Source organism: Notolabrus celidotus, chromosome 13 (genome assembly GCF_009762535.1).
Source record: "Notolabrus celidotus isolate fNotCel1 chromosome 13, fNotCel1.pri, whole genome shotgun sequence".
Classification (NCBI taxonomy): Eukaryota; Metazoa; Chordata; class Actinopteri; order Labriformes; family Labridae; genus Notolabrus; species Notolabrus celidotus.
Window position 1 is genome coordinate 3661826 of NC_048284.1, and position 144179 is coordinate 3806004.

A 144179-nucleotide genomic window follows, 5' to 3' on the forward strand; every position below is an offset into this window, starting at 1 on the left:
TTATTCGTGGGCTCTGACTCCCTCTGTTGGTCAAATAAATATTTGAATGAAGGCCGGCTGAGAGGAGGATTTATGGATTTAAAATCACAGAGGATCATCTGCTGACTAGTTCATCAACATAAAGGTGGTTTTATCACTATCATGACACAATTTGAGATTAAATTCATCATCGTTTTTGCAAATATGCTCCATATGCATGAGTGGCTAGTACTCAATCACTGCCTCATTACTGGTAGCATCATACATATGTAATGTTAAAGTTTAAGTTTCATGTGCTCATTTGTCTGTACTGCATCTATTAGTATTTTAATATTTTTATTAAACTTTTCAACATATAAGACACACAATATTAAACATACTGAACACAATACATAATGGCCTTACACACTTGCATACACCTGAGCAGCTTGAAATACATCACTGAGAGGGGGAAAGAGAAAGAATAGAAATTATAACAATGGAGAGGGTAATATTAGCATTAAACTGAAATCATACACAAATTTGAAATAAATAAGTGGAAGTCAATTGGCAGGGGTTCTTCCTATATAGTGCAGAAATGGCTGCCATATCCTTTTAAACTTTTGGAGTGAGCCCTGGGTCGTGTATCTAAGTTGCTCCACCAAGATCTGCTTTGTACTGCATCTATTAAAAAACATATGCCATGGTAGTTGTCATATTTATTTTTATATTGTCTTAATTAGGATGTAATTTACACAAACATGTTTTAAAAGCTGTTTGGAAAAGTCACATTCAAAGAGGAGTTTAAAGTGGATGGATGGGCTTCAATATGCACCCTGTGAAATAATCCTCTACCACTAAAAGTCATGCATTTAAAACACTACACACGTATTAAAGTACTGTTGGCAACTTATATACATACAGTATAAAATATGAAATGTTGAAATACTCATTGTGCAATAAGATGTTTCCCTCAGTGTTTGTTTGACTGATGACTATATAGCAATTGATTATGTAGGACTTTCTGGACTCATGATACTGATGCACTTATTTTTGTCCCGTTATTCTGCTTTTGATTTTTAAGATTTAGAAAATTGTGACCAATTTCAACATTTCGAAGGATAATCTTCAGCAATACATATCATACTATCAGCGGGCTGAGATAAGAGTGATATAAAGGTTAGAAATGGATGGGATAGAATGGAATGGAATGGAACGGAGCTGAATGGAACAGAATGGAATAGAATGCTTCTGATTGGTGGAAACCTCAAAACAACGGTGATTCATTCTCAACATCAGAAGTGACTCTTGAGACACCTGATCCCACATCATATCTAATAAATCCACAGAAAGTAGTCCGTCACATTCCCCCTCTGCCTGTTGACACTGTGGTAAAATCGTTAGTGTGGTCTCAGGCTGGTCTTGAGAGTGGGGAAATAATGACAGTTAGCGGGCACAGATGTGAGAGCTGCCTGAGGAGCTACTGGACCCCAACCACCTCTTAGAGGGAACAGTGGAGCAACATTCTGTCCTGTGATCCAGCCAATGGCAGCAAAGCTGGAGAGAGCATCTCTAAGCTGCTGATCTCTACAAAGTCACTTAAACCAGAAGAGGAAGAGATGATAGGTTGTGACATTTGCCTCATTTATGTTTAAAGATGAGTCAAAGTCAAAGCTCTGAGATGAAGGAGAGCTAAATGAGGACAGAAATGTCAACATGAGTCCCGTTTACCTCGTCTGACGTTAACTTCAGTGGAAATGTTCAGTTTCATGTGAATTAGAACAAATACACTGGCTGATGTTTTGGATTGACGTGAACTTAAGTGTCTGGTTTAATGTTAATTAATCCTACTAGGTGGCTGATGAGCACCTATTGCCTTGGAGGCATTACAGAATGTGGAATCAGAGAGAGTTAATTATTTAGCTGTTTGAATATATCAATTTTAAATCAGTTAAATCATCTTTAAATCAGTATTCTAAGTCACCTTGTTTATGTCTTTATTTGATTGCCAGGTAATCCATTGTTATGCGTCATAAATACTGTGTCAAAGAACCATATATAAGGAAAAATAGTGATCTTCATGATAAGACTGCTGAGTCAGCATTATGAGGCCCTACCCCCTGGGCGTATCTGGAGCTCCCAGAAGGCTTGACCCGAGCTTCCGGGTCAAATTTGAAGAATATGATTTGTTTTAATGATGCAATGGTAACGTGTTTGTGATCCCCAAATCAAAACGATCAAAAAGTTATCAGCAGTTAAACTGTTTAAGATACTCTGGGTTTTTTCTGCCTCGAAAAGTTAAAACCAGAGCTGTCTCTACCTTTAAAGAGTTCATAAGTAGAGGAAAGCAGCTCTAACTTGGCCTGGTGATGACGCATCCTCCACCCATGGATGACATCAGCTGTATATATAGAAGCTACATTAAGTGGACACACCCATACAGTTTCCTAACAACAGGGCAGGAAGCCTATAAAGGAATCATCTGATAACAGGCTGAGCTGAGTTTCTATAGATACACAAGTTTGACACTTTAGTGAATAAGAAGGTGAATCAAACACCTTTAATGCTATCTTTTCTTTAGAGTCATAACTAAACTGATAATCTATCTAATCTTTAAAAACATCAGAATAATTTCCAATGTAAACAGTTCCAAAGTCAAGATAAACACGTCGCTGTCACAGCTGCTATCAGTTTTATGACCATCAGTGACAGCCAGACACGTAGAGTTTCTTCCTGATTATTGATCTGATATCTTTGATGACCCAAATACGTAGCTTGTCAGTTAGCGCCTCCAAGAACAAACAACTGAGATTTCATTCCCCAGCCTTACAGCTCCTGACTGACGAATATGAGCATGTCTGAATGACTCTTTTAGGGTTAACTGTGAAACAACCAATGTACGATTTCCTGCTGTAAGGAAGAGTTGGAGCTTCAGGGAAAGAGATACTTAAAGTCCAACGTCCACTTGAAACAAGCCTGACTCAGTGCCAAGAGTGTAGTGCGGCTATCAAGAGATGAGAATACTGATTAAACTTTGGGGGAAACCAAAGACTTCCTACCAACACAGTCAGCTTGGGTTACACCAATAACATCTCTTTTTTTCTAAGCCCCCGTGGAGAACTCCAAGGTTCCCCTCTAGGACCCTTTGTATTTTCACTTTTACATCATTTTCACTGTTTGTTCATCGAATAAATGTGTTAAATAAAGTAATACACAAATATCAACAGGATGTAAGATCATAAATAGTGTTTAAAAGATTAAAACGTCCCTCTAGAACAGGGGTTCCCAAAGTGTGGGTTGGGACCCCCTGGGGTCACAAATGGGGGGTCGTGAAATGTCTTCAAGAATGTTTTTTTTAAAGTTATCTAAAAATAGTACATTTTACCCATTATAGTAAAAAATATGGAAGCTAAATTTGAAATAAAACCTTGAAATTAGAAAATGTAATGATTTTTCTTCCTTTCTTTGTTTCCAGATGACTCCTAAGTTTAGAGTTAGTGAACAGTTGATCATCAAAAGCATCAGTAGCAGTAGGTTAATTCATAACGGCACAGGAAACACAGACACATGCTCATGTAGGTAGGGTCATTTTCTTCAGACCAGCTAAATGAAGCCACATTAAATCAGTTTGAGGGACAGTGGGGGTCAAGAGTGTTTGGCACCTATATTTTGGGGGTCATTGGCTGAAAAGTTTGGGAACCCTTGCTCTAGAACACCACTCTCCCAGCATTCAGGCGTGCTGGTCGTACCTAAAGTCTTTAAAAGTAGCATGGGAGGCAGAACCTTAATTGTCAGGTTCCTCTCCTTTGGAATCATCTACAAGTCAGGCCTCTCTCTACTTTTAAAAATAGGCTTTAAACTTTCCTTTCTGATAAATCTTATAGTTACAGCTGGCTCAGGCTTGGACCAGCTCTTAGTTATGCTGCTATAGGCTTAGACTGCCGGGTGAACACACTGAGTTCAAGTATCTCTCCTCTCTCTCCTCTGTCTGCCTGACACTTACTTTAAATCCTCAAGTCCCTTTAAAGTGACTGACCATAGACCTTTCTGGAGTCCCTGAGCTCCCTTGTCTCGTAGGTTCCTCCGGATCATTGCAGACGGCAGTTCTAGATCAGCCTGCTGTTAGAGGAATTTTCTCCTCACCACCGTAACCTGCTAAATGCTGCAAACTGCTCTGCTCATGGTGGATTAAGACAAGACTGAACTTGTCTTATCTTGTAAATAATACAACTAAGAGTGAGGTCCAGACCTGCTCTTTTTGCAAAGTGTCCTTAGATAACCTTTGTTGGGAGTTGTGGTTATAAAGATGAACTGATTGATGGGTTGATCAGGAAAGAGATTAGAGCACCCGGTTTATCCACAGAAGGTGCCAACATCAACATAGACTGAAAGTTCCTCACTGGAGCTTTAGAGGGGTGCGTTACAGTCTATGTTATTCTGTATTCTAAGTGCAGCTGTGATGAAAGCGGTGGACTGCTGTGTCACTTTGTTTTTGTCAGATTCATCAATAAGCTATTACACTGTAAAAAGACGAGCTGCCAGTAATTGTAAAAGAAAAGAAGCTGCAAGAACACACAGTAAACCTTTGCTCGGAGCCACAGCTACAGGAATTAAAGACCAAAAAGGAGCTCTTTGCATAAGCCCTCATAACTTTAAAAGGTGTTCTCTTCCTAAAAAACAAAACTTCTGATGCACTTTCAGAAAAGTACTTTAGAAAGGTACTTTATTGCTCCCCAGGGGGGAAATTAATTTTTTTCACTCATGCTATTTTTGGACATGCTACACATACAGTTTTTTTGGTATATACATACAAATGCACACACATGCAGTGAACATGCTTAGGGAGAGATGTCAGAGTGAGGATACTGCCGCCAACCAGCGCACCCAGAGCAGTTGGGGGTTCGGTGCCTTGCTCAAGGGCACCCTGGCAGTGCCCAGGCAAGTGAACCAGCACCTCTCCAGCCACCAGTCCACTTGCCAAACTCAAGCGTGCTGGACACGGCCCTGGTGGTGAGGCTTTCAGCAGTGTGTCTGCCCCCTGGTGGCTGGCTGCAGTATAGGTCAAAAAATCCGTCTACCCCGTTCATTTGAATGGGGGAGCAGTCAAACTTTAAAAGATAAATACACGTGGTACAAATGTTTCTCCCATCCGTATGCTGTGGTGATATGTAGTTAGTATTTGAGTGTTTTGTGTTCAAGTCCTCTTTTTCCTGAAAAGTTTCTATTTCGTTAGTTATTAGAGTTTAAAAAAACGGGGTTTTACTTCCTGGTTTCCTTTGATTCACAGCCGCCGTAGAGGGAAACTTCAAAGGACACACAGCGTCTTATAATGCTACACTGTAGGGCGGAGCTTGTTACAATGTTACAATGTTACAGTGTTACAATGTTACAATGTTACAATGTTACAATGTCATTTAGCAGACGCTTTTATCCAAAGCGACGTACATACGAGAACAAGAACAACACAAGCAAAGATCTAGACCAGAGGAAACAAGATCAGTAAGAGGAACAAAGTGCTTCAAGTCAATTTGGGTGCAGGTACTGCCAAGCAGTGTAAAGGCAATGCACAAAAATAAGTAAGGAATTTTTTTTTTTTTTTTTCCCGAAATAAGGAACATCTACAATGAAGCAACCAACCAATTTAAGACCTTCCATTATCATCATCAACAATTAACATCACCACAATAATGACCAAAGTACCAAGTGCTGGGTCACTCAAGAGCTGAACACAGATTCCCAGAGTAGAGCAGGACAGTGTGAGTCAACTGTAGCTGGAAGACATGATCTGCCACTGGGGACAACAGTGGAGAACAGTCTAGCTAAGTGCATAGTGCTTCCTAAAGAGCTGGGTCTTTAGCTGTCTTTTGAAAGTAGAGAGGGACTCTGCAGATCGAATGGAGTTGGCCAATTAATTCCACCATTTAGGAGCAACAGAAGAGAAGAGTCCAGCTAGTGATTTTGAGGCCTTGTGTGCTGGAAGCACTAGGCGCTTTTCAGAGGCTGAGCGTAGCGGGCGAGAAGGGCAGTAGACCTGGATGAGGGGTTCCAGGTAAACAGTGGCTCTGGCTGCACAATGGCAGCGCCCAGGAGCAGGATTTTTTGGCTTCAGAACTGTACAACGGGAAGAGGCGGAGCCAAACTTCGTTCATACTGGGACTCAAATCGGCGACCCTTCGGTTCCCAAGCCAAGTCCCTATGGACTGAGCTACTGCCATCTCCTGTGAGAACGCCAGATCTTTGTCTCTGCCTGCTTTAACATAATGATGGCCACCCAGAAGGCACTTTGTTTGCTTCTGATCTACTGGAAGAGCATCCAGAGGGCCCTGTGTTTGGGTTTATTCTCCTTGGAAAGCATCAAGAGTTGCAATGTTTGGTTCTAATCTAGCGGAGGAACATCCAGAGGGTAATTTGGCTGTGTTTTATCAACTGACAGAGCTTCAAGAGGGCACTTTGTTTATCTACTGGAAGATCATCCAGAGGTTCTTTCTTTGGTTCAGTAGAATGGAAGAACATCCAGAGGATAACTTGTTTATGCTTTCTTCACTAGAAGCACATATTTTTTTCATCAACACCGCCTTCTTCTCCGGGTTGAAACTCTTCCAAACCACAACAATTATGAACAGACAGAGAATCACCAAACTCTAAAAAACATGTCAACTACTGGGAGAAATAAGTAGGTCAACCTGATTAAAAATGACTAGTGCATGCAGGAACTCATAAAACACGTCAACTGCTGGCCAAAATAAGTTGTTCAACCTGCTTAAAATTGACTAATGGGTGTGGGATCTCACCCAGAAGCCTCATGATAAGAGATCCTCTGAGAAAAAATCTGTTAAAACCATGTGTATGTCTCAATACTGGACTTTGTTCTCAGCTGCTTCCAATGTACGACTTTATTACACACACACTCACACATAATCATTTGAGCTGACTTCACCATGGAGCGTTACAGCTGCTAGCTTAACACACATCTCCGTTTGAGTCGTCTTCATTTCAGTGTTTCAAGTCATCTGTGGAGGATTGTTTTTAAAAAGCAGCCATGATCAGCAGGAACTTCAAGAACATTTTGGTGGTCTCCATCGGCTTTCTGTCTCTGTTCACGGCTTATGGAGGTCTGCAGAGTTTACAGGTAGGAACAAGAGGAGCATTATTGTTCACACTTAATATCTAAAAGTCAGTGTCATCTAATTAAAGGGATTTATGAATGAGTAGAGGGGCTGACACAGTGAGACTGCTGTGTTAAGGGTTCAGTACAGAACTGTTAAGACCAGCAGGAGCTTTAAGGGAGCAATCTTTGAGTAAAAACTAGAGAAGGGATCTTTAGAAATAATCAAATAATCAAGCTTTATTTATGTAGCACCTTTCATATAAATCAAATGTAATTCAAAGTGCTTTATAGTGATTGAAAAACAAGAAAAAAGGAGAAATAAAATAATGGCAAGACATGAAAAAAAGGATTTTAAACTAGACTAATTCACACAAACAACAATAAAATATGTGTAATTAAAAATAAGTTAAAGCATCAAAATAACAATAAAAATATTAATAGTTAAAATAAAAAAAATGGGTAAGGATAAAAGTTGAAGATGTATGAAGGCACTAAAAATATCAGTAAAAATGTATAAAAAAATACATGAATATAAAATATAAACAAATAATAATAAATATATTGGATAATATAAATATTTTATTTTAAAATAAATACAAAAATATAAATAATATATATCCAAATATATAATATAAATTAAAAAAATAAATATATAGATAAATAAATAAATAATATAAATATATAGAATAATATAAGTATTTTATTTTAAAATAAATACAAAAATATAAATAATATATATCCAAATATATAATATAAATAAAAAAATAAATATATAGATAAATAAATAATATAAATATATAGAATAATATAAATATTTTATTTTAAAATAAATACAATAATAAAACAACCTTCAAATTAATATAAAAAATCAAAGTTACACAATTATTAAACCCGACATAAAAGCCCGACTGAATAGATAGATTTTTAATTTACTTATAAAAGTCTCAGAGCTGAAGGGAAGCAGTGTCACCAAAAGTTTTCATTCTGTTCGGTGGAACAACTTAAAGAGAGGAGCCAGAGGATCTGAGCATCTCTGAGATGTAGTCTGGTGCGAGGACATGCAGCGCCTCAAAAACTAGTGAAATAATTTTAAAATCAAAACGAAAAGAAACCAGCAGTCAATGTAAAGACTTTAAAATAGATGTAATGTGTGAATAGCTCCTTAAACTCACCATCACTGATACAGGCAATAAACTCATTTAATTAACTTGATTTCTTACATTGAAATGGACTTAACATCATCAAATTTTAATTTGATATAGACTTATGAGACCTTTTCCTTGTATTTTTCTTTAACTGCAAACACCAAGAGCCTTTCAGCATTTTAGGAAATTAGAAATATGGGTTTCATACATTTTTTAATGCTGACTTATTATGATTTTATTATTAGTTTGATCCCTGAAATGCCAAAAATCTCACATTAAATGAAGATAATTTTGAAACACCATCTCTAATGGAAGTTATGTGAGGTATTTTGTATCGTGAGCAGGACTGACTCGCCTTGATACTGTGGGCACCCTGTCTGGATTCTAGTTTGCATGCTCACCTGCTCACTATACAATATCCAGCTTATTACATGGCGATCATCTGAAGTTATGACACAAAATATTGCTTCAAAGATGATTTATGTACACAGCTTATAAAATCCCCGGCCAGAAATCTTATCAGCTTCCTCGCTGGCTGAATCACCAACAAACTGAGCTTATTTGTCATAATTCACAGTAAACTGAACATTTATTTTTGGGGGAATATTACCAGGAAATGACAGACACAGTCTAACTTTACAGATTCTGTTCATAGGAAGGAGAGTCACCGGTCTCTACCTGAGCTTATGAGGCTGAGATAACTAATGCCCCTGATAGGCTTCTTCATGAGCTGATAACTTCACTTCCAGTATTAACTGGATGTCAGACCAGGACAACAGTTTGTGTCTGCAGACCTGGAGGCTGCAGTTTCCAGACCACCATGCTGGGACCACATCTCTAGGACCCCTTGTGTTGTTGTGACAGTTAGGGTGAGGTTAGGACATTCAAGACATCCCCTTTGTCATCTTTCCAGACACCGGAATGCAGTATTAAACATGCCCAATGTTCCACAGTGCAGGATCTTTGTGTTTCTCTCTTTAGAAACACATTTTTTACAATAGATTATATTCAGTGCTTTTATGACATTTGGTCAAGTTAGTCTGTAAATTCCTCATGTATGAGTCACAATGTCACAGCGCAGTAAACCTCTTGTTACTCATTCTTTTATAACTAGCTTCTAAAAACTGCTGCACAAATTGAGCAAAGCTTTAGCTCAGGGAGGCGAGGAAGTCAAGTTTGGCCTACAGAACATCAGCGACTCTTGACGCCAGACTCAATCTACAAAATGACCGTTATTTGAAGTTATTTTTGGGGGCTTTTTTTTGCCTTTATTGGCAGGACAGCTGAAGAGAGACAGGAAGTGTGGGGAGTAGAGAGTGGGGGAAGACATGCAGCAAATGGTTGGGCCGGGAGTCGACCCAGTGACCTCTGCGACGAGGACTGTAGCCTCTATACGCAGGGCGCTTAGACCTCTAGCCCACCAGCGCCCCAAAATGGACGTTATATTTAACAGCTTTAGCCTGCCTACTCTTCCTTCCTTCCCTCCACCCTACCTCCTGCTTTTCTGCTGTGTCTGGGGGGTCTTTGCTGCTGCTCTCCCTGCCTTGGGTTTACATGTATGCATGTGCAAGAGAGGCAGGGAGGTGTGCTCTCCCCACCTCAGGTTTTTGGTGGAAGGGCAGGGAGCTAATTTCAGTTACTGCATACAAATTACTTCTTTTGACAAGAGTCATCCTGACTGAACTAAAGTTTTGGTTTGTACTGTTGGAACTTTAAACCTCAAGATGAACACATGAGTGTATTTGGTATCAGTGCATCAGTGTGAGTAAGTGAGGGTGGTTTTACTTGGATATGAGCAAATATTCATGAAATAGAGGGCGTCTCAGTTACTTTTGTTGTACAAGAATCAACTTTCAAAATAAAATGTTTCTGTCCTTTGAGTGTTCAGGAGTCTTGGACCAAAGTTAGTATCTCAGACAGAATTGTTCTCATTAAACTGACCTGACACTGAGTCTAATCTAAGAACACCTTCAGCCAAGTTAAAGTGAAACAAGTCAAATGCTCCTTTGTCATGGACTTCTGTCTCTGTGTGTGCAGAGCAGCCTGAATGCAGAGGAAGGGATGGGCGTGGCGTCTCTGAGCGTCATCTACGCCTCCATCATCATCTCCTCCATGTTCCTGCCACCCATCATGATCAAAAACCTGGGCTGTAAATGGACTATCTGTGCAGGCATGGCCTGCTACGTCTCCTACTCCTTTGGGAACCTTTACCCCGGATGGTAATCTGTCCATTAGTCAATCATTACATCACATCACATCATACATAATGCTTGTTCACGCCCCTGCTCTGTGGTCACTTTTGCACATTTGCATGTTTTGAGTACAGTTTTTCTGCTGCAGGATTTTGTCACATAGATGTTGTTTTAAAGCACTTTCTAACCCGTGTTTAAACAAAGCTTCTCTTATTGTTTCTGTCCCACAGGTACACTCTGATCCCCACCTCTATGATCCTAGGTTTGGGGGGCTCGCCCATGTGGTCGGCTAAATGCGCGTACCTGACCATCACCGGAAACATCCAGGCGGCTAAAGATGGAAAGAAGGGCTCTGATGTCATCAACCAGTACTTCGGCATCTTCTTCTTCATCTTCCAGTCGTCTGCCGTGTGGGGAAACCTCATGTCGTCGCTCATCTTTGGACAGGACACAAATATAGGTAAGAGGAGAAGACCATTAATTATAACTATCACCATTAATTCATCAAGAGTCACATTCACTCATGCTCCTGATACAATCCTAATATTTAGCTCCCCTTATGTAAGTCCATGGAGAACACAACCACCACCACTCACCATGACTTCAGTAATAAATATAAACTCATCTCATTTTTATTTATAGAGCACTTTTCATACATTCAAGTATGCAGAGAGACAGAAAACAACCGTAACAGGTAAAATGATACAATGCTAAAACAAGATAGGGGAAAGTGATAGAAATAAAAAAAATAAAATCAATAATAAAATCATTACAAAAAAATCAGATAAATACAATAAAATCATAAGATAAAATCAATAAAATCATAAGATAAAATCAATAAAATTAAACCAGAAAAATAGCAGAAAAAAATTAAAAACAAAATAAAATCAGATTCATAAAAAACACAAAATTAAGTAAAATCAATGAAATAAAATCTGAAAAAAACAATAAAATGAAATAAATCACTACAACAAATAAAATCAGATGAATATAAAAAATTAAGATCAAACAATTACAATAAATACAATTATTACAATAAATTCAATAACAATAATCAGATAAATATTAGAAAAAAAATTCAAATAAAATAACAGAAAATAAGATAGAATAAAATAAAATATAAAAATGATGCTAACACAATGGAAATAGTGGTAATTATGCAGTCCAGGGCTAAAAACCATAAACGTATTACTCCAAGTTAAAAGCCAGATTAAAAAGGTAAGTCTTAAGTTTACTTCAGAGAATTCCGCAGTTCAGGGGCATTAAAACAGAAAGCTCTGTTGCCAGCTCTGGTGAGGTACAAAGTATAAAGGGATAAAGTACAATCATAACCTTTCTGACCATGTCAATAAGAAGAGAAACTGTAGGAGCTTCCTGTGAGTACATTTCATGGCAGAGCTGCTGTGTTTTTTGTGACACCGATGCTAAAGTGACCTCTTAACCCTTTGTCTGTGGAGTTTGCTGCATTACACACACACACACAGGAAATGCAAACCTAAAAGTGAAAAGTTTGAAGCTTGAAATGCAGCATACCTTCATCCCATGATTTGGACCATGACACTTCCTGGAGAGCTTTTCCTCTTCATTAGTGACCTGCTCCAATGTGGGTATGAAAACAAAGCTGGACCAATAAGAACAAACATCTGATGTCATATGTCCTGCCTTGCTCCAAAACTAAAAGCTCAATGGTTCAAACCAGTTCAAACTGGTAAAATATCACTCTGAAGACCCCCGTGTCACCCTCAGAGTCATTTTATCAACAAAGTCAGCAGAACTGTGGACTTAAAGGGAGAATGCAAAGATTAAAAAAAAATCTTAGGTTTTAAATTAATCACGAGTGCAGACAAAGGTTGAGAACGAAACATTTTGAAAGACACAAAACAGACTTGGGAGAATAAATAAACATGGAGCATAAGCATAAAAAATTAAATAAAATAATTATTAAAAGCAACAAATATTTTAAATGAACTTAAAAGGACATTAAATTATCTTATATTAGCTTTCAAAAACAAAAAAGCTTTAATAGATATTTTAAAGGTATTCAATTCTGTTCTGAAGAACTTTTAAAGACATGGCAAAAATTCTAAAACAATTTTAGAAGAAACAGAATTGTTTTTAGAGAACTTAAATTTGTTAAAAGAACTTTAAAAGACATAAAAAAAATATATAAAAGAAATTAAAAAGAAACAGAATTATTTTTAGAGAACTTAAAAAGACATAAAAAAAATTCTAAAACACCGCCTAAAAAACACAAAATGAACATAATATTTTTATTTCAAACATTCTTATGTATATCATATTCCATTTCCTCTGTGTCCTTTCTACTAAAAGCCTCTAAATTCTACACACTGCACCTTTAAAAGAGATCACAAACCGATCCGCCCTTTTAAAAGTGATCTAATCTAATCTTAAAATCAATCACTGGAGGGATTTGATCTTGTTTATGGTTCTGGTTTAAGCCCTGGAGTTCTGTACAGCCGTAGATTCATTAAATAAAGTTGAAGAAAAGGAGCGTCATGTTCTCTTTCCCCCTTCATCCCTATCTAGTCCGTTCCTCCCTCTGAACTGCTGATACACAAACCCACAAACACTGAGTGCTCAAGGTCTACCAGCTGGATCACAACCTTTTTATGGGTCTGACTTCAGAGGATAATATAAGGAGGGTGTGAGTGGGTGATGGATGAAGTTTGTGTAAATCCTTTTATTGCTGCTGACGCTCTCCAGCTTATCAGTTTGGATGATGTCAGGAACTCGTAAACACGTGCTTCTGGGAAGAACAACACCATGCAGTTATTTATGCGTGCATTATTTCCGTATTAAAGGTGACATATCATGCAAAATCGACTTTTTAATGGTTCTCTACCTGAAATATGTGTCCCTGTCTACAAACCCCCCCAAAAATGAAAAGAATCCATTCTGCCCCTGTTCTGATTTCTCCACCTTTCTGTAAATGTGTGCTGAAACGAGCCGTTTCAGTTTTCAGTGTTTTTGTTACGTCACAACGACATCCGGTCTGTAACAGGAAGTCAGAGCTCGGAGCTTGTTCAGCCCATAGACTGTATAAAATACAACTCAACCCCTCCTCCGTTTTTCATTCCCTGCACACGTGTGCTAACAAGGAGCTTAGGAGGGAGGCATGCTAGTTGTAGGCTGTCTTAATAAACACAGAGGTCGGTTTGACTCCCCACGTCTGCAGATTTGAAGATCTAGTGGATGATTTTTATTTATCATGGAAAAGTGCTAGCGCTAGTTAGCATAGCCACATAGCTACATGTTCGTAGCTGTAGCTGTGTACCAAGACACACGTCGACATACTGACAAATAAAACAACAAGAAACACTAAATCTGTGACCAATCCTTCAGAAAGGTCCTGCTGCAGGCGCCTCTCCATCAGGATCAGATTCTGGATCAGATTCAGAGGGTTGAAGTAACGCGGGTCTGTGAGCAGCCAACATGTAAACATTAGATCAACGTGCTGGAGAGCCGAGGCCACATCCACTTCATGAGGGGGCGTGGTCAGAGAGCTCATTCTCATTTAAAGGCACAGACACAGAAAACAGCCTGTTCTGAGCAGGGCTGAAAAAGAGGGGTTTACAGGCAGACCAGAATCTGATTTCAAAGTGTTTTTTTGATCAGAAACTTCAAAGACATGTTTTGGGGACCTCTTAGACCAATATATTGATGAAAAAGAGCATAATATGTCACCAACATATTTCATCTTTATATCAACAGGTTTTGTGATATTTTCCACCATGCATGTCTTCGTGAGCTTGATCACTTCAGTGAAATGTTGTGTATTTGTTTCCCATCCAGCTGACATCTCAGAGGAGCAGCTGCAGACGTGTGGAGCTGCAGACTGTGGCCTCACCGTCCCCGTCAACAGCACCACCAACAGACCTGCTCAGAAGCTGGTGTGGACACTCGTCGGATGCTACATCGGTAATTATGAGGGGGTTCTTCCATCACAGCGTCAGGCCCCTCAATAACAGGCAGCAATGCTGACTCACAGTCCGTCTCATCAGGTGTCGGTGTGCTGGCCATCCTCATCGTGGCCATCTTCCTGGACAACATCGACCGGGATCAGACCAGCGATTTTCGTGAGAACCGTGAGCCGTTCCTTCAGACGTTCTTGGCCACGTTCACACTGCTGAAGGACTGGAGGCTGGTCACCCTCATCCCCCTCACCATGTACAGCGGCTTCGAGCAGAGCTTCCTCTCTGGAGAGTACACCAAGGTGAGGATCCAGAATCAGAGAGGCCATCTTGATCTCTCAAGAGAAACACACCAACACCAAACAGTAATGACTCAAGTGACAAGAGTTGAGGTTTCTGTGAAGGTTCTCAGTCATCCAGGTCATGGCAATCCAAAGCTTGATCCGTAAGGCAACTGGACTGGTAGAAATTCTTGAAGACATTTCACCTCTCCTCCGAAAGGCTTCTTCAGTTCTGACCAGACTGGGGCAGAACTAGAGAATACAAGCCTCTAACAGTCGTGGGTGTGTCCAGGAGTCACAAAAGGGGTCCTTAGTTGGGGTTGAAGTTTGGGATTTTATATATCCGTTCCCTCCAGGAGAAATTAGTTTAGCCCTAAACTCTGGGATCATGTGTAGCTCAAAGGTTAGGTGACACAACCTGTATTTGCTTTTGACAAGCTTACACTCACAAAAGGGAAGTGAGTTTCTTTTTCATTTTCAGGTGTTTTAATTTAATTTGAGAAACAAGACTAAAGGTTCAATATCACCTCCTGCAGGACTGGGGTGGAACAACAGTTGTGGATTTAAGGAAGCAAGGAAACTAAGGCATAACACATGCAGCAACCTCTGGTGTTGAAAGCAAAGCCAGTGCAGAAGTGCAGAAAACTGCAGTTCCTTGAGTGTCCACTTGAGGCTGACTCTGAAGGCAAAGGAAACTCCATAAGGCCCCATGTTAAAATGAACAATTTTAAGCAGCCTTGGTCTTGATGACTCATTTGTTTATTTGTACAAATTTGTGTGGCAAAGTTGACTAAGAGGTGGGTGCATTGCTGCCAGGTGTCTGAAGGTCCCTCTAAGCTCCCCCTCTTTGTTTCTAGATTCCCCTAAAGTTAGTTGGAGCCATCATTTCCAATATGGTGGCCGCTAAACGCCTTGACATAAACAAATCATAGACTGTATAATTAATGGACGTAGTATCCGTGACGTCACCCATCTGTTCCTGAAGCTCTGTTTTGAAGCCAGTAGTCGGCGGCAGCCATATTGGAAATGCTGAACTCAACCTAACTTCGTCCAATCGAGTGAGAGGTAAAGAGGCGGGCCTTTAGCCTTTTCACTAACAGCTACAGTGTTCCCGCCTGTCAATCAAGTCAGCCATGCCCTTATTTGGGCATTACTTGTAAGTTTAATATCTTTAGAAATAACGAGTTATAAAAGAATTGTGCGTGCCGAGAGAGAAATGAGCTATTCAGACCTAAACTGTTTTTTGAACCAGGCTGTAAACATGTTTATTTCTGCTGTAAAGATTGTCTTCTTTGAATGGGTGTGTATGTGGTTTCCTGTGTTTCTGCAGCCAGCCTCTAGTGGACGCTCAGTGAACTGCAGTTTTTAGCACTTCAGCATGGGCTTCATATTTTAAGACTGGAGGTTGCTGCGTGAAACAAACGGTTTACGTCACTAAGGCTACATGTTTTTTTTTTTTAAGATACATTTTTTTGCCTTTTTGCCTTTATTTTATAGGACAGCTGAAGAGAGACAGGAAATGTGGGGAGTAGAGAGCGGGGGGAAACATGAGGTAATGGTCGATCGGCCGGGAATCGAGCCGGCGACCCCTGCAACGAGGACTGTAGCCTCTGTATGTAGGCCACTAGCACCCAGTTTATACAGTTTGTGGCACAACATTAAGAAGAAACATTGTGCAGTATGACTTTATGTGGAAAGAGCTGCTTCAGAATGACGTGAGAATGATGCTGTTGAGGTGACCAGATTTATAAACATTAGAATTTTTTGTCTCACCTGTCAACCTCAGGAATATTCAACTTGTTGAAAATGTTGTTACTTCAAAACAAAGACATGTAAGTGACAGAAAACAAAACAAAATCCCAAAACAGATCCTCCCTTTAGACTCTGTTTTCGATTTCTGAGTTTGAGCCACTAGGGGGCAGAGTTCCCGAGCAAACATCCCATACAGCATTCTCTTGACACATTTACTTGATTCTCTGGGTTGTACATTGTCCCCCTTCCCTAACATTCATTAGATATCACTTAGACATGATGTATTAATAATATGTAATGAGTCTATTGTGTGTCTCTCTGATAGAACTACGTGACGTGTGCTCTGGGGATCCACTACGTTGGATTCATCATGATGTGTTTTGGAGCCGCGAACTCTCTCTGCTCATTTCTGTTTGGGAGACTTGCTCAGTACGTCGGGAGAGCCACGCTGTTCTATCTGGGTAACTATCCTCCTGTAAAGTCACACAGACACAAAGATGGAAAATATGTTTTTATGATTAAAGGTGACATATCATGCCAAATTGACTTTCTAATGGTTCTCTACCTGAAATATGTGTCCCTGTCTACAAACCCCCCGAGAATGAAAAGAATCCATTCTGCCCCTGTTCTGATTTCTCCACCTTTCTGTAAATGTGTGTGAAACGAGCCGTTTCAGACTTCCGTGTTTTTGTTACGTAACAACAATATCCGGTCTGTCACGGAGTCAGAGCTCGGAGCTTGTTCAGCCCATAGACTGTATAAAATAATACTGAATCCCTCCTCCGTTTTTCATTACCTGCACACATGTGTGCTAACAAGGAGCTTAGGAGGGAGACATGCTAGTTGTAGGCTGTCTTAATAAACACAAAGGTCGGTTTTACTCCCCACGTCTGCAGATTTGAAGATCTAGTGGATGATTTTTATTTATCATGGATAAGTGCTAGCGCTAGTTAGCATAGCCACATAGCTACATGTCGTAGCTGTAGCTGTGTACAAAGACACACGTCGACATACTGACAAATAAAACAACAAGAAACACTAAATCTGTGACCAATCCTTCAGAAAGGTCCTGCTACAGGCGCCTCTCCGTCAGGATCAGATTCTGGATCAGATTCAGAGGGTTGAAGTAACGTGATCTCTGAGCAGCCGTGTATATTCAGCCAACATGTAAACATTAGATCAACGTGCTGGACAGCCGAGGCACATCCACTTCCTGAGGGGGCGTGGTCAGAGGGAAAACAGAGTGTTCTGAGGAGGACTGAAGAAGAGGACTTTTCAGGCAGACCAAAATCTGATTTCAAAGCGTTTTTTTGAGCATAAACTTTAAAGACATGTTTTGGGGACCTCTTAGACCAATATATATTGATGGAAAAAAGCGTGATATGTCCCCTTCAAGGGCTGATTAAAAAAGCAGTTTTAAAGGGTATTTTATGTTGGATTTAGCCTACTCTTTGTACATTTTTGTGTTACAGAGCCATAAAAAGAAGACTTATAATTATATGAAATTACCTTATTACCAAGCTATTAACTTAAGACACAAACTACTTTCAAAAAACATTGATTCAAAGAATATTTTATTGATTTAAAATTATTTATGTACACAGCTTTTAAAATTCTACTCTGAAAGATTTTCTGTTCATGATAGCTTTGAGGGGCCAGAACAACATTAAAGGTCATGATTAAATGACACTACACATTTTTTAATCCATTAAATGAGCATGCTACTTTTAGTAAAACAAATTATTCATAAAGAAAAAAATGTGACAAATTTTATCTTTATGAATTTTTTAAAAATATTTCACAAATTCTCAAGTTTTAGTTGCTCATTTCTACCTCCAGAGGCTAAACCGCTGTGCTCTTCAGCCCCTGGTGGCCAAATTGAGTATTACAACAACAAATACTTGCATTAAATAAAATTAAAAAAATATATATATATATAGTCCCAGTAAATCCACAGCTGTTACTGTTCCATGGTGATGGATTCTTATCTGCCTGTTGCGGTGGATTTAACATGAAACTGTCAGATTGATTTGACATGACGTGTGATCAGTTTGTCTCTGGTGTTGCTCATGTTAAAGTGAAAGTTAATAACTGTTGTCAAGGAGTTTTGACCAATCAGAATCAAGCATGTTACAGCCGGGTAATAATAAAGACTTAACAGTGCATGATCATACTGATAATATCTGATGTGCCCGTTTGTTTATTTTCAGCTGCAGCTTTAAACTTCGGCTGCATCATCGGTCTCTTATACTGGAGGCCTCATCCTGGCGAGCTGGCCGTCTTCTTCGTGTTTCCTGCTCTGTGGGGGATGGCCGACGCAATCTGGCAAACTCAGACAAACTGTAAGAAATGAACAGCTATTTCTTCTTCATGCAGGAATAGTTGAGATCAGTGTGGACCGCAGTGGACGGCTGACTAACCATCCAACACTGCCATGTATTTTGCACTTCAGCACTCCTGCCTATAACGTTGGTACATCATTTCCAAACTAATCACTCATTGGTTCATAGAAGGGTTTCTCAAGTCTCTACCAAAGTCTGTTCAATTTGTCCCCAACATTCAGTTTCCTAAAACCTCTTTTCCACTAACGGGAACCGGGTTGTATTTCTGGGCTGGTGCTCGCAAACCAACTGACACTGTTTGACGACCCTGAAAAGAGATGTCAGATTTAAAGTCTCTCCAGATGACGACTGTCTGATTCTTTAAACACTTTGTATTTTGTGTCCTCTCTCTCCTGCAGCTCTCTACGGCGTCCTGTTCCCCCGGGATAAAGAAGCAGCGTTCGCCAACTATCGGATGTGGGAGTCGCTGGGTTTCGTCATCGCCTTCGCCTACAGCACCTTCTTATGTCTGGAGTATAAGCTGTACATCCTGTTGGCCGTGCTGGTGCTGACCATGATCACTTACCCCATAGTGGAGTACAAGGAGTATAAGAACCCCACGCCACCCATCGAGAAGGGAACGTACACAAAAAACAAAGACTCTGACGACATGGACGAGGGGAAAGTCATCTGTCAGACGGAGTTATAGACAGAGAGACTTTTTACTACATCCTGGTATTCACGCCGCTAAGTTCAAAGTGCATTAAAATGCTGTTCTGAATAAACTTCACATATTGTAAGATGTTGTGAATTGAATGACAGATATATGTATCTTTTGCAACGATACAATTCTCTGTGGTGTTTTTCTAATGTCTCTCTCCTGTGTCTAAAATGACGAATTGTAAATTTGATGATTTTTTTGGTGCTTAATAAATGTAAATATGTTAAGATGTGTGTCTAAATAATAAACATTTGTACAGATGTTTCTCTTCAGCTCACTTTGTCTACGACTACACTGTCAAAAAAAAACAACTCCAGATTTATGGACCAGACGAAAAGCTAAATTCATGAATAAATGACACATTATGCATTTTTTAATCCATTATATGAGCAAGCTATTTTTAATCAAACAATTTATTTTTTTAGAAAAAAATATGACAAATTTTATGTTTACAGAAAATGTTCGAATATATATATTTTTTGTTGGAGTCTAGCTCATTTCTTCCACAAGTGGCTAAACCGAGGTGCTCTTCAGCCCCTTGTGGCCAAATTGAGTATTACAATAACAAACACTTGCATTAAATAAATTAAAAATATAAATACATAAATAAACTGATATTAGGATGTTTCTTAAATGCTGCTCTCAAATGGCTCAGTTAAAAACATGTCATATATTGTTATAATTAAACATCAAAAAGTCTGAGTCAGACAAAGAATGGTTTTTATTATAATCATTATCATATTTTGGGGCTTTTATGCCTTTATTCATAGAGGACAGAACAGTGGATAGAACAGGAAACAGGGAGAGAGAGAGAGAGAGGGAATGACATGCAGGAAAGGGGCCACAGGTTGGAATGGAACAGCCAGCCTGAGGACTACAGCCTCTATACATGAGGCGCCCCACTTAACCACGAGACCAAACCAGCGCCCCAAGAATCTATTACTTTATCCATAGATATATACATATATGTCTCTTCCATGTTTGTCACCTGTAAATGTAACAGCAGCGTATTCTGAGGCAATGAAAAACAAAAGTATGTTGAAAAGACAGAATTGGCAGGACTTATTCTTTCTTTCTTACAGACGATTTTCTTTTGGGAGAAAATAACTTATAATTATTACTAAGATAACGTTATTTATACAATCAGTTCTGTGTCACACTCATTTTAAATTGATCAACTTGATGAACTCTGTTTTTCTTCTCTCTCTACAGACTGCTTTTTCTCTCTTCTCTCTTTATCCTCATTATGGTGGGAAGGTAGGGGGAGGTAGAGCGTGCAGCCATAACTGGTTGAGGCGAGCTGAATCTCAAACAGGCTTCTTGCCCTGGATCTGCTTCCCTGTCCTCTTTTTAAAATCTCTATAGACTCTTGGTGTTCTCTCCCTTCACTTCCCCTCGAGAGGGAACACGGGGAGGTAGAGCTTGCAGCCTAAACTGGTTGAGGTAAGCTTGAGCTGCTTCCCTGTCCTCTTTCTAAAATCTCTATACGGACACTTTTCTTTGTGTTCTTTTTTCTCTCTTGAAAATGGGGTAGTAGGGGGAGGTAGAGCGTGCAGCCTAAACTTGTTGAGGTGATCTTGAGAGCCAAAACAGGCTTCTTTGCCTTGTTATGCGTCCCTGTTCTCTTTCTACAGACACTTTCCTTGTTTTCTTTCTTCTCTCATAGAAATGGAGGAGTATTGGGAGGTAGAGCGTGCAGCCTAACCTGGTCAGGGTGAGTTCTAGCACATACAGGATTCTTGCCCTGACTCTGCTTCCTTGTCCACTTTCTACATTCTCTTTTCATTGTTTTCTCTTTCATCTCATTACAGTAGGAAAGTAGGGGGAGGTAGAGCGTACAGCCTAACCTGGTTGAGGGGAGCTCTTGCCCAAACAGGCTTCTAGCCCTGACTTTGCTTCCCTGTCCTCTCTCTACTTCTTCGCTACTCCTCTTCTTTGCTTTCTTTCTTCTTTCAAGAAACTAGGGGAGTAGGGGGAGGTAGAGCGTGCAGCCAAACTTTGTCAGTGTGAGTTGCAGCCAAAACAAGCTCCTTGCCCTGACTCTGCTTCCTTGTCCATCTTCTACTTTTCATTGTTTTCTCTCTCCCCTTATTACAGTGTGAAAGAAGGGGGAGGTAGAGCATACAGCCTAAATTTGTTGAGGAAGGCTTGAGCTCATACAGACTTCTTGCCATGACTCTGCTTCCCTGTCTTCTTTCTAACATCTCCCTACAGACACTTTTCTACGTTTTTTTCCTTCTCTCATGAAAGTAGGGGAGTAGGGGGAGGTAGAGCGTGCAGCCATAACTGGTTGAGGCGAGCTGAATCTCAAACAGGCTTCTTGCCCTGGATCTGCTTCCCTGTCCTCTTTTTAAAATCTCTATAGACTCTTGGTGTTCTCTCCCTTCACTTCCCCTCGAGAGGGAACACGGGGAGGTAGAGCTTGCAGCCTAAACTGGTTGAGGTAAGCTTGAGCTGCTTCCCTGTCCTCTTTCTAAAATCTCTATACGGACACTTTTCTTTGTGTTCTTTTTTCTCTCTTGAAAATGGGGGAGTAGGGGAGGTAGAGCGTGCAGCCTAAACTTGTTGAGGTGATCTTGAGAGCCAAAACAGGCTTCTTTGCCTTGTTATGCGTCCCTGTTCTCTTTCTACAGACACTTTTCCTTGTTTTCTTTCTTCTCTCATAGAAATGGAGGAGTATTGGGAGGTAGAGCGTGCAGCCTAACCTGGTAAGGGTGAGTTCTAGCAAATACAGGATTCTTGCCCTGACTCTGCTTCCTTGTCCTCTTTCTACATTCTCTTTTCATTGTTTTCTCTTTCATCTCATTACAGTAGGAAAGTAGGGGGAGGTAGAGCGTACAGCCTAACCTGGTTGAGGGGAGCTCTTGCCCAAACAGGCTTCTAGCCCTGACTTTGCTTCCCTGTCCTCTCTCTACTTCTTCGCTACTCCTCTTCTTTGCTTTCTTTCTTCTTTCAAGAAACTAGGGGAGTAGGGGGAGGTAGAGCGTGCAGCCAAACTTTGTCAGTTTGAGTTGCAGCCAAAACAAGCTCCTTGCCCTGACTCTGCTTCCTTGTCCATCTTCTACTTTTCATTGTTTTCTCTCTCCCCTTATTACAGTGTGAAAGAAGGGGGAGGTAGAGCATACAGCCTAAATTTGTTGAGGAAGGCTTGAGCTCATACAGACTTCTTGCCATGACTCTGCTTCCCTGTCTTCTTTCTAACATCTCCCTACAGACACTTTTCTACGTTTTTTTTCCTTCTCTCATGAAAGTAGGGGAGTAGGGGGAGGTAGAGCGTGTAGCCTAAACTGGTTAAGGTGATCTTGAGCTCATACAGACTTCTTGCGCTAGTTCTAATCTCCTGTCCTCTTTCTAACATCTCTCTACGGACACTTGTTTTCTCCCTCTTCATTACTGCAGGAAAGTAGGGGGAGGTAGAGCGTACAGCCTAAACTTGTTGAGGTGATCTTGAGGGCCAAAACAGGCTTCTTTGCCTTGTTATGCGTCCCTGTCCTCTTTCTACAGACTTGTTTCCTTGTTTTCGCTCTCTCTTCATTGCTGTAGGAAAGTAGGGGGAGGTAGAGCGTACAGGCTAAACTAGTTGAGGTGAGCTGCATCACATACTTCTTGCCCTGACTCTGCTTCCTTGTCCTCTTTCTACAGACTTGTTTCCTTGTTTTCTCTCTCTCTTCATGACAGTAGGAAAGTAGGGGGAGGTAGAGCGTTCAGCTTGAGGTGGGCTCTAGTTCAAACAGACTTCTTGCTTTGACTTTGCTTTCCTGTCCTCTTTCTAATATCTCTCTACAGACACTTCCTTTCTCTCTATCTTCACTTCCAGTTAAGGGAAGGTAGGGGGAGGTAGAGCGTACAGCCTAAACCTTCGCTTGCTTGATGAAACACCAGTGAAGGGAGGTATCCACTGACATATTGGCTCTTTGGATGTTAGGGGCCGTGTGGTAGATTGTGGAACCTAACAATAGAGGGCAGGTTTCTTCAGTGAGCACAAGTACCTGGTGTTTATTTCAAATGCATCAAATCCAGTTTAAATAAACACCATCACTTCAGCTTAAACATCCGACTTCAAAAACATCCTTTAAGGTATTAAAGAACATTCAGTGACAACATTGTGCATTTCAAATGGTGCTTTTATTGCAATGTGTTGCATTCCCACATTCATAGATGTTATAGATTTGTTAGTCAAAGCATCATTTCCTCAAGGTTGGCATCCTCACCTTGGAAAAAAAAAACAAAAAACAAAAGCAGAGGGATCAAATGCACGAGGTGTTTGTGTTTTGAGTGTAGTAGAGAAGTGTGTGTGTAAACTTGAGCAGCCACGAACATATGAATGAACAAAAACCTCCCAAAAAAATTTAGACTTCCAGTAGATGCAAAGAAAAGAGTTTTTTTTTTTTTTCTTTTTTTAAATCTCCAAACAAAAACAAAAAAAAGTAAGAGTTTTGTTTGTCTGTCAGCCTGCAGGACTCTCACTCCCTGCAGGATCTGGACCCGGCCTGAGACTGATTGTCTACAACATTCCAAAGAAAAGGTAGATTTCTTTATATTCACGTTACACACCTGAACAGGGGGGGTTGGGGGGTATTAAAAGAGACAGAAAGAGAGAGAGAGAGAAAAAGAGAAAATATAACATGCATAAAATTCTCGCAGATGAACATTGTCACTCATATTGTCTTGTAATAGCTGCTCCGATGCCTCTTTAAAAACAAACTTTACATGAGTGTAATATACAAAACTGGACAAAGATGAGTAAAATGTATAATATATATTTATATATATATTTATTTATATTAATTTGTACAAGGGAGAAAGTGGAACCTTGGTCATTCTTTTACTCTCCAGAGAAAGCATTACCGCCCCCGAAAACAACAGAGTGGTGAGTTAGTGTTCACAAACATGCCTTTTGTTTTTTTAAATTCAAAGTCTCTGAATCACATCCCAACACGGCGGCACTTACACGACACCCGACACCTGACGCTTTGAGAGCTCTCGCATGGAGGAGAGGTTAGTTTGGAACACCTGCAGGAGGAATGAGAGGGAGGACAGTGGTGCACGAGTACCAGTTTGGACTACATGTGGAGCGAGGAATCCTAACATTTGGGACTACTCTGAGACAAAACTGGAACCCCCTGATTCATACATCGGCCTAATCCTGCACCAGGCACACCACCACAACATCGCCAACATCCGGCGGCACAGAAGCGTGACAAGACGAGCAAAAACCAGAGAAGACAAGCGACACAGTGAGAGCGCCGTCCTTCATGTCAGTGCACAGAGGTTCAGTCTCACACACACACACACACACCAGATTTCAGCTGACAATAAAAAAAAAAAAAGCAAGTGTCCACCTTGGTTTGAGGAAAAACACGATGAGAGTGATCGCAGAGCGGCGGCAGTGGCGGTGATGGCGGCGGCGGCGGCGGCGGAGGAGTGAAACGGTTTCTGTGATCAGGAATGTTCTGGAGGAGGTTTTTAACAGTTCTCTGAGGAAGAGGAGAGAGAGGGCTGGGGGTGTCACCTGAAGAAGATTGGCATAGTTTTTATACTGAGGATCGGTTGGTGTAGAGAGAGAAAAGGACAGAAAAAGACAAAGAGAGAGAGACTACATTTACAAAGAAGGTACAATTTTAAGTCGTCTTTTAGGTTTCCACGAGTTCTTCTCTTAAATTCAGTTTGAGCTTCTGAAACTAACTTTCTTTACATTCAGGGGAGGGGGGGCTTTAACTCGATTCTCCAAATACCGGTCTGATTGAGACTCTTTCTGATGGCCTTTTCACTCACACGTGACGTACGTGAGACTTCATATAAAGTGCAAAATTAGATTGTATTTGCAAATTCCTGGAATAATTTGATTAATCTTCTATGCGTGTAAAAAAGTCATTTAAAATACAGTAAACTTTTTCTTCTATAAAGGTGAAAAAAGGTTTTAAAAAAACCCTGCTTAACAAGGTTATTATTGTTAAACAGCAAAAAGGAAAAGTATATATATACACGAGGCACCTCAAGTTTGGTATAAAGTTAAAGAATGACGATTTAAAAGCTGAGAAAAGGTCATCAGATATCCGCTGAGAGGGAGAGACTTGGAACTACACTGACGGGGCTCTGAGTGTGGAAACTAACGTTTGCTCCAGTGTTAATTCGACAAGTGAGGAAAATGCTTCTTTCGGTAAGGTGCATAGCTATCGGTTGCAATGTGTTTTTTTTTTTCTTTCTTCCTGTAAACGAGTGATAGCACTTCAGGCACGAAAAAGAGCTCGTTTGCAAAAGCGGGGACGCCGCCGAACGAACAAACGATCGAACAAACGAACGTGTCGCAGAGAAACCGCTTTTAAAACGAGCGTGGAGGAACATGCTAGAGGAGTCGGACGTCGCTGCGTGAGGAGGAGTTTAATTATGGCCCTTTTCCACCGGCCCGTCTCAGCCCTACTCCACTTGACTCGACTCGGTTTGTGTTGCCTTTCCACCAAGTGGCAACCTCTGGTCTCAAAATATGAAGCCCATACAGAAGTGTTATAAACTGCAGTTTGTTAAGCGTCCACTTGAGGCTGGCTGCAGAAACACCGGAAACCACATAGACATGAATGGGAAAAAGACGATCTTTGCAGCATTAATAAAATGCTCTACGAAGCTAATCTCTATATCGGCACACAGTGTACAGGGGGTGAATTATTTTCTAACATGACGGTTCAGAAGATATTAAGATTACAAGTTTTTGCCCAAATAAGGACATGACTGACGTGACTCCCAGTCGGGAACACATAGCCATTGGCTAGGAGGCTCACACTACGTCACACTCTGCCTGGTTGAGTTCAGCATTTCCAATATGGCTGCCGCCGTCGATTGGCTTGGTGACGTCATGGATACTATGTCCATATTTTATACAGTCTATGGTTTCCACGTTTCTTCGTGTCTGATACCAGTTTTTCGTACCTGCTCTGCTCCGGTTCCAAGCGAGCTGAGCCGATACTAAAAGGTGACGTCGACGGACTGCCGGCCACTGATTGGTCAGAGAGTGTTGTCACTGAAGAGATCAGTACTGTACGATGTCTGCATGCAAAGTTTCTCTGTGGTCCGTTGACAAGGTCCAGACACCATGTCCTCCATGTCCTCCATGGTTTGTGGTTGATGTGTGCGCAGTAGTGTTAATTTCGGCGGCTATTTTAGATGTAGTCTTAATCTTTAGACGAATATGCCTGTTAGACTTAGTCACATTTTAGTCTTTTGAGCCCTTTTTACTCTTAGTCTAGTTTTAGTCAGATTTTAGTCTTTGATTTTTGCCAAATCATTTTCTCTCTTTAAAATAATTCCTGTAGTCGATCAGATATCAGTATCAGGGTTAAACTAAGTGTTCAAATAGTCAATATTTCACTCTTTTGACGCTTTTGTGTAATATCTGAAGTTTAATGATTTAGCCTCTAACTGCTAAAAAAGTAAAAAGGAAACATTCTTGGTGTGACCACTATGAAGATATTTGGATTCTCTTGATTCAAATAAAAATGCCATGGACACAATATAAGGGCTGTATTGCACTTTTACAACGGTCCCTGAATGCACCTGCACCGGACAGACAGTCAGTTCATGGCACTCTGAAATGCATCTGCATCTTTCAACAAGGAGTTGATGCAAACTTACGAAATGCGTCTGATGTTTCACCAAACTGGATTAAATCAAGCTGTAGACGCAGAGCTTTTTATGGTAATAGGGGCAAAAACATCAAATATTAAACAGACGCCCCCCCGGTTGTGTCTTTGTCACTAACGCACACCGGTCTTTTCAGCCCTTTTAAGTCTTAGTCTAGTTTTAGTCAAATTTTAGTCTTTGATTTTTGTCAAATCATTTTCTCTCTTTAAAATAATTACTATAGTCGATCTGATATCAGTATCAGGGTTATACCAAGTGTTCAAATAGTCAATATTTCACTCTTTTAAACACTTTTGTGTAATATCTGAAGTTTAATGATTAAGCCTCTAACTGCTAAAAAGTAAAAATTCTTGATGTGACCACTATGAAGATATTTTGATTCTCTTGATTCAAATAAAAATGCCATAAACACAATATAAGGGCTGTATTGCACTTTTACGACGGCCCCTGAATGCACCTGCACCGGACAGACAGTCAGTTCATGGCACTCTGAAATGCATCTGCATCTTTCAACAAGGAGTTGATCCAAACTTGCTAAATGTGTGTGATGTTTCACCAAACTAGATTAAATCAAGCTGTAGACGCCGAGCTTTTTATGGTAATGGCGGCAAAAACATCAAATATTAAACAGACGTCCCCCGGTTGTGTCTTTGTCACTAACGCACACCGGTCTTTTCAGCCCTTTTTAGTCTTAGTCTAGTTTTAGTCAAATTTTAGTCTTTGATTTTTGTCAAATCATTTTCTCTCTTTAAAATAATTCATGTAGTCGATCAGATATCAGTATCAGGGTTATACCAAGTGTTCAAATAGTCAATATTTCACTCTTTTAACACTTTTGTGTAATATCTGAAGTTTAATGATTTAGCCTCTAACTGCTAAAAAAGTTAAAAGGAAACATTCTTGATGTGACCACTGTGAAGATATTTTGATTCACACATTTGATGAACACAATACAAGGGCTGTATTGCACTTTTACGACGGTCCCTGAATGCACCTGCACCGGACAGAGTCAGTTCACGGCACTCTGAAATGCATCTGCATCTTTGATGACAAGGAGTTGATCCAAACTTACTAAATGTGTCTGATGTTTCACCAAACTGGATTAAATCAAGCTGTAGATGCAGAGCTTTTTAAGGTGATCGCGACAACGTCAAACATCAAATATTAAACAGACGTCCCCCGGTTGTGTCTTTGTCATTGACGCACACCGGGGGGTAAAAATCCTCAATGAAGATGAGACAGATGCATGGAGGTGAGGAGAGCTGGTTCATAAAGCACACCTGCTGCAGGTAGCGACCAAGCTAACACTGAGGCCCTCAGATAATAACTCAGCCTGTCACAGGAAGTCATCACGCCATCTTTTAAAGACGCACAGCACAGGGGGAAACATGGATTTTGAATGTCCGACGGAAATCTAATCATACGCCCGTCAGAGTTTTTATTATCAGTGATGCAGTTTAGCGCGTCTTAGTCTCGTTACCGTCATGAAGAAATGGTTGTTGACATTTATCGTCATAATTTTCGTTAACAAAATTAACGCTAGTGCGCAGCAGTTTGTGTTATGATGACCCCGCCCACCGTCGAGCAGAGTCGAGTAGAGCCGAGTGGAGTCAAGTAGGGCTGGAACTGTTTAGTGGAAAAGGACCATAAATGAGGACAGGGGGGCCGCTACATTATGTCTTGTCCAGTGATGATGAAGTTTGCATATGATTTCCCGTTGAAACATCTCGAAGCTTTGGTCGTTTACTATTAACAAATGCAAAAAAAAAAAAAAAAAAAAGGCTACATCAGTCAGACAGAAAGAGACACACAACAAGCAGGCAATGCTTCTCCAAAAAACCAAGGCTCCACTCTCCCAGATCTGCTTAAACTTTTTTTGACAACAGAGAAAAATTAAATAATATGGCCTTTTTTCTTATTTTTTTTTTCTTTTTTTTTCTTTAAATTAACCCGTACAAAAAAAAAAAGCCAGTCCACGCTGCTTCTCTCTCAGTAAAATCACATTCAGCAGTCGCTAAAAACCATTCTCTGGCATAGTTAATCTGAAACACCCACAGGTACACTGTGCAGGGTCTAAAGAGTAAAAAGAAGAGAAGAATCAAACCAGGACATCTTCCACTTTTCCATCTTCGAGAACACCAGATATACAGTATTAATCACTTACACACATACATACATACGCACTCACTGATAGTCATATACATACACACGTCATCAGAAAAATAAAAAAGTAGAAAACATAAAATAAAAACATGACGGAGGCGAGTAGTTTTTTTTTTTACCACAATCTCGGAGCACTACTTTTTTTTGTTGATTCTGAACAAATACATATTCACATTTCTCTGTTATATACATTATGTTAACATCTTGAATGTTACAAAAGAACCTAACCTTGTACCTGTTAATCGTAGTGAGGAAGGAGGGACTGTTGTTTCCACTGAATGGCTGTTTTGCATACAAAATCAAAAATCAAAAAAAAAAAAACAGAGTACATATGCATTGGTTGTATTTGGCATGTCGGTTTTGTTACAAACACAGGATGAGAGATTTGAGAGTTGAGTTTTTTCTGCAGTTTAACAGGGTTGTAGAGGAAACCATTTCCATAGGAATGCCTATTCCACGCAGAAGAAGTGAGAGGAGAGAGGAGGAGGAGGAGGAGGAGGAGGAAGAGGAAGAGGAGGAGGTAGGAGGGCTTTCAATACTGTATGTGTGAAATAATCAGAGCAGAGGAACAAGAGGAGGCTGAGACTGGCAGAATCCTTCCAGAAAATACATTCTTCCACTTTGTGCAGCTTCTGTCTCTTCGGAGTATTTGAATACATCGACCAAACAGTGGCACAGGAGGGTCCGACCGACGCGTTCACACTGTGAGGAACAAAACGTTTAAAAGGAAGTCCGTGAATTTGATTTCAGGGCTCTTGTTTCCTGACAGCGCAGCGAAGGAAGAGTCAAATTGACAAGAATTTAAGTGCTGTCAATCAACGTCAACATCGTTTCAATTTATTTTCATTGTGGCGTTGCCTCCTTAGTATCTCCAGCATGAATCAGGTTCACTTTAACTTAAGAGCTTCTTGTTCTGGGGTTAGAAAGTAGTTTGTTTTTCGCGTCTCCACAAGCTCATGAGAAGTAACGGAAAGCCTCAGTTTGGAGGTAGAGGGAAGTTTAAATCTGAGACTCCGTTACATTTCACGCAATCCTGTGGAGACCAACATCAAGGTAGTGGGATTGGATGTAGCACAAATGTTAATCTCCTTACTTCATTTGATTATCAGAAAAAAGGGAATCGATTGCTGATACTGTCTCAAACCAGTTTTTTTGTATATTAAATTTTTAGCCATTTCTGAGAAACTCAAACAAAGATGGACTTATTTTTTTTCCAATTATTTGCTAATCTCAACCTAAGCAAAGCATTAGACTTTAAAAAAAATGCCTGCTTAGATTTCACAAGTCAGTCTGAACTCAGAGAAGCACAAGAGTTCGATCACAGATACATCTATACGCAGTTGATACAGTTCTCTACATTGGAGGAACCAACCGTCTTTTGTTTAACAAGACATAAGTGTGTTTGTTTAAAGTTTATTAAGTGCTTCGATGTCAGAAGGGTTGGATCAGAGTGCCTGAACTTGACCAAAGGTAGCGTCAAGCAGGTGCATCAAAAAAGTATCAGAGTTAAGTCGTAGGACAGCGAAGAATCTGCAGGATATCTACATATGTAAATGATACAATTCTGTACATTCTAGGAACCAATCAGCTGTCTGTGTAACATTTAATAAGTGCTTCAAAACCAGAAGAGCAGAATCAGAATGACTGAAAGTGCCACAAGTATCAGAGTTTAGCCACCAAACAGCTGACAATCTGCAGAATGTCTTTTTATGCAGATGATACAGTTCTGTATCCATCTGACAAGATTCTTATGGGTTCATTTGAGATCTAAGCAGAACTAAAATGTCAGAGGAGCTGGATTAGAATAACTGAACTTGCAAACGGCCAATCGAAGAAGTATCAAGGTGGAGTCCCAAAACAGCTACAAATCTGCATAACATCTACGTATGCAGATGATACAGTTCTTTACATTCTAGGAACCAATCAGCTGTCTGTGTGAAATTTAAGAAGTGCTTCAAAACCAGAAGAGCAGAATCAGAATGACTGAAAGTGCCACAAGGTGAGTGTCAGAGTTCAGCCACAAAACAGCTGATGATCTGCAGAATATCTACGTATGCAGACGATACAGTTCTTTACACTCTGGAAATCCATCTAACAAGATTCTTAGGGGTTCATTTGAGATCTAAGGAGTACTCAAATGTCAGAAGAGCTGGATCAGAACAGGCGATTGAAGAAGTATTAGAGTTGAGTCCCAAAACAGCTAAGAATCTGCAGGATGTCTACGTATGCAGACGATACAGTTCTTTACATTCTAGGAGCCAATCGGCTGATCGGATTTTTGCGTGTTTGAATTTCAATAAGTGCTTGGACTTCAGAGAAGCTGGATCAGAGATAGGAGACATTTAAGGGAGGTGGAACATTTAGCTCAACGGTCATTACAAAGTCGCTCACAGTGTGAAAACTCGGTCCAAAGGAAAGATTACCAGACAGAACTCCTGCCTGATAAAACAACAATGAGGTAATAAAAAGGTGATGATTTATCCACATGCTTCTCTAATAAATATACACAGAAAAATAGAAAAATAAAAAAACCATCTCAGAGAGAGTCTTGGTAGACGTTTGAGTCCAGGAGGCAGAGTGTTTTCTGTCTTTAAATGACACAGAAAGAAAAGGTGTTGAAATCCTGGGCCTCTGTTTGGATACACAGTGCATCGATCTGCACACAAACACGTTTTGAATACACACACAGAGGCTTTTCAGCTGAGCACAAAGTGGTTCTCACATCATACAACATTGGAGGAGTCGGTGGGTGGAATGTTGACCTTTGCATACTATCCCTCTGTATCTGTTGCATACGGTTTATATATGTGGCGTCTCTGTAAAAACAGTACACAGGAGAGCCCTAAAATCCACTGCAGGAGCATCAGACTGGGTGTTGTTGACCTATTGCGAGCGTGTGACGTTACAGGGGGTCTATTTGTGAGTTCTAATATCTGGATTTGATGTCTGGGCTGTGTGCAAAAACCCTCTCCAAGGATACTGCCTCAAATTTTACACGATAGAGTTGGGACAAAAGAATAGACGAGGAGTTGTTCAATCAGGGAGCGTGGGATTTCGTGCTGGAAACAGATGTGGCAAATTCGTGGAAACACTGAGTAACCCTTGTGGTTGTTTAAATCCCTGCTTCTCCCTTAATGAATCATCCCCGATTAAAAAAAAAGGAAAGTCCCTTAAATCACAATATCTTGTTTGTTGGACTCGGCGGATAATCCAGAACCTAATAACTCACAGATTAAACCCAAAGGAAGCCTGTGAATCCAAACTATCATTCTCTGCATCGCTGTTTTCTTCAATTTACAAAAACACACTTCTAATTTTGCTCTGTGAATTTTTGCTAGCATGGAGCGACTTGTGCAGGACTTTTTCTGCAAAATTTTGAATTACTTTTACTTTACTGTTGACAACTTCTCAAACAAGGCAATATGTAGGTTGTATTTGAACATATTTAGAACAATAATGCACTGAAATCAAGCCGCAACTTCCGGTCTTAAAATTTGAAGCCAATGCGGAAGTGCTAAAAACTGCAGTTCATCAAGCGTCCACTAGAGGCTGACTGCAGAAACCCCAATAAACATGTTTACAGCCTGGTTAAATAAACAGTTTAGGTCCGAATAGCTTATTTCTCTATCGGCACCAGGCGAGAACCTCCGGTCTAAAAATATGAGTCCAATACGGAAGTGCTAAAAACTGCAGTTCATCAAGTATCCTCTTGAGGCTGGCTCCGGGAGCACCAGAAACCACATACACACCAATTCAAAAAAGCTGATCTTTACAGCAGAAATAAACATGTTTACGGCCTGGTTCAAAAGACGATTGTAGTCTGGATAGCTAATTTCTCGATCGGCACACATTGGGGGGTTGAATTTTTTTCTAATGAGGCAATTTCGAAGATATTAAGATTACGAGTCCTCCAATGAGAGGCACAGCTGACTTGATTGACAGGCGGGAAAACTGTAGCTGTTGGCTAGGAGGCTCAAAGCCCGCCTCTTTACCTCACAATCGCTGATGATTGGCCTCAAAACAGCGCTTCAGAAACAGATGGGTGACGTCACGGATACTACGTCCATATTTTATACAGTCTATGATCGGCACATACTGTACGGGGTAGAATTTTTTCATATCTCGTATTTACGCTTATCTTAAACTTACGAATTTTGCCCAAATAAGGGCATGGCGGACTTAATTGACAGGCAGGCACCCTGTAGCTGTTAGCAAAAAGGTTAAATGCCCGCCTCTTTACCTCACACTAGCTTGGACGAAGTTAGGTTGAGTTCAGGATTTCCAATATGGCACCCGCCGACCATCGGCTTCAAAACAGCGCTTCAGAAACTCCGCCCATTTTTTATACAGTCTATGACTTTAATACAGCATAATTTAGAAGGAAAGAATTAAGTCCAATGACTCAACAATTAGTATTAATGGCTTATGGTTCAGTTAAGGCAACAAAACTCCTAAATTAGAAGTAGGAAGATGTTGTGATTTGAGGGTTAGAATAAAAACACCACTTTAATTTGGCCTGAATTGAAAACAGTGGTTTTAGGGAGTCCTGTGAAAAAGGTCACTTGAACGCATCAGAGTGAGCCCATGACTCAGCATTTCAAAGTGTGTATTCAGAGGCAGCATCTTAGGAGGGTTCGGTGTACAATAAGAAGCACATTTTGTCCGTGTGTGTGTGTGTGTGTGTGTGTGTGTGTGTGTGATCCTTGATTGTTAACAGAGGTCTGTTATCGCTGAGAGACACAGTGTCTGACTGAGCAACAGTAGTCGACAGAAAACTGTACGAGTGTGTGTTTGAGTATGTGTGTGTGTGTGTGTGTGTCGCCAGTGGAGTGAAGTCTTCATCAGGGGGAACCAGAGGTGGAGGGAGGAGAGGGTTGAATCCCAAAAAAAGAATACAAAATAAAACACTGATTTAAAAGAATAAAAAAACAGGTCTGCAGGAGAAACAGGAACCTTTTTTTGAGACTCAACCCCCGCCCCGTTTTTCAATTTCATGACAGCTTTAAATGAATTACCCATCACATCATTGTTAGGAACTTCTACTCTAAAGCCTCTACTTAAATGTCATTATATAGGAACAATAACATAAAGTGCGTTGTTTGCTGCGATCCGGATTCGACACGAATGCACATGAGTACCGTTAGCATCCCCCGGAGGTCGTGTGATCGCAGCAAAGATCGCAACCTTAACGTATCATTTTGCTTTTTCTTTTTTAATACAATGGTTACAAACACTTGAACTGTCTGAAAAGTTCTCTTGAAAGTATTGTACATACATAAGAATAAAAAAAGAGCAAGCAAAGATGGCTCCCTGGTTGCCACAAGAGAAACCCCCCTTTTCGCACTGAGCAGGAATGAAACCCTAGCTATGTTTTCTTAATCTTTAAATTTGCTTTTCACATTTCAGAAGTTGGTAAAAACTTCCTCCTCCACTGCGGTATCACAATACCATGATGCCAAAATGAAAATAATCTCCCAAAAACCATGAGGTGACATTATTAGAGTTCAAATAAAAACCTGGATCGAATCACATTATACATAGTTTTGCTGTTTTTCTGAGTCATCAATTAATTACACTTTGTTTCTTTTTTTTTTTTTTAAAAGGAAAGCAGTTACAAGAGAAGAGTGAGCTCATCCACAAGTCTTTGTCCTTCTGTACTGTACAATACTACCCGCCTGCATGGTGCACATGGCAAACAACACTGATAGGCCGAGAGATAGCATGAAAGATACACAGAGAGAAAGAGAGAGAGAGAGATAGATAGAAGAAGAAGAAGAACCACACAGGGCTCTGTATTCACAGCTGCTGAGGTGAGGGGTAAAATGTGACGGACAGACAGTTAAATAATCATAACAGTCTTATTTTTTTATACTTTGAAAAATAATAAAAATAAAACTTCCTCCTGTGTGGAAGAAAGACACGTAAGTTCCAAACTGAGCAGCATCCCGTCTGTCTCCCATCCATCCATCCATCCATCCATCAATCAATCCATCCATCCGTTCTGGCTGTTGTCAAAGCTTGTTCTGATGATCATGAATCATGATGACGATGAAGATGACGGTGAGAGCAGAAGATTTTTTTTTAAACAAAACAATTCCACTGAAAATAAAAAAACAGGAGATAAAATAATATGTAGAAGAAGTAGTAGAAGTAGAAGAAGAAGAAGAAGAAGAAGAAGCAGAGCTTGTGAAAAACTCAAACTTCCACCAGGCACTGTAGCTGATAGAGAGAGACAGTCACAGAACCAGCTGATACTGAGCTTCTATCCCACAATGCCACAGAGGTCTGAAACCTTACACATTCCCACATCGCTGAGAGACAGGTAGAGGAAAAACTCAAATAAAAAACAAACAAAAAAAAAAAGCCAGAGGTGCTGCTAACGTGTGGGATAATCCCACACTTTTTAAGAGCTCAGCTGTATGCTGGAACTCATGCTCCCAAGATGCACTGCTGCTGCTGTTGCTGCTGCTGCTGCTGCTTCTGCCGTGACGGTCCAGCAGAGAGAGAGAGAGAGAAAAAACAACAACAACAAAAATAAAAAAAAGAGGCCGGCCCTGATTTGACAGTGACGACAACTTGGCAAATCTACAAATGATGTCGCAGTTGTTTTCTTGGGTCAGGAAGCAGAAGTAGGTCACCGAGGAATGAGCAGCGAGACAACACTGCCTTAAATAGGCTGAGGCAGACAGACAGGTTGTCAGACAGATTAGACAGGCAGGTTTAAATACACTGCTGCTCCTTCTGACTTGAGTCTTTTCTTCTTTAAGTTCTGGGCGGTAAAACAAAACCGGCCCAGGATCCACCGCCGCCGCCGGTCGCACAGAAGTGGTGAGGGCCCACCGCGGACCACTCTGAAGCCAACGCGCCGCGGCCGTCCACACATCCATCCTTCTTCCATCCATCCATCCGAAAAGGTGAGACAGAGACAGCAATGGGTCTGGTGCACCGACCTCCGAGGAGGAGGCGTAGAAGTGAGAAGTAGAGGGTAAGAGCAGGAGAGCTGGAGGTGGGTGGGGTCGTCACTCGGTGAGCAGCTGCTGGAGGAGGCTCTTCTGCTGGGCCTGGTTGTTCTGGGAGCCCTGGGGTCCCGGAGCCTTCTGGGAGGCCGCGGTGCCAATGGAGCTCTGGTTCAGGTAGGAGTCGCTGCCCACCAGGTTGACGGTGCACTGGACGTCCGCAAAGACCTGAACCTGCTGCACCTGCAGACGGGGACAGGGATTGTTTTGAAATCCCGCTCCCTGCTCCCTGAAAGTGTGAAAACAGAACCGAGTCACTCACCTGCTGGTCGCTGCACACTGAGCCGACGCTGCTGAGGTTACTGTTGCTCAAGCCGACCGTCTGCCCCAAGGGAGGTAATGATCCGACAACACCCGAGCCCCCGGCCATGGAGACGGTGATGCTCATGTTGTTGTAGACCCCCTGCTGGCCGAAAGCCTGCCCTGCGCTCTGTCCTGACTGACTGAACAGGCTGCAGAGCAAAGACAACAAATGATCGTTTAAATCACGCACAGTCACGACTAAAATCATCTCCATGTGACGTCCAGACGGTCTCACCTGTTGCTGGCAATGCCTGTCTGTTGCCAGCTCTTCATGTCTGGTGACTGGTAGCCAGGAGGCGGGGCTTGCTGGAGCAGGGGACTCTGGGAGGTGGCGCTCTGAGGTGACAATAACGGGCTGGTCGGGCTCATCTCGGGAGGGAAAGGCGGGTCCTGCTGGACCAAAGCTATGGAAGGAAGAAAGTAGAAAGTTTCACTCTTTGTCTCAAGGTATAGCTCATGTGAAAACTCAGTTCTGACAGCTGATTTCAAAATAAGGGCGCAGTCGGCCACAGCAGCTGACATTGGACTTCCACCAGATCCATGTCCAGGGCTGTCTCCGATCCACTGTGGTCCAGCTCTGTGCTCTCTCGTCCGTCAACACTTACTGGCTGTGCTTTCGTATCAGAGCACGGAGCAGGACCACCAGACATCTGGAGTCATGAGACCGAGGTTTTCCCACTGTAATCCCTGAATCAAGGATTCTCCTCCTTCTCCTCTCCTCATCCATGTTGTCTTTCTGGTCCTCTGAAAACCTCTGACCTGTTGACTCCAGGCCTGGCTCCGCTCATCATGACTTTGGTTTGTTGTTGTAGTTAAGTGAAATACGATCTGGTGATAACACAGAGTGTTTTATTCTGAAAATTAACCGGATGTTTTCATTTTGTTTTGGTGAAACCTGACTTCCTGTCCCACTCCATCTGCTCTGTTGAGGTTGATGCGTCGTGCAAAAATAGAAGTCTTGTGTATCTGATCTGGAGGGCTCCAACCTGCCGGATCAGAGACGGAGCCGGAACGCAACAGAGTGGATCCAGTGGAAGTTAACACATTGACTAGAATAGAAACCTATCAGATCTTGTGCTGTGACGGATCAGAGACAGACCGGACACGGATCTGGTGGAATGTAGCCGTCACAGTCTATAAAACTTTTACAGTAATAACACGGATGTTTATCCGTCCACTCTTTCTGAGTATGACTCTGTTTTCTTGAACTCACCTGACCCTCCAAACTGCTGAAACAGGCCCTGCTGCAGAGTCGAGTTCACGTTGCTGCTGAACTGTCCCTGCACGCTGCCCATCAGCGTCTGGTTATTCAGAGGAAGTCTGGGGGACAGCTTGTTGTCCAGAGGGCCCCCGCTCATGGGGCTGAAGTGACTTGGTGAGGTAGGGGATTTTCCCGTCATCGGGCTGTACCCTGCCGGGAAGTTGAACTGCTGCTGCTGCTGCTGCTGCTGTTGTTGCGGCTGCGGTTGAGGTGTTGTTGCCGGACCTTTTGGGACTCTGGCGGTTCCGATGGTCCCGACGGCTCCGGTGGGAGTCGCCAAGTTCTGTCTCATCAGCATGACCTTCTGCTGGAAAAGCTGGCGCTGGCGGTGTTGGATGCTGTAGAGCTCTCTCTGACGCTGGGCCAACATCTGGGCGTTCAGCGGAGGCTGCTGAGAACGAAGAGTTAAAGGTTTTTAATAATAATCTTTTTATATTTAATATTTCATTATTTTCTTTTATTGTTTAAAACTTTATCTATTTTTTTTCAATCTTCTAACATTGTTTTCCTTTTATTTGTCTTCCTCACTTCTCTTTTTCAGTTTCTTTCTTAATTATGAAGTACTTTGTAACCCTGTTTTAAGAGTGCTATATAAAGAGAGACATAGTCTCGCCAGCGTGTCCTGGGCCTTCCCCGTGGCCTCCTCCCAGTCGGACATGCCCGAAACACCTCCCCAGGGAGACGCCCGGGAGGCATCCTAACCAAATGCCCGAATTACCTCATCTGGCTCCTCTCGATCCGGCGGAGCAGCGGCTCTACTTTGAGCCTCTCCCGGGTGTCTGAGCTCCTGACCCTATCTCTAAGGCTGAGCCCAGACACCCTGCGGAGAAAGCTCATTTCAGCCGCTTGTATTCGCAATCTCGTTCTTTCGGTCACTACCCACAGCTCGTGACCATAGGTGAGGGTCGGAACGTAGATTGACCGGTAAATTGAGAGCTTTGCCTTCTGGCTCAGCTCCCTCTTCACCACGACAGACCGGTACAGCATCTGCATCACTGCAGACACCGCCCCGATCCGTCTGTCAATCTACCGCTCCCTTTTCCCCTCACTCGTGAACAAGACCCTAAGATACTTGAACTCCTCCGCCTGGGGCAAAGACTCCCCTCCGACCCGGAGAGGGCAAGCTACCCTTTTCCGACTGAGCACCATGGCCTCAGACTTGGAGGTGCTGATCCCCATCCCCGCTGCTTCACACTCAGCTGCAAACCGTCCCAGTCATTATCATCATTATTATTACTTTTAATTGTTATCAAATATATCATTATTAACATTATTCTTAATATTGTTGTAATTATTATTATTCGTATAATTTGTATTGTTATTTTCATTATTATTATTATTAATAATATATTTATAATCATTATTATACCTATTATTATCATTAGTATCATTATTATTATTATTTTGTATTATGATTGTTATTAATCTTATTATTATCATCGTTATTATTAATATAATGATACTTATTATTACTATAATAATAATTACTATAATTATTATTATCTTATCATTATTAGTATTGTTATTATTATCTATTTTATTATTGTATTTACATTACATTGTATATTTTATATTATCATATGTATTTACAGCACTTAAGCTCTATAAACTCATAGTACAGGCAAGTGATTTGCATTGGACATAAATCTGAAGCAAAATTAGGGAACATTTAGAGACTCATTTCTGGTTGTCAAACGAGTATAAAGTTGAAAATTTGCCAATTTATAGTCCAGATCATGTTGGATGTGTATTAATTAAGCTACTGAGTGCACCTGTTGCAGTATTTACGCCTTTTTCTGAGATAATTTAACTTTAAAGGTGAAAAGAAAATTCAAAATTACAAGCCCAAGAGCCTGAACAGTGATCTGAAAGATGCTGAGATGACCTGCTGAGAAGAGAGTCCTCTCTGTGTTGATCACTACAAACTAATCTTCATTATTCATTATTAGATCCACAGTAAATAGAGTAATATTGATACATTTGTTGAGTCTGTGTTAACATTTCTTTAGCCTCTGAGGCGTTTCAGAAAACAGCAGATGAATGTTCATCACTGCTGTGACTCACTTGTGAGGGCATCTGAGGTTGCTGGACCCCCTGACGAATCCCCATGTTCACATGCTGGGCTCCTCCTGGAAACTGATTCATGCCTGCCATCCTGTTCTGGAGCTGAGGCAGAGAGAAACACAGGAATAAACAGAGGTCAGATCAGGGCAGCTGCTACAGGAAGAAGAGGGGGAAAGAAAAGATCTGAAGATGTAAATAAAGGAGGATCATCAACACGGGAAGGAGAGGAAGAGAAGAGAGGAGTGGAGGGAAATGAAATATTAGAGAGGAGGGAGGAGAGGGAAGTGGTCTTTAAGAGCCACTTGACGGAGTAAGATTTAGACCGCCACATTCAGCGATGAGTCAATAATTCAAACTCTTCATCACAGAGCTGAGCTCTGTTTCATGATTTAGATTGCATGCTGCAAAACCCATAAAGGGCGATGCACACCTGCTTTTTGTGATTTAAAAGGTGCACAATGTGGCCGCATAGTAAGGTGCATGTTCCAATTTGTGTCGACCTTAAAGAACTCAGACGTATGGAGTTTAATCAAAGACGTGTTTTGGACGTTGCTTGAATTAATTCGGTTGGAGTTGCATCCTGCATCCCTCCAGGTGAGCGTGCACCTGCTTTAAAACCACAGCTTTTAAAGTGCTGGATGAAGGCAAGTCTGTTACACACATGGTGTATTGCTGAGAACGTTTTTGCTTTTGTGATAGCACAGAGAGTCAGAAATAACTGCACCGTTGTGTTTATACAAATCAGACCAACGCTGCTAAAGCTCTGCTAACATGACAGACATACTTTGCCCTGGACGTGTGACGTAAAAGCCTCACGAGCAGCAGCAGCACGTTTGATTTTAAGTGGTGTATTCCTTAGACTTAGATAAACCTCCACCTCTGCCTCCTCACCTGCTGGGGGCCCTGCAGTCTCTGCTGCAGCTGCAGGCGCAGCTGGTTGGGTGGCAGCCTGAGCTGGGCGCTCATCCCCTGTGGTCGCGTCAATCCGGGCCTCAGTCCCAAGCCAGCCGTCCCAGCAGGGAAAGCCTCCCTAGGGGCCCCAAACCCCAGACCCTGTGGCCCTACAGTGGCCAGCTCTGCGGGAAACTGAGCTTGAGGAGCTGGTGTGAATTGGGAAGGGTAGGAGGGGAGTTTAGGGTCCAAGGGGGCTGGAGAGGCAGTGGATTGCTGGGATGGGAAGGTTTGGGTCACAGGTTCAAAGCAGCCGCCCTGAGAAGAGGAAAAAGAAGATACTGAGATCTGTCTGTACCGTAAAGGAGAACAGATTAGAGCCACGTCATGTAGAAACAAGATGTCTTATTGAAAGGAATCTGGCAGCAAATTTCACTTTGTCACAAGTCGGATCTATCTTCTCTCTCCCTAGCACCACTGAAGTGGTTTTAATGAATAAAATGATGGACAAGAGCCAGTGACAGCTCTTAATTACAACCAGGAAAGCCAAGTTTTGTTGTTGTGGTTATAGTAGTAGGTTATTACATGTGGTATTCTTTTTTTATTATTATTTCAATCTTTCTTATTTATTTATCTATTTATGTATTTATTCATTAATTCATTCATTTATGTATTTATTTATTTATTCTGCATTAAATTGATTTATCAAAAAAATATACATATATGTATTTTTTGTTATGCTTTCTTCTTTTTTTCATAATATTTGCTTTCCTTTATTTATCTATTTTCATTAGTATTATCCTTATTATTATTGTTGTCATTATTATTATTATTATTTATTTTATTGATTTTTTAAATAAATTACTTAATTAATCTACTTATTTATTTTTGTTTCAAGTATAAATTCAAAAGGCTAAAATTTTACGTGGAAGAATGTGGTGAGAAAAGTAAAACTGAGGGAGTCTGTCACGTTTTCTTTTTGCCTGATGGCACAGACATGGAGAGAAGAAGCCAGGATCTCAATCCCACATGTGTACCTTTTTTTAGCAGCACATATGTCTCATTTCCAACTATACAACTCTTAATATATACGTTACACTGATCTCTGAAGTGGGACACACTTACCTGTACCAGTTTGTCGATCCCCAGGGCTTTATCCAGCTCAGCCAGCTCACTCTCATCCGTCCCACTGAGGAAGGTGACGAGCTGCTCCAGCAGAGCTTTCTCGTCGTTGCGTCCTTCGGGTGTGGTCGGAGGGCCGAGCACTTCGTCCAGCGTGCAGGGGACACACTGCCTGCTCACACAGAGACAGAACTCAAAACCTTTAACAAAGCATTCTCTGATTCCCTGTGACAGCCTTCAATTAGCAGATGCTTCTGTGCTAAGCTACAGGATCTGGATACTTACTCTTGTGGGGATGCCAAGGGAGCTTGTAGAGGCGTTCCAAGACCATCGAAGGACAAGGTGTCGGACAGCGCCAGAGGCTGGAACTGGGAGTCTCCCACATCCATCTTGGACAGACCTGCAACAGATTTGAACAGTTTTTAGGAGTTGCACGATGACTTGTGTAAATTATGTTGTGGCGTCTTTAGATCCTCCTCTAGGGAGCAGATCTCTACCTTACTACAGTGATGCATTGCATTGAGCACAGCTTTATCACATGTGGGGTCATCTATGTAACAGAATACACTGTGACCACACCCCTGCTGATAATAAGAGGTCATTCATGTAAGAGTGTTCAGTCTATACATGCAGGTCAGCTCAACAATGCTCTCCTGCTGCAGAAGAGTTTGCATCAAGTTACAAAGGAACAAAAAAATTCCCACAGTTCACTTTCAGGACTTTCAGGACTTTCAGGACGGTCTGTGTGTGTGTGTGTGTGTGTGTGTGTGTGTGAGTTTCACTGCATACCAGTGCTTGAACTGAAGGGGTTGATGACTTCCGCCTCAGGAAAGGGGCTGCTGTCTTTGGGGGTCTGGTAGGGGTCTCCCTGTCCCTGGGCCTGCGTCTGGCCTGGAGTGGGCGGGCCGCAGAAATCGAAGGATGACTGACTCTGGAGGCTGGGCGGGCCGCCGTCGGTGAGCCCTGAGGAAGAAGGAAGAAGACACGAGGATGGAGAGAATTAGGTGACTGGTAGATAAAAAAAGGGAAAGAAAGACCTTAAATTCATTCCTCCTTGTTGCATTATAACTTCTAAAATGTCTGATTTGTCTTTCAACTTTTAAAAACAACAATTCCAGAAACTTTAAGTGAATAAAACTGAAACACATCCTCTATTTTTACACATTTTTAGACACCTCTCTCCAGTTTTTGAGACAGTGCAATACCTCTTTTGGCCACTAGGGGGAGCAAAGACTTAGAATGTGTAGGTGAATAAAGGAATGAATGACTAAAGAGAGCTGCATTGGTAGTACTACTATACAGGATACTACTACTACTGAAAACATGATACAAATGATCATTAAAATACAATAAAATTCAATTTAAAGTGTTTTTAAATGGCGAATTATAGAAAAAATGTCATTTATAAACTTTAAATGTGTGCAATTAAAGAAAATATTGATATTCCTTCTCCAGAAAATCAGCAGTTTTGATTATATCTTGTCTTTTTGCAGCTTTTTTAGACCCTCACACTGTGTTTTTTACATTTTATGATCTGTAACCTTTAATTTAAACCAGTTTTTAATGCACATTGTTAAAATGTGTCACTCTCATGGTTTATATTCTCACGTAAAGCGCTCCAAATTGCCTCTTTGTTTGAGTTATGTTGCATAAACACAGAAGCCTTGCCTAAATATTGAGACTGCACCTCAGGGTCCATAGGTAGTATATTATGCTTAACTCTTCCCGTCTCTCAATGACCACCCCCCCGCCCCTTTCTTCCCTCCCTCCCTCCTGGGTTGAAACTGTACCTCGGTTAGGAGTGCCTGGAGGCTCTCTCTTCACATTGACGTTGCGGGGAGTGCTGGCCTCACTGGGCTGGAGCTGGGTGGGCGACTGCAGTTTGAGCTGGGGGGAGGGGGAGTGGAGCTGCGGTGACGGCGAATGCAACTGGGGAAGGGACTGAGGCTGGGACAGGGGGGACTGGAGCTGAGGCACGGGGGACTGGAGCTGAGCTGGAGGTTGGGGGGCTGGAGAGTGTATCTGGGGGCCTCCTCCAGGGGTTGTTGAATCCTCGCCGCCCTGCTTGGCCCCACTCGGGCCTCTCAGGCCAGGCAGCAGCTGGGTGAGAGGGTCCATGTCAACAGGGCCGCCCGACATCTGAGGGCGGGAAAATGAGCGCAGAGCAGAAGCACATGAAAGGGGATGGAGAGAGGAAGATGAGGATGGCGTAATGGAGTGAGAGAGTGAAGAATTAAAGAATAATGGGTGGCAGAAAAAGAGGGGGGCAGAGGATCAGTGACACAGAGATGGGGAGAGACAAAAGGTCAAAGGCCAGCGAGCTTCAAAGGCTGCAGCTGGTAGCTGAGCCCACAGTGGAGACAAAGTCCAAGAAAATAAACATCCAATGTGATTTACAACGGCTGTCGGGGAACTGCCAACGCAGGAGGAAGGCTCAATGGAGGAAAATACGCATGCTTAATCGTAAAACGCTCTCTGTCTCTCTCTCTCTCTCAGAGTGAAACGTGAAAGCATCTAAACACGAGGGCCGCTGCAGGAAACATATTTTAATCATGAGGCTGTCAGCGTTATAATTTGGGTTTCATCACTGTCTGACAGAGCCTGGTGTTCATATACAGGCATGGATGTATTTACAGTTTATGTTTATATAACCTGTATTAAATTACTTCACTGTGTTTTCTCAATATTTTTCACGCAAGCTCGTGCAAACTTAGAGAGTAGAAGTGTTGATGTTTCCAAGTGCTCAAATGATGCTTTGACTCTCCTCTCTCTCTCTCACTGCGTCTGTGTTTCTCATGCATGTATCAGCAATCACTAGCTTTCTCCTTTCTGTAGCGTGTAGCTGCAAACTTAGCCATTAAACTAACTCAGTTATACATCGCTGTGTTGGGCCAAAAGCTTAAAGGTGACATATTCCGCTCTTTTTCATCAATATATACTGGTCTAAGAGGTCCCCAAAGCATGTCTTTAAAGTTTATTGCTCAGAAACACACTTTGAAATCAGATTTTGGCATGCCTGTAAACCCCTCCTTTTCAGCCCTGCTCAGAACAGTCTGCTTTCTCTCTGACCACGCCCCCTCAGGAAGTGGGTGTGGCCTCGGCCCCGCGTTACTTCAACCCTCTGAGTCTGATGCAGAATCTGATCCTGACGGAGAGGCGCCTGCAGCAGGACCTTTCTGAACCATTGGTCACAGATTTAGTGTTTCTTGTTGTTTTATTTGTCAGTATGTCGACGTGTGTCTTGGTACACAGCTACGAACATGTAGCTATGTGGCTATGCTAACTAGCGCTAGCACTTATCCATGATAAATAAAAATCATCCACTAGATCTTCAAATCTGCAGACGTGGGGAATAAAACCGACCTTTGTGTTTATTAAGACAGCCTACAACTAGCATGCCTCCCTCCTAAGCTCCTTGTTAGCACACATGTGTGCAGGGAATGAAAAACAGAGGAGGGGTTGAGTTGTATTTTATACAGTCTATGGGCTGAACAAGCTCCGAGCTCTGACTTCCTGTTACAGACCGGATGCCGTTGTGACGTATGAAAAACACTGAAAACTGAAGGTGGAGAAATCAGAACAGGGGCAGAATGGATTCTTTCCATTCTCGGGGGGTTTGTAGACATGCCAGGGACACATATTTCAGGTAGAGAACCATTAAAAAGTTGATTTTGCATGATATGTCACCTTTAAGACGTAGTCCCTAAGCACTCACACACTCATCACTGATTTTTTTGCAGTGTTACAAAATGATATGATAACTGATCACGCATGTGAAAATATGTTAACTCACTGTGACCCCCATCAAACAAGTCTGCAATGCAACACTCAAATCCTGTCTGAGCCTGAGACCACAGATAGAGGATTTCAGAACTCAGGACTTTGTAGCTTCTTACTAAATCTGTATTATCTCAATTTCCTTTCCTCTCCTCCTCCCCTGTTCATATAATTTAGACTTCTAACGATACTTTATTTTACTCTCTGAGATCTGTCAAGTTACTACACCTGACAACATGCTGCTTCCTGTTACAGCCCCTTCAAAGTAAAGTTTTTTGGATAAAGTAACATGAGGGGACTTTTGTTGTGAAGAGTTTGTCAGAAAGGTAATGTTAATCATTGAAGTGGCTTAACTATGACTAGGGACGGCCATCAGGGGTGATTATATTTACTGTTGTTCATTTGGCCTCAAGTCACAGCTACAGACATCGATCCGACTCATCTTGAACTTTAAATATCAGAGTTTTAACACACTCTGAAGCAGGTAGAGCCGTGGTAACAGATGAAAATCCCTGCATTGCAAGCTTCAGGTGCTTTTTGATGAGTGTGGCTCTGCTCTGAAGTGTCACAGGGTAACACAGAGAGGGAGGTAAACGCTACTATGTTTACCTGCCACTTCACTTCTATCACACATACACATAGTTGGCCTAGTTAGCAATACAGAATTGGATGTATTGTTTTTACCTCTGTGCGTTTGGGAAGCACTGCACTAAATGAACAGTGTGTTTATGTTGCATGATCACAAGATTCTGCACTTGTTATGCAAAATATCTTTTCTTTGTGAAACTACTTCTTCTTATTTTAGATCATTGTGTCTTTACCGTCGAGTCCCGGCTGTCCCTGCGGCTGTCTCTGCGGTTCTCTCCCACAGGGCTCGATTTTGGACTCATGCATGCCGGGCTGCTGGAGAGTCCTGCAGGTTTGGATGCACCCGCTGATGGAGTAGTAGATCCCGTACACACCGGTCCCTCCACGCTGGATCTCTTCTCCACCTTTACTCTCACGGTCTGCAGGCTGAGAGCAGACGGAGGCGGCAGGTCTCCCAAGTCCTTCAAGAAACAAATAAAGGTTTGCATGTAAATTCTTAAATGACACCCTGACTGAGCTCAACATGTAAGGTTTGTGTTTTCACCTTTTCGTCTGTATCCAGTAGAAACCGGAGCAGCTGGTGGTCCTGAGGCTCCCTGGAGTTGGATTTAGGACCTCCAGCAGCCAGTGCAGGACTGGCAGGCGGCTCCTTCTTGATCTCTACTTGGTTTTTGTTGTTTCCTTCCTCTGTGGTGGTTGAGGCATCGTTGGGGCTGGTGTCCTGGAGCAGCCGGTGCAGGATCTTGTGTCTCTCTGTCAGAGTGCTGTGTGAGGCAGGGCACTGAGGAACAGGGGGAGGGTTTGGAGGATGAGGTGATGAGGTGCAATGGATGTTGTTGTTGTTGTTGTTAGAATCCGCTCCTGTCCCATTGCTTTCCAGGAGCTGGTTCGGTCTGGGGTTTCCCAGCGGCGAGGCGGAAGGAAGGGGGGCTTTTACAGAGTCCTCTCCCCCTCCTTCTCCTTCCTCTGGGGGTTTTGCAGATGGAGGCCGAGTAGGGGTGCCGGTGGGTGTACTGGTCTGTCTCTGAGGGGCAGGAGAAGATAAGGAGAAGGACCCCGTTGACCCACCGTTGGTGCCGCTACTACTACTACTACTACTACTACTACTACTACTACTACTACTACTACTACTATCACCGCCAGACTGCTGCCTGTTGAGGCCGCCTCCGCCGCTTAGCGCCCCGGTCGGGGAATGGAGGCCTGGCGTGGAAGGAGAGAAGGGGTTCCCCGTTACCCGAGGACTCCCCCCTGACCCAGGACTAGCCCGTGGCATCCTGGGCGACATAAAAGAGGTAGGGGTGGCTGTGAGTGGGCTGCTCAAAGGGGAGGGGTTGTTGACCTGCTGGGAGCAGGTCCGGTTGGGCGTCAGGTAGCCTGTGGGTGTGGTTGGGTTGTGTCCGTGGGAGGAGGCGTTGCTGTTGTTGGCGGCGACGCCTGCGCCTTGAGTCCAGTTGCTGCCGGGAGGAAGGGACGGGGAGCGGGAGGGAGTTTGGGCAAGGCTGCCGAGGTTGGGTGGAAGGCTGGGGTTAGTGTTTTCCTGAGAGCTAGCAGTGTTGTGTTCCCTGGATGGACAAGGAGGACGAGAAAGGTCACGTTTATGTCAGGAGGAGAAAGAGAATCAGGTGTTCTGAGTCAGATCCTGGTCTGAAACAAAACTAGGATCCAGTGGAAGTTAACACATTGACTAGAATAGAAACCTATCGGATCCGGTTTGACACGGGACAAGAGCAGCAGTCTACTGATCAATAAGTCAGTCACAGCATAGTAAGCATTACTACATTGTGATGATGTGATGCACTAATGGGATGCATGCAGTGTGTGTGCATTAGAGTGCGTACCTGTCAATAGTGTGAATGCCCATAATGAAGGGCTGAACGTCAGGGTTGGGGGGGCAGCAGAACTTGCAGCGGGTCTGAGCGCTGAGCGGGGTGCCGTCACTTAACGTGAAATGGTACAGCGGGCTGATGGCCGTGCCGTGGGTCATCACTGGAGGCAACACATACACACAAAGAGAGAGACACACACACACACACACACACACACACACACACACACACACACAGAGACAAACAAACACACACAGGGATGAAGAACAGAGAAAGAGAAGTCAGTGTTTGAACCAACATTAAGTTGAGCTTCAATTTAAATTTCAAGTTCAATTTTAACCATTTGAAACACACACACATACATACATATATACACATATACACACAACGCACACACACACACAAACACACACAACAACACGCACACACACGCAAAAACACAAATAAAACAAACACACACAAAAAAAAAACATGCGCAAAAACACACATCCACAAACACCCATAAACAAACACACAAACACACAGACATTAAAACACACATACACATACACACACATAAACAAAAATACACAAAAACACACACACAAAATACATGCACCCACACACGCAAAAACACACACATGCACAAACACACCCATACACAAAAAAACCCACACAAATAAACACAAATACGAAAACACACAAACATGAAAACACATACACACAAAAACAACCAAACAAAGACACGCACAAAAACACACACATCATCACAAACACACGCATACACAACACACACGCACACACAATCACAAACACAGACACAGAAAAAACGCACAAACAAAAAGGAAAACATAAACACACATACATACAAAAACAATAACATACAAAAACACACACACACACACACACACACACACACACACACACACACACACACACACACACCAATTCACAGACACACACACAAAAAAAATATAAACAAAAACACATGCACAAAATACACACTCACTAACACACACATAAACATACACATTCACAAACATACACATTCACTCCACACAAAGGAACCCACACACACAAATTTGAAGTTAAATATGAATTTGTCTGTTTCATATTTCTGCTCTGATCTTCTCACTCAGTAAATACATTTTTTTCTGTTTGTTTATAAACAAACAGGTGAGCTTTTTGAAAAGGTCTCCTCTTCTCTACAGTTCATCTTCAGCTCTCTGTTTCCTCCTCACCGGCTCTACAGGTGACCCTAACAGCTGCTAACCTCACACACCCCTCTCTCTCCTGCAGGTATGAAGAGTCCCTGAAACCTCAGCTCAGAGTCGATCTCTTGTAACGACACTGAAGTGCTGCTGAAACTCTGGTAACCATGACGAAGCTGGCAGAGAGCCCGTCAATGATTCCCTGCGAGCGAGAAGCCGAACGATCGATGGCGGACACTCACCCTCATGCAGCAGCTTCTTGGCGTGGGAGGGCTCTTTGCCCTGCGGCTGAAAGAAAGCGTAGATGCACTTCCTGACCAGGTCCTCCCAGCCAGGCCGGCCTGTGGCTCGCAAAGCACTTGTTTCTATGGAGATGATCTTCCCTGCAGCAGAGACACACACACGCACGCACACACACACACACATGTAAAAGATCAGTCTACACAGATTCTGACATCTGCAGAAGCCTCCACACTTCCTGGGTTCAGTGTGTGACCCCTCTCAGGAACAACTATTTAGTTTTCAAGTCAGAAAATCTTTAAAATGCTGAAAAAGTTTCAGCAAGAGCACAAAACATCAAAATAAATACATAGAGGTTCTTTCTTATTCTCCTTTTTTTTTTTTTTTACAGTAATGTAAACAAACCTAGCAGATATACATTCCCTTAACGCCCATATAAGGGCATGACACTACAGGGCCACACAGAAATCACCAGAGAGGAAGAGATATCAGATAATATAATCCCTTGTTTCACTTCATTACTCAGGATACATTCTTACAGAGAAGCTTTTATTTAAAGGGGACATATCACGCTTTTTTCATCAATATATATTGGTCTAAGAGGTCCCCAAAACATGTCTTTAAAGTTTATGCTCAAAAAAACACTTTGAAATCAGATTTTGGTCTGCCTGAAAAGTCCTCTTCTTCATTCCTCATCAGAACACTCTGTTTTCCCTCTGACCACGCCCCCTCAGGAAGTGGATGTGCCTCGGCTCTCCAGCACGTTGATCTAATGTTTACATGTTGGCTGAATATACACGGCTGCTCAGAGATCGCGTTACTTCAACCCTCTGAATCTGATCCAGAATCTGATCCTGACAGAGAGGCGCCTGTAGCAGGACCTTTCTGAAGGATTGGTCACAGATTTAGTGTTTCTTGTTGTTTTATTTGTCAGTATGTAGACGTGTGTCTTGGTACACAGCTACGAACATGTAGCTATGTGGCTATGCTAACTAGCGCTAGCACTTATCCATGATAAATAAAAATCATCCACTAGATCTTCAAATCTGCAGACGTGGGGAGTAAAACCGACCTTTGTGTTTATGAAGATAGCCTACAACTAGCATGCCTCCCTCCTAAGCTCCTTGTTAGCACACATTTGTGCAGGTAATGAAAAACGGAGGAGGGATTCAGTATTATTTTATACAGTCTATGGGCTGAACAAGCTCCGAGCTCTGACTCCGTGACAGACCGGATATTGTTGTTACGTAACAAAAACACGGAAGTCTGAAACGGCTCGTTTCACACACATTTACAGAAAGGTGGAGAAATCAGAACAGGGGCAGAATGGATTTTTTTCATTCTCGGGGGGTTTGTAGACATGCCAGGGACACATATTTCAGGTAAAGAACCATTAAAAAGTCAATTTTGCATGATATGTCACCTTTAATATTGATCTGTTTTATAAGTTTGTATGCCTTAAACTTTTATTGCATTGCTTCTTCTTTGCTTTGAATTTCTACTTGCTTTTATTGCCCATTATGAAGCCCTTTGTTCCCTGTATTGAAAGATTTTGCGATCATGCAATATTTATTATGAAGAGTGCTGCAAAGAGGATCTTGATCTCAACAGGTTATTATCAGGTTGAATAAAAAATACACAAAAATATGAATTGCTTATTATTTGTGGGACATACAAACATGGTTCCATAAAGTTCCTGTTCTTGCAAGAGTAAGGGGAGTCTGCCCCACAACTTGCAGCTTAATGGTGAAGGGTGTTTCATTCGATGGGGGACAAAGCTTCTGTAGGCGAGCCCGGTTTGGCAGATGCTTTGTCCCATCAGCCATAGCACTGCTAAATAAAATGCCCATGTAATGTGTCCTGTGTCTTTATATGTGGGATGATGTGCACCATTGTTGTGAGGGTGGGTGGATGTTTATTGTTTATTTGTGTTTTATACATGTATTCTTGTACAGACAGTGACAACAAATCTCCTTATTAAGGACAAATAAAGATCTATCTATCTATCTATCTATCTATCTATCTATCTATCTATCTATCTATCTATCTATCTATCTATCTATCTTTGTTGCTTAGCACCACTCGAGTGGCTGCTTGTTGCAGCAGCTCTCTCTTTGTTGTTCTTTTTTCAACCTTTTTTCATATCTGTTTAGTTCTCTTTGTATTTGGAGCCTGTCATGTCTTTTAATGATTCATTTGTTAGCCATAGACACCAAACTGGCAACGTTTGCAGGGGTGGTTTTACTATTTTTGCTCCTGTGTGTGTCCGGAGATCCTGCGTGTATCCATGGTCGTATTGTTTACATATGAGATCAGCTGTTAGCAGCCCGTAGCATGTCGATGCTAAATGATGCTAGGCCTGATGTTCCCTGTGAGCTTTTGACAAAGCTTATAGTTAGAGCTGGATCAGGCTTGGACCAGCTTTTGTCATGCTGCTATAGGCCTAGACTGCCGGGGGAACTGGCGCACTGACACACTGGGATCCTAGCTCACCCCCTTCCCCCCAACCCCTTCATCACTTACTTTAACTCTGCCTGTCCCATTAAAGTTACTAACCATAGACCTTTCTGGAGTCCCTGAGCTCCATTGTCTCGTAGATTCCTCTGAGCTGCCGTAGACGTCCTCCTGCTGCGGACGATCTGGACTCCAGCTGATCCGGACGTGCTGGACTCCAGCGGCAACAGCTTCTACGACTCGTCTCATCACTATCACTTCTCTCTCTTACTCCCCTCTATCTGTCTTTCCAGACCCAACTTGGTCGAGGCATGATGGCTGTCTAACATGAATCTGGTCCTGCTGGAGGTTTCTGCCTGTTAAAAGGAAGTTTTTCCTCGCCACTGTAACTAGCTAAATACTGCGATGTGCAACGCTCATGATGGATTAAGGTGGGGTCAGACTGAGTCTTACCCTGTCTTGAAGTTGGGTCTCTGTTCATAATTTGACATAGTGTGGTCTAGACCTCCTATGTTTGTAAAAGCGTCTTGAGATAATGTTTGTTGTGATTTGGCGCTATACAAATAAAGATTGATTGATTGATTGATTGATTGATTGATTGATTGATTGATTGATTGATGAGGAGAAGGAGGCAAGGACGACGTGCTGGTACTGAGGTGCAAGCTAAAAAAGACGACATGGACCTGTCCTTCCACCCACCGTTATGGGGAAGTAAGATCTATCTACGATAAGGTGGACGAGCTAACCCAGCACCAGAGTAGCATCATGCTAACAGAGCTAACACCGGACATGAACGCCACATTGGACGGATTTCACCTGCTGTGGGCGGACAGGGTACAGGAGATCGGGACTGAACTAACTGGTGAAGAAGGCCAGCTCAGTCCTGGACCCTGTGGAGGTGGTGGCTGACCAAGTATGACCAAGCTCTCGTCTTTGATGGACTTTTTTTTTAATATATATATATTCTTGTTGAAATTCTTGTACTGTACACCTTCTTGTTTGCTGCTGTAACTCCATGAATTTCCCCGTTGTGGGACGAATAAAGGAGTATCTTATCTTATCTTATTTGTGTGACATGCAAGCGTGGTTCCATAAAGTTCCTGTTCTTGCAAGAGTGAGGGGAGTTTGTCCCACAACTTGCAGCTTAATGGTGAAGGGTGCTTCATTCAACTGTGTTTGGGGTGATTTCAAACAGGGTCCACTCTATAAGGGAGGGGCTTGAACAGACTACACCTGTGAGAGCCACAGAAGAACGATGATTGTTTACTCTTTTTCTTTTCTTTACTTATTTATCAGTTTATTTGACAGGAAGTGCAACAAATGCAGTGTTTATAGGACTTCAAGTCTTTGCTAATTTGAAGGCAGATGATAAAAAACTGAAGGAGATAAATCCCAGAGAGAGACAAAGAGGGAGAGACACGTCTGCTGGAACAACAATGCATTGAATGTGGAGGGTCGTATGGTGTTAGATATGAATCTTCTGATTAGTTTTGTGCAGCTAGTGGCTGCAGATTTTAATGTGCACTGTCTTAGTTCTGGATCAAATGCTGCATCGTAACAGCCGTCTTATCCACATGTGAATATTTACAAAAGGACGTATGCACTATTTTAACTAACCTCAGCATAGGTTAACATACTCCTCAAGTATCTCCCCTATCTGCCCCGCCCCACACAGCCGGTCTCAGGTATGCATGCACGTCTCTGTGTGTGTGGTAGTGTGTGTGTTACCTGTGGGGTCCTGCTTGGTGATGAAAGACTCAGTGCTGAAAGGCTGGGCGCGAGGCATCCGACAGGCGATACAGATCAGGCAGCTCTGCAGGTCTGAGAACAGAGACGACACAGGTGGTGAGGTGAGAGTGTGGTGTTTAGTGGCTGTGAATCTTTAACCCTCCATCAAATCTCCTATAATCAAACTACAGCTCCATTTATTGTGTTTCTCCGTGCGTGCCTTTACCGTCTCCTTCCTCCTGCATGCTCCGCGGCTGGGACACGGTGAAACACTGCATGATCTCGTACTGCTGCCGGGCCTCGGGGTTTTCTGAATCCAGCTCGTCCGGCGGCCTCTTCAGCATGCGACAGTTAAACGTGTGGCTGTTCCTCCGGGCAGGTTCCTGAGGCCACGGTCCTCCGTTTACTGGAGAGGAAACACAAGAAGAGAAGTTGAGAAGAAGAAAAAAAGAAAAGTCTCTTCTCTTCAGGTTTGTTTGGCTTTAAAGAAACATGTTTGTGTTTGTGTGAGTAACCCTGGATGTAAACAGACTTGTTTAAGAGGAAACTTCAGTGTGCAGCTTTAAAACACTTCAGTTTTTAAACATTCAACAAACACATCAATGGGTTACTTTGGAAAAACTCAACAAGAAACACAACTATTAAAAGGAAGTTTGTCCTTGCCACTGTAACTTGCCAAATGCTGCAAAGTGCTCTGCTCATGGTGGATTAAGATGAGATCAGACTGAGTCCTGTCTGTGAGATGGGACTGGATCTTATCCTGTCTTGATGTTGGGTCTTTGTTAATAATAGAACATAGAGTACGGTCTAGACCTGCTCTGTTTTTAAGCGTCTTCAGATAACGTTTGTTGTGATTTGACCAGGTAATAAATTGTCGTGCACTTCCCTCAATTCGCCCACGTCTCACCTAAACATCCCTCTCTTCTTTTCGGGTTGAATCAGTTTATAGAGCAAAGCAGCGATATGTGCAGAAAGACCTTCCTGTAACAATCGTTCTTGTTGTTTCTCAGAGATAGCAGCGACGGAGACAGAATGTTTTGGAGATATCTGTTTCCAAGGAGAAAGGAGAGCTTTTTGCCCTCATACAACACCAACTGATGCCTCCTACGGCTTCATTATTCTCTCTATTTCCTCAAGGTTGAAGCTAAAATAATTTAAATAAAGGTGAAAGAATTGGAGCCAAGAAGGCCATTGTTTCCTCCCTCCTTAAAACTCACCCACACATATGCTGCCTCTCTTCTCCTGGCTGCATGTTTAATAAGAGAACTTTAAGTTGTGTTATTTAAAAGTTTATTATTTCTAAGTTCTTCTTCACGTTTGCTCAATGATCCAGCTTGACTAAGAAGTTGATTTTCCATCCAAAGCCCACCCCCAGAGTGTTACTGTCTCTTTAAGAGTTACAATGTTACAATGTTACAATGTCATTTAGCAGACTCTTTTATCCAAAGCGACGTACATACGAGAACAAGAACAACACAAGCAAAGATCTAGACAAGAGGAAACAAGATCAGTAAGAGTAACAAAGTGCTTCAAGTCCATTTGGGTGCAGGTACTGCCAAGCAGTGTAAAGACAATGCACAAAAGTGAATAAGGAACATCTACAATGAAGCAACCAAACCATTTAAGACCTTCCATTATCATCATCAACAATTAACATCACCACAATAATGACCAAAGTACCAAGTGCTGGGTCCCTCAAGAGCTGAACACAGATTCCCAGAGTAGAGCAGGACAGTGTGAGTCAACTGTAGCTGGAAGACATGATCTGCCACTGGGGACAACAGTGGAGAACAGTCTAGCTAAGTGCATAGTGCTTCCTAAAGAGCTGGGTCTTTAGCTGTCTTTTGAAAGTAGAGAGGGACTCTGCAGATCGAATGGAGTTGGCCAATTCATTCCACCATTTAGGGGCAACAGAAGAGAAGAGTCGAGCTAGGGATTTTGATTTTGAGGCCTTGTGTGCTGGAAGCACTAGGCGCTTTTCAGAGGCTGAGCGTAGCGGGCGAGAAGGGCAGTAGACCTGGATGAGGGGTTCCAGGTAAACTGGAGCGGTTTTGGTTACTGCTTTGTGAGTCATGATTAGAGTTTTGTAGGGGTGAGCCCGACTAAGGATTTGCTTAGTCGAATCTGATTCATCAGATTTTGCCCATAGTGGATGAATAGTGGAATGTTTGTTGTTTTTCCTTACTGACCCAAAGTCTGCATGATGGTGACCGCATGACAATATTACACATAACCCTTTACAATTAAGAGACTCGTAGCTTAAAGTAAAAGGGACAACAGAATATTATAAGTATAAAACTTTGATTTTTTAAATCTAAATTGCAAAAACAACGAGGTGATGAAGGAGAGAAAACTCAAATAAGGCCACCATCCGTTAAACATGGAACAACGCTCCACTATAGAGTAAGGAATCAGGAGATATTTAAACAGTGTTCACACAGCAGAGAGCAGCACTGCAGAGGGTAGTTTGTCCAACTTAAGGCTAAACATTTGTATAATGTTCATAATCAAACCTGAACCAGCTAAAGGGTTTTTAAATCTCTTAACAGAACCTTTTAAAACAGTCTTTCATCGCGTCTTTGTCCGCTTGAGTCTTTTCAAACTGTACGTGAGGAAAACCATCGTGTGTACGGGCAGAAGTGCGCTCCTGTCTTTGTTGACTGTAAATCCTGTCTTTGAGAATATCCTCTCTGATGGTGTGGAGGTGGATGGGATGCTGTGGATTGTTTTTGAGGCTTCAGACAGCTTTGGGTATCCCTCCTGGTTCTTTTGGCCCCGTACAGTTTTTGTGTGGTCCGGTAATCCTTGATCTCACAGCCCTCTTCATGAAGCTGCTCCTCATCTTCATCACTATTTTTTAGAATCAACTGAAGTTTTATTTCCTGACACTTTGAGCTGCCATGAACGTAGAAAGATTTAAAGACCAGCTGAGGTACGTCTGCTCCACAGGTCCCCGCTAAATGGGAGAGTCCACCTTTAATTACCAGGGGAGATTTAATTACCACTTTAAGGAGATTTAACACTTCAAGAGCTGTTCTCAGAATTACATTAAATAAGTCTATATTTATATCAAGATAGGATAAATGAGACACTATTTTTACAGGAAACAGGAAAATAATGTGAAATTAGACATTGAGCACCCCCATGGTTTGAATGGAATGATCCACGTTTCATATGCAAATATTCGACTATGAGATTAGCAGTCGACTAAGACTCGTTAGAACGAATCGTTCAATATTCAACTATTTGGGGTCACCCCTAGAGCTTTGTATCTGATGCGAGCTGCAACTGGAAGCCAGTGTAGCGAAATGAGCAGGGGAGTGACATGAGCTGTCTTAGGCTGGTTGAAGACCAGACGTGCTGCTGCTGCTGCGTTCTGGATCATTTGCAGAGGTTTAACTGTGAATGCAGGGAGGCCTGCCTCACTTGTACTGAAAGGGTCCTGATCAGGTGTAGGAGAGTTACACCCCAGCTCACTCACTCACTCACTCACCTAGGCTTTTAGGCAGCAGATTCCGAACAAATTCATTGTGGTCTCCCACGTGGAGGATGCTGTACACACTCGAGGTCATCAGCTCCTCCTGGGCGTATCCAAGGTAACTCGTCACGTTCTCTGAGACGAAGACGATGCGGCCCTCCCGGTTGACGACGAAGAAAAACCCATCAAGGGCCTGAAGGAGCAGGAGCAGGAAAAGGAGATTAATTCAGATAGCGTGTGTTAAGATGGGAGTTAAAGCTCCAGCAGGGGTGCTGGGGAGGAAACGTTGCGTGTTTCTATGGTTGCGTGTTTGTGATTGTGTGTGTATTGTTCACCTCTAGCAGCATGGGCCCCAGCGCCTCCTTCTCCACCAGCCCCTGGCTGCTGGACGAGATGTCGCTCTTCTGCACCTCGTCATCCGGAGACAGAAGGGCTGCTTTCTCTGTGAGGAGGAGACAAGGACAAATCAGGAATCCAATACGAACAGAGGGAAACGCCCTTCAAAATAAAAGACTTAATTCCCCCACTATATAGTTCATCCATATGCAGACAAGCTTCAAAGACAGGGAGCCTTACGTCAGCCACATGAAAGATTTTAGTCTCCTAAATGTGGATCTATTAAAGGGCTAGATTATTTTTTATATGTTTTAAATATCTACAATTTCAAAATAGCATTAGATTTTTAAATATAAGATGATTAATTTTTTAAAAACATTTGTCCTTGACATATGAGAGGCAAATTTTGCTTAATTTCTGTCACATTTTACACTTTTTTTTAGCTTAAATGTTATAAAACCTAATAAAGATTGATGTCAAAATAAAAGATAATCACTGAGAATTGGTGTTTGCACATTAATTTAATCATCACCATCCACCAAGAGTGTGGGACTCATTCACAGCCGACTATAAGTTGTGGTTTAAACAGATTAGTTCATTGTGTGTCTGTGTGCTTGTGTTTGTGTGTGTGTGTGTGTTCCCCTCACCCTGCTCACGCCGCTTCATCTGCTGGATTTGGTCCACGGTGCTCTTGAGGATGTGGCACTTGTCAGGTTTGACACTGAGGCTGGCAATGTCGCCCATGTTGGATGACAGCAGCTCAGCCAGCTCCTCGATGTAGCGACACTCCAGCTCCCGTCTCCGCTTCTCCAGACTGAGGAGACGACGACGACAACAAGGAACACATTCGCAGACTGGCGTTAGTCTCAAACCTAACACTTACATTTGATACCTTTTATAATTTAAATTATGTTTAAGGACAAGTAAGATATATTTCAAAATGTCACCTCTCCAGCTTTTTAGAAGTTAAAGACATAAAACCCTTAAATGGAGAGAGTGAAATCTAAGGGAACTGTTTAAGGTAATATGTCAACCAATCAGAAGCATTCTATTGCATTCTGTTCCGTTCCATTCTATTCTATTCTATTCTATTCTAACAACCACCTGACAGCTTGTTAGTAAGTTCCTGCATGAAGTCAGGGCGATTCAATGTGGGAAATATTAACTGTGAGCATATCACATGACTGGTGTGAAACGAGGAGAGCGACACATTACAGGATGAAGAAGGTGATTTAGTTTCAAGATGAGAGCAGCAAAGGTGTCTGCACACGCGTCTGTTTACATGTAGCATTAGCATAAAGACAAGTAGTGTCATTACAGTGAAGGTCTCTGCTACGTCATGACTCCCGACACTCATCTCCCCACAGTCTACCAACCAGTCTTTCAGCAGGTATGACTTAATGCTGTGAGGGACGCCTGTGAACGAAGATTTTGAGCAAGGCTCTGACTTCACCTGGTGTAATATCTTTATAGCTCTGGACTGCATTATTACCATTGTTTTAGCATTTTTTTAAATGTTGTATTTGATTCTATGTTATTAAATGTTATTTTATCTTTATTTTCTTTTATTTTTCTGACATTTATTTGATTCTATTTTATTGATTTTTATAGTAATGGAATAATTGCATTTTTTGATATTTTCTGAATTTACTTTATTGATTTTATTTTACTGATTTTATTGTATTTTTGATTTTTTTTTAACTTTATTATATTGATCCTATTGTAATGATTTGATTATATTTTTTTATTTGTATCTGATTTTATTTTATTTATTTTGTTTTTCTGATATTAATCTGGGGGCTGCACGGTGGTGCAGTGGGTAGCGCTGTAGAAGGTTCCTGGTTCGAATCCCCAGCTGGGCAGGTGCCTCTCTGTGTAGAGTTTGCATGTTCTCCCCGTGCATGCGTGGGTTCTCTCCAGGTTCTCTGGCTTCCTCCCACAGTCCAAAAACATGCTCAGGTTGATTGATCACTCTAAATTGCCCCGTAGGTGTGAGTGTGTGCGTGAATGGTTGTCTGTCTCTCTGTGTTAGCCCTGTGATTGGTTGGCGACCTGTCCAGGGTGTACCCTGCCTTCCGCCCGAAGCCAGCTGGGATAGGCTCCAGCCCCTCGTGACCCCTAACGGGATAAGCGGTCAAGATAATGGATGGATGGATGGATATTAATCTGATTTTATTTTAATCTATAAGTATTTTATTGTATCATATTTTATTCAATTATTTTTATTTAATTTTCCCTTTTCTGGTATTTTTCTGATTTTATTTTATTGTAATATTTGATTTGATTTTTCTGACATTTATGTTTTTATTTTATTGATTTTATTGTATTTCTCTGACATGTATCAGATTGCATTGTAATGATAATCATATCATTTTGAATATTTTAATGGGAAAATTTAATATAGAAAAAATAAAAAATATTTTAAAAATGATTTAATTTGATCAAGTTAAACTTTAAAAAACTAAAGAAAAATACTGTTGCAAAATCTTGTCTCCTTCATTAAATAATCACCTGACTTGAGTTATAGCTTTGATCTGAATGTACTGTGGAAGTGTGGACTTCTCTTCCTGCTCAGCTGTCTGTAATATTTCTCAGTATTATGTAAACATTAAAAGTTGCTTTATGAATGCAAGAAGAAGACTGAGACAAAATACTCGTCTTTAAACTTCAGTGTCTTAAATACGACTTCCTGTTTAACCTTCCTCTCCAGTTTCAATACTATACTCTCAGACCGACGAGTTACAGCAAGGTATGTGGCAAACATGAAAAAAAGGAATGTGTGTATATGTGAGCATGTGTGTGTGTGTAAGTGTGTGTGTGTGTGTGTGTGTGAGACGACAACAGCAAAAGTAGGTCAGTGCATTGGCCAGCCAGAACACACAGGCGTGGTGACCGAGGCAGGCAGGGAGGGAGGGGTGAGGAGGGGGAGGAGGAGGAGAGGAGGAGAGGAGGAGGAGGAGAGGAGGAGGACGCTGCTGTGTGAAAGCGCAGGTCAGTGGCTGCGTGTAGTTCCTGTAGAGATCTTAGCTGGGCTCTTACATCAGCTTACATCAGCTATCAGGTCTTATACGCACACACACACGCAGGTCACATACCAAACCTTCTCAGTGATATCGTCTCTTAAAAAAAACAACAACATGAACCCGGGTCTTTACCTCTGCCCTGATGTGTCGCATGGCGAGCCCTTCCTCTTGCGTGACTCTGGCGTGGCAGGGTCCAGAGGGTTTTCCCCTACTGCACTCATTTTCAGCTTGGACTGACCTGGAGAGGAGGAACACAAGGAAGAGAAATAACAGTCATTAAGTATAATAGTGCAACAATGAAATCCAACAGCTCTTGTTTGTTACATCAGAACAGGTAAGACTTGAAAATGTGGCTACCTGAGCTGACACTGCAACAAAGAGTCCAAGTGATACTCTGTGATTATTGTTTGTGACTTTAAAACAGGTTTCCAGACACAATCATCTCTCACAACAACACATGTCAATGCCTTACAGTTATTACAACTGTATTGTATAGAATGAGACAGCTCCAGAGATCACAAGAGGAAACTGCCTGTATGAACTCCAGCAGGCTGCAAGACCTCAATATGCTTTCTATCAGCAGAACAAAACACAACACCATGATGAGAATATGTGCACATGGTCACCCCCTGCACAAAAATAACTTTAACAACAAATAAGAATTGCAAAGGTCAGGTTGTTTGCTTTAAATGTATACTTATAGTTATCCAGATCTAAAGGTTGAGAAGAAAACATGATGGTTTGTTGAAAACACCAACAAATATCACATCTCTTATCATTCCTTATCTGCTAGAATAAACTTGTAATTTAAGTTTCCTTCATTTGTTGCAGTCCTAAAGATACTACAATGTCAGAATCAATATTAAAAAAACAACATAAAAAGAGTTTCAAATGCAAACAGTGATTGTAGATTGTACTTCGGAATTGAATGAGATAGAATGTAGCGAACGGAATGAAATACATCAAACAGAATGGAATAGGATGCTTCTGATTGGTCAAAACCTCATACCAGCTGTGATTAGTTCTCAACATCAGAAGCGATGCTTGAGACAACCTGATCACACACGTCATATGAAATCAATCCACAGAAAGTAGTACAGTACATTCCCCCTCTGTCTGTTGACACTGTGGTAAACGCCTTAGAATTGAATGGGATAGAATGCAATAGGATGCTTCTGATTGGTCAAAACACCATAACAATGGTGATTAATTCCCAACATCAGAAGTGATGCTTGAGACAACACACATCATATCAAATCAATCCACAGAAACAATTTCCAGCCCATTCCCTTTTCTGCCTGTTGACACTGTGGTAAAAACATTAGAATGGAGTGGAGTGGAATGGAATAGACTGCTTCTGATTGGTCAAAACCTCATAACAGCTGTGATTAGTTCTCAACATCAGAAGCGATACTTGAGACAACCTGATCACACGCGTCATATGAAATCAATCCACAGAAAGTAGTCCAGGACATTCCCCCTCTGCCTGTTGACACTGTGGTAAAAACCTTAGAATGGAATGGAGTGGAATGGAATAGACCAAAGCAGAATGGAATAGAATGCTTCTGATTGGTCTAAACCTCATAACAACCTTGATTAATTCTCAACATCAGAAGTGATGCTTAAGACAACCTGATCACACGTCATATCAAATCAATCCACAGAAAGTAGTCTGTCACATTCCCCCTCTGCCTGTTGACACTGTGGTAAAAAACTTAGAACTGAGGGGGGGGGGGGAAGAGAGATTCTGTGCCTTTATGATAGGACAGGGGAGAGAGAGAGACATGAAGGAGATGGTCGCGGCCGGGAGTCGAACCTGCGACCTCTGCGACTTACACCCCTAGGCCACCAGTGCCCCGAGAATGCTTCTGATTGGTCAAAAAAACCCATGACAGCTGGGATTAGTTCTCAACATCATGTATGTATCATGTTTGAGACAACCTGATCACACATGTCATGTCAACTCAATCCACAGGAAGTTGTCCGGTACATTCCCCCTCTGCCTGTTGACACTGTGGTAAAAAACCTTAGAATTGAATGGGATAGAATGGAGTGGAGCGGAATGGAACAAAATGGAATAGGATGCTTCTGATTGGTCAAAACCTCATAACAACCTTGATTAATTCTCAACATCACACGTCATATCAAATCAATCCACAGAAAGTAGTCCAGGACATCCCCCCTCTGCCTGTTGACACTGTGGTAAAAACCTTAGAATGGAGTGGAATGGAATAGAATGCTTCTGATTGGTCAAAACCTCATAACAACCTTGATTCATTCTCAACATCACAAGTGATGCTTGAGACAGCCTGATCACACACGTCCTACCAAATCCATCCACAGAAAGAAGTCTGGCTCATTCCCCCTCTGCCTGTTGACACTGTGGTAAAAAACCTTAGTGTGGTCTCAGGCTGGTCTTGAGAGTGGGGAGCCTGAGGAGCTACTGGACCCCAACCATCTCTGAGAGAGAAAAGTGGAGCAAGAACCTGCCTGTTTATGATTCATGTGAACCCATTAAGGACAAGCACTATATGTTCAGTGGCTTTCATTTAATGTATAGGTTTAATTTAAAGACATTATATTAAGATGAAGCTATTTGGATAAAGCATAGGTGTAGGATAACAGATATAATTCAGGTATGCTCTGTGCTGCTCTGGAACGAACTATAGTGCAGCTGCAGATCAGACTCTGTAGCAGTGTTATCCCTGTTGTTAGACGTTATATTGTTATTGATTGAGTAACATTGAAAAGCCTCCCTGATGTTTGGTCTTGTTTGTTTCTGACATTCCTCCTCAGCCTCCATCAGCAGACTCACGCCCGTTCTTTAATCTGCAGAAGACTACGCTCTGCATCTCTCTCTCTCTCTCTTGCTGCATCAGGAGCATAACCATGGAAACAGGAAGCGCTGCAATGTTTGATGAAGGCACATCATGTTTGGAGGAGGGTAAGCAGGGTTCCTGCATGATTCATTAAGCTAAATATCAAAGATGAAACCCTCCTAATGGTGACGGAAATTTAATTTAAAGCTAGTTTATGAAGGCAGGTAGGTACTGGAAACTACAGGAAGCAGCAGAGGGGTGAATTTAAGGTGAAGTTTGTTATTATTAAACAGCTGTTGACAAAAATCAGTCTCTCAATCTGTAATCACAACATCCAGGCTCCAGTATCTTTATAATAATCTGTAAACCATGGGCATAAACACTAATCACAGACCTACACAAAATATATAAATCCAAGGGCAGACTGCAGGAAACAAGCCGCCATTGTCACAGTGTCGGGTGCCGCCGTGGGGCCAGGCTGCTCACAGGACGCTAATCCTTCCTGACTGGCCTTGTTTACATTTCACCTCAGTTCACCCCTCTCCTCCTCCTCGGCCCTCCTTGTGTTGCTGACAGCAGCACTTAAAAAAGATCCATCCGCCGCAGTGAGAAATGAGAGCACGGCCGCTGCACATTAGCACTCAACGCAAATACAAATTAGCCCAGTTCCTGACAGGATCTTGGCCGGGGTATATCCTTAAATTGCAGCTGAAAAATGTAAGTGTGTTTAAGTCAAATCATGACCTGAGGAAACCTGAGGACCAGAAGCAGCTTAATATTAACATCATGCATTGTTACTTCCAAGAAACAGACCCAGGACTGACTGTATGTGTGTAAACGGGTACAGTGTGTTGAGTCTGTAAATACAGTTAATATTATTACACAAGAAGATTAGGAAGTTTCCTTCCCTGCAGGGTTACCAGAAAGAAAACAAAAGTTTCAGAGTGCACCGTTTAAAGAAAGGGAGAGAAATCTGTAAAGCACAGTTTCACATTTTCTTGTAAATGGCAGAATTGTATTTTTATTCAAATTACTTATTGCCTTTCTTCTATAGAACATCTTGAGAGATTGGAAATGTAGGGAGAAAGAGAGGGATGACATACATCAAATACTGTCAGGACTGCAGCCTCTGTACCATAGACCAGTGGTTCCCAAAGTGGGGTCAGGACCCCTGGGGGGGGGGTCACGAAACACTCATAGGGGGGTCATGAAATGCCTTCCAAAAACTAAAACCATTTAAAAAATATTCTTTATCCATAATTATAAAAAATATGAACACAAATAGTGGTTACATTTGAAATAAAAGCAAATCAGCTCAGGAAACAGCTATATGTGCCTTAGGTTGTCTAATTTCTTAAGGCTGATTTATACTTCTGCGTTGAATCAACGGCGTACCCTACGCCGGGGTCCGCGTAGCTCCCGTACCTACGCCGAGGCCTACGCACGTAGCTGACGTGCACCTCCTCCAAAATGTAACTCCCCGTAGAGCCGACGCGGACCTCAAGCCCTGTGATTGGTCCGCTCGGCGTCTTTGTCTTTCCCACATTTACAACACTTCCGGGATCCCGGACATCGGCCGCACATCGGCCGTGTATTTCATCTCCTCCTCTCTATTCTTCATGTAATCATGTCTGTATGATAAACAGCAACACGTATCAGCTGTAGATTAACATAACACGCTCTGAATCACTGTGGAAAAGTAAACAGAGATCGTAGCGGGACCGGAAGCAGGCGACCGGCTATCAGAGAGACCACACTGCCCTCAGGCGTTTCGGCGGAGAATTGCTGCGCGACACAGACACACCGACGCACAAGTATGTGGTGCTCATGTCTGCGTCAGCCCCTGCTGCGTAGGGGAGACGCAGAAGTATAAATCAGCCTTTACCCATCAGCTAAATTAGAAATCCTAGGCCTTCCCATGGCAGTAAGGAACATTTGCCCACCTCAAGGGACAGTGGGGGTCACCAGTCTCCAGCACCGCTATTTTAGGGGGTTGTGGGCTGAAAAGTCTGGGAACCCTTGCCATAGACTGTATAAATAATGGAAATATTAGAAGTAATTATAACAGTCTTACTGTTTTTATCCAACTTTTATTTGCATATAAAGAGAAGGACATTATAAGTTTACAGATTTGCCCCAGTTTGGGAAGTAAAACCACCTTAGGGATGAGGTGAAAAATGCGTTCTCTTATAAAATGAACAGAAAATGAAGTAGAATTAAAAGATTTAATTTAGATCTGCTCTTTTTAATGTATTTTATTAACTGCTGGTAGTCTGGGTTATATTATGGACTCTATTGGACAGACAGAAATAAGCCTCAGGCGCCTTTTTCTGGTCATTGATTGTGTGAGTTGTATTGTGTGAAATGAACCAGAGTGAACTGGTTTGTAAATCGAATATTCACACAAATTGTAGACATTTGTTCCTCTTTAATGAATTATTAAAAAACAAATAAACTAAAAACAAAAAATGCAAAATACAAAAATGAATATATATTTCCTGAGTCCAACAACTATACATCCACTGAGCCTTTATTTAAATCTTGAGGAATCACTGTTAACGGCCTGATGATTTACTCATGTCTTCAGATCTGATGTGAAATGACAGCAGTTTGAAACAAAGGAGAGGAGTCTCTCTCTCTCTCTCTCTCTCTCTCTCTCTCTCTCTCTCTCTCTCTCTCTCTCTCTCTCTCTCTCTCTCTCTCTCTCTCTCTCTCTCTCTCTCTCTCTCCCTCTCTCCCTCTCTCTCTCTCTCTGTTTCTCTCCCCCTCTCCCTCTCTCTCCCTCTCTCTCTCGCTCTCTCCCTCTCTCTCTCTCTCTCCCTCTCTCCCCCTCTCTCCCTCTCTCCAAGTGTCTTCACCATCATGATGCTGTTGATTAATGATGATGAAAGTATGATTCTTCCTTGGTTTATTTATTTATTTTAGATACGTTTTTTGGGCATTTTCGCTTTTATCGGATAGATCAGCTGAAGAGAGACAGGAAATGTGGGGAGTGGAGAGTGGGGGATGACATGAGGTTAATGGTCGAGGCTGGAACCTGCAACCTCTGCTGACGAGGGGCAATCGCCTCTGTATGTGGGGCGCGCTCTTAGACCCCTAGGCCAACGGTGCCCCCAGATTCAGTTTATTATAGGAGGACAGCAAAAGCTAAATGTCATAATGCACCGGACCATATGATTAAATTAAAACAGACTCAGGTCTACCTTTGATTTAGGGTCCATTGTTCTACCCATTGTGTCTAAGTTCATTTATATAGTCTATGGCTTCAACGTATGGTTTAGGGTGGACTTACCACCCTAACTTAGGACTCAACTTATGCAGAGCTGCTGCAACAGGCCACTGTTCTATTACAGTGGGTGACGGCTAATTAGTCATTATGTGTGGTACCCAAAAGGTCCCAAAGAGACCCCCAAAAAAGAGAGAAATGCATCAGTGCTGGGTGTGCAACCTCCTTTGTGTTAAGCCTAATTGAGGACCAGATTACTGGAGGAGAAGTCAGGTGAAAGACAAGTTGAGGGAGGGATGGAGAGAAGGAAAGGTGGGTACCTTCTGTACTGAGGTTAGAAAGAAACCAAAGGGTGGAATGAAGATATTAAAGAAGCAGAACTTCTTCATTTTATAAGAGGGGTAAAGTTGTATCACTAGATTTGTCAGGTTCATAAGTCGAACCCTTGATGGGTGTAGCTCTCTGCATCCTCAGATTAGAAAAAGCTCTGTAGGAAGTGTCCATGTTGACATGTAGTCCCAGGTAACAAACTCCATACTGCAACCTGACCTCAAATTGACGTCTTTCTATAAATACAACACCACCAACCTGCTCTCCATGTTCCTCCATCTCCCAGGGGAAGCCTGGCTGAAATGTGTGTCTATATGTTTGTGGTCAATGAGCTCGCCATCCCTGCACAACAAGCCCTCAGAGGCCATTATGATGATGATGATATTTCTGGGCTTTCCTGTTTGCCTCCCAACACTAACTTTCACCTGCTAAGTGTTCATGATTAAAGCAAGCATCATTACACTCGGTAGCCTCTCCTGCTCGGCTTCCACATCACAACAACTTCATCCTATAAAAAGGGAAGCTGAGGAACATACATGAGGGGGAGAACTCGGTGAACCTCGGGCAGACAGAACAGAGCAACATTGTGAGCTTTGGTCAGCAGGTTCCTTCTTAATCCGATGCGCTGTTTCTCTGCACATGCTAAACATGAGTTAACATCCAGGGTCATGCATTGTGTTTGGGTTTATGTCTTTTATATATTATCAAATGTTAAAATAAAGAAATAGAAAACATCAACATTCTTCTAAATGTTAAAGTCTGACTTTAAGATCCCAAGCAAGCAAATGCTTCTTCGGACGCCACATTCGGCGACTAAACTAACCGGGTAAACGGAGAACAAAGAACTCACTTTTATTGATCATGCCTAAGTTTGCATAACTCTCAACCTCAGTATTACCAAAACTGATGAGTTATAAATAATATTCAGCCCTGAAACAGTTGTCACGTAAATAAATACATGAGGTATAGATACCAAAGCCGTTCATGGACCAGGATGTAACCGAGTTTAATTCTCCTGTCAAAACAGACATTTTAATATGAGCTCTATGGAGCTTCTTGGCTTTTGGAGCGAGCCTCAAGTGGACATTTAAGGTACTGTAGTTTTTTGGCATCATTTTTAAACACACATAACTCTTTGGCATTTATGCACCATTCTTCCTTAAAGGGGACATATCACGCTTTTTTCATCAATATATATTGGTCTAAGAGGTCCCCAAAACATGTCTTTAAAGTTTATGCTTGAAAAAACACTTTGAAATCAGATTTTGGTCTGCCTGAAAAACCCTCTTCTTCAGTCCTCCTCAGAACACTCTGTTTTCTCTCTGACCACGCCCCCTCAGGAAGTGGGTGTGGCCTCGGCTCTCCAGCACGTTGATCTAATGTTTACATGTTGGCTGAATATACACGGCTGCTCAGAGATCACGTTACTTCAACCCTCTGAATCTGATCCTGACGGAGAGGCGCCTGCAGCAGGACCTTTCTGAAGGATTGGTCATAGATTTAGTGTTTCTTGTTGTTTTATTTATCAGTATGTAGACGTGTGTCTTGGTGCACAGCTACGAACATGTAGCTATGTGGCTATGCTAACTAGCGCTAGCACTTATCCATGATAAATAAAAATCATCCACTAGATCTTCAAATCTGCAGACGTGGGGAGTAAAACCGACCTCTGCCAGAAAGGCAGCGGGACCTTTTATGAAGGATTGGTCACAGATTTAGTGTTTCTTGTTGTTTTATTTGTCAGTATGTCGACGTGTGTCTTGGTACACAGCTACAGCTACAGCTATGAACATGTAGCTATGTGGCTATGCCAATTAGCGCTAGCACTTATCCATGACAAATAAAAATCATCCACTAGATCTTCAAATCTGCAGACGTGGGGAGTAAAACCGACCTTTGTGTTTATTAAGACAGCCTACAACTAGCATGCCTCCCTCCTAAGCTCCTTGTTAGCACACATTTGTGCAGGTAATGAAAAACGGAGGAGGGATTCAGTATTATTTTATACAGTCTATGGGCTGAACAAGCTCCGAGCTCTGACTCCGTGACAGACCGGATATTGTTGTTACGTAACAAAAACACGGAAGTTTGAAACGGCTCGTTTCACACACATTTACAGAAAGGTGTAGAAATCAGAACACGGGCAGAATGGATTTTTTTCATTCTCCGGGGGTTTGTAGACAGGGACACATATTTCAGGTAGAGAACCATTAAAAAGTCAATTTTGCATGATATGTCACCTTTAACAGTAGTGGTTCCCAAACTTCTTACGAGCCCTCACCTTTAAAGATGGAAATATTTTCACGCCCTGTTAGCGACATAACATGAGGGGACTATAGTTGGTGACGGCAGGAGTTACGATATTTACAGCTGTTCGTTTAGCCTCAAGTCACAGCTACAGTCATCAATCCTACTCATCCTGGACTTCTACACACTTTCAAGCATGTAGTGCTGTTGTAACCCAGATGCAAATCCCTGCATTGCAAGCTTCAGCTGCTGTTTGATGAGCGTGGCTCTGCTCTGAAGTGTGATAGGGTAACACAGAGAGGTAGGGGGGTCCGGGCTACGTTGTTGTCTGTCACAAACTACTCTGCTATGCTACTTTGTTTACCTGGTACTCCATCTGCATCGGTGTTGAGGGAAGTAAACCTCCGCCATGTACGCACTCCAAACCAAAGCGTGAGTTTTGAAACCGACTAGCTATCAATGCAGAACTGCATGTATTGTTTTTATTTAGCCGTGCCGCGCCACCCCATGTCGTAACTCCGCCCCCCTTGCCCCACAGTTTGGGAAGCACTGCTTCACAGCTTTGTTATTTCCTCATGCTAACAGAGCTATTATGCAAATTGACTGACCAGTGTTGAAACAGCGACCCTGTTTACATCGCCCAGCCCTAGGTGTGTGTTATTTTTATCCGTCTGTGTTCCTGTTTACATTTTTAAAAAGTGAATTTTCCATTTAAAGTTGCATTATAACTTTAACATGTCATTAGCAATTAAAACAGCTGGATTATTCAAACATTTAATTAGTTTCTTGATACGCTGAACCTTCACATGCATGAATAATTACTCAGCAAGCTGTAAACATACAAACATAAACACTGCCACTCATGGAGGTCTAACACTGGCTGTGGACTATAATTACAACCAGTACGACTATCAACACTTCAAATAGGAGGCCATGTTTCTTTTAATTGCTTTATCATAATTAAAAGCATTATTAGGAAGAAAATATCAACATTTTCAGACTAATACTTCAACTCTGTTTTTCTCTGTCTTATGAAATTACAAATCTTAAACAAAGCTCATCTTTCAGGGTTAGTTTAAGTGAAAACATCCTGAATTGATGCTCTTGACAAAATGATTCAAGATAAAGAGGATTCAAGATCATTGCTTGCACTGTGATGATGTCCAGTCAGTGTTTCATGTGACTGAAACAACCATCCTCAGAGGTGTGAAAGCTGCAGTGTGATTACAGCCTCAGTCACACTCTCACACATACCAGCCTCGCACTAAACAACAAAGATATCAGCACGAGAGAAAAACAGCAGCCAGTCTAAAGCACACACCTGTAGGCCGAGTCAGCCTCCTGCACCTTCTGACCTCCCCCTCCTTCCACCTCTCTCTGTGATGTACGCTGGAGGACCGAGCCTTCAGTCACCAGAGAGGAAGAGGAAAAAGCAGCAGCAGCAGCAGCAGAGGAGCCCGGTCGCTCACAAACGCAGCCCGATGCCTCCACGCGCTCTCCATTACAACCCTGCCTGCCGTCTCCAGGCTTCTCTTCCTCCTCTCAAAAGCTTCCTCCTCTTTTCTGTGTCTCACTCCCGACAGTTTTACTCATCACACGCATACACACTTAACGGTGGCAGAGGAGGGCGTGAGGAAGAGACCACAAGAAAGAGAGTGGGGAGTGAAGGATGTGCATCAGGGGAAGACTTAGAGAGGGGGAGGAGGACGTAAACATGCATGATACAAACACCTTCTTTGTGTGTCTGAATTAGAGTTAGTATGCATGTACCACCTGGAGATGTATGTATGTTTCCTGCACTATGTGACCAAAAGCCAACGGCCACCACTATTCTTTATTTATTTCAGGCGTTAGGCCACACCCCCAGCTAGCAGGTGCATGAAATCCAGCTCACTGTGAGGAAGTTTTAGGATGGTCTGTAAAAAGCTCAAGGAAAAGGAGACTTTGCATGTGTTACAAAGTCAGCTAATGAAATTTCTGCCCCACTGCATCTTCTCTGGTGACTGCTAATGGCGTTATTGTGACATTGAGGTTCTTAGTGTCCATCATCAGTACATTCATTGCTCTGGAAGCAACATCAGCATACAGACTTTGCTTCTTAAGGTTCATGCATTGAGTTTCTGCAGGCAAGCAGCTGCATGAAAGCCAGGCCTGATCACCATCTGCACTACCAAGAGTCTACTGGACTTTGGGACAGTTGTGAGGTGCTTCTAAGTATTTTGCAAAGTTTGGTAAGAGCCATTTGCTATTATACATATTGGAGCTAGCGATGTGTGCGCTTAGTAACTATAAGATTAAACACTGTCACCCTTTCTAGTCAGCATCAGCTCTACTACCCCGATGTAAACAATCAGCTGTCATCTTGTAGCGATGTGCAATTTAGCTGTATTTTATCTAGAAAATGGAGAATAAACTAGCATATAACCATGTGGATGTTAACGTACAAGGAGGACCAACGTCTCGTGGTGCTAGCTGTGCTAGTGTTAGGCACACTCAGCAAAGCAAATTGACAGACCCTGTGATACCGTGTTTAGTTGTGTTGAATAAATTGTGCTCAATTTTGACTGTTTTCTTATCTTTAGACTACTCAGTTATTTGGAATCTAAATTTGCATTTGAACTATTAGGAATTAAAGGTGACATATCACGCTTTTTTCATCAACATATATTGGTCTAAGAGGTCCCCAAAACATGTCTTTAAAGTTTATGCTCAAAAAAACACTTTGAAATCAGATTTTGGTCTGCCTGAAAAGTCCTCTTCTTCATTCCTCCTCAGAACACTCTGTTTTCTCTCTGACCACGCCCCCTCCGGAAGTGGATTTGCCTCGGCTCTCCAGCACGTTGATCTAATGTTTACATGTTGGCTGAATATACACGGCTGCTCAGAGATCGCGTTACTTCAACCCTCTGAATCTGATCCTGACGGAGAGGCGCCTGCAGCAGGACCTTTCTGAACGACTGGTCATAGATTTAGTGTTTCTTGTTGTTTTATTTGTCAGTATGTAGACGTGTGTCTTGGTACACAGCTACGAACATGTAGCTATGTGGCTATGCTAACTAGCGCTAGCACTTATCCATGATAAATAAAATCATCCACTAGATCTTCAAATCTGCAGACGTGGGGAGTAAAACCGACCTCTGCCAGAAAGGCAGCAGGACCTTTCTGAAGGATTGGTCACAGATTTAGTGTTTCTTGTTGTTTTATTTGTCAGTATGTCGACGTGTGTCTTGGTACACAGCTACAGCTACAGCTATGAACATATAGCTATGTGGCTATGCTAATTAGCGCTAGCACTTATCCATGACAAATAAAAATCATCCACTATATCTTCAAATCTGCAGACGTGGGGAGTAAAACCGACCTTTGTGTTTATTAAGACAGCCTACAACTAGCATGCCTTCCTCCTAAGCTCCTTGTTAGCACACATTTGTGCAGGGAATAAAAAACGGAGGGGGGGTTCAGTATTATTTTATACAGTCTATGGGCTGAACAAGCTCCGAGCTCTGACTCCGTGACAGACCGGATATTGTTGTTACGTAACAAAAACACGGAAGTCTGAAACGGCTCGTTTCACACACATATACAGAAAGGTGTAGAAATCAAAACAGGGGCAGAATGGATTTTTTTCATTCTCGGGGGGTTTGTAGTCATGCCAGGGACACATATTTCAGGTAAAGAACCATTAAAAAGTCAATTTTGCATGATATGTCACCTTTAAGTTGCTTCTAGGGATGTCCCGTTCAGCTTTTTTGGCCCTGATCCCAATCCGTTTTTTAATATCGAATATTTGCAAATACCGAGTCCCGATCTGATACTCGTGTTTGCCTGGAGAATAGTTGCACAAGAGGTAAGAGAGTTGAGCCGAACGCTGTTTTTTTTCCCTTTAACAAAAATAAGTAATTAATAAAATAACTAAAATATGTTTCATGTTTCCATTCAACTTAATCCCGCTAGCATTGTTGTAAAACTCATAATCTGTTTTACAAGCTCTGCTGTATGAGACCAAGAAACTGGTGTGCATGCATTACAGCACGATTAAATCCGAGGCTGCTCTGAACGCAACCCTCACGAGACAGTGCGTGATTTACAACCGCAGCATCCGACTGCAAGATGGAGAATGTAAATATTGGGAGTGACAGCGAGATCCAAACACTCACGGTTGCATGCCACTAGCTACGGAGCTGCATGCTGGTATAGAGAACGGCAGCTGCTGCTAGCCACAAGGATGCTAATGCTAATGTAACAGACTGTCCTGTGTTTATGTGTACGCCTTTTTGAACCATATGTCCCTGCAGAGTTACCATAGGGTGTGAAGAGCTTTTTTCTGTAATGTGTCTGGCGATGCACATGTGAGTTCTACATCAATGTCCCATTTATTATTTCCTCATTATGTATACACAGTTAAGTGAACTCAGAACGCTCAATTAAATAAATCGGATGACATGATTGGTTCAAATGCCGATCACTGATCAATTGAAAACGTCCACATCGGCTCCGATCCGATAGCTGAGATCAGGATCTGGACATTCCTAGCCGCTTCGATACGTCCCTATCCACGTAAAAGAGAAAGGGCCCGACTTATGATCTGGAAACCACATAAATGCGGGACTGGGAAAACTGTTGCTTTGGAACATCCAAAGTCCGAGCCTGTGTGCACAAAGTGAGGTCCTTTAAGAGATAATTAGACAAGTGTAGCAGAGGGAACTCAACTGGCTTCAATAGAGCAATGCCAATAACCATAAAGAGCAGGCCTTCACATCCAACATCAGTGACCCTGAGCCGAACTGTTTTGGCTGAATGGGTACAAATATCACCACAAACTCGTGCAGGTTTAAGAGTCAGGTGTAAAACAAAGTTTAAAGTGTTATGTCATCTTATTACAGTGATGTCAAGACAAGTGGGAGGCCCTGCGTGAGGAGAACTCTCTGTACAAATACAGATAATGACAAAATAAAAGAGCATAATTCAAGGGGATAAAAAATGACATTCAACGCTTTACTTGTTGATGTAATCAGAGCAGCGTTTAATTCTAACAAAGGTAAAACAACAGGGCTGAGGCACACAGTGCGACCACCCCTCCCTGATGCAATCAGATGGTACATTCCATGAGAAGCTGCTCAGTCACTGCTGCCAAGGCCCACCCTCTTGAATATAGGACATGACCGAAGAATGTATACAGCTCCAGTCAATCAGGGTAACAGTGCACCCGCTGACTCCTGGATCACACCCTGAGAGGTGATGTGTGAAACTTGGTATGACGGATTCATGTTGAATCCCTGTTTGCGAGTGTGCAGCTTCAGGTGTAATTGAGCGGCATTTCAGTCCTGCTGTGAAGACGCATGAAGCGGAGATGTGTGGAAATGTGTCAGCGTGAGGCCTCGGCATGAGCTCGGAGTTTACTCATAATTCAATCAATGAGGGAACTGATTCACTGACTGACGTTACGACTACAGGTGTGAGGCTCAAAACGTCAATCAATACCTTTTACATCATTTGTGAAATCTAAAGACCTTCAAGGATTTAATTTGTCTCATTTTAGATCCTGCAGCAAAACAAAATATCAGCCTGCCTGCATGCACAATTGATCTAATCTAAATGCATCTAATTACATTTGAAGAAGGCTTTCTCAGAGAGACACACGCAGGTTTTGGCAAGTGTTTTAAAAATGAGCTGTTACAACTTTGGCTTGAGTTGAGATACAGTCTCAGTTATAAATTATTCAACTGCTTTAACATTGTTTCAAAGATAAATCAGGGCAGCAGAGAGGGGGTCATATTCCCCACTGCTATGTATCTTAACACAGACACTACTGAAGTATACAGGTGCAACCCATGTGCTTACTGTGTGGTTTTGCATGTGAACTACATCAAAGAGAAGTGTCCATTGCATGTTTTATTTTTGGTTCTGAAACTTGCATGAGCAGAGATTCAGGTGCAGAGCTGCAACAAAATCCAAGGCTACCATGCAGATTTGGGCATTATGAGGCTGCAGACTTCAGGGGTTGAGTGCACCAGCTGGGCCAAATTCCACCAGATCTGTGTCCTGTCTGTCTCCGATCCGTCACAGCACTGGATCTGATAGGTTTCTATTCTAGTCAATGTGTTAACTTCCACTGGATCCACTCAGTTGCATTCCGGCTGTGTCTCCGATCCACAAGACTTCTATTTTTCCCGGATGCCTGAGCACGGTGCATCAATCTCAACATAGTAGATGGAGCGGGACAGGAAGTCAGGTTTCACCAAAACAAAATGAAAACATCCGGTTAATTTTCAGAATAAAACACTCTGTGTTATCACCAGATCGTATTTCACTTAACTACAACAACAAACTGTCATGATGAGCGGAGCCAGGCCTGGAGTCAACAGGTCAGAGGTTTTCAGAGGACCAGAAAGACAACATGGATGAGGAGAGGAGGAGGAGGAGAATCCTTGATTCAGTGATTACCGAGGGAAAACCTCGGTCACATGACTACAGCTGTCCTGCTATGTGCTGCGTTTTGAAAGCACAACCGGTGGGTGTTGATGGACGAGAGACGAGGACTTCCACTGATCTGGTGGAAGTCCCAGGTAACTTTGTGTCCGACTTAAGAGGTGAAAGTTACTACCAACCATAAGTTAAGCACTGTGCATCAGTTAGAGTTAAGCCATGTTTGTGTTGGACATGGGTGAAGCTTTTAAGCCTATTAAGAAGCAGGTGTACGTTTGAAAAGTCAGAGTAGTCGGCCTATTCAAGGTAATATCTTGTTTTGTCAGATAAGCCCTGTACTCCATGTTCTATTATTAACAAAGACCCAACATCAAGACAGGATAAGATCCAGTCCCATCTTCCAGACAGGACTCAGTCTGATCTCATCTTAATCCACCATGAGCAGAGCACTTTGCAACATTTAGCAAGTTACAGTGGCAAGGACAAACTTCCTTTAACAGGCAGAAACCTCCAGCAGGACCAGACTCATGTTAGACACACATCTGCTGAGACCGTGTTGCAGAGAGGGATAGAGGGAGATGAAGATGAATGTGTGGGACAGAAACAGGGCGCTGTCCCCGCCCTGGAGGTGCTGATCACTCTCAGGTTTTATGTAGGCTAAATGAGGCTGTCAGCTCGGAGCTGTCCATGCCATCCAGTCCTGTGGAAGTGCTGGAATTTGAATATGTCTGTGGTTATGCTGCTTGATAAAGATGGTGTTTGATACAAATCCTAATGTCCATGCTGAAAGGTTCTGCTTTGTTGTGTTACGTTTTGCAGTGAGAATGCTCCCTTGTCCTGTGGTTCCTGAGTCTCTGCGGTAGACGGCTACAACTACTACTACCCGTCTCACCACTATCATCTCTCTCTCTTCATTTCCCTCAATCCCTCTCTCCAACCCCAACTCAGTCGCTTCATTATGCTGCTACAGGCTTAGACTGTCAAGGGAACTGACACACTGGGTTCCCCTCTTTCTCCTTACCACTTACTTTAACTTAGTGTTACAAGAAAGGCCAGTGGCAAACAATTACTATCATTTTTCAATGAATACACTTCTGTTTTCAATTTAAGAGGATAGTTAAAAGAAACAATAACAAAGTCCTAAAACCACATCTTCATCTCTGGAAGTCTACTAATCATTTTAATGACTCTTAAACAAAAATAAGAATCTGTTCCTCAAAATTCAGTCGCTCAAACTAGGAAGTGTTTCCTTTTTCTTCACTTTCTTTAATAAAGAGCTGTCTTAACAATTAGACACAATCCCTCTGTCCCTCTCTCCAACACGGTCTCAGTAGATGTGTGTCTAACATGAGTCTGGTCCTGCTGGAGGTTTCTGCCTGTTAAAGGAAGTTTGTCCTTATATTGACCTTTTAATGATCCTGAAAGTTCTTAGAAAGTTTGGAGACTTTTAATTTGTCACTGCCAAGCCCAACAAGTTCCATTAAAGTGACTAACCATAGACCTTTCTGGAGTCTCTGAGCTCCCTTGTCTCGTAGGTTCCTCTGGATCTCTGCTTCTGTGGACGTGCCAGACTCCAGCTGCTACAACTACTACTATCCGTCTCCCCACTATCATCTCTCTCTCTCTTCATCTCCCTCTATCCCTCTCTCCAACACGGTTTCAGCAGATGTGTGTCTAACATGAGTCTGGTCCTGCTGGAGGTTTCTGCCTGTTAAAGGAAGTTTGTCCTTATATTGACCTTTTAATGATCCTGAAAGTTCTTAGAAAGTTTGGAGACTTTTAATTTGTCACTGCCAAGCCCAACAAGTTCCATTAAAGTGACTAACCATAGACCTTTCTGGAGTCCCTGAGCTCCCTTGTCTCGTAGGTTCCTCTGGATCTCTGCTGCTGTGGACGTGCCAGACTCCAGCTGCTACAACTACTACTATCCATCTCACCACTATCATCTCTCTCTCTCTTCATCTCCCTCTATCCCTCTCTCCAACTCGGTCTCAGCAGATGTGTGTCCAACTGAGTCTGGTCTATGAGTCTGGTCCTGCTGGAGGTTTCTGCCTGTTAAAGGAAGTTTGTCCTTGCCACTGTAACTTGCTAAATGCTGCAAAGTGCTCTGCTCATGGTGGATTAAGATGAGATCAGACTGAGTCCTGTCTGTAAGATGGGACTGGATCTTATCCTGTCTTGATGTTGGGTCTTTGTTAATAAGAGAACATAGAGTACGGTCTAGCCCTGCTCTGTTTGTGATTTGGTGCTACATAAATAAAGATTGATTGATTCTGCAGATATTTTGATACAAGACAAGACTTTAACATTATTGGACACTATCATAAATGTGAAAATCCTTTAAAAAGGTCCACAGAGTTCTTTCTGTATTGTATCTGTAAAGCTGTGGAAAGTGCTCGGAGGTTAATATTGCAAACAAACGTTCTGCAGTACGAGTTTAAACACGTACCAAACCTACTGTGGTCCTTTAAGTCTCCCTGCCCCTCAACTCAAAAACAGCCCATTGTTTCCCTCCATCTGTGTACACCCAGATCCAGGATGTTTACCAAGAGTAAGAAATAACCTTGGACTGCACACAGCTCCACACACATATACACACACACACACGCTCTACTACATTCAGCCAAAACCCTTGGAGTATAGAATACATAGAGTAGACTGTGGTGAGCTCATAGTCGCTCTTGTTCTCCGTGCAGCAATGGGAGCAGAAACGTGAGAAGATGCATAGTGAAAATGTTCCTTACTATCATGCAATATGCATGACCTTAATGTAAAAAGTCAGTAGAAACAGAGCTGTGCTTCGTGTGTCTTCTAAGGACACATAAAGATGGAACCTCCCTGCTGTAATCCAACAAACAGCAAAAAGAATATATCACCATATCAGTTAAATGATGATGTTTTTGTACTTACAGTGTATTACGTAATCTATTTAGTCAGCCACTTCTACATATCTGCTTTTCTCAGCTGCTCTGTTCGTCTTTGCTCACCTAATTTTTCACAGCACATTTTCAATCGCGAACACGTTCGCTGCCAGACTGATAAATCCAGATGAATATTCATCATTTATTGAACTCTATCGGTCTCTGAGCAATTTGGAGTGCGAGCGTGGGCGTGCGTGTCCTCGCTTCAACCTGCGTGGCGCTGAGGGAGGCCTCGTCGGCCGTGCTGGGATGTGGAGAGCCGTGCAGCACGGGTTGAGAGCGTGTAGCACAGGGGAGTAATGCAGCAGAGGCAGAGAGAGAGGGGGGTATTATCTTTCTTTATTCTCCATCTTCACTGTTCATTTAGCAGAGCTGCTCCTCTTCTAGATTTAATTGACAGACTATTAAGTCTTTGCTGAGATGGACTGGAGTCTTAAAGATTCAGCCGTTTGTGCTTTTTTTTGGCACTGAGCGATAAACCTTTTGTACTCGCGGCTTCTGTCACCGAGGACCTCTTTAACATGGTTTTTAAATCATGCAAGTTTAAGTTTTATCACCATTTTCACGACCGGTGTTAACTTAACCTGAGTGCGCTCTGCAAATCACATCAAAAGGTTCAAATAAAGGCCACGATACAAGCCAGTAAAACAGGCCCTTTCAAAATAAAAGCTCACGTTGCATTTAAGTTATATTTTTGGGCATGTTTTTCCTTTAAAGGACAGGACGGCTGAAGATAGATAGGGAATTTGGGGAGTTGAGAGTTCAAGAGGACATGCAGTAAATGGTCGAGGTTGGAATCGAACCTGCAACCTCTGCAACGAGGGCTATAGACTCTGTATATGCTTAGACCGCTAGGCCAACAGCGCCCCGGGTTAAATCAGTTTAAATAAGCATAATGATGCTTCCTCTGCTGTGATTGCACTCTTGAATTATGTAGCACTTCCAAGCTGCAACCTCAGGTCTGAAAATATGAAGCCCATGCTTAAGTGTTAAAAACAGCAGTTCATCAAGAGTCCACTAGAGGCTGGCTGCAGAAAAACCGGGAACCACATACAGTCATGGCCAAAAGTTTTGAGAATGACACAACTATTCATTTTCACAAAGTCTGCTGTTTCAGTTTTTATAATGGCAATTTGCATATACTCCAGAATGTTATGAGGAGTGATCAGCTCAACTGCAATTAATTGCAAAGTCCCTCTTTGCCTTGAAAATGAACTTTATCACCAAAAACACATTTCCACTGCATTTCAGCCCTGCCACAAATGGACCAGCTAACATCACTTCAATGACACACAGGTGTCACACACATTAACACAGGTGTGGGTGTTGATGAGGACAAGGCTGGCGATCAATTTATCATGATTGAGTGACTGGACACTTTAAAAGGAAGATGGTGCATGACACCATTGTTCCTCATCTGTTAGCCATGGTTACCTGCAAGGAAACACGTGCAGCCATCATTGCATTGCACAAAAAGGGCCTAACAGGGAAGTTTATAGCAGCGGGTAAGATTGCACCTCAGTCAACCGTCTATCGAATTATCAAGAACTTCAAGGAGAGAGGTTCAATTGTTGCCAAACAGGCTCCAGGGCGCCCAAGAAAGTCCAGCAAGCGCCAGGACCGTCTCCTGAAGGTGTTACAGCTGCGGGATCGGGCCACCACCAGTGCAGAGCTTGCTCAGGAATGGCAGCAGGCAGGTGTGAGTGCAGATGCACTCACACCTGCCTGAGTGCACGTAGGTTCCTCCACTGCCTATATTAGGGACAAGAGTCGGGACCTTTAATTGCTCTCACAAGTCTTGTTCAGCACTCACTCAGCGCATTGCGCACAGAGAGAGGTCTCCGGTCTTCAAAGTGTTTCGGTATAGACCATTAGGTCATTTACTTGTTTTGTAATGTATAGGTATGTTTTAGGCATGTTATATCTTAAATATAAATACATATACAAGTAGTTATGTCTCCTTGTATTAGTTTGTCCACCTGTTGTTGACATAATGTGCAAATATAGATATTCGAATGGTTCGAACCTCTGGGTTTTTTTCAGAGCGAATATTCGAACGTCATTTTGGAGCAATTTTGACAGCCCTAGCAGGTACACTGTAGCTGTTAGCAAAAAGACTAAAGGCCCGCCTCTTTACCTCACACTAGCTTGGACTGAGTTAGGTTGATTTCTGCATTTCCAATATGGCATCCGCTGATGATCGGCTTTAAAACAAGGCTTTAGGAACAGATGGGTGACATCACGGATACTACATCCATTTATTATACAGTCTATGGTATATACCAGTTTGAATGCTCTTTATCACTGTGAAAAGTGTGAATATTATGCATGGAAATGTAGCAAACATGAAAAAGCAGCAACTGTGTGATGGGATGTGGAACCTTTAGTTCTACTACTGATAGATTATTGAGTCTCCTTAATGATCTGAGTCTATACATCGATTCAACTGTCAATGCTTTTCTATTATTTGGTGGAAAGATGAGATGAAAATATCTTTGACCGGCCCAAGCTTGGGTCAGCTCACTTAGTCAGCTAACTGGCTTTAATCTGTCCATTTCAACATTGGATTATTAATTCTAATGTAACAGGACTGGCTACAAAGTTTGGGTACAATTACCACAAGTGCTTCAAGTGAAGGAGGAACATGACTCTCACAAAGCACCAGCAAGAGCAGCAGCAGCAAAGCCAGTAGCAGCTCCTCCCCCCATTTCCTCTCTTGATCAGCTAACAGAGCTCCATGTTCAAGCAACTTGATTTGAGTTTTCTACAAACTGATCTTTTACCTTGAACCTAACTCGCCCTGGAGCAGATACGATGCTCAGCATAAGTTAGCACAGTTACTTTGTAGTTCTGACAACCTGGAGTAACCCTGAAGTTCACTTGATAACCAGAAATCCTCCTCATCTTAGACTTTCAGAGCTTGTACTTATTTTTTTCCAAAACTAATTTTGTGCATTAAAACCATTTATTTAAAAAAGTTTCCAGTAAGTCAGTCGATAACTGATGCTGAAACATGAGCAACAAAGCCTGGCTCAAAGCCGCCCAGGCTCAAGATGCATGTGCACACATTTAGTCTCATTTTCGGTCATTAGCCTCCTTCTCCTACTGGCTTTGCTTTCTCTGAATATTGACCCCAGTTCACCTCTGCCATCCTACAAACATGGCCTCAAGCCTCAGTTAGAAGCTCACTCACTGAATCAATAAATAAAGCATGAGCTATTCACTCCACAAAGTCACCAGATAAGAATATTCCAGGAATATTCAGTAAGAACCAGAGTTGAATAATAAACAAAGTCAGACCCTGCTGGTTCAAGACGACGAGCCAAAGTCCACAACAGACCCCGACGCCGTCTTCACCTGTGGCTTCAGTGGTACTCACTTGATCTAGGGCTCCAGTGGGCGAGTCATGTGGTGGCTGTGATGGCCTCGTCCAGGGCTCAGAGCGAAGATAAAGGGAGGAAGGAGGAGGAGGAGGAGGACTGGGAGGTCAGATCAGAGGTGGCCGAGCAGCTTGGAGTCCAGGCGATGGAGCGGTGGCGGTGGGATTATGGCTCCACGGCCGCTCTGTCACACGGCACCATCCCAGGTGCGGGGAGAAGCCCGCTGGCCTCTGACTGGAAGGAGACAAGAGACATAAGAGAAGGTTAACATCAGGATGTCGTGCAAACATCGAACTGATCAGGGAAGTTATTGGCAATTTAAGTGATTAATACAAGTTGGCTCGTAATTTTGAGGTGGAGCCCAAAGTTGGAGTAAGCAGATTCTTACCACCTGTAGAATAGTCCTGTTTTATTGGTTGTGTGTCTGCATATTAATGAATGTCTTTATTTGATAGGAAAACTTGAGAGCAGGATCTATGCTCTGACCAGTGCATTGGGGACTGTGACCTCCATACATGGGGCACCTGCTCTATCACTTGAGCTTAACTAGCACCCAGAACATCAATACTTTAGTGCAACAACATGTCAACTTTACTTTTTCTTTCTTTCTGTTTCTTTACTGTTAGATCATGTGGTAACTTTGTGCTGACCAAGCTGCAACCTCTGGTCTTAAAATATGAAGCCCATGCAGAAGTGTTAAAAACTGCAGTTCCTAGAGCGTCCACTTGAGGCTGGCTGCAGAAACACAGGAAACCACATACACACCCATTCAAAGAAGACGATCTTTACAGCAGAAATAAACATGTTTACAGCCTGGTTCAAGAAAACAGTTTAGGTCTGAGTAGCTCATTTATCTCTCGGCACACACTGTAGAGGGGTGAATTTTTTTAAAACGGGATATTAAACCAAGAGACAACCTTTGGTCTCATGAATCCAATGCAGAAGCGTTAAAAACTGCAGTTCCTAGAGCGTCCACTTGAGGCTGGCTGCAGAAACACCGGAAACCACATACACACCCATTCAAAGAAGACGATCTTTACAGCAGAAATAAACATGTTTACAGCCTGGTACAAAAAACGGCTTGAGTCTTTGTAGCTAATTTCTCTATCGGCACACACTGTAGGGGGGGTGGATTTTATTCTAACGCGACGGTTGAGAAGATATTAAGATTACCAGTTTTGCCCAAATAAGGACATGACTGACTTGACTGACAGGCAGGAACCAAGCGTTTCTCCGCCTCTTCCCGTGGTACGGTTCTGAAGCCAAAAAATCCCTCTCCTGGGCGCCGCCATTGAGCAGCCAGAGCCTGTGAAGCCACTGTAATAAGCTCCACCCTACAGTATAACGTCACAAGACGCTGTGTGTCCTTTGGAGTTTCACTACACGGCGGCTGTGAATCAAAGGAAACCAGGAAGTAAAACCCCGTTTTTTAAACTCTAATAACTAACGAAAAATAAACTTTTCAGGAAAAAGAGGCCTTGGACATAAAACACTCAAATACTAACTACATATCACCACAGCATACGGATGTGAGAAACATTCGTACGACGTGTGTTTATTTTTTAAAGTTTGACTGCTCCCCCATTCAAATGAATGGGGGAGACGGATTTTTTGACCTATACTGCAGCCAGCCACCAGGGGGCAGACACTCTGCTGAAAGCCTCACCACCAGCCACCGGAACCTCTCCCTTGGCGGGAACACATAGCTGTTGGCTAGGAGGCTGAAACCCCGCCTCTTTACCTCACACTAAGTTAGGTTGATTTCGGCATTTCCAATATGGCTCCCACCGATGATTGGCTTCAAAACAGCGCTTCAGAAACAGGTAGGTGATAGGTGACGTCACGGATACTACGTCCATTTATTATACAGTCTATGGCTGCAATAGCAAATCATGAAACCATGCATCTGCTTAGGTTGTTGGAAATGGACTGTGAGAGAGATCGCATGGTTGATATCTCCTGTATAGATGCACAAGGATCCAACATTCAGCACAAGATTGCAGGTATTGTGCATAACATGTTAGTAACCCCAAGGTCTAGCGCTTATGAGAGAGAATCCAACCTTATGTCACAGCCAGCGTTTGCAAGGTTGCACACAGGAGGTGTTACACCAGACAAAGCAACATCAGTCTGGAGTCTGGACTAGTTCACGCTCTTCTTCTGCACATTTATCAGATGTTTGAAGAATAACTTGAGCTGAAGTGTGTAATATAAAAGGAGGGAGCTCCACCGTACCCAATTAGAGCTCATTCACATCCTTAAATGGGATTCTTTTCTTATAGTAGTAAAAAAATGTCTCGCATTAGACTTCAAGTGGAAGACAGATGAAGAGTAATTAAAGACCTACATTTTCTGCGGGCTGTCATCATTAGACAGATTATCCCACATAGCTATAAACTGTCAGAGCTGGATGCTTCAACTAAGGAGAGCGCAGACACATATCCACTTTAATAGAGAGTTTTAAATCACACACTCACTAACACACACGGAGCAGAGTAGAGAAGTCTGCACACTGGTTCATCTGCTCCTGATGTTTGTGTTTCTTGACAAGACATCGGCCTGATATGCACAGACAGCTGGCTGGTTAGCTCCACAGCAGGTGGGACGGACTGAACACGCTCAGATCTACACACTGTTCTGTCAACTTCCGCAGCTCCGGCTCTACAAATCATAACAGTTGTCAACAAACAGAACCGAGGACACACATCAGTGCGCAGAGTCTTTTTTTTTTTCTTCTACAGTCCGTCTGTCTAATAGAGGAAACTGCTGAATTCACTACGAGGTATCAGGAGACTGTCAGAGTCCTGCAGCTTTCGATGCCTCCTGATTATTTCTAGGTTTGTTTAGTGGCGTGTTTGTAAAAGAGCGTTCTGACCCTTGTTGTTTTCATCTGGCTTAAACCCTTTAGAGATAGGAAGAGTGTCTCCAGCAAGGTAAATAACTAAAGGTTAAGTTCAAACAAAATAAGGTCAATGTAGTTCAGTGTCATAACAACAACCTGACACTGACCCGTGTTCAAAGGAGTCAGGAACTCTATTAGACCTTGTGTAAAGTCAAAAACACTTTAGCAGTGTCCTGGAACTAAACAGGCACTCTGTGGTTTTCTGAGGTTCCTACACAAGTTACAATAAAACCTTGAAGTGAGGAACTTGAAGCTGGAAATGTAAATAGTTTCCTTGCTTCTGTCCAGTAAATAACTCTGCAGTAAGCCTGTTTTTTATAGTCTTGCAGCAGACTTCTTCCAAATGACTTTTTTGATCTACCAGGTCTCTAATGCTGCACGCTCCTCCTCTTTGTTCAGCTCAAACGTGGTTTACCTGACAGCCACAAGCATCTGTAATATATTTTGGATTTTGTGGAGGTCACATGCTTATTTCAGAAGTGTACATTACACTTAATGCCAGGGAAATGAGTGAACATAACACAAAAGGAGCATTTGCTAATTTGGCACCAGATAAAAACTAGAGATGGGATCTAGTTCACCAGAGTAAGAGAGAGAGAAGACAACAGAAACAGAGTGTACAAAATATAACAACAACCAGAGATCAGACGTTTACTGAATATAGTCCTTTCTTTGATGTTACTTGAATGACAGCTCTTTTCTTTTCTAATTAATTAATATTTTGTATATGTATTTATTTCTTTTTCTTTTCTTTTTCAATTAATCATTTTTATTTGTGTTCAATTTTCTTTTCTTTTTATTTATTTAATTCTTAATTGTATTTATTCAGTTTCCTTTTTTAATTAATAAATCATATTTTATTTGTGTTTGATTTAATCAAAGCTGGGGTTGGTAATCAGATTTAGATCCACTTTTTGTTATACTGGTTAAAATGATCTTTATGTCCTGATGGTAATCAATACATAATGTGGTCTTAAAAAAGAGCGAAGAAAATCTGCTATCTACAGCCGGAGTAAACCTGGGAAAACACCAACCAATCAGCCTTTTTTGGGTGCCAAAATTTTAAGCCATTCAAATCCCGTCCTGCTGTTCTGCCCGCCTCCTGCGCGTACATTTCCCCTGCGTGCACTCTGAGTCGCCGTCTCCTGCCTCTGCTTCCCCTGACTCTATTTACTGCCCCTCTCACTCGACCTCAGGCCTGTCCCCTCTGACCCGATGAGGTGCTTTGCTCAGGTCTGTAGTCCGGATCAGAGTCTAAAAAGCTCTCACCACGGGGCTCTGACAAGCAGAAGAATGAATGATATTCAGTAAGTCCGTCCGGAGGCTGTAGGGATGACGAGCCGATTGGTGAACACGTTGAGTATTAATAACCGGTCACTGTCGGCCGTGATCACGACAACCAACAAAACAACAATCAATGTTTGAATGAATGAAGAACTCCTCTTGTCTCTCCTCTCTCCCACTCACACACTCTACACCTCTCCTGATGCCTTCACTGACTGTCAACACTGTAGGAATTAAGAGCATCTACACTGAACACGTTTAACAAACAGTAGAGTTGTTACAGTATTATATATGTGTTATAACTTTTCTCCTGATATCGTGTCACCATGACAACTGGATAATGCTAGCATGATAGTTGTGAGTACTAACAGCAGACATGTTTGTTTGTGTTTTTAACTTTCACTATGATAATGTTTTGGTGAGGACCGGTTTTGAATCAGTCACCATCATATGGTCGAGAATCAGCGGCGCTCGTGCATGTGAGCGGGGGGGGGGGCGTCGTTTTGGAGGAGCTCTGAGGGAGGAGGGGAGGGGTTAGACGGAGTCATGAGGAAATGCTACATTCAAATTCATGCTAGTTTTCCGAGACTGCCAACCCCAGCTTTAATACATTTTCATTTATGTATGTATTTTTCTTTTTTAATTTATTAATCATTTTTATGTGTGTGCTTAATTTTCTTTTCTTATTATTTAATTATTAATTCATTTATCAATTTAATATTCTCTTTAATTAATTAATCTTCCTTTATTTATGTCAATTTTTTTTCTTTTTATTTAAAGCTGCTGTGAGGAACTTTTAGCTTGTATCGATTCTGGCGCCCCCTTGTGGACAAAGTGATACCTCTTATCTCTTGTCCTGTACATGCAAAATAAGTGTCTTCAGACAATAACCTCATCCTGTTGTCTTTTAACATTTAGACTTATCTTACAATGTGATTACTTGCAAGGAAAACAGCCAAAAAAGGGTGTTTCTAAAGCGAGATGTCAATCATCTGTTCTGACGCCTACCCCCTCAGAGCAGTTTTAGACATTAAAATGACAACAGAGAAGGTATCAGTGTTGTTGTGGATGGTCTTGTTTGCTTTGAGGGTCATAAAGAGGCATCAGTATCAGTTTCAGTCTGTTTCTCAGCCAGTTAAAAACTCCTCATAGTGCCTTTAATTAATACATTTTTCTATATATTCTAATTTTCATTTTTTTAATCAATCAATCATTTTTCATTCATGTGTTTAATTTTATTTTCTTTCGATTTAATTACTGCATTTTTATTGAATTGTTTAATTTTCAGTACAAATGTATTAATATTTGCTTTATTGATTTCTTCTAGCTCTTACAGTGAGTTCACAAATATTTACAGGAACTCATCAGTAAATCTTTGTGAAGCATAAGTTGGAGAGTCAAATTGTCAATCAACCAGGGATGCTACAGAACTATGATGATTTAATTCAAAGGTTTTCTTCATGTTTCAGTTGCACAATTAAAAATAAAGCTCTTTAATGTGAGAGGATGTGTAGCCAGCGTGTTTCTGTTCAAGGGATATATATTCGTTTGAGACGGATTTCCAACACTAGACCCTCTCTTCAAATTTCCAGCGAGCAAAGACAAAGGTTTGATCAAAGAGAAGGTGACATCCTTAAACAAAGACACAGACTTCCAAGGAAACGTCCGCCTCCATACATGCACTTAAAATCAAAGACAGAGCCTTTCCTCTGTTGATGTGAAGTATGCAGCTTTATCAGAAGACGATAATTCTGCATTCCACAAAATCCTCAAGTTTCAAGAGGAAGCTCCATCTGTCCTTCACCAACTTCAACCATCAACAGTGTCGGCTTGTTTTGGAACAGCGCGCCGGTCTTTCTGCCTCATCTATCAGTGACTGTAAATAAGTACAAGGACTGGTGACAAATAGTGCAGATGTGAAAAGGTCAGCCGGCTCACACAAGCACGTGTTATCAGCCGGAATAAGGTCGATGAAAGAGTCCAAATTCACATCCTTGCTCTTTTTTTTAAATTGTAATCCAGTCGCACTTTAATGCATTGAATGAGCGCGTACATCACATGTTGGAGCGCTCACAATACAGTCATGAGTTCTGGTCTAACACCTTATTATGTAACACTGAACCGCTGCCAACAATCACAGCCATCACAAACCCTGATTGTTCACTAGATGACGGCTGATTTATGGTTTCATTCAACCGAGAATAAAGAGGAAGAATTTATTTCCACCGCACAAGAACTCCAGCTACCAAGTGAACTACTTTGATTGTTCATCAACAACACGACACATAAACACACATAAACAAAGGACTGGAGTGCCTGAAACACAAGGATACACCTGCCTTGCATTCATACTTCAAGTATAAGTGTAACTAATCAGGTGAAGCCTTGGATCGATCGACCATGAAGTCAAAACATTCAGCAAATTAAATGGAGCTAGTTATTTGTCAGCTACTCTCTGATTAAAGGTACAGTAAGCGATTTCGAAGTGGAACCATTTTTATTACATTCATCAAATCTTACAGCTTACATACTTCATGGCTCCTAATGTCAACCACAACCCTGACATGATGATAAATGAGCAGCGAGAGTCAGTACTTCACCAGGGTTATAATGCAGGCTCCTCTCCTCACGAGTGTTTCGTTCAGTTAGGCAGACAACACCTGAGGGAGACTAAACTCATCGCTACAGCTTCTTAAAACCACAACCATACCCACATTATTCCAAAGTGGGATATCATTTAAAGAAGACAGTGGAGGCAGAGTCAGGGCGAGAAACTTAACTGGGTTAGAGCTCACCCCCGCCAAGTAAGGCCATACTCTCTGCCTCCCCGTACTCCTCCACTCTAATGAGGGATGAGAGGAGGGGAGAAGGATAAAACAGAGGAGAGTCTGTAGAGAGATGTTATAAAGAAGAGGCCAGGCCGGAAACTTATTTGAGGGTGAGCTAGAGCTCACCCACTTCTGGTTTAGGCAGTATGCTCTACCTCCCCCAACTCCAACACTCTAATAAGAGATATGAGAAGAGAGAGGACACAGAGAGAAGTTTGAAGAGGACAGGAAATGCAGAGCCAGGATGAGACAGTTTAATTGGTTAGAGCTCCTCCCTGCCAGGCAAGGCTGTACGCCCTACCTCCCCCTACTCCCCCATTCTAATAAGGAACAAGACAAGAAAGAGGACACACAGAGAACTTTAAAGAGGACAGGAAATGCAGAGCCAGGGCAAGAAAATTAGTTGGGTTAGAGCCCAACCCCACTAGGTTAGGCTGTATGCTCTACCTCCCCCAACTCCCCCGGTCTAATGAGGGATGAGAGAAGAGAGATGACACAGAGAGCCGTTTGAAAGAGGACAGGGAAGACAGATCCAGGGCGAGAAACTTGTTTGAGCTAGATGCTTAATAGCAGCTAGGTTAGGCTGTATGCTCTACCTCCCCCTACTCCCTCACTCTAATGAAGGAAGAGCGAAGAGAGAGGAAACAGGGAGGATAGTATGTAGAGAGATGTTTTAAAAAGGACAGGGAAGGCAGAGCCAGGGTGAAAAAGTTTGTAGGGTAAAAGCTCACCTCTGTCAGGTTAGGATGTACACTCTACCTCCCCCTACTCCCCCATTCTAATAAGGGACGAGAGAAGAAAGAGGAAACAGAGGGGAGAGTATGTAGAGAGATGTTAGAAAAAGGACAGGGAAGGCAGAGCCAGGGTGAGAAAGTTAATTGGGTAAGAGCTCAAACCTGCTAGGTCAGGCTGTACGCTCTACCTCCCCCTAGTCCCCCGGTCTAATGAAGGATGAGGGATGAGAGAAGAGAGAGGACACAGAGAGAAGTTTGAAAGAGGACAGGGAAGACAGATCCAGGGCGAGAAACTTGTTTGAGCTAGATGCTTAATAACAGCTAGGTTAGGCTGTATGCTCTACCTCCCCCTACTCCCCCACTCCAGTGAAGGATGAGAGAAGAGAGAGGAAACAGAGAGAAGAGTATGTAGAGAAATGTTTTACAGATGACAGGGAAGGCAGAGAAAGTTGATTGGGTTTGAGTTGACCCCCACTGCTAGGTTAGGCTGTATGCTCTACCTCCCCATACTCCCCCACTCTAATGAGGGAAGAGCGAAGAGAGAGGAAACAGAGGGGAGAGTATGTAGAGAAATGTTTGAAAGAGGACAGGGAAGGCAGAGCCAGGGTGGGAAAGTTAGTCAGGTTGGAACTCACCCTAAATGCGGGGTTAGGCTGTATGCTCTACCTCCCCCTACTCCCCCACTCTAATGACAGATGAGAGAAGAGAGGACACAGAGAGAAGTTTGAAAGAGGCCAGGTAAGACTGATCCAGTGGGAGAAACTTGTTTGAGCTAGATTCTTAATAACAGCTGGGTTAGGCTGCATGCTCTACCTCCCCCTACTCCCCCACTCCAGTGAAGGATGAGGGAAGAAAGAGGACACAGGGTGGAGAGTACATACAGAGAATTTTTAAAGAAGACAGTGAAGGCAGAGATAGTTAATTGGGTTAGGGCTCACCCCCACTGCTGGGTTAGGCTGTACACTCTACCTCCCCAATCTCCCACTCTAATGAAGGAAGAGCGAAGAGAGAGGAAACAGAGAGGAGAGTATGTAGAGAAATGTTTGAAAGAGGACAGGGAAGGCAGAGCCAGGGTGGGAAAGTTAGTCAGGTTGGAGCTCACCCTAAATGCTGGGTTAGGCTGTATGCTCTACCTCCCCCTACTCCCCCACTCTAATGACAGATGAGAGAAGAGAGAGAAAACAGAGAAGAGAGTAAGTAGAGATGTTTTTAAGAAGATGGGAAGGCAGAGCCAGGGTGAGAAAGTTAATTGGGTTAGAGTTGACCCCCCGCCAGGTAAGGCTGTACGCTCTACCTCCCCCCGAAGTCTCCGACTCAAATAAGAAGTAAGAATAGAAAAGAGAGAGGCAAGAGAGCGTAGTATGTCGAGAGATGTTTGAAAGAGGACAGGGTGCGAAAGTTGTTTGGTTTTGAGTTGACCCCCACCAGGTCAGGCTGCACGCTCTACCTCCCATCAGTGTCCCAATAACCTTAAACAACACTTCTGTTACCTGGTTGCAATAACATGTTTGTCCTCACCTTGAAATACTAACACACCTCAAGTGACATCACAACAATCAATCACAACAGAGCACACTAAACGGCTAATTACAGCTGAACAGGTAAATAACACCGTTCCATTCACCCCGTAATGATGGTGGTGTGTTTTTCACAACACATTCAATGCGCTCTGTTTTATCTGATAACATGTTTGTTTCCTGAGTTTTCTTTGTATAACCCGGCACTTGACACCGGATGTTCAGCAAACACTTTGTGCCCACACACATGGAGACAAACACACTGAATCCCCCCCTAAAAACACAACAATACTCGTGTCATTAAAGACTACAATTCTAACATTTGTTTGTAGTTTTCTCAGCTTGAAATATTAGAAAGCTTGATACTCTGCAGTGGGAGTGTGAGGCATCACAGGAGGTATTCACACAAAACCTCCCTTGCAAAACTATGTCCAGTTAACAACTCACTTTGTCTTTGAATTTTCGAACTACAAAAGAAAAAAATTTGTAAACTCTTAGATTGAACATTTTATTTCTGATAGTGACTAAAAGCAGCACGATGAATAAATAACAGCATCTCAAACAAAGGCACAAGTGGGAGAAATATATATGTATATCTTTTGCCATAACAAGAAGCTTTAGAAGACAACAAGTCCAATATGGAGGGACAACATCTCTTCATCTTAACTCCACGTAACCTCATAACTCTCCATCCTTGCTTATTAAACTTATTAACTGACGACACAATAATGCAGCACTGCTTCACCTCCACTGACCTGACCAAATACTGCAAATATTCATCGTCAGCATGTCACGAGGAAGATTCCCAATCTTAAATGTGCATCACAGATCTGACAGGAGGATGTCCCTCAGCAGTTACAGGTAAACTGTAGCAGAAGAAGTAAACACAGCAGCTTCCTTTAACCTGATTTCACACACTGACTTTCTTCCCTGTTTGTGACACGATTCTCTTTGTGTGGACGCTTCTTTCTGCAGTCATCTCACCAAACCTGTTTTTCCTTCAATGTATTTTTAGTTGTCACATGAAGGCCAGAAGTTGTGGTACTGGCAGGCCGACCTGCTAAGGGGTAATGCTCTGTGGGCATTCCTTCCTCATGAGTATTTGAGTGCAGAACATGCAGTCAAATGGTAAACACAGACTTTACAATAGGTCTTTAAATGACCTGTAATATACTTAAGATAACTGTGTGACGTAAAAGTGAAGGTATTACATAATTACCACCAACAAATACATGCATCAAACAATGCCAGGATTTCAAAACAGCTCTGCAACACAGACCTAATTTGCATGCGGGCACAAAATGACAAGAAGTAGAAGAAGAAGAAGAAGAAGAAGAAGAAGAAGAAGAAGAAGAAGAAGAAGAAGAAGAAGAAGAAGAAGAAGAAGAAGAAGAAGAAGAAGAAGAAGAAGAAGAAGAAGAAGAAGAAGAAGAAGAAGAAGAAGAAGAAGAAGAAGAAGAAGAAGAAGAAGAAGAAGAAGAAGAAGAAGAAGAAGAAGAAGAAGAAGAAGAAGAAGAAGAAGAAGAAGAAGAAGAAGAAGAAGAAGAAGAAAAAGAAGAAGAAGAAGAAGAAGAAGAAGAATGTATAGTAATGACAATAGTACAAATAATGTAATGAAAACAATAATAAATAATGATAACAAATAATTATAATGGTAATTATAATAATGGTTATAATAATAATAATGACAATAAAAATAATCAATCATAATAATAATTATAATAATTATCTTAATTACAATAATAGTCAGAATAATAACAATTACAATAATTAATAATGATAATAATTACAATAGTAATAATGACAATATATATTTTATTATAAATAATAAATGATAAAAATAAAAATAATGATAATAATAATACTACGTGACAATAATAATGATAATAATAATGACAATAAAATTACAAAATTAATGAAAATAATAATAATGACTATTATTATAAATAACTAATGATTAAAATATAATAAAAGTAACAACAATAATAATGACAATAATAATAATAATAATAATAATAATAATAATAATAATAACAATATAAAAACAAATTAATAATAATAATAGATAATACTTATATAGTGATTTTCTAGGATCTCAAATACACTTTACATGATGTGCAGGTCATGCAGAGGTCATGTGTTGTAGGCCTTTTTGCAGAGGTAGGTTTTGAGTTGATTTTTAAATGAGAGAAGGGAGGCAGAGTCGTGGATGTTTGGAGGGAGGGAGTTCTAGAGTGTTGGATATTGTGTCTAAGCTGTAGCAAAATAACACCCCACAAAAGGAAAATTGTGATGTCTAAAATGCATAACCTACCCTCCTTTATGGTTATTATAGAGAACAGCATCTAAAGAGATGTAAGCAACCAGATATGAAATAAGTAGCACGTTAAACGGTCACACGCTTACAGCCAGCATCTGAATACCTGGACCACAAACGGTAAACATTTGCACTGCATTGTTCCTTCACACCTCCATTCCTCCTGGTCCCTATGGTTCCCTCAGTCAATGGCAGCAGTCTAGACATCACAGATGCAATAGGTACACAGCTCTGCAGCCTCTCTGCTGTGCAATAAATCAACCTGATTTCCTCCTGACTCCTGAGAAAGGCAAAGCTGTTACAGACATTCATGTGCGCTAAACTTCCTCCCTGTGATGGATAGAGGGTGTTCTGGTCTTTTTAATCTGGCTCAGGCTGTGATATTACTTTATGTTGTATCTACAGAGAGTCTACAGGTAGAGGGGGGTAGTTTGCTGCATAGGTTGTAAAGCCCCTTTAGGCAAATGTGCGGTTTGGGATTTTAGCCCATAAACATAAATTCACTTGACATAACTAGCTTCTGCTCCTCCCCGGCTCCTCTCCACATGTTCACCTTGCGTCATAAATCCCTCAGGCCTGAGTCAGGGGCCTTAAGTACGCAGTTCATCATGAAATGAAAGTGAAACTGGCACTCTCAATGACAACACGGTTATTAGTGAGGAAATGTTGTCATGACTCTCAATGAAACTTTTCCCAAAGTCACCTGACGTTGGTCATTCCTGTCTGGGGGTACGTCTCATGTTGGATTGGAGACAACTTCAAGTATACCTCTTATTCATAGAGCCGTGTGACCCCTCTAGAACATGCAGGCCTGCTCATTGTACCTACAGTCTCTAAAAGTAGTATGGGAGGTAGAGCCTTCAGTTATCAAGCCCCTCTCCTTTGGAATCATCTACCAGTCAGTCTCGGAGGCAGACGCCCTCTCTACTTTTAAGAGTAGGCTTCAAACTTTCCTTTTTGATAAAGCTTATAGTTAGAGCTGGATAAGGCTTGGACCAGCTCTTAGCTATGCTGCTATAGGCTTAGACTGACACACTGGGATCCCCTCTCTCTGCCTACCACTCACTTTAACTCTCCCTGTCCCATTAAAGTCACTAACCATAGACCTTTCTGGGGTCCCTGAGCTCCCTTGTCTCGTAGGTTAATCTGAGTCGCTGCTACAGCTACTACAATCCGTCTCATCACTATCATCTCTCTCTCTCTCTTCATCTCCCTCTATCCCTCTCTCCAACACGGTCTCAGCAGATGTGTGTCTAACATGAGTCTGGTCCTGCTGGAGGTTTCTGCCTGTTAAAGGAAGTTTGCCCTTACAAAAATATCTATATATTCAACTTGTAATGATCCTGAAAGTTCTTAGAAAGTTTAAAGACTTTTAATTTGTCACTGCCAAGCCCAAAAAGTTCCATTAAAGTTCCTAACCATAGACCTTTCTGGAGTCCCTGAGCTCCCTTGTCTCGTAGGTTCCTCTGCTGTAGAAGGCCTAGTGCCTTGGAACTACTACTATCCGTCTCACCACTATCATCTCTCGCTCTCTCTTCATCTCCCTCTATCCCTCTCCCCAACTCAGTCTCAGCAGATGTGTGTCTAACATGAGTCTGGTCCTACTCAAGGTTTCTGCCTGTTAAATGACGTACCAGACTCCAGCGGCAACAACTACAACTATCCATCTCACCACTATCATCCCTCTCTCTCTTCATCTCCCTCTATCCCTCTCTCCAATACGGTCTCAGCAGATGTGTGTCTAACATGAGTCTGGTCCTACTCAAGGTTTCTGCCTGTTAAAGGAAGATTGATGTGCCAGACTCAAGCTGTTACAACTACTACTATCCCTCTCACCGCTATCATCTCTCTCTCTTCATCTCCTTCTATCCTTCTATCCCTCTCTCCAACACGGTCTCAGCAGATGTGTGTCTAACATGAGTCTGGTCCTGCTGGAGGTTTCTGCCTGTTAAAGGAAGTTTGTCCTTGCCACTGTAACTTGCTAAATGCTGCAAAGTGCTCTGCTCATGGTGGATTAAGATGAGATCAGACTGAGTCCTGTCTGTAAGATGGGACTGGATCTTATCCTGGTCTTGATGTTGGGTCTTTGTTAATAATAGAACATAGAGTACGGTCTAGACCAGCTCTGTTTGTCATTTTCTTTGAATAAGTATGAAAGAGAAACGTTTAAATCCCCCAGTTGTCCCTTAATGCATCGTAATCTGTGTATGAATGAGTGTGAATGTGCTTTTGAATATGCTAAACGGCATGTGGTGTAAGAGATTTGAGCGGTCAGAGGACTAGAAATCGGGTATATAAGTGCAGTCTTTTTACCATAATCATATTCATGCCTCTCTCTCTAGGTGCTTTTTATGTAGGCGACACAGTATAACAATGAATCAGCATCAGACAGGAGAGCCATATGCATCACAACATGGCCTTTCAGTCACACGACACTCTGCCTGATAGACTTTAGATGTTCTGTGAGAGGAATGTGCCGTCTTTGTTTTGATTCTCATGATCTGAAATCCATTTTCCTCACCCTCCTCCGACACATGCTGTTCTCACTTCTCTATTCTTTGCCACCTCGTCTCCTCTCTGCCTCATTCTCCTGCCTGTGACCCCCCCTGAAATCAATCACACAGTACCCCGTGTGGAAGGGTGTCTCCAATCTTCAAATGCATCTCAAGTAGAGAAGGGAGCGCACTGGAGGAATAATGATTGAGGATGCACAGGTGGATCCTTTACAGAAGTCTTTTCAGCGCCTGTGATATATAGAGTGTGATACACGGTTTGTTTCTGGTATGTGCGTCTCTGTTTACATGTTGTTTGTCTTATCGTCTTACTGTGGAGGCAGCAGGCCAGCTCACAAGATTCCTTTCCCTATGAGGATGTCTAAAAGTTTTATATTGTATTCAGCTTGTCCTGCCCCACCTCGTATGGTTTCTCTTGCCTGAAAGTGACTGATCTTGTGACAATATTCATCACCAGTGTAGGTTATTAAGACGCCCAAATAACACAACTCCCGTTTTGAAGTTTGTTTTAACATCACGTTATCATGACAGGTGTTCTGTGTGTGGACGAGGTTCGTTAATGACAGCATTTTGCAAAGATCCAAAACTATGATAGCGCAGAATGACACTAGCTGCAACCAGCTGCATGCAACTCTGTAAATTGAAGTATAAAAAGGTTCATATTTACATGAGACAACACGCTTCAATCAATGTGCGATCACAGGAGGGATTTACTGATTCCATTATTTATTATACACTGATTCCCCCCTTCATTAAACATTTCTCTTTCTTATAAGGATAGATCAAATAAATGTACAAACCATAGTTGTTTAATAAATTAAAGTAAAATATAGCAATATTTGGCGACTGCAAAAGTCTTCCTGAAGTTAAATCCTTAAGTGGAATCGAAATACACGTTTCTTACAAGCAGCAACCTCAGCTTTTAAAATATGAAGCCCATGTAGTAGTGCTAAAAACTGCAGTTCCTAGAGCGTCCACTTGAGGCTGGTTGCAGAAACACAGGAAACCACATACACACCCATTCAAAGAAGACAATCTTTACAGCAGAAATAAACATGTTTACAGCCTGGTTCAAAAAACTGTTTAGGTCTGAGTAGCTCATTTCTCTATCGGCACACACTGCTAAGAACTCGTTATTTTCAAAGATATTAAACTTACAAGTTTTGCCCAAATAAGGGCATGGCTGACTTTATTAACAGGTGGGAACACTGTAGCTGTTGGCGAGAAGGCTCAAGGTCCGCCTCTTTACCTCACACTAGCTCCACAGAAGTTTGGTTGAGTTCAGCATTTCCAATATGGCACCCGCCGACGATCGGCTTCAAAACAGCGCTTCAGAAACAGATGGGTGGCGTCACGGATACTACGTCCATTTATTATACAGGATATGGTTTCTTATCAAATCCATTACCCAAGCCTGAGCAGAAGAGTAAGTATCAGGTGCTGCAGGTTATCAGAAGCCATGAGCAGAGAGTGGAAGAGATCAAGGATGTAAAAAGGAAATGTAAAAATAGGTGGTATGTAGGGATGGGCATTTTAAGGCAAAATACTATTCAATAATCATTGCTAATTTAATGCTGTTAGCATTCTTCTTCTTCTTCTGTTTGCTAATGCGGTTAGCAGACAGCTTTAAGACGCTCTATAGCCACCGTCTAGAGGGAATACCGTGTTACAACCAGGCACCCATAAAACAATGAAAAATTTTTCTTTTAAAATGAGAAAATATTCAAAGTAACTCTTTGATTTTTACAAAGTGAACGAATATTGGAATATTGGAATATTGGAAAATCTTGCCCATCCCTTGTGGTATTATACCCGAGTGACTGAAGTATGCTTGAGCAGAACACCCACCAGGTGTCGTCCATGTGTGGGAAACACTGGTATCATATCATATCATATCGTATTGTATTGTAAAGCATGTGGACAAACATTATGCAACAAAACACATCTGTAGGCTATAACAAAGAAATGCACTGAGAAGTGTTGGCTCAAGGGCACAGATCTAGCCTCATGGTTAAGTTGCATGCCTATATAACAGGCGGCCATGGGTCAATTCCTGCCTGTGGGACCCCTTCCCACCAGTCACTCTCTCTCCAGATTTCCTGCCTGCTCTATCCACTCTCTTATCCTCTCTAAATAAAGATGAAAAACACATAAAAATATACCTTTAAAAGAAATAATGGCTCAAATGCAGCGTTATCTATTAGCTATGTTCACCTATTAAACACCTGTCGCTTTGACTCCTCTCTCCTTTAGAGTGCTGCTTGCATCCTTCACTCTCATCAGGTGAGAGACACAAGGAAGGGAGTAAGGAAAGGAAACAAGGGTGCAAAAGTTGAAAAACAAATCAGATGTTGCAAGTTTTGCACTATTTACTTCTGCAGAAGCTTTTAAGAACACAACCGAGAATAAAGCACAAAAACAACAAAGTGACTCTGATGTAAAGTTTTAAAAGTTCTCAGGTGCAGAAATAAGAAATGCATGTTTTCTTTGCCTTACAGACCTGAATGCACACTTTACACCACCATATGCTCATCACACACTGTTGCTCTCACGCCTTAAGTGAGACACAACTGTTGAACTTCCTGCGTTCACTCAGCGGTTTCCTCACTTCACAGAATCAGCTCACGTTTAAAAGGATAAACGTACCTGCGGTGAAAAGCTCCCTCCATCCTGTTCCTCTGTTTCCAGTAATATAATTCTGGCACACGCTCTTCATCATCACAAACACCTACGACATCCACACGGGGAGGTTAAAACTGTTCTCGTTGTGGCCTGACCTTGTTCCCTAAAACTGGGCCACTGGGGCTCGGCTCGCTCAAAACAAACCGCGCTCTCCTCGCTCTGTTTTTCCTCGCTCGCCCTATCAGTTTCTTCCCGTTTGAGGTCTTTCTGTTTCTCTCATTCTTCGCCCCTTACCTGTTCTCCTTTCCTCCATTTCCTCCCAACCCTCACAGATTCTCACAGTCTGCTGCACAGGCTCTTTTTTTTTTTTTCCCCTTCCCTTTACAGGCGAGAATGTAGGCCATCGCTCTGACAGCAGGAAGGCAGCGAGGAGTCGAAAGCAGCAGCGCTTTTCTCTTCTTCTTCTTCTTCTTCTCTCTGCTCGCTCACAGCAGCTGAATACAGTACAGCGTGTTTACATGTGTGTGTGTGTGTGTGTGTGTGTGTGTGTTCACGCCTTAGAGAGCTGAAATCGAGGGACAATAACAGCACACAGGCTACACCTAGAGCTGATCTGTGTCGTCCCCACATCCCGTTGCATCCTATCAAAGATGATCTGAAACGCAAGATTTGAAAACACGTTATCTGATAGCGATGATGCTAATTCACCAGGACGATGTAAACAAAGCCCGTCACTGGGTGAATGTCTGTAGACTTCACACCTGCATGAAAACAAACTGCATCAGAGAAAAGAAAGCATTTCTTCAAATCCCTTAAGCAAACAAACAAGAAACCACAAGCTGTGGGTTGATGAAATTTAAGCTTTGTGGGGATTTACTTTCTGCCGTACTTGCCAAGACGACCCATGACTACTCTGTAACTCAGAGAGAATACACATGTATACTTCTAGAAGCATGCAGGCAGCTTCTTTACTTTGGTAAACACATGGAAAGAGTGTAGAGAGGCCAGTGTGAGCAAAGTTTAAGGTCAGGTAATTACATCAGAATGAGTAAACTTCAGTGCTATTTCGTAAAGATGGGGTAATGTCCGCCAACATCAGGCTGACACAGATTCATCTTCAGTGAGTCGGCTGTTAAATAACAAGGAATGACATCACTGAGAAGAAATCTGCTCTTCTTTTTCCATCATTTCCGTCGTGAATCATCTCGTAGTTAAAGTTTTCTTACTACTTCTAACTTACGTCTTAAAAGGTGACATATCACGCTTTTTTCATCAATATATATTGGTCTAAGAGGTCCCCAAAACATTTCTTTAAAGTTTATGCTCAAAAAAACACTTTGAAATCAGATTTTGGTCTGCCTGAAAAGCCCTCTTCTTCAGTCCTCCTCAGAACACTCTGTTTTCTCTCTGACCACGCCCCCTCAGGAAGTGGGTGTGGCCTTGGCTGTCCAGCACGTTGATCTAATGTTTACATGTTGGCTGAATATACACGGCTGCTCAGAGATCACGTTACTTCAACCCTCTGAATCTGATCCTGACGGAGAGGCGCCTGTAGCAGGACATTTCTGAAGGATTGGTCACAGATTTAGTGTTTCTTGTTGTTTTATTTGTCAGTATGTCGACGTGTGTCTTGGTACACAGCTACGAACATGTAGCTATGTGGCTATGCTAACTAGCGCTAGCACTTATCCATGATAAATAAAAATCATCCACTAGATCTTCAAATCTGCAGACGTGGGGAGTAAAACCGACCTTTGTGTTTATTAAGACAGCCTACAACTAGCATGCCTCCCTCCTAAGCTCCTTGTTAGCACACATTTGTGCAGGTAATGAAAAACGGAGGAGGGGTTGAGTTGTATTTTATACAGTCTATGGGCTGAACAAGCTCCGAGCTCTGACTCCGTGACAGACCGGATATTGTTGTTACGTAACAAAAACACGGAAGTCTGAAACGGCTCGTTTCACACACATTTACAGAAAGGTGGAGAAATCAGAACAGGGGCAGAATGGATTTTTTTCATTCTCGGGGGGTTTGTAGACAGGGACACATATTTCAGGTAGAGAACCATTAAAAAGTTGATTTTACATGATATGTCACCTTTAATACTGCTGAGGAGTTGTTTGGATTGTGATTGTTTTTGCTTTAAAATATTCTATAAAAATGGAAAGGTATCACGGTGGAACAAGCAGAAACCAATGCACCAATATAGCAAATGCAGTACCGCAAGTGTCCACTTGAGGCAGACCCATGTTAAAAGCCCATATCTGCCCTAGACTGTATGATAAATGGACGTATTATCTGTGACACCACCCATCTGTTTCTGGAGTGCTGTTTTGAAGCCGATCAGCGGCGGCAACCATATTGGAAATGCCGAACTCACTTGTGAGGTAAAGAGGCCAACAGCTACAGTGTTCCCGCCTGTCAATCAAGTCAGCTGTGCTTCTCGTAATGGAAAACTCGTGATCTTAATATAGGGACTTGGCTCGGGAATCGAAGGGTCATCAGGTCCAGAGTGGACAAAGTTTGGAAAGTGGACTGGTGGCTGGGGAGGTGCTGGTCCATTTGCCTGGGCACTGCCGATGTGCCCTTGAGCAAGGCACTGAACCCCCGACTGCTCGGGTGGCACTGTTTTTTTTATTTATTTAACCTTTATTTAACCAGGTGAGTTAATTGAGAACCAATTCTCATTTGCAATAACGACCTGGGCGAGAAGGCAACACAGGTGGCATGACAACAAATAAAAGACAAAACAAAAAACAGAGAGGACATACAGAGAAACCTAGAGACAGAACAATACAATACAAATATATGACAGCAGTGAACAACTTGAAAGCAATTTAAAAGCAAGTGCAGTGATGTTGAGTTATGGGGTGTATTAGGTCAGCTTTAGGGATTGTTGAAGGTGATTCCAGTCGGTGGTTGATGGTAGCCTCCACACTCTGGCATCTCTCCTAAGCATGTCCGTAGCATGTTTGTGCATGATTGTATGCATAACAAACTATGTGTGTATGTAGCATGATCAAAATAAGAACAGGAGTGAAAATTTGAATTTCCCCCATGGGGATTAATAAAGTACGTTTACCTTCAGACCTAAACTGTTTTTTGAACCAGGCTGTAAACACGTTTATTTCTGCTGTAAAAATCATCTTTTTTGAATTGGTGTGTATGTGGTTTCTGGTACTTCTGGAGCCAGCCTCAAGTGGAGACTTGAGGAACTGCAGTTTTTAACACTTCCACATTGGCTTCAATTCTGGTGGCCGGGGGTTGCAGATTGATTTCTACAGAAAAATTAGAAATGTTACAGCCTGGTTCAAAACACTGTTTTGGGGATGTGTCATCTGTCAAGGTCATACAAAGGCGAAGAGTTACATAACAATTTGCATAACTAGAGGCATAGCTGAGTTGGGTGCATTGTCTATGTTTGCAAAGTGGCGCCAACTTTCAGAACCCTGCCTCAAAACCAAGCAGCTTACTCCGGTCTTAAATATGAAGCCCATGCAGAAGTGTTAAAAACTGCAGTTCCTCGAGCATCCACTAGAGGCTGGCTGCAGAAACACAGGAAACCACATACACACCCATTCAAAGAAGACGATCTTTACAGCAGAAATAAACAGGTTTACAGCCTGGTTCAAAAAACAGTTTAGGTCTGAGTAGCTCATTTCTCTATCGGCTCGTGACTCGTTACTTTTGAAGTAATTACACTTACGAGTTTTGCCCAAATAAGGGCATGGCTGACTTGATTGACAGGCGACACCTTGTAGCTGTCAGCGAAGAGGCTTAAGGCCCGCCTCTTTACCTCACACTAGCTCGGACGAAGTTAGGTTGCGTTCAGCATTTCCAATATGGCACCCGCCGATGATCGGCTTCAAAACAGCACTCCAGAAACAGATGGGTGTTGTCACGGATACTACCCTCTTAAAGGTTGACTTTAATCAATAATGGAGGAAGATGTAGCATAATTAAATTTAAGGACAAAAATACCCAAATGTTGAAAGTTTAAAGTGAAACCAAATCACAAGACGCTGATTTAGAGAAACTGATTCAGGTCATGCCACGCTCAGCACCTAAGTAGTGGTACAGTATAATATTTATATAAAGTATAAATATTAAATTATGTGCAGCTACAGGAAGCTAAAATAAGACACTCATGAGCGATCATGTGAAACAGAGCCTCCCAGATCCAAACACTCATCAGTCTCCCCTGACCCAGAATCAAAGCATCGTGAGTGACATGTGAACAGGTTGATCGCAGGTGTTCTCACGGGGTCGAAAAACAAAAACAGCATGCTAACACACTCCAGCTCCAGCAGAAGAATGCTGTGACAGTGTCAGGCAGGCTGCAGCAGCACTGCTGAGTGCTAAAATGGCTGCTCATTCTCCATACAGACACAGAGCTTAGCTGGGAGGAGGAGGAGGAGGAGGAGGGGGGAGGAGGAGGAGGAGGAAGGCTCCCACTCCCAACAATCTGCCTCGAACGTGGCTCATCTTTAGGTGGGCTTGTGTGCAGAGCTAATAAAAGGGAATAGAGTAAATATAAAATGCATCATGAAGGGTTATGTTACTAGTCTCCTCCTCCTTCACTCTTGAAGACAGAGAGGTAAAACTGCAGTGTGTTAGTGTGTCACTGCTCTGTGATAAGATCGGGTTAATGGTCTTCATTACTTCTGCACTCACGGAGGAAGAGAAAGTGCATCCTTCACTGAAGAGATATCAAACTCTGTGGGATTTTCAAAATCAAACATGCACAACAACGTCTGATAAACGTGGCTCTTTCAGCTGAAGCATGCAGAGGTGATAGAAGACGGTCTTACTCCAGTGTTTTTGTTGTGTTGTTTACAGTTAGCGTGTCCTCAGGCAGTCACTATGGCAAACTTTGAACTGAATAATAGAGGCCTACAGTGAACTCTATATCCTGAGTCTTATCTGGGCCACATCTTACCCCAGAGAGGCCCAGCTACAATGTTTTTACTTAGAGCATGGCAAAGTCTGCAACGCTCCCCCGTACTACACAAACAGACAGCCCCGGCCTCGCTATCACCGAGCCCCGGCGAAAACAAAGCACTCAATTCAATTTGGAAGAATCGAGTTAACAAGCTAAACAAGTTATTTAAGAAGACCAGGGTTTTATTATGCTAACAGGGTTTTCTGCTGCTTATCAGTGGATACTTGAACATTAAAAGACAATCTGTGCTACTTCTCGGTCGTTAAATCGCAGCAGTTTCGGGGTGTCAACAAACAGAACAAGATGTTCTTTTACTGATGTCTTGGATGCTGAAAATGTGACCTAGCTTAACATCACATGAGCGCAAACCCCCTTCAGGTTCTTCTTTTAATAACTGGAGATGTGTTTAAAGAAGGATAAGTACAATTCAGCCTCATCAAGTAGTATGGGAGGTCGAGCCTTCAGTTATCAGGCACCTCTCCTTTGGAATCATCTACCAGTCAGGGTCCGGGAGGCAGACACCCTCTCTACTTTTAAGAGTAGGCTTCAAAGCTTCTAGTTAGAGCTGGATCAGGCTTGGACCAGCTCTTAGTTATGCAGCTATAGGCTTAGACTGCACACTGGGATCCTATTCCCCCTATCACTTACTTTAAGTCTTCCTGTTCCATTAAAGGTACTAAGCATAGACCTTTCTGGAGTCCCTGAGCTCCCTTGTCTCGTAGGTTCCTCAAAGTGCCCTATTACCCCTCTAGAACACTTCGCTCCCAGCATGCAGGCCTGCTTGATGTACCTAAAGTCTCTAAAAGTAGTATGGGAGGTCGAGCCTTCAGTTATCAGGCACCTCTCCTTTGGAATCATCTACCAGTCAGGGTCTGGGAGGCAGACACCCTCTCTACTTTTAAGAGTAGGCTTCAAACTTTCCTTTTTGATAAAGCTTATAGTTAGAGCTGGATCAGGCTTGGACCAGGTCTTAGTTATGCAGCTATAGGCTTAGACTGCCGGGAGAACTAGCGCACTCACACTGGGATCCTATCCCAAGCCTATCACTTACTTTAAATCTTCCTGTCCCGTTAAAGTTACTAACCATAGACCTTTCTGGAGTCACTGAGCTCCCTTGTCTCGTAGGTTCCTCTAAATCGCTGCCGTAGACAGCCTGCTGCTGTGGACGTTCCAGACTCTTGCGACAACAGCTACTACAACTACTACTACTTGTCTCATCGCTATCATCACTCTCTCTCTCCCTCTCTCTTTTATTCTCCTCTATCCCTCTCTCCAACAGGGTCTCAGCAGATGTGTGTCTAACATGAGTCTGGTCCTGCTCAAGGTTTCTGCCTGTTAAAGGAAGTTTGTCCTTGCCACTGTCTACCAGTCAGGGTCCAGGAGGCAGAGACCCTCTCTATTTTTTAGAGTAGGCTTCAAACTTTCCTTTTTGATAAAGCTCATAGTTAGAGCTGCCTCAGGATTTAGACCAGCTCTTAGTTATGCTGCTATAGGCTTAGACTGCCTGAGGAACTGGCATACTGGGATCCTCTCCCTCCCCTCTCTCTGCCTATCAACTTACTTTAACTCTCCCTGTCCCATTAAAGTTACTAACCATAGACCTTTCTGGAGTCCCTGAGCTCCCTTGTCTCATAGGCTCCTCTAGACGGCCTGCTGCTGTGGACGTGCCACACTCCAGCTACTACAACTACTACCATCTCTCTCTTCATCTCCCTCTATCCCTCTCTCCAACACGGTCTCAGCAGATGTGTGTCTAACATGAGTCTGGTCCTGCTGGAGGTTTCTGCCTGTTAAAGGAAGTTTGTCCTTGCCACTGTGACTTGCTAAATGCTGCAAAGTGCTCTGCTCATGGTGGATTAAGATGAGATCAGACTGAATCCTGTGTGTAAGATGGGACTGGATCTGATCCGGTCTTGATGTTGGGTCTTTGTTAATAATAGAACATAGAGTACGGTCTAGACCTGCTCTGTTTGTGAAGAGTCTGAGGACAACATTTGTTGTGATTTGGTGCTTGATTGATTAGACACAACTCGTCTCAAACAGGATGACTGCTCACCCAAACAACAACAGCGCTCCAAGCACACAAAAGCCAATGTGTAAACAATGCTTCAACGTCCTTCATAGCCTAGCTACTGCAATGCTAACAGCTTTATTTGTTATTGTCGCATTGAGTTACAAAGTCAGGTCATACTCATGTTGCCAGTTAAAGCAGGAGAATGGGATGTTTTGATACCAGTCAGTAGCATCACTTAAGGTTGCATGATATTATCGGCGTAATATCAGTACAAAAGATATGATGTGACGCATGAAATTAAGTGACAACAACACACTGCAACATGTCGGCTGTACGGTACTAATCTGCAATGCTTGTGACGGTCAGGTGATGCAAGGAGGAACAAAACAACACTGCAGATTCAATTCTGCAGCGACCACCCGGAGGTAAAGGAGCACAATAATGCTAATGCTACTTTCATAACAGCTTTACTACAGGCATGTGGACATGCATGGTGAGCTGTTTGGCTTGTTTTGTGTCTATTTCTAGAACTAATTCTCGCACAGGAGAGACTTGGTGTTCTTTACAATGAAAATAAGATGTCTGTAATTCAGCATCAGTTCGAAAATATTGGCAAAAATCAGATATCGTGCATCCCTAGTATTACCAAGAACTGAAGATCTGGGGTGTATGTATCACTTCTTTGAACATAAAAGTAAACAAATGCTACCATCTTTTTAATATGGATAGTTACATAAAATATGGAGACTCTTAAATTGTGCACAGTAATGATTATCTTATAGATTTAAATTAATGCTACATGCAATACAAAGAGGTATCTTCTCTGTTTGACACTGACAGCATCTTTCTCTTATTTCCTTTCATCTTCCTTACTGTATGTAAACTTTATCAATCCACAAACATGATGTAAAACATTCTTTCATATCATCTGCATAACACCCACCCCCCCTATCACTGACTTTAACTCTCCCTGTCCAGACTCCAGCTGCTACAACTACTAATATCTGTCTCACCACTATCATCTCTCTCTCTCTTCATCTCCCTCTATCCCTCTCTCCAACACGGTCTCAGCAGATGTGTGTCTTACATGAGTCTGGTCCTGCTGGAGGTTTCTGCCTGTTAAAGGAAGTTTGTCCTTGCCACTGTAACTTGCTCCGACCGGAATGCTACGGAGCAGATCCAGTGGAAGTTAACACATTGACTAGAATAGAAACCTGGGATGGATTGGAGACGGACCGGACACGGATCTGGTGGAATTTGGCCATAAGAGATATTGCGAACAAATGGTGAGGCACTAAGCACACCTTATATCAGGGGTTCCCAAACTTTTCAGCCAACCACCCCCAAAATATAGGTGCCAAAGACTTGCAACCCCCACTGTCCCTCAAAGTGATTTAATGTGGCTTCATTTAGCTGGTTTGCTGAAAATTAGCCTACCTGCATGAGCATGTGGCTGTGTTTCCTGTGCTGTTATGAATTAACCTACTGATAATGATGCTTTTGATAATTCATTGTTCACTAACCCTAAACTTAGGAGTCATCTGGCAACAAAAAAAAGGCAGAAAACTCGTTACATTTTCTATTTTCAAGGTTTTATTTCAAGTTCAGCTTCTATTTTTGTAGATATTTTTTGCTATAATGTGTAAAATGTTCTATTTATAAATAACTTTAAAGAATAAACCATTCTGGAAGACCTCTCAAGACCCAACCCTCACTTTGGGAACCCCTGCCTTATATAATGTGCAGCCAATAAACAATAAAGCGATCATAACAGGTAGAAGTGATTCAAATATAAGCGTCAACATTGTATGGATGAGATTAAATACACACTTGTCCCTATCATCATCAAAAGATAAATACAATCCAGGGTCAGGAATAACTACTAGGGATGCACCGATCCGGTTCCTGGTATCGGATATCGGCTAGATCGGACTCAAAAAGCTAGATGGGATATCGGTGACAAAGGGCCGATACATCATGCCGATCCATATGGCAGATCTATTGGTAAATAGTAAATGGACTTGTACTTATATAGCGCTTTTCTAGTCTTTCTGACCACTCAAAGCGCTTTTTACACTACTTGTCACATTCACCCATTCATACCCATTCACTCACTGATGGCAGAGGCTGCTATGCTAGCAATTCGGGGTTCAGTGTCTTGCTCAAGGACACTTCAGCATGTGACTGCCGGAGCTGGGATCGAACCGCCAACCTTCCGATTGATAGACGACCGACTCTACCCACTGAGCCCCCTATTCATCTCAGTTCTATGCTTTTCTGTGTTTACAACAGTCATGTGCGTCTCCCACATCATCAGCGCCGGCCGGTCTGTGCATTTTTGCTCGGTGGAGCCTGATCTTTTTATTTACAGTCTATGAGCATGATGGAGGATAACTACAGAGACTCTGCAGTTTAGCTGCATGTCACGCTTCTTTTGCTAACAACCCCGCCGGAAGCTTGCAAAAAATAGCCCAAAGGAAGAAGTTTACGTCAGCTGTAGCCGACTGCAAAGGAGCAAGAAACCCTCTATTAATGGATTCAGAGTGTGAGAAAACGGACAGGTTATTGGATTGAATTGTTCCGGGTCCTTGAAATAAAGGGATTCCAGCCTCTGGTTTAGCACTTGGAACCCAGGTACAGTTCACCATCAAGTCAGAAAAGCCTGAAGTTGCCAAAACATGATTCTATCCTCACATTAAGGAATAGAGATTGTTAAATCAATACCAGGATCGGATTGGCTAGTACAAGTATCGGCAGATACCAAAGCCCAGGTATTGATATCGGTATCGGGACCTAAAAGTAGGATCGGTGCATCCCTAGTTAGTATTTGACTGTTTTGTGTCCAAGGCCTCTTTTTCCTGAAAAGTTTCTTCTTCGTTGGTTATTAGAGTTTAAAAAACGGGGTTTTACTTCCTGGTTTCCTTTGATTCACAGCCGCCGTAGAGTGAAACTTCAAAGACGCGTCACACAGCGTCTTGTGACGTTGCGCTGTAAGGCGGAGCTTATTACAAAGGCTTCACAGGCTCTGGCTGCACAATGGCGGCGCCCAGGAGCGGGATTTTTTGGCTTCACAACCGTACAACAGGAAGAGGCGGAGCAACGCTGTCCATTTTTATTTACAGTCTACGGTTTGTTCTCAACCGGTCCTCGCCCTCTCAGTCTCTTTTGTCAGTGTTGAATTTGTCCCTCTGACAACACCCTTGGCCCTAGCCTGGCCGCCCCCCAGTAAAATGGGTCTAGAACCGCCACTGTCAAGACCCCCACGTTGGGAACCCCTGCCTTATATAATGTGCAGCCAAAGCGATCATAACAGGTAGAAGTGACTCAAATATAAGCCTCAAAATTGTAAGGATGAGATTAAATACACACTTGCCCCTATCATCATAAAAAGATAAACACAATCCAGGGTCAGGAATAACTACACTAAAGTGTCACTTAAAGCTCCTGTGAGGAACTTTCTGTTTGTGTTGACTTTGGCGCCGCCCCTGTGGACGAAGTGATCTTGCTTAATTTGTCCTGTACATGTGTAAATCCTGTTATCTCCTCCTGCTTTCAACTAACAGTCAACTATTTCACTCATTAAGAATATCCACTGCAGAAAAGGGGTTTTTCTTGACGTGCTCTCAATCACCTCATCTGACACCTACCCCCTCACAGCGATTTGAGGCTTTAAGAATAACAAAACAGAAATGATCAATACTTTTTCTAACAATCTGATTTGCTTTTCTAGGTCATAAGAAAGCGTCACTGTTCATTTCAGTCCATTTCATGACCACTTTAAAAACTCCTCACATGAGCTTTAATGTGGGCTGAGTGAGCACGTTAATGCAAACATGACATGATTAGAACCAAACACAAAGCTTGCACTGCTCCAGTATAAATGAGGATATTGTTGCATTAATTGACAGCAGAGGTGTTGCACAGCTGGATTAATGAAAGTAACAGCAGCATGGTGTGTGTGTGTGTGTGTGTGTGTGTGTGTGTGTGTGCGTGTGTGTGTGTCTTTGCAGGTGGTGAAGGAGCAGAATGTCCCAGCAGTGATCACCCACTGCACGTTGTGTGTGTTCAGTCAAAGGGAAGATGGTGTCGGTGAATTGTAGCAGCGTTATGTGGAAAAATCAACAATGAGTCAGGCGTGTTGTGAGGCCCTGAGCATATGCTGCAGTTAACCCTCACTCTGACATGTTGTCATCATGCATTCTGCGGCGGTGTGTGTGTGTGTGTGTGTGTGTGTGTGTGTGTGTCCGTGCTCTTCTTACCTGTGTTTGTCCTCCGTGGATCTCGTGGATCCCTCTCCTCTTGCAGTGTAGATGTCACGCTGGATGATTAATTCCCATGCAAACAGCAGCTCGGACAGCTAGCTTACTCAGCTAACCAGCTTAACTTACTCCTCAGATGTTTGACTTTTTATCCCCTCTGACTCTGAGGGGGGACTCTACAGCCACATAACCCCAGCATGGTGAACCCCTTGAGTGTGTTAGCTCGTGGAAGGAGGTGAAAATTGTACTCTAGCTGCCTCCTGTGCGATGTAACGTCAAGCTTGTGTTGACAAACAAGCCTGCGTAGTTAAAAAATCACACTTCAAGCTAGCTAACGCTGCCAGCACGGTTAGCTTAGCTTGCTAACACAGCCTGCTAAAAAAGATCCAGACCTGGTTCAGAGAGAGAATCCCTGTCCTCTTGAGTCCGACCTGTATCCCATGGGCTGCAGCTGCAAAACCCGCACGACACTCCGGTAATCACTCGTGGGTGGTTTCAGGGTTTCAATGAGGGCGCACTCTGAAATGTAAACCCCAGTCCTGGATCTGGTCTCTGCTCTGGTTTCTGCTCTCCGCCATTTCCAATCTCAACACAAACAAACAGGGCTGCGCGGGCACGCTGAGGCTGGAGGCGCGTTCACGAGGGGGGGAGCAGCGGGCAGGAGCTTCAGAGACAACATGCCTGCTGATTGTGTGTTATGACATGTTGGTATCGATGGTACAGTGGTAGTGTGTGTGTAGACGACATTAGGGAGAGTGTGACTGAGTAACTGTGGTGGGGGATGCACTGTTCAAACTACAGGCCTCATGCAGCAGCGCGTGTTGATGCACCGTGCAGGATCCATAGTGTCTGGAACATAGTGTTGCACACTGTCTGATACATTATTCATAAAGGCACAGAGCCCTGGACTGCACTTTTACCATTGTTTTAACAGCATGCGTATTTGTTTTATTTTATTATTCCTTTGTATATACGGAAGAGAATTGGGGCCACTGAAAAACACAAACAAAATTAAGGTCAAATTAATTTTTTTATTATAATTGTTCTGAGATGAAAGTCAGAATTCTAACTTTAATGTCAGAAGTCTGAAATCAAAATCAGAATTCTCAGATTAAAGTCTGAATTCTCAGATTAAAGTCTGAATTCTCAGATTAAAGTCAGAATTCTCAGATTAGCCTGTACATATAAGTCATGCCTATTTGTTGTTCTTTTGTATTTATAGCTGATGTTATTGTTATTATTTTTATTTTTATGTCTTATTCTTATGCCTTGTACAAAGAGAGCACAGTTTACCTAAGTCAAATTCCTTGTGTGTTCAAGCATACCTGGCCAATAAAGCTGATTCTGATTCTGATTAAAGTCAGAAATCTCAGATTAAAGTCAGACTTCTGAGATTAAAGTCAGAATTTTTTCGATTGAAGTCAGAATTCTAAGATTGAAGTCAGACTTCTCAGATTAAAGTCAGAATTCTGAGATTAAAGTCAGATTTCTGAGATTAAAGTCAGACTTCTGAGATTAAAGTCTGAATTCTGAGATTAAAGACAGATTTCTGAGATTAAAGTCAGAATTCTGAGATTAAAGTCAGATTTCTGAGATTAAAGTCAGACTTCTGAGATTAAAGTCAGATTTCTGAGATTAAAATCTGAATTCTGAGATTAAAGTCTGAATTCTGAGATTAAAGTCAGAATTCTGAGATTAAAGTCAGAATTCTGAGATTAAAGTCAGATTTCTGAGATTAAAGTCAGATTTCTGAGATTAAAGTCTGATTTCTGAGATTAAAGTCTGAATTCTGAGATTAAAGTCAGAATTCTCAGATTACAGTCAGAATTCTCAGATTAAAGTCAGACTTCTGAGATTAAAGTCAGATTTCTGAGATTAAAGTCAGAGTTCTGAGATCAAAGTCCAAATTCTCAGATTGAAGTCAGATTTCTGAGATTACGGTCAGAATTCTCAGATTAAAGTCCGAATTCTGGGTCTTAAACTGATGTTGGAAGGAATGATGTAAAAAACTGTACTTTTTCTGCTTGGTTTGGAAAAAAGGTCATAATACCAATCGGTACTCATCTGTAAGTGAAGTAATTTGAGATTATGGCGAAATCTCAATGTTTTCCAATGCCTTTGTACCGAGCAATGTTATTATTCCACTCGTTTCCATTATCACGGACCAATCAGAGCTACTCCCCAACCCTCTGTCCTGATTGGTCGCGTGGCAGCCCCACTTCGTCGCCCTGATTAGCTGGGAAGCCACTACTTCTAAACTACTAAATCTCTCTCAGAAACGATGTTTACATCACGACTACCAACAGCAGCTTTAAAGCTTTCTCAGAATTCTGAGAAAAAAGTCAGAATTAAGAGATTAAAGTCAGAATTCTGTCTACTTATAGTTTGACATGAAATTAGTCAGTGGAAACAGGGAGGTTTTAAGGGATCTCAATTTGAAAATATTCAAAATCATCACTATTATGCAACATTTCCAATGGCTTTTATTTTGAAATTCCACATCAGGTGTCGCTGTAATTGGCAGCGTCACATTTAGAGGCTTTTTTTCTCCTTTCAGTTTGAATCGAAACATATCAGTGGAAACTGAGATTTATTGTGATGCCAAATCTAAAATTACCAGGCACATTTTTTTTTATTTCAGTCAGCTTTTATTTTGAAAATCCACCAGAATTTTGACTTCAAGCTTAGAATTCTGGCTTTAATCTCAGCATTCTGACTTTAATCTCAGCATTCTGACTTTAATCTCAGAATTTTGACTTTAATCTCAGAACCCTAGATTGGAACCCCGACAGGGTGAGCAGGACCCTGAAGTGAAACAGAGACTTGTTTCAAATTAAACTGAACCTTTCCACTGATGGTGAAGTGAAACAAGGTGAACAGGTCTGCATGAATCAGCACCACACCTGGTGGAGTTGTTGTCCGTCGTCACTGTCAGAGCCTGTGACATTTTCTTTCCATTCAGCAATCTTTAAACACCCATATCTCTCATACCATGCTCCCTCAAGTGTTTACTTCATGAACCAGCTTAAGTTTTGGAGCCGACAGTTTTGTGCCTTTAACCTCTGCTGATTTTACTGATCTCTTTTCCTGGTTTTCCAGATGTAAACAAACCAACGCTGAGTTGATCGGACTTCATACGGCAGAGCGATGTGATCACAGTTACACCAAAGCAGCAACAGATCTTCATCATCAAGTATTTAACACATTCATGTAAAAATGAGAAGATAATATACTGTACATCTAGCATTAAGGGAATAAAATGAGCTTTCAGTAAAAGAACAATGGCACTACGTCAAACCAAATTTCAGGCTCTACTTTGGTCTCCACCACCTCCTGAGAAATAAAAAGCTGTCTCTTCAGCTGCTCATGCTTTACAAGGTAGTTAATGCTGATTTCACATGTTCCCTTAGTAGATTATTTTGTGACTTTGAGCTGGAAAAAAAAAGAGAGAGTATGCTTGCAAGGAAAACTGGAGGATGGAAACAACAAGACACGAGGAAAGGTAGCAACACGAGTTGAAAAATGCTGCAACATCATTTAAAAAACACAACTTACATGTTACACATGATAAATCACTGTCAACACAAGCTCCTGAACAGCATGGACGGCGTGGACTTTGCTCTGTCAGAGTATAGACACTGTAAACAGCATGCTTCCTTCTCATTACTGTCCATGCACTCAGTCGGACCCATTTAGACTTATGCAGCTGTTTTGAAGATATAAAAAGCAACAGTGTCGTAAATATCGTTTAAACCTCCTCCTCCTCCTCCTCCTCCTCCTCCTCCTCCTCCTCCGTCCAGGGGCCTCTTCTGTGTGACACAATTTGAAGGTTGTGATGAAATTACATGTAAGAATGAAAGCATGCGTGGGGCATTCTTAGAAATGCAAAATGAGGTAATCACATTGTGTGTAATATGTTAATCGGTCACTTGCAGAGGCTGTAGTATTCAAAGTGTGTGGATATGACTCATTTTATTCAGTGTTTGGATCCATGGGATTTCTAAAATTAAAGCTGATTAATGTTGTTTGTTTGTCGTTCACCGTTTTCCTTTCCTAATGTAATGATCGTCGGACACCTCGTTATTACAGCATGCCTGAGAAGGGCGGTGGAAGTTGGTACATGAGTCACACGGTCTATTTTAAAAAACATGTAGGTTAGTGTGTGAAAGACAGCAGGTTAATGTAAAATATGAAAATAACCTGCGCTTAATTTGATGCCGCTGTGCGCTCAGTTGGCTCAAATCCCAGACATCATTACCTGTCACGCCTCAGATACCTGTCAGTCACAGAACAGGCTCTAAAAATACCCACAGCCAAGCTTAACATACGCCTTGTTATTACCTTCTCATTGGAACAACAACAAGGAAAACCAAAATACACACCAGGAGGAGTTTATTAGGCTATAAGAATTATACATTTTTAAAGTATCTGCAGCAACTCTTAAAGTCCCATATCATGAAAAACATGTTCTTCCTTACCTATATTAATAAACTTTAGTCAACCTCTAGCCTAGCAACTCTGAGAATGCGGTATTGAAAAAGCCTCTGCATTGCTACTGGGAAATCAGAGCTTCACTGGTTCTCCTGGAGCGCTCGCCATGTTTGTTTTGGTGATTTTCGTCCTCTGCATTTGTCTGCACCAATCTGCACCATCCTCCCTCAAACAGACAACATTTGTGAAGCCAATCAGCACAGTGGCGTGTTATCATTGCATGTCCATGCACTAAATCACTGCATGGATGATGAGGTTAGAAACTGAGAGGCTGCAGATCCTCGACAGAGGCTGAATTTGTGATGTTTTTGCAACTGAATTCAAAGGGCAGCTAAAATGCAAAAAGCTAAAAGCACCCTCATGAGTTGATTTTTAATATAAGTGACTGGATCTTATTATTATTAATTTAAGCAAAAATGGAATTGATTATTATATGCTTTTATGGTATCTCATGTGAAATTAATGAAAACCTTTAAACAGTTAAAAGCTTAAAGCCGCTCTGAGGAGGTTTAGGTAGTGCTTGATTTTGGCGCCCCCTGTGGACAAAGCTGTATATCTTATTTCCTTGCTTATGTTGCCCTATACATGTTAAGTCAATGTATTCTTGCATAAATTGTAACTCTTGTTTTTTAACACTCTCTTTAACTCTCCCTGTCCCATTAAAGTCACTAACCATAGACCTTTCTGGAGTCCCTGAGCTCCCTTGTCTCGTAGGTTCCTCTGAGTCGCTGCCATAGACGGCCTGCTGCTATCTGTCTCACTACTACCATCTCTCTCTCTTCATCTCCCTCTATCCCTCTCTCCAACTCGGTCTCAGCAGATGTGTGTCTAACATGAGTCTGGTCCTGCTGGAGGTTTCTGCCTGTTAAAGGAAGTTTGTCCTTGCCACTGTAACTTGCTAAATGCTGCAAAGTGCTCTGCTCATGGTGGATTAAGATGAGATCAGACTGAGTCCTGCGTGTAAGATGGGACTGGATCTGATCCTGTCTTGATGTTGGGTCTTTGTTGATAAATCAAAAGGCGATCCAGCTAAAAACTCCCTACTGCGGCTTTAATCTTAAGCTTTATAAAATACATTTTACAGAAACAAACTCGTTTTAAAAGTACGTTTGCAGCTCTTGGTTAGTTGAAGCCTGTTTTTTAATGTCTAAGATTGATTGTAATTCTGTGTTAAGAGCCAGAAAGGTGTGAGTCTTATGATCAGCCTCTTGCCTGAATGATGGCCTCTGGCGCAGGTTTAATTCAGGTTGATTTAAGAGAGGCTGTAAGTGTCTGAATCTGACGCCGATGTAAGACATTTACTACCCTAGTTTTAGCTTCGCACCTGACACTTTTACAACCGAAGCAGCTGCAGGACTTTCCTCGAAAAACACACAACCATCAACCAGGTAAGAAAGAACGCTTTCATGAAAACATCAATATATAAACCTGAGGAAACGAAAGCTGTTACATCCAGCCAAAGAAGGGACGTTATGTAAGACACTGTAGCAGAGGGGTGATCAAATCAAACCTGACAAAGAGAGGAAGAGAATACGATCGTGTGTTGTTTTATGTCATGTGTCTCTTCAGAGAGGAAATGTGGATCCTGCTGCAGGACTACCACCATCAGGTTGAGCTCTTAAAGGTGACTTATCATGCAAAATTGACTTTTTAATGGTTCTTTACCTGAAATATGTGTCCCTGTCTACAAACCCCCCGAGAATGAAAACAATCCATTCTGCCCCTGTTTTGATTTCTACACCTTTCTGTAAATGTGTGTTAAACGAGCCGTTTCAGACTTCAGTGTTTTTGTTACGTAACAACAATATCCGGTCTGTCACGGAGTCAGAGCTCGGAGCTTGTTCAGCCCATAGACTGTATAAAATAATACTGAATCCCCTCCTCCGTTTTTCATTACCTGCACAAATGTGTGCTAACAAGGAGCTTAGGAGGGAGGCATGCTAGTTGTAGGCTGTCTTAATAAACACAAAGGTCGGTTTTACTCCCCACGTCTGCAGATTTGAAGATCTAGTGGATAATTTGTATTTACCATGGATAAGTGCTAGCGCTAGTTAGCATAGCTACATAGCTACATGTCGTAGCTGTAGCTGTGAACCAAGACACACGTCTACATACTGACAAATAAAACAACAAGAAACACTAAATCTGTGAACAATCCTTCAGAAAGGTCCTGCTGCCTTTCTGGTAGAGGTCGGTTTTACTCCCCACGTCTGCAGATTTGAAGATCTAGTGGATGATTTTTATTTATCATGGATAAGTGCTAGCGCTAGTTAGCATAGCCACATAGCTACATGTTCGTAGCTGTGTACCAAGACACACGTCGACATACTGACAAATAAAACAACAAGAAACACTAAATCTGTGACCAATCCTTCAGAAAGGTCCTGCTACAGGCGCCTCTCCGTCAGGATCAGATTCAGAGTGTTGAAGTAACGTGTTCTCTGAGCAGCCGTGTATATTCAGCCAACATGTAAACATTAGATCAACGTGCTGGACAGCCGAGGCACATCCACTTCCCGAGGGGGCGTGGTCAGAGAGAAAACAGAGTGTTCTGAGGAGGACTGAAGAAGAGGGTTTTTCAGGCAGACCAAAATCTGATTTCAAAGTGTTTTTTTGAGCATAAACTTTAAAGACATGTTTTGGGGACCTCTTAGACCAATATATATTGATGAAAAAAGCGTGATATGTCACCTTTAATAAACATCCAACTGCTGGAAGATGAAATTAAGAAGTCTCCAAAATAATATCAACATCATCAAAGTATTGCACATGTAGTGCTTTATTAATTGCATGTATTAGTGCATAATTTCTGGATGCATAACGTCACCTTCCCTCAAAAGTAAGCAAACAAGTCTCCATAAAGTAAACAGTGTCTTATCTGATTGGACTATGATGCAATGATTGCTAAAACATACTTTGTGTTTTTATAGTTTTACCCTTTTACACAGAAAAATGAAGACCACAACAATACCACGAAATGCTGGATTATATGGAGCGAGCAGGCGAGCAGTTCTGGGAAACATCAGAGAGATTGAACCCTCATGGATTGAATAAAACAGGCCTAATTATCTGCAGGCGAGAGGTGGCCATCTTTCTTCTCATCTTTAATTTACAAACACTTTGTCAGGTTTTTTTTAATTTTGCACGTTGATTTTTTGGTTATTCAATCTCAGAGCATGACAACACGAGGAGCAGCTGAGGTAACAGGTGCGTTAACTGTTTGTGATCACTCTGCAGGTCAGACAGGGCCTCAGGGGAATGTAGGTGAAATGTTGAGGTCAGCTGTAGAGGCTAACGTGGTGGGACTGACTGTGGGGGAGGTCGAACATTTCTTATATAACGTTAATAAGTCATCATGAAAGCATCGTGCTGTGAAGTGGTGTGTTGTTTTAAAAGCAGAGGTAATTAAGTGACTGTAAAGAGGAACAGGCCGTTGACCTGTTTAACGGTTTCTCAATGTGGACATGAATGTAAACAAGGTCAGAGCTGCTGTTTCTAGACCGCCTGAAACTTTATCTGTTACAGGATGAGAGAGAGAGTCTTCTTCTTTAAAGCCTGTGACAGAATTTATAACAAAAATCCTCACGGTCAAATCTTTATCTGTAGATTAAGTGATTGTTGACGTTGTGTTTGTAACACAATGAGCAGAACAAGTCTGAACAAGGTCAAACAAACTCCCTTCACTTATAGAATCCAGTTTGATATCCGTGCACGTTCAGATCCCCAACAATCAGGCTCCAGAGTATTTGTCAAAACTCATTCACCCCGAAACGACCGGGCAGCTCGCCCACTCAGGTCAAACGTGTTGCCTCTACTATCTGCTCCACGTACACACCTCAGCACTCATGGTGACAGAGCTTTCTGTGCTCTGCAGAATCTGTACGTGCTTTTAAGACTTCATTAAAAACTTCCCACAACTCCTAATGCGCTTTAAGTCGATTGTTAGTTGTGTTCCAAAATTGTTTTCTGAAATTCCTGCACATGCACACTACAAGTCAAAAGTTAGGACACACCTTCTCATCAAGGGTTTGTATTTATTTCAATTATTGTAAACACTGTAGATTAATACCAAAGACATCAAAACTATGAAAGAACATATATGGAATTATTTAATTTTTAAAAAAGTGTTAAACAAAGCAGAATATGTTTTATATTTTAGATTCTGTAAAGTAGCTCCCTTTATCCTTCATGACAGCTTTGCACACTCTTGGTATTCTCTCAGTCTGCTTCATGAAGTGGTCTCCTGGAATGGTTTCTAATGAACATGAGCCTTGTCAAGAGTTCATTTGTAGAATGACTTGCCTTCTTAATGTGTTTGAGAGCATCAGTTGTGTTGTTCAGAGGTAGGGTTAGTACACAATGGAGAGCCCATTGTGATCCAGATTATGGCAAAACCAGATTATTTCATAGTTTTGATGTCTTCAGTATTAATCTACAATGTTGAAAATAATTACAATAAATAAAAACCATTGAATGAGAAGGTGTGTCCAAACTTTTGACTGGTAGTGTAGCTGAGGATCCTGTAACCACAGCACTTTTTAAACTGCCTATTTCTTCTTCTAGTCTGTGTAAGGGGCTACGTTAATAAAAAAAGTTCTAAAGAAGTGTCAAAATTACAGTTGTCGAGGGTTTCTACTTGTGAAGGGGTAAAAAGTGAACTTGGTCAAGACATGGAAACTGCAACTGTGAGAAAAACTCTCAAAGGCACGCTGTGTGAAAACTTTCCTTTTTGATAAAGCTTATAGTTAGAGCTGGATCAGACTTGGACCAGCTCTTAGTTATGCTGCTATAGGCTTACACTGCCAGGGGAACTTACACACTGGGATCCTATCTCACCTCCCTCCCTCCCCCTCATCACTTATTTTAACTCTCCCAGTCCCAAGTTACTAACCATAGACTTTTTGGAGTCCCTAAGCTCCCTTGTCTCGTAGGTTCCTCTGGATCTCTGCTGTAGTTGTCCAGCTACTACTACTACTATCCGTCTCATCACTATCATCTCTCTCTCTCTCTTCATCTCCCTCTATCCCTCTCTCCAACTCAGTCTCAGTCTGGTCCTGCTGGAGGTTTCTGCCTGTTAAAGGAAGTTTGTCCTTGCCACTGTAACTTGCTAAATGCTGCAAAGTGCTCTACTCATGGTGGATTAAGATGAGATCAGACTGAGTCCTGTCTGTAAGATGGGACTGGATCTGATCCTGTCTTGATGTTGGGTCTTTGTTAATAAGAGAACATAGAGTACGGTCTAGACCTGCTCTGTTTGGAAAGAGTCTGAGGAGAACGTTTGTTGTGATTTGGTGCTGTACAAATAAAGATTGATGATGATTTCTAGTGATGTTAGAGATGTGCCGAAGCTTCGAAGCGTGTGTCGAGTATTTGAGGGGGCGTTTCCGCGAAGCGCGTATCGAGGCTTGCTTCATTGAGGGGAGGGGCCGAAAATGATGGCGTTCGAAGCCTCGCGAGCCGCCTGTACCACGTGACTGATTCAGGAACCAGTTCACGGGTTTGGTGCGCGATTCGAAATATGAGGGGCAGCGCACAGTCACAACCTTCTCCCCAATTTGTTTCCACTTTCCCTTTTGACCCGGCCATTGTATCATAAAGACAGACGCCATATTAAGAAGTTCATTATTTATGTGTTGGCATCACAAACATCATTCCCTTATTCAATTCAAAGCTTCACACACCAAAGGGATGGTGTCATTATAATCACTGCGCTTATTTTAAATTTATTGTCCACTTGATGGCGCAGTAGAGCAAATGGAGCACCATGAAGCTTCGGCCCATGAGTGAACCAGTTGGATGGAAAGCCTCAATGCTTCAAGAAGCTTCATCTCGCCATCACTAATGATTTCACATGTATTTTGATGTTAAAGTTTGTCCCATGGCTCATCTGTTATCAAACAGTAGGCAGGCTTAAATACCTACAAATACCACCAGGGGGAGCTCTAAATGCTTTGGCTTCACTTTAGGGATGTGGCTGTGCGATGCATTGTCTTATAGAGTCGTTGGGACCCAAACTCTAGCAGAAGACAATAAAAGCAAGAGTCCAAGTCTGCACTTTTAATAAACACAGACTAAACAGTTTCTACGTTTATGATGATGTAACCCAGGCTGATTTTAAGAGAACTGCCTCAGAGTCTGTTCGAACCTTACAGGAAGGAGAAAAGGGGTCCAGAAAGACATCAAAATGAAAGCATTGCAAAGTCACACATGTATTGTACTGTGTGAAAATGTGGATTAACTATCTTTAGCAGAAGCATGTTGCTGACTTCTTTGCAGAAGATTCATATCTAATAGCTCAGGTCCAGCGCTCTGTATGATAACTGCAGTGACTCTGCAAAACAAGCAAAGAGCTTGTGCTGAGGGATTACTGTATTACAGGAGTGTGAGTGTGCCAAAAATGTTAGCAGTTACATAAGTTACAATTTCTTCTTTTGTTTCAAGAAATGAGACGCCCAAAAATTAAACCTGCACTAAGAGTTTTGCAGACAAAGGTTTGGAGGGTTTACAGTGCAACAGTTTAATACTTCAGGATGCAGAAACGATAGGCTGTGAACAGATTTACAAGGTTTAATGACAGTGTCTGTAAACATGATGAACATTACTCATGTGGGCCATGAGAACAAAACATGACAGAGGATATCTTACCATCATTAAACTCAGAGTTTGAACATGGTTGCATACATTTTTCTTATTGAATGTGTTAAGTGTTTTAATATTGTTGAGATAAATTGATAAAACTCATGAGCTGTATTAAAGCAAGATGCCTCCTTTTAGAACAAAGTAAATTAAATAATTCTCCTAAAACAAATGTGTCTTTCTTCACCTCATCAAATTGATCCAGACCTCATATATCCCAGACTTTAATCTCATGTGTTTGGGCGCCTTGGGAGGAAGAGTAAAACTTCCTGATGTCCTCCTTGTTTAGATGAAATACCTGCAGACAGAAACTGAAAGGCCTCAGTGTTTTCATCATGCATTGTAGAGCTCAGAGTCTTTCATTTGAAGAGTTTGAACTTGCGCATCAGGGGCTGGACAGTCTCTTTTAGACACGGCTTCAGAGCCAAACAGGTGGGGATGTTCTCCGGTTGCTCGATCCAAAGCTTGTGGGCCACGCCGGCTTGAGTCAGGTTCTCTGACAGGCTGGAGAGAGCGGCCTCGTCTGGAGCCTGCAGGGAAACACAAAACACACACACTCAGGAGTCTGCCAACTGTTCAATTCATTGTAACAAGTCTGGGCTTGATTTCTTTCTGATGCGGTTTGGGCTTGTTAGATGTCTTTATGCTTGTATTTGACCCTTTCTACGCACTATTTACTGACACATACTTTGTCAAGCTGCATAACTGTGAAAGAAAGAGGGACAAGGCAGCTGTGAGGGATCCTGACAGGGAGCAGACAGCAGTATCTCTGGATTTCAGGAGGCTTCACAGGCTTCTTACCCTATCAGATATACTGATAGGGTAAGAGAGGTCTATTTTCATTGTGGTCCTCTTGTGTCGAAAGGAAAGAAGCAAGACCAGAACATGAAAGAAGTGCGCCCCATGTACGGAGGCTACAGTCCTCACCGCAGTGCCCACTGGTTCAATTCTAGCCACGTTTTGCTTGCATGTCTTTCACCACTCTCTACTCCCCATGTTTCCTGTATCTCTCTCCAGCTGTCCCATCAACAAAGGGAGAAAATGCCCCAAAACATAACTTAAAGATATATAAACGACCTGCCTGAGGATCTCAGGCAAGCTGCATCAGTATCTTCTTTTAAATCACAGCTGAAAACTCATTTTTATCCAAAGGCCTTCTTGTAATATTGTTTTATCCAAGATGCTATATTTATTTTTATTCTACTTGTATTAATTTGTTTTCTTTTATTCACTCCTTGTTTTTATTTGTCTTAATGATTTTTAATGTTTTAATTGCTTTTAGCAGTTTCTCTTCTACTCTTTTATTCAGATATTCATCTTAATATGTCTTGCTAGCTCTAACAAAGAAAGGTACTTTATTATTAATTCAGTTTTTTCACTCGTGCTATTTTTTTTGACATACTACACACACAGTATGTACATACAATCATGCACACACATGCAGTGAACATGCTTAGGGAGAGATGTCAGAGTGAGGATGATGCCATCAACCAGCGCACCCCGAGCAGTTGGGGGTTCAGTGCCTTGCTCAGGGGCACCTCGGCAGTGCCCAGGCAAGTGAACCAGCACCTCTCCAGCCATCAGTCCACTTGCCAAGCTTCGTCCATATTGGGACTCGAACCGGCGACCCTTCTGTTCCCAAGCCAAGTCCCTATGGACTGAGCAACTGCTGCCCCCTCTATATGTCCCCCAATGTTTTATTTTATTTTATTGTGACTTTTTATGATGTAAAGCACTTTGTACAGTCTGTTTTGATAAGTGCTTCTAAAATGATGGCTTGAATAACAGGATGAAATAATGAAGAGTGATCCATATTGGGTCACATTGAATTCTTTCCTGATCCTTTATTTTCTTTCATTCCAGTGAAATTCAGCTGTGTTTTTAGACGGAATTTTAATATTTGGCATCAAACTTTATTATAAAACATGATCGAAAAAATTAATATAGATTAATATAGTGATATTATAGCATTACAGTAACACTACCAACGAAAATCTCGATTTGATATAGGCCACCAAATTCTATTTGAAATATTTTCATTTACTTCTTATTAGCTTATTTGTACTAAATTCTAGCATCTACAACAACATTTAAAGCCTTATTATATTCTTTAGAGTGCTCTGTTAAATTCGGCATACAATTTATAATTCATATTTAATTAGTTTGGATAAAATCAAGGACTTTAAAGTATCATCAGTCGAGGAATAGCATGTTTTTAGCCGTTGTGCTAGCTTAAACAGCTAACATGAAAAACAAGCTTTAACAGTTAAAACTTAACATTTATATAAACTTAATGTCGCCGAATTATAAATCAAACCACCACAGGTTAGATAAGAATCAACAGATAACACAAAACTTCTTTTATTGATTTAAAATCAGTGTATCTGTAAATAGAGGATTATCTGACAGGGGTCTGGTCTGACTCTTACCCCTAACACCACCTTATGCATGGAGTCCAGGTCCTCCAGGTACCGCTGCGTGTCCGGGTCTCCGTAGTTCAGGTGGATCGCCGCGGTAGCCGCGTGACAGGCCTGAGTTATAACGGCTCCCAGGGGCCAGGACAGCTTGTGGACCAGATCCGAGCGTACCACTACATACTGGACCAAGCGGCCAGGAGACCCGGCTCCAGCAGCAGCCATGTTTATCCCAAACAGGAAGTGATTGTTTGTTTATCTTCCGGGTTAGGTGGTGTGATGATCATTGTTGACCACTACCGCCACCTAGAGGTTAGTTTAAGAACTGCAAGGCGTTTAATAAAGGCGACCTAGATGTTGAACCTGAAAGAACAGTTTGTCCTCTCCATCAGGAGCAGAAAGTGACTCTTAATGAATAAACTAGAAGTATTCATGTTATCAGGACATTCAGGACATACAGTCACTCTACAAAAATACACACTTACATAAAATAAGAATACATGAATACAAAATGTAAGGTTCCTGTACTCACGTATAGAATAATATAATAATTCATATTTCCCTGACACTTTAATTCTACTCAACTAAAATTTCAGGGAGCAGTGTTTTATTCAACATTTTTCTGTGACAGAATTTCATGTGGTTTTATAAAAAACATTGATTTAGAGTATAAAAAAACACCAGTAGTTTATTAAAAATCAACACAATCCAATTAACCAAGAGCTTTATTTGCAAATTATGGATTTTTTTTTAATGATAAGAAATACTGTTTTAATCAAATGTTATAGGTTAAGTGTTTTTTTAAATCTGGAATTATTTTAAGGGTCAGTCAAGAAATAAAATATGTACTTTTTAGCTCTGTTAATTTATCAACATGTCATAATCTTTAGCAAAAAAACATTTTTTTAAAATTGCTTATTATTTAACTTCTTTTTAACCATGAGAAAAATAAAGATTAACTTAAAAAAATAAATAAATGTAATACATTTTGACGTAAATGTATGACTATTCAGCAATATAATTAGATACTTTATGATGGTAAATATTTTTTTGTACACAATTAAAAATATAGAACTATAAACTTATATCATCACTGATTTCTTTCTTTTCTTTCCATACTTGAAATATATTTCCCTAATAACATTTGTGGAAATGTTTTAGATGGGGGAAGCTAACAGACAGTTAATCTGTTGGGACTTTTATTTTGAAAATGTATATTTTTTTTCTCCAGCAGTGCAAACAGCTTTCAAAATGAAACAAGCTTTTCACTTTTTAAATTCTAATATACTTTAAACAGCTGCAGGTAAAACAATCCAAACCAGGGTCGTCTCTGTACCTTCACATATTTACTCCTCTTGATTTTCTTCTTGTAATTCATCGGCAACATCTTCCCCTCCATGTGTTTCCCAAACAAGCAGCTTGTGAAGGGCAGAGGTGGCAATGACAGAGCAGAGAGTGAAACCTGGACATCTGTCAGCTTTGATAGATCACAAGGTCAGGGAATAATTTGTCAGGTGATTGTGAGACTGAAGCACGGCAAATTTTAAATCATTGCAGCTCAAAAAATATTAGAAACAAGCCAACCCTGGGTAGTAACAGAATTGTTAGAAAATCTAGTTTTTCACAGATTCATTTTTGACTGTTGCGCCCTTATTCGAGGGGGGACAGGAAGGTGGATAGAGCAGGAAACCTGGAGTGAGAGTGTGGAGTGACGTGGGAAAGAGGCTGCAGGTTTGCATGTAACCCAGACTGTCTGTTGTGGATTATAGTGTCTGTACATGGGTTGCATGCAGGGGCGTAGCCATCATTTCAGAAGTGAGGGGGACAAATTGTTGGGGTTGTTATGATTTTAGTGCAAAAGAGTATCTTTATCTTGTTGTTTGACAGGAAACATAGGGAGTAGAGAGCAGAGAAAGACATGCAGCAAGGCGTCATGGCCAGAATCGAACCACCGCCTGCTGCTTTAAGGGCTTTAGCCTCTGTACATGGGGCGCACTTAAACGGCTAGGCCCAGGGCATCTCCTTTCAAACCCCTGATACTCACAGTTTTGGGTTGTTTTAAATGTATTGAAGCAGAGGTAATAAGAGGGGGTCTGGGTGGTCCAAGATAGTAGAAGTAGAAGTGCTCAAGATGGTGCGTTCAAGTAAACTTGGAAAAACGAACTCAGACTTGTTAAATTGAATTGAAAAGGGGACGTAGGGGACAGATACGGCAGCTGAGGGGGGCGTGTATCCCCTGTACCCAGCGTTCGCTACGCCCCTGGGAGCATGACTTCACCACTGGGCCAAACAGGCACCCTGAAAGTGAAATTTGTTGTACCTTTAAATTCTTGTCTTCAATATTCTCCCATAATGTAGCATTTCTTGAAACTGTGTCTCTGTGGTGCTAAATAAAAACTCCAATGAAAGACAAACACAGGTATAAATGTCACAATAATTATTTATTAAGCATACACATTATAATATAAATATAAAATATGCTATTTTTGTTTTTAAAATTGGTGAGACATCATTATATCTGTGTTGAGACAGACGACCATACAAACAGGTTTTAATATTCTACCAAAATCTGCAGAAACTTCTACGCAGCTGTAACAAACTGGCCGTGATGGTGCCGTCCTAAAATCTGAGCCTGTATTCATGGAGCACATCGGAGAGGTGAGACTGACCCGGATCAGGATCAGGATCAGGATCAGGTCTGTGTAAAACGTCACCAGAAACCAGGAGGCAGACTGGTCCTGGATCAGCGCGCTCCTATAGCCTAAAGATGCTGTATGCAGTGGGCCCACGTACAGAGAGAGAGAGAGCACAATAACCTACCGTATATTTCTTTATATATAGATTCTTACTGGAGTCCAACAATGGCATTTAGCAGCATGATAACGCACCACTCAGGTTTTTTCTAGTTCCAAGAAACTGCAAAAGAAGTCAGGATGTAAAGAAAGAAAAAAGAAACATCGAACAGACTGATGATCATTGTCACTGCACTAAGAGCTCACAGTGAAACAATCAATAATCAAACAATCAAATCAGATCAGAGTGATGACATTTGACGCCAGGATCAATTCAGCTTCACCTCAGTCAACGAGGAGTGGATAATCTTTACATTTCTTTTTTTTTAAATCCAAGTGAATGACATCGAGTTCGTGTGCGTTTCATCCACACATCAATGAGAATGACCTCTCGAGCCACGACGGACGCTTTGATCTGACTGAATCTGAAGTGAATTGATCCCCAAACCTATCAATGACAAGAAAGAACAAAGAGTTTTAACATTTTTCTCTTTTTTTCAGTGTTTTTTTTCGTAGTTTTTTTTTCTCTTAAGTTTGGTTGACATGCTGAATCCTTGTGTTTTGCAGGTTTGTGGTCAATCAAAAGGAAAAGTATTGAGCGAACCACTCCTGGCGCTGAGCGTCCGGGGAGTCGATGGCGGAGTCCTTAGTTTCAGGAGGGCTGCAGGAGGACGAGGCGGGCGGGGGGGGGGGCGCAAAAAAGAAGGCAGGAGGAAGAAAGGAAATCAAAGACAGAGAGAAGACAAGTCAGGAAAAAACACAGGTTGATACAAATCATTCAACACATGATTCATATTACTTTCTCTCTCTATAGCTCGTCCTTGTCTCCTATTTCACCATTTTAAAGTGTTATCAACCATTTAAATGAAGGTGTAATTCATGTATCTGTCCATGTGGGGGCAGCAGAGTCATGGTCAGGATGTAGTGAGTCACAGCAGAGTGAGAGCAGTAACAGTATCACAGAATATGCTTTTATTAAGTGTCATTTTTATCTGTTTTTGCAGTTATAAAACAAGATCAATGTACAAGGAGAACATGCAAGTTGTAGTTCCACAATGCCGCCGATTTAATATTTTGCTCCATAGTGTATATATCTGAAATATTTGCTATATTTTATTTGAGCTTTATCCTTATCCTTATCCTTATCATTATTATTATTATTATTATTATTATTATTATTATTATTATTATATTTTTAAGTACATTGTTGTATTTTCTTGTCCTGTATTTTACCCTGCTGGAACTAAAGAATTTCCCATCAATAAAGGGATCAATAAAGTCTATCTATCTATCTATCTATCTATCTATCTATCTATCTATCTATCTATCTATCTATCTATCTATCTATCTATCTATCTATCTATCCACCTACCTACTGTACCTACCTACCTACCTACCTACCTACCTACCTACCTACCTACCTACCTACCTACCTACCTACCTATCTACCTACCTACCCACCCATCCATCCATCCATCCATCTAATCTTCTCTATAACCATGATTGACATATTTTATTCAGTTTATTCTACATTTAATAAACATATTTTGTTCTTTCTTAATAGATTTTTTAAATTAATTTCTCCTCCTTAATGCTTCTAAATGTTCACATTATTAAAGACAAACAGGAAGTGAACAGACTCATTGATTGAGGGAGCCCATTTACCATCTCTGTCTCTGCTAACCATATCTACTTAAACAAATACATCTCTTTCCAACCCAAACTCACTTGCTAATATAGTAAAATCCCCTTGGGGTCTCAGCAGATGTGTGTCTAACATGAGTCTGGTCCTGCTGCAGGTTTCTGCCTGTTAAAGGAAGTTTGTCCTTGCCACTGTAAGTTGCTAAATGCTGCAAAGTGCTCTGCTCATGGTGGATTAAGATGAGATCAGACTGAGTCCTGTCTGTAAGATGGGACTAGATTTTATTATTGTTGATTTAAGCTAAAATGGCATTGATTTTTGTACTTTTATGGTATCTCATGTGAGATTAGTGAAAACCTTTAAACAGGTAAAAGCTTGAAGCCCCTGTGAGAAGGTTTGGCGCCCTCTGTGGACAAAGCTGTATATCTAATTTCCTTGCTTAAATTGCCCTTTACATGTTGAATCTGTGTATTCTAGCATAAATTGTAACTCTTGTTTTTGAACACTTACTTTAACTCTTTCTGTCCCATTAAAGTAACTAAGCAAAGACCTTTCTGGAGTCCCTGAGCTCCCTTGTCTCGTAGGTTCCTCTGAATCGCTGCTGTGTACATTCCAGATTCCAGCTGCTACAACTACTACTATACATCTCACCATTATCATCTCTCTCTCTTCATCTCCTCTATCCCTCTCTCCAACACGGTCTCATCAGATGTGTGTCTAACATGAGTCTGGTCCTGCTGGAGGTTTCTGCCTGTTAAAGGAAGTTTGTCCTTGCCACTGTAACTGGCTAAATGCTGCAAAGTGCTCTCCTGGGATCCGGTTTTTCCCTCTCTCTCTCCCTGTCCCATTAAAGTTACTAACCATAGACCTTTCTGGAGTCCCTGAGCTCCCTTGTCCTGTAGGTTCCTCTGACCTGCTGCTGTGAACAAGCCAGACTCCAGCTGCTGCTACAACTACTACTATCCGTCTCCCCACTATCCTCTCTATCTCTCTCTCTCTCTCTCTCTCTCTCTCTCTCTCTCTCCCTCTCTCTCTCTCTCTCTCTCCCTCTCTCTCTCTCTCTCTCTTCATCTCCCTCTATCCCTCTCTCCAACTCAGTCTCAGCAGATGTGTGTCTAACATGAGTCTGGTCCTGCTGGAGGTTTCTGCCTGTTAAAGGAAGTTTGTCCTTGCCACTGTAACTTGCTAAATGCTGCAAAGTGCTCTGCTCATGGTGGATTAAGATGAGATCAGACTGAGTCCTGTCTTTAAGATGGGACTGGATCTTATCCTGTCTTGATGTTGGGTCTTTGTTAATAATAGAACATAGAGTACGGTCTAGACCTGCTCTGTTTGGAAAGAGTCTGAGGAGAACGTTTGTTGTGATTTGACGCTATACAGATAAAGATTGGTTGATTGAAATACCCTTAGATGACCTTCTACTATTTAGTTAATATGCTTGTGAGGTTACTGTGAAGTACATAACATCCATAACTTGCTATTAACAAACATTTCCATGGTGCATTTGTTTGTGTTGTATTTTATAAATTAGGATGTAATGGGTCTACACTCTGCTTTTTTCTAAACAGTGTCTGCAAAAACAAACAGTATCTGCAGTATCTAAAATATACAACCTCCAGCAGCCCTCATGAATAATTGAAGGTATTAGTTTTAAAGAAAGTGACGATCATTGTTGTGTCTGCAGCTGAAGTTAGTCTCCGCTTTATATCCTCCAGGGGAAACATGTTGTTTCCCAAACTTTGAACTAATTAGATCGAGTGTTTGAATCTATCAAAACAAACACCTGCTTCTGCCGCCTTAATTGGCTGCTTCCTAAATAAACAGTCCCATAACCCCACGGTGATATTTACTTCTCTCTTTTTTTTAGGTTTTTTTTTTATGCTTGAGGAAGACAATTACTTCCCAAAAGGCTTTTCATGTAAATGAATGTGATAGATCATATTTATGCTGCACATGGTCGCAACTCTGAGTCAAAGGATTCAGTTTTAGGTCTGTTAAATGTTAATAAACACAGTCATTTGTTGTTGTTGCAACTTTTTATTTCCTAAAATGTGCAGATATGATTCTGTATCTTCCCACATGATGATCTGATGAGCTCTGCATGAGGACATGTCTGTATCACTGCAGCTAAGCTCTCACAGAGGAGGAAGTTTATGTAATACGAGTGCAGAAAGGAAGATGGCATGATACCTACTGATACCACTGAGAACAAGCTCTCATATCCTGACTTAAATATATCTATCTACTGGATTTGTATCAATTTATATTACATGAGAGATAGTTGCATCTACATTGAGCACAAATCAAACTCTCCTCCGGCGATGTGAATCACATATGACCATGAGGATGGAGGATGGGTCACAGCATTTCTCATAGGAGGCTTTGCAGTCCTGTACATGTCTTAATGTGAAGCCTTGAATTATACGGCTGAATTATTTGAAAATAATGGATGCATTATTCATTTATTCTATTTTATAGGGCTGCATGGTATATATTAACCTGATGAATCATTGGCTGATAGCAGCGCTACTACATACATAGAAGAAGAACGAGTGCAGCTTCAACCATCTGATGAGCAGGAGCGGAGCCATCATGTCAGAAGTGAGGGGGAGAAATTGTTCGGGTTGTTAAGATTGTAGTGCAAAAATGTGCGCTGTTTTTGGGCATTTTCTCCCTTTATTGACAGGACAGCTGTTAAGAGACAGGGAACATGGGGAGTAGAGAGCAGAGAAAGACATGCAGCAAAGGGAACCAATGCCCGCTGCTTCAAGGACTAAACCCAGTGTACATGAGGCGCCCTTAAACCGCTACTCCAAAGGGCATCTCCTTTCAAACCTCTTATATTGACAGTTTAAGGTTATTTTAAATGTATTGAAGCAGAGGTAATTTTGCAACAGCAGGAGCCTTTCTGCTCTGATAATAAAGAGAGAGCAAGAGCAAGAGCGCTCAGTTACCGCCCACTCATGGTGCGTTCAGGAGAACTTGGAAAAACAAGCTTATACTTATTAAAATGAATTTAACAGCTGCCATACTCATTTCAAAGAATAGAAAACTGTGGGGAAATAGGTGACAGATACGTGCACCATGTCCACTACGCCCTTGCTGCGAGTGAAAAATGGCGTCACCTGTGTGGATGTTTTTCCCTGTTTCAGAGGATGACATGACTGAAGTTTGCAAAACATGTGCCTCAAGTATTCTGAAAGGAGGAAAAACAACCTCAAGATCTGACTCACTTCAATAATTTAAAAACACCTCTAGACCTACCTGTTCAAAAAAGCATGCAATACCATAACCTCTACTCCCGCCCCACCTCTGTCTTTGTTCTGTTCTGTTTTATTGATTTGCTTAATTCAAAATTTTCTGTATAACGACTTTGACTACCATGAAAAGCGCTATATAAATCTGATCAATTATTATTATAATTATATTAACTTATTATCTAAGTCAGGTTAAAAGTCGTCATTGCATCAAAGATGAGTCAAGCAAATATGAAGTGGTAGTAGCCGTAGCTAGCATCAGCACCAAAAAATAGGGAGTGCTGATTCAACAGCTGTTTAAGAACTGCAGACAGTTTATCAGAGACAGAGAGTTATGGCACTTGATCATCAAACTTCTCCTGAGGTAGAAGATCAAGGGTTTTTCCAGCTAATCACATATTTATAACAGTATTCAGAGTTGCTAATACTTTGCAGACATGTCCTGGTCGATACTGGTGATGTAAGCTCCTGATGTTAGTCCAGTGAGTATTCTGAGTTTGATGGAGACTATTTTTATTGGTATATATAACATACTAATATACCTTAAATGCATATTTGCTCACTAAATCTTAGAATGTATGCAGAAATGTAAACAAACAAACAAAGAAAAATCATTATCCTGTTGGTATCGGACATCAGGAGCAGGACCCTATGTAGTAATTAGGGATCATGTTTGTATAAACCTGATTCACAACAAATTCAAATAGCACTCTCTCTTTCCTCACCGTTGTTCGGCTCACTGTTTAGGATTCAACAATTAAAACTTCCACATAAATCAAACGTGTCATCTCATAAAGGTCTCCTCAAGATCTTGATACTTAAATGAGTCCGTGATTTGAAGGGTGGGGTTTACAAACAGTCCATCACTGCTGATAACGTGGAGAGGGTTTCTGTTTGTGCAGAGCGATCAGTCTCAGTCCAAATGTTTGTCAGGAACAAAGAGAGAGCAGGGAGAGGAGGACGAGTCCTTTAATAGAGTCTGAAAACATTTCAGAGCAGATCTATAATATCTGACCTCATACTGTCACTGCTGGGCTCTGCTGTGAGTCTGCTTCTGTGTGTGTGTGTGTGTGTGTGGATGCGGTTCCCTTTAAACCCATAGAGCTAATCTGTTTTTTTATTCTGCATTAAAAACCTGCATCACCTTTCAGACAAAGTGTGTGTGTGACAGCAAAAGGTGGGTCCCATGTTAACGGGTTTGTTCCAAGCTTTTGCAAAGCAGCCGCCACATCTCATACTCGACAGAAACAGCAGCAGAACATGCAGAAAGATTAAGAAGAACTACGACATGCTGACACACACACACGCCCTCTCACTCATGCTTTACATGTAAATACTAAGCCCTAAACTGGATCTCTTTGCATGCACTACAGTACAAACTGCATGTATTCATGGTAGAAGCATGTTACATCATCTATCGTCACACCACAGCAACCATCACAGCCATTTTCAAGAAACAAGAGCAGCATTTATTGGAGAGGAGAAGCAGTTTGTCAGATAAAACACCACCACACACAGAGGGGACAGTCCACGATAGCAAAAGATTATATCGACTTCATTAGAAGTTCAAACAACAACATTTTATTTTTATTTAAAAAAGTAAATTGCTCTGAGTCGAGAGAAATAAAGTGCAGCGTGTGCAACATGCTGATATTTGGATGAGAGGATGAGGATGAAGAACCACAGAATGACAAAATGCCCAACAAAGATTCACAGACTGACTTTTTACACACAAAAGGGGAAACTCGTCGACATGCACACGGTTTACATGTTTACACTGACGGACACACGGACAGGATCAAAAACGAAAACTTAAATGGAAACATGCCCCTTTTGCATTCCAAGGCCATTCTTTGAAGCTTTGGATAAGCAGAGAAATACTTCATATGTAAAGAGTTTGGATGGTGGGTCAGTTTCTGTCATTTTTCAAAACAAAAAAAGAGCAAAAGTGTAAAGAATGCATTAAGTAGTGTGTTTATCTGCATGATCGCAAGCTGTGAGCGTTAGCATTACTAGCTAACTTGCTAAAACACACTGCAGTAAATTGTAAAGTGCCTTTTTAAACCATTTAGCTAAATTATCATGACACTGTCTGTCACCTTCTGGGTATTTAACATCGTTAGCATTTAAGGACTTAATTTGCTAAAAAGAGATATTTAAGTTTGGTGGCACACAGACTGCTAATTTTTCTCCTGCTACAAACGTATCTTTCAACATAATTTCCTGGAAACTTCTGGTCTGTATGAACTCTCTTTTGACTAATTTAATGCTATAGGCAAAGGCAGATTGTGGTTACTTAAGTTTGTTTGCTCAGAACACTTGAAATGTGATAGGTAGCAGAGCTGTAGGCTAATAGCTAGCAGAGCTGTAGGCTAATAGCTAGCAGTGCGACTCAGCATTTTTGAAGATTTGCGAGTTGTGGTCCTTTATGTTGACTTCAAAACAAAAAAAAAGTGCTATATGCATAGGCAGACTATAATTAAGTTTGTTTGCTTACAACTCTTGAACTGTGATAGATAGCAGAGCTGTAAGCTAATAGCTAGCAGTACGACTCAGCATTTTTTAAAGTTTTGAGTTGTGGTCTTCTTTGTTGACTTTAAAACAATAATAACAATTGTGTTATATGCAAAGGAAGACTAAACGTAGGTTTTTTTTGCTCAAAATGTTTGAAATTTGTTAGCTAGCAGAGCTGTAAGCTATTAGCTAGCAGTATGACTCAGCATGTTTAAAGTTCTGAGTTTTTGTCTTCTTAGTTGATTTTTAAAACAAAAACAAAATTGTGTTATATGCAAAGGCAGAATGTATTTCAGATTAGTTGCTTGAAACCCATTAGATTTGATAGCTAGCAGAGCTGTAAGCTAACAGCTAGCAGTACGACTCAGCATTTTTTAAAGTTTTGAGTTGTGGTCTTCTTTGTTGACTTTAAAACAATACTAACAATTGTGTTATATGCAAAGGAAGACTAAACGTAGGTTTTTTTTGCTCAAAATGTTTGAAATTTGTTAGCTAGCACAGCTGTAAGCTATTAGCTAGCAGTATGACTCAGCATGTTTAAAGTTCTGAGTTGTGGTCTTTGTTGACTTTAAAACAAAAACAAAATTGTGTTATATGCAAAGGAAGGCTAAACGTAGGTTTTTTTTGCTCAAAATGTTTGAAATTTGTTAGCTAGCACAGCTGTAAGCTAATAGCTAGCAGTATGACTCAGCATTTTTGAAGATATGCGAGTGGTGATCCTTTATGTTGAGCTCAAAACCAAAAAAAAGTGCTATATGCATAGGCAGACTATAATTAAGTTTGTTTGCTTACAGCTCTTGAAATGTGATAGCTAGCAAAGCTGTAGGCTAACAGCTAGCAGTACGACTCAGCATTTTTTAAAGTTTTGAGTTGTGGTCTTCTTTGTTGACTTTAAAACAATAATAACAATTGTGTTATATGCAAAGGAAGACTAAACGTAGGTTTTTTTTGCTCAAAATGTTTGAAATTTGTTAGCTAGCACAGCTGTGAGCTATTAGTTAGCAGTACGACTCAGCATGTTTAAAGTTCTGAGTTTTTGTCTTCTTAGTTGACTTTTAAAACAAAAACAAAATTGTGTTATATGCAAAGGCAGAATGTATTTCAGATTAGTTGCTTGAAACCCATTAAATTTGATAGATAGCAGAGCTGTAAGCTAATAGCTAGCAGTACGACTCAGCATTTTTTAAAGTTTTGAGTTGTGGTCTTCTTTGTTGACTTTAAAACAATAATAACAATTGTGTTATATGCAAAAGAAGACTAAAAGTAGTTGTTTTTTGCTCAAAATGTTTGAAATTTGTTAGCTAGCAGAGCTGTAAGCTATTAGCTAGCAGTATGACTCAGCATGTTTAAAGTTCTGAGTTTTTGTTTTCTTAGTTGATTTTTAAAACAAAAACAAAATTGTGTTATATGCAAAGGCAGAATGTATTTCAGATTAGTTGCTTGAAACCCATTAAATTTGATAGCTAGCAGAGCTGTAAGCTAATAGCTAGCTGTATGACTCAGCATTTTTTTTTAAAGTTTTGAGTTGTGGTCTTCCACTGTTCCTAATCATCTTTATCTGTTGATTTATTCATTCATTTAGCAATTTTGTTTTGTTGCATTTTTTTCAGAGTGTTTTTTTCAATGGCTTCTTTTTATAACAACTGTCTCTCTTTCAATATTAGCAACTCATTGCCAGAGCAGTAGAGCACTTCTAAGACCCAGGAGCATTATTTCTTATAGTCACTCGCTACATTTAACGGCTCTGTTTACAACTAGCACATCCACAGTGGGCTCCAGTATTTCCACTGAGGCCCTGGATGCTATGTTATTATAAATTAGCTAGCCTTCATTTTTTATCATTGGGAAATGTTACATTTAGCAACTAGCTAAAGTGTCACCTTGGTTGGTTAGTCCTCATCCTGAAAGCTTGGAGCTTGGTCCTTAGCTTGGAATCAGATTTGTTGCAATCTGAAGCATATTTAAGTCATCTTCACAGGTTTTGTTTAGATTGATTTAAAAGTCAGCCGGAGGTCGCTGACTCATGTAGCTAATGTTAGCTTTGCAAGCTAGCAAGCTGAAGCAGATCATCAAACCCCAAAATGACAAGAATTTGTAGGATTTTTAATTACATATGTGCAACAACAAAGAGCCTGATATGTGTTGCTGCTGTATCTAAAGAAGGATAGTTAATTACAACAAGTTATAGTGCTTGAAATCTTTTATTTGGCTCCCTGCAGCTCTAGATGGATATGATTTTTACGCTCCTTATGGTTTCTGTATGAAGGGGACAGAGTTGGCAGAAAGGGATGGAAATAAAAACCCAGTTACTGTCGCACAAAGAAGTACCTTAAAAGCCAGAAATGACAGAAGTGTTTCTAATCTCTTGGTCAGTTTTAGGCTTTTGTGAGATAACACAAGGCCTGCATCACAGTTTCAACATTCCAGTTGCTCAATAAGTAAGAGTGCTTACTTAACCATTTGATTTGTAATTAACCTGCGGTCTGTGATCGGATGATCGGTGCATGGATTGACCAGCTGCAGCCCGTCGGGCCAGAAAGGGTCTCACCTCATGAATTTCTTGGGTTCGGTGGGAGGGGTCGGCGGGGGTAGAGGTTTGTTGGAGTTGAGTTCAAGGTGGTGGATGGGGGAGTTGGGGATGGGTTCTAGACGGCTGGGCTGGGCTGGGGGGGGAGGTGGGGGCAGTGGGGGCTGCCCACTCCCTGAACCTGCCACACCCACGCCCCTACCTGCTGCCTCCAGAGCCCTGACATTAGGAGAGCTGCTGAATCTGCTGGCTGCTGTTTTCTCATTCTTTCTCTTTTGCTACACAGACAAAACAGAAAAAGGAGGTGCATGGGGGTCATAAAGGATTAAAGGGAAGTTTAAACCAAAATAATGAGAAAAAGATAAGAAGAAATGAAGGGAATAAAAAGGAAAATGGAGGACAGGGAGAGCCCTAAAGGTCCATCCAGAAAGAGACAGAAAGAGAGCAGCGTGCTAACTTAACCATATTTAAAAGTGAGTGAATGGATCAATCTGAAGACTGGCATCACTCAGCCTTAAAGCACCAGTCGCTCTGAGCAGAATGGAAGTTCACATGAGGAGAGATGTGTCAAAGCAGGAGACATCTCACACTAACAAATGGCTTGGAAAGCAAAGGAGAGCTGGAGAAAAAGTCAGGAAGAACAGTCCAATCAGGAGGAAGAGTCACTCGCAGATTTACAAACACACGGAAACTAGCGCACGATGAACACACAACAACACATATACAGATATGTGGAGAACAGCAAGAACACAAATACTGGAGGTTCAGGAACCCAAAGTGTCAACAGTTATATACTGATCATGCAATGAGGACCATTCAGCTCAGACATACAGTGAGGGATGTCATGTTTTACAGGAGCTACAGAAGCTTTGGAGCCTGAAAACAGCTGTCAGACATCTTCTTATGATGAATGATGAGACTTTACAAGAGCACGCAGGTTTCTGTCAAAGCTAGAGTATGTTTGATCATCGTACAGGAGAAATGTTCTCCTTTTTATGGTGTTGAGTGAGAAATCTATGACGTCATGACCTCTACATCTGATCAGAGTTGCGTTGGTTGTGTGGTCCTTGTGTTGCTCATGTTAATACAGACGTAGATCAGCCATAACATAACGACCATCTGCCTTATGTTGTGTCTCCTCAGGTCAGGGTCCAAACAGCCTTGACCTGATGAGATATGGACTCCACTAGACGTCTGAAGGTGTGCTCAAGTAGCTAGCACCAAGACGTTAGCAGCAGATCCTGTAAGTCGTGGGAGTTGTGAGGCGGGACCCCCACAGTCCAGGAAATCCCAACTGGACTGAGAACTTGGGGATTTTAAGGCAAAGTCAGCACCTTGTACTCATTTTCATTGCCCTGTGGTCCAGTTCTGATGCTCACTAGGCGTCAGAGGTAGCTAAACAGCCCCATTCATAACCAAGCAGCAACCTCCAGCCGTGAGAAGTGAAGCCAATGCAGAAGTGCTAAAAACTGCAGTTCCTCAAGTGTCCACTAGAGGCTGGCTCCGGAAGTACAGGAAACCACATACACACCCATTAAAAAAAGACGATCTTTACAGCAGAAAAAAACATGTTTACAGCCTGGTTCAAATTATGAGATTAGTCTGAATAGCTCATTTCTTGATCGGCACACACTGTACATTGTTTTTGAAGATATTAACCCACAAAGACCTAGACAGACGCCGACGGCTACTTGTTCTTAAATCTTTGATAACTTTTGAACCACTAATCCTATCAACAAGCTTTAAAAACTCAGTTACAGCGGACATGTTCGGCTTTCCATTGACACCACATTTGTCTCACTCAGCGTATTCAAAATAAATTCAGGAGAGTCTAGAGCCCCCAAAAATGGTCTAGGACTTAAGGTGATAAACTTACAAGTTTTCCATAATGAGAGGCACAGCTGATTTGATTGACAGGTGGGAACACTGTAGCTGTTGGCGAGGAGGCTCAAAGCCCGCCTCTTTACCTCACACTAGCTCGGGTGATGTTAGGTTGAGTTCAGCATTTCCAATATGGCACCCAGCTGACGATTGGCTTCCAAACAGCGCTTCAGGAACAGATGGGTGACGTCATGGATACTAGGTCCATTAATTATACAGTCTACATTCACAATATACTGTGATGCTAATCAGATTTCATTCCTTGGATCACTTGTGTTAGGCACTGACTCCCCCAGAGACCAGGAACACCCCACAAGAGCTGCGTGACCATTTCATCTAACCATCATGGCTAAAAGCCCACACTTGTCCATTTTACCTGCTTCCAGCACATCAAACATTCACCTCAACTAGCGTTATTCACTTCGCCTGTCAGTGGTCATGATGTCATGGCTGATCGGTGTAGAAGTCTGTGATTGAAAGTAATTAAGTCAATATTTTCAGGGCCTTTAAAGGAGGTTTGAACTTTCATTTTTCCATCTCTGGTTGACTCATTAACGAGCAGTTGTGACTCTTAAGTGATGATTTTGGAGAGCTACATTGCTCACTGCATGGGACACTAACTCCTACAATATGGATCAAGTTGGGATCAAAGTTTTTGATTTTTCAGCTTCTTCTAAGTGTTGTGGATTTGACCTTTTCTTCAAAGCTGTAGTTCATTTCACTACAGCCAACAAAAAGGTGATTATAACAGAGAGTCCGGTCTTGTGTTTTGGTTTTGAACTGTGACACCTTGGTGTAATTGCTGTGAACAAATGAGACCTTGTGTTTGGGAGATGGGGCAGATCTTTAACAGATGAAAAACACAGCACACTTCCTGTTAATGTGTTGCTTTTTTAACCGTCCTTGGCGGCCATGTTTGTCATAAAAAGAACAGTCTTGTTACTATTGATTTTTTTCCCCATCTCTCCTCTTACCATCTGCCATGACTGTAAACTCTGACAGACTGTTGTGCTTTCACTAGAACGCCACAATCCTGTCCTTTTCTATAAAACAGCGACCTTTAGTGAGGGGTCGGACGCTGCAGCAGGTTTCCTTCACGGCTGACGATCTCCTCAAACCGGTCTCATTCATTAACAGCAATTCCCCTCAAAAACACGACGCTGTGACAGAGCAGTGGTACCTTTCCATACTTCAGTACTGATTGTTCTTCTGCTCGCTCAGCACTGATGGACGTGGAATGAGATGGAGTGGATATCATCTTTGCTATGTAGTAGAATAAAGCGTCAGGTTTCTCAGCGTGCCCCTGTGTGTGGTGTGTTTCAGGTTTTCAGGGCCTACCTTGATGAGCGGGTTGATGACTCCTACGTTGGGACTGGCGTTGAACACTTTGTTGAAGTTGGTCTCCCTGTTGACAAGCTCCAGCTGGTAGAACTTCTTATCGTCCTGAAGGAGAGAGCGGTGTTAGCTGACAGCCTGCAGGGCTTCAGAAGACTCAAGGGCCTATAAAAACACTGAACGTCACACGCTTAATGGCCTGTTTCTCTGCGGGCACACTCTCGGAGCGGCAGTTTAATGCCTTCATGAAATCTGCTCCAAAACATTGTAAACATTTTAAGTGGCCTCCACCTCTAATTCCTATTCTTTATCACAAACTGGGACCAGGAAATGACCCTTTTAGCACTTTGGTTTCAGTTTACACCCCGACGACTGCAGACTGAGGATCTCAGACACGAGCCAAGGACTCGTGAGGAAACTTAATAATCACATTATTACACCGTGACAAATTGTAAGCTCATTTATGAAGTCACCTTCATGTGATTGGTGCAGTGGAACCACAGAAACCTCAGAGTTATTGTCAGCAGAGTCCCAGACAAAGTCAGTGAAAATCACAGAGTTAAGGTGGTGATTTCATTAGAGTGCAAACTGTGTAAGAGGCAGAAAGTCAGCTCGACCACGCCACAGTGAGGAGGGCAGCTCTGAAGAAGATATTAACCTTCAATTATGCTGCTTTTTAATTTAACTTATTCACTAATGAAACTCTGTTTTTGGTCTAAGTTCTTGGTCTTCAACTATTGATTTATGAATCATATTAATCAATCTAATGTGGTGTGCCTCAGGGCTTCATACTGGGTCCCCTCTTAAAGAGGTAATGCAGACTTTTTGGGTCAGGGGTGGATCTACTGGCTTCTGCAGGGGATGCATGAAATACGAGTCCGATACACATTAAGCCTTCTTAGTTGAATTCTTTTAAGAACTCAGAAGAATTTTCATCCAAAATCTCAATTTAACTAACAAAAGGAAAATGTGCCTCATTGAAAGCAACACAGCTACTTGTAGCATGTTGACGCACAGCCCACCTGGTTGGATTGAACATAAATCCCGCCCCTGACCATGCAAATAGCCAATCAAGGTTGAGGTTTTGGGAGCGGCACCAGGGGTGGCAAAAGAGGTTTTAGATGGAGGCTTAAGCCATCCCAAGCCACCCTCCTCAACACGCCCCTACCTGTCTCAGCATCATTTTAATTTTGTACTTTTTTCTATCTTATATTATTTGTATTTTATCTTATTTTCTGATATTTCTCTGATTTTATTATATTGATTTTATTTTATTTTTTTAATGTATTTTATTTTTTCCGGTATTTATCTGATTTTATTGATTGTATTCTATTTCATTTATTTAATTTTAATGTTTTTAAAATTGTTTTTGCATTTATCTGATTTTATTTTATTGATTTTATTGCAATGATTACATTTTTATTTTCAAGTGTTTCATATAACATTCCTCTATCTTGTTTTAGCCTTTTGCTGTTTATTTCTGTCTCTCTGTTTTATTTTTGTGAACCCCTTTGGGCTGCGTTCTTGAGAGTATTTAAGGTGCTATATAGTTTATTCTAGTTTGGTATATTTGAATTCATGGTGTCATGCACTGGAAAGGTGGCCCGCCCGGATGGACTTACAAGACACTACAAAAACAAAACAAAATTGAAGCAACAACATAAGAGGAAAAAGAAAAGGAAAAGAAAAGAGCAGTTACAATACTGCACATGTCAGGGAATGACCAAAAGTAAGTAAAAACACACAGTGGTACAATTTAGACATTTGAAAGTGATAACAACTAAATCAAATATAATACGCTGCTGAACGGCATTCAACACAAACTGTGGAAACTAAAACACTCTGTGTGTAAACAGGTTCTGAAGTCTATCTTCATCAGACATGGATAACAGGACCATTTTAATCTGACTCACAATACACGTTAGCATGCTTCTATAGTATGTATTATAAGATGTGTTTTGTTTGTTGTCTGGCATATAAATAAATCTATTCCACTGTCTCACTGTGTCGCCCATATGCCGAATGTCACATGGTTCCTGTCCCATGTCACCATACAATGCAAGTTTGGGGGCATTTTAATGCACACCCAGAAAAAAAACCCATAGCTCTGTTCTGACTGCTCCACACTTGGATCTCTTACAATAACCCCAGACTCCTGTGCAGTCCTCTGAAATCAGACACACACGTTTTAAACAGCTGTGTGTACGTTTTGTAACCGAGGTCGCTACATTTTAAGCTTAACCTTATTGAGAACAGCTCCTAAACCTCTACCTATAAAATAAAATTAGTTGAGTCTTTTACTCATATTACTCTCATTTCAGACTTAACATTATCCCTCTGATAGCTCTGTAGCCGCTTTACATGATTCGCAGCTCTGAGTATTCTTCACTTATCTCAGGCTGGTGTCTACTGTCTCTTTAAGACATTCCAGAACCTCAGCATTCCAGAACCTGAGCATTCTAGAAGCCTCCTTCTAGTGACAAATATGCCCTTTTAAGGACATTCACCAACTGGTGATGTCACAAATTGAGGAAATCTCGTGTTGATCTTGCTGAATTCTCATGTGACTTTAAAAACAAGATGTTCAGAGCAGCCTGAAGTCTCACTCAGGGATTACTCTGACACATCTTTACCTCACAGTTTGAAACTTTGCCCATGTTTAGTGTTGACATTAACATTTAACCAAGATACCACCTCTCTGTAAACCTCAAATATTCCCATTAAGCATGTTTATTACCTCATCAGATGTTACCTACCACCAGTTTCTTGACTAGAGATTCTCTCTCGGACACCATGTCCTTCAGCTCCGTGATCATCTGCAGATCCTCCGTACGACTCTCCCTGTTCCTGAACTTCTCCTCTGTTCCTTCAAGCCTGTGAGGAAACAGAATATATATGTAAATGATACATGTGTGCAGTTTCATCAGAGTAAACTTCAACATTACATATCAATGACCGTTAAAACAGAAAAGCAGGAGTTGAGGCCAGGTGAACGTTTGCATGTAAAAGATGGTGTCAGTGTTAAATCCAGAAACAGAGCCGCACACTTCCTGCAGAGGTTGTTTTCATTCTGCGAGTTATTACGAGAACTTCCAGAAACGTTATAATGGATTTTTGTTATTATCCCACCGGCCCCTCAGAGAAATCACCACTTCGGCGAAAACCTCCAATCCATCTGAAATCCGGTGACATTCTCCTTAATGCAACACATGCTAAAGATCGCTGAGCACAATGGGTATTAAAGCCTGCTGAGAAACACTTCAAGCGGGAAATAACCAATCATCTGTGACAGTTTAGGCTGAGGAATGACTCGTGGTTTTTGAAACTGTTATGAAATGACAGAAAGACCTTTTAAAGCCTCCGTTTGGCAGCAGCAGCCTGTGGTTTAGAGAGCTTATGCACTCTGGAGAGGGTTTCAGTCTCAGGAAAGTGTCTTTTCAAAGTTATAAATACAACATCTAATGCAACATATACAGTGAGTTTACAACTACTTTAGATCAGCCTGCCACATGGCCCATAATGTCCCCCAAACACCCAAAAATGAGTACAAATAAGGAAAAATGGGCAGCAAGCGTCAGTACATCAGTAGAGGTATCAAGTGCAGCCTCCTTTCAATGGTGATTCATCACATTAGGCCCACAACACCTTGGGAAGGCTCAACAAAACAACAAGAGACTGTAGGCTGCACGCTCTACCTCCCCCTACTCCCTAATTTCCCTGAGGGAAGACAAAAGGGAGACACGTAGCATTTCCTCATGACTCCGTCTAACCCCTCCCCTCCTCCCTTGGAGCTCCTCCAAAACGACGCCCCCCCCGCTCACATGCACGAGCGCCGCTGCTTCGTGACCATATGATGGTGACTGATTCAAAACCGGTCCTCACCAAAACATTCTCATAGTGAAAGTTAAAAACACAAACAAACATGGCTGCTGTTAGCACTCAAAACTGTCATGCTAGCATTATCCAGTTGTACTGGTGACACGATATCAGGAGAAAAGTTATAACACATATATAATACTGTAACAGCTCTACTGTTTGTTAAACCTGTTCAGTGTAGATGCTCTTAATTCCTACAGTGTTGACAGTCAGTGAAGGCATCAGGAGAGGTGTAGAGTGTGTGAGCGGGAGAGAGGAGAGACAAGAGGAGAAGTTCTTCATTCATTCAAACATTGATTGTTGTTTTGTTGGTTGGCGTGATCACGGCCGACAGTGACCGGTTATTAAAGATCAACGTGTTCACCAATCGGCTCGTCATCCCTACAGTGTCTGGACGGACGCTACAACACATATAGATTTTCTGTAGGACTTACTGAACGTCATTAATTATTCTGCTTGTTGGTGAGAGCTTTTTAGACTCTGATCCGGACTACAGTCCTGAGCAAAGCACCTCATCGGGTCAGAGGGGACAGGCCCGAGGACGAGCGAGAGGGGCAGTAAATAGAGTCAGGGGAAGTAGAGGCAGGAGACGGGGACTCGGAGGAGTGCACGCCGGGGAAATGTACGCGCAGGAGGAGGCGGGCATTTGAATGGTTTAAAATTTTGGCACCCAAAAAAGGCTGATTGGTTGGTGTTTTCCCAGGTTTACTCCGGCTGTAGATAGCAGCTTTTTTTCACTCTTTTTTAAGAACACATCATGTATTGATTACCATCAGGACATAAAGATCATTTTAACCAGTATAACAAAAAGTGGATCTAAATCTGATTACCAACCTCAGCTTTAATAGACATTTTAGAGGGCATCATTCTGAGCTGTGGTTGTTTTCACTTCTCTGTTTTTTTTAGGAATTACGACATGTCACCCTCTAAGAACCCAAAATACTGGAGTATATTAGATGACAGCTAACTCAGATTAAATCGGACTCTTAAACTGAGTGTTGAAAAGAGTAACAGCACTGAAAGTAAA

At 41.8% G+C, this 144179-nt stretch overlaps 4 protein-coding genes across 6 annotated transcripts in view; 1 reads left to right on the forward strand and 3 right to left on the reverse strand.

Moving 5' to 3' along the window:
• The first annotated feature begins 6896 nt into the window (after window positions 1-6896).
• unc93a (unc-93 homolog A) lies at window positions 6897-19671 on the forward strand. Of its 2 annotated transcripts, none has more exons than XM_034699836.1 (8): window positions 6897-7087; window positions 10249-10430; window positions 10634-10863; window positions 14217-14342; window positions 14426-14637; window positions 16694-16829; window positions 18579-18710; window positions 19109-19671. In XM_034699836.1, the coding sequence occupies exons 1-8, from the start codon at window positions 6998-7000 to the stop codon at window positions 19396-19398; spliced, it is 1398 nt and encodes a 465-aa protein (XP_034555727.1). In that variant the 5' UTR covers window positions 6897-6997; the 3' UTR covers window positions 19399-19671. The 2 variants fall into 2 exon arrangements, with proteins under 2 accessions (XP_034555727.1, XP_034555728.1); XM_034699837.1 differs by having other exon boundaries at window positions 6970-7087; window positions 10254-10430.
• Window positions 19672-29154: 9483 nt separating this feature from the next.
• Window positions 29155-110388, reverse strand: ncoa1 (nuclear receptor coactivator 1). Its single transcript, XM_034698858.1, has 22 exons — window positions 109788-110388; window positions 81854-82088; window positions 60638-60743; window positions 58130-58296; window positions 57482-57588; window positions 57162-57339; window positions 53895-54074; window positions 53669-53761; window positions 49489-49629; window positions 48069-48216; window positions 46775-47792; window positions 46464-46691; window positions 43656-44004; window positions 42655-42828; window positions 42151-42265; window positions 41869-42037; window positions 40744-41061; window positions 39853-39954; window positions 37741-38179; window positions 36763-36931; window positions 36487-36676; window positions 29155-36407 (listed from the first exon to the last, which is right to left on the reverse strand). Exons 3-22 carry the CDS (start codon window positions 60724-60726, stop codon window positions 36228-36230), a joined length of 4554 nt encoding a protein of 1517 aa, XP_034554749.1. The 5' UTR covers window positions 60727-60743; window positions 81854-82088; window positions 109788-110388; the 3' UTR covers window positions 29155-36227.
• A 10442-nt stretch (window positions 110389-120830) lies between these two features.
• ptrhd1 (peptidyl-tRNA hydrolase domain containing 1) lies at window positions 120831-123584 on the reverse strand. Its single transcript, XM_034699563.1, has 2 exons — window positions 123344-123584; window positions 120831-121444 (listed from the first exon to the last, which is right to left on the reverse strand). The coding sequence occupies exons 1-2, from the start codon at window positions 123551-123553 to the stop codon at window positions 121274-121276; spliced, it is 381 nt and encodes a 126-aa protein (XP_034555454.1). The 5' UTR covers window positions 123554-123584; the 3' UTR covers window positions 120831-121273.
• A 2166-nt stretch (window positions 123585-125750) lies between these two features.
• The window catches only part of fam184a (family with sequence similarity 184 member A), a 296890-nt gene continuing 278461 nt past the window's right edge, over window positions 125751-144179 (reverse strand). The window contains exons 19-22 of one of the 2 annotated variants that reach the window (XM_034699996.1): window positions 142033-142150; window positions 139280-139384; window positions 136082-136338; window positions 125751-126781 (exon numbers count right to left, since the gene is read on the reverse strand). In XM_034699996.1, coding sequence (XP_034555887.1) covers window positions 126700-126781; window positions 136082-136338; window positions 139280-139384; window positions 142033-142150 — 562 coding nt within the window. In that variant the 3' untranslated portion in view covers window positions 125751-126699. Of the gene's footprint in view, window positions 126782-135715; window positions 135790-136081; window positions 136339-139279; window positions 139385-142032; window positions 142151-144179 lie in introns of those variants that run through there. The other variant, XM_034699997.1, reaches the window with a different exon arrangement.

Coding starts and splice junctions, on each gene's coding strand:
- unc93a (XM_034699836.1), top strand. CDS start 6,998: ATGATCAGCAGGAACTTCAAGAACATTTTGGTGGTCTCCATCGGCTTT. Junction 14,638..16,693: donor TCTCTGGAGAGTACACCAAG/GTGAGGATCCAG, acceptor TCTCTCTGATAG/AACTACGTGACGTGTGCTCT. Junction 16,830..18,578: donor AGCCACGCTGTTCTATCTGG/GTAACTATCCTC, acceptor GTTTATTTTCAG/CTGCAGCTTTAAACTTCGGC.
- ncoa1 (XM_034698858.1), bottom strand. CDS start 60,726: ATGAGTGCAGTAGGGGAAAACCCTCTGGACCCTGCCACGCCAGAGTCA. Junction 57,340..57,481: donor TGGGGCCCATGCTGCTAGAG/GTGAACAATACA, acceptor CTGCTCCTTCAG/GCCCTTGATGGGTTTTTCTT. Junction 36,932..37,740: donor TCAGCAGTTTGGAGGGTCAG/GTGAGTTCAAGA, acceptor TTCCTTCCATAG/CTTTGGTCCAGCAGGACCCG.
- ptrhd1 (XM_034699563.1), bottom strand. CDS start 123,553: ATGGCTGCTGCTGGAGCCGGGTCTCCTGGCCGCTTGGTCCAGTATGTA. Junction 121,445..123,343: donor TGCATAAGGTGGTGTTAGGG/GTAAGAGTCAGA, acceptor GTTTCCCTGCAG/GCTCCAGACGAGGCCGCTCT.